The sequence below is a fragment of the Muntiacus reevesi genome, chromosome 2, assembly GCF_963930625.1.
Source record: "Muntiacus reevesi chromosome 2, mMunRee1.1, whole genome shotgun sequence".
NCBI classification, from domain to species: Eukaryota; Metazoa; Chordata; class Mammalia; order Artiodactyla; family Cervidae; genus Muntiacus; species Muntiacus reevesi.
The window spans coordinates 232293299-232437477 of record NC_089250.1 but is presented as its reverse complement, the minus strand read 5'-3'; the positions used below and the strand labels follow the sequence as shown (position 1 = coordinate 232437477).

At 41.5% G+C, this 144179-nt stretch overlaps 1 protein-coding gene across 11 annotated transcripts; it reads right to left on the bottom strand.

Annotated features, from left to right (window-relative positions):
- Positions 1 to 61714: 61714 nt before the first annotated feature.
- On the bottom strand, positions 61715 to 135440 carry CYLD (CYLD lysine 63 deubiquitinase). 11 transcript variants are annotated; one of them, XM_065925313.1, is made up of 18 exons: positions 135391 to 135437; positions 134690 to 134770; positions 128382 to 129033; positions 126941 to 127243; positions 124683 to 124788; positions 94076 to 94174; positions 92206 to 92322; positions 88430 to 88809; positions 87384 to 87549; positions 86263 to 86404; positions 84422 to 84544; positions 81931 to 82022; positions 81051 to 81117; positions 71113 to 71245; positions 70077 to 70185; positions 69171 to 69289; positions 68682 to 68898; positions 61715 to 66754 (listed from the first exon to the last, which is right to left on the bottom strand). In XM_065925313.1, the coding sequence occupies exons 3-18, from the start codon at positions 128883 to 128885 to the stop codon at positions 66570 to 66572; spliced, it is 2862 nt and encodes a 953-aa protein (XP_065781385.1). In that variant the 5' UTR covers positions 128886 to 129033; positions 134690 to 134770; positions 135391 to 135437; the 3' UTR covers positions 61715 to 66569. The 11 variants fall into 11 exon arrangements, with proteins under 11 accessions (XP_065781385.1, XP_065781384.1, XP_065781390.1 ...); XM_065925312.1 differs by lacking the exon at positions 135391 to 135437 and adding an exon at positions 135299 to 135378; XM_065925318.1 differs by lacking the exon at positions 128382 to 129033 and having other exon boundaries at positions 135391 to 135440.
- Positions 135441 to 144179: the final 8739 nt, after the last annotated feature.

Below are 144179 nucleotides of genomic sequence, written 5' to 3'. Positions count from 1 at the left end.
GGTCCTCCTGTGAGTGCAGTCCTCATCCATCATAGCAGAAAGTCGATAGATAATGTCTAAAACTGATGAATCAGGAAATAGTGGCAGACGTGCATTATTGAGAGATATGGGCAGTGCTCAGGAGACCAGGCTGGGAGTGAACATGGAGGCTCTGGGAAGGAAGGAGACCGGGCTTTGCATAGGAAGCCAGCCAGCACTATTTCACTGTTTGAAATATTGTCTTAAAGGTCTGTTGTTTATGCTCCTGGCAGTGGCTCTGCTTCATCACCATCACTCTGAATGGTTTTAGTCGCTCCCTGAGCACGTAAATGAGAGGGGCTGTTGCCTCTGTGTGTGTGTGTGTGTGTGTGTGTGCACGCGTGCACACGTACATGTTCGCACCTGTTCCATGCATCACATAAATCACCACTCCACTAGGCAGACATCCACCCAGTCTCTTTCTCATCTGCGTCTCAGTCTCTCTTATCTACATATTTGGAAGCCTTTCTTTTCTGATGGTCTGAGGTTTTGTAAGGATGAAGATGAAAGCCAGAAGACCCAGTTTCATCCCAGTTCTGCCACTTTCTAGCTGTGTGACCTTGAACAAGACACTCACCCTCTCTGTGTCAGGTTTTTCTCCTCTCTAAAATAAGCAGGCTAGGGACTTCCCTGGTAGTCCAGTGGTCAAAAAAGAATCCCCCTTCCAGTGCAGGGGACACAGGTTCCATCCCTAGTCAGGGAACTATGACCTCACAGGCCACAGGGCGACTGAGCCCAAGCACTGCAACTAGGGATCCCACGCACCGCAACTAGAGAATCCTGTGCACTGCAGTGAAAAGCCTGCATCCCACAATGGAGATCCCGTGAAGCCAAAAATAAATAAATAAGCAGGGTAATTGCAGAGTCACCACAGGGATCCAGTGAAGGACAGTAGGTATCAAAGTGGCTCATTAGCTTCACACATCCAAGGGGTTGTGGAAATCTGTGGGGTTGCTGCCGGTGGATCCTCATTTCTTAGGCTCCCTCAACTCAAATGGTATATTGCTGCCTCTGTTCCATTTCCTTCTTCTACTGTGTCTTCCTTTCTCTCATCTCATCCCCTACTTTGAGGGCTCCTCATGGGAAAGAAGTCGGTTAAAAGCTTAAACTTCAGTGAAAGACCAGGGGATGGAGAGAAGCAAGATCAGGGAGGGAGGTGACCCCAGAGGATGACCGGTGTGTGGATGGAGGAGGAAGGGGCCCCATGTGACTCTATGCTAATCGGGACTCTTTGGGCTGAGTCACAGAATCTAATCCAATCTGGTTCAGATGAGAAAGAGTGCTGATTGGCTTATTTAACTGGGAGCCTGATGCCATCTTCAGTCATGGCTGGATCCAGAGGTTCTATCCTTTAGAACCTGTGTCTCTCTGCAGGTCTCAGTTCTGCTCTCCTCTGTGGCAGTTAAAATACCAAAGAGGCTTGTTCCACGTGATGGGGAGGATGGTCTTTGTTGAACTTACAGCTTCTAACTTCACAAAAGCCTTCCTCTCCCAGGGCCACTAGCACTCTCCCCCAAAGGAACTCCGATTGGCCCTTCCTGAATCACCTGCCCAGTTCTGGGCCAATTACTGTTTCCAGGCAGATGAGATTTCCTGATTGACTGGCTGGAATCACATGGTCTGCCCTGGGGGCAGAGAGGCAGGGCCCTTGATTGGCCGTCCTACCAGAATCACCTGGAAAGGGAGAAAGCAGTCCCCAGAAGAGAGGAAAGGGGAGAGGGCCATGAGGGACAGATACCCCAAGGCCACTCGCAATGTCAGGGTTCTTAGCCTGGGAATGAGGTTAGGGGAAGATAGGCAAAGGGCTCCCTGATGCTCCAATGGGACTCTTCCCACCGACACCTGATTCTCTGCTGACAAGGGCTGCAGCTCTAGCTGCCCTTGGCCCAATGGACCTGTTTATTGGGTGCTCACTATCTGCTAGGCATTTTAACTACACACTGTCTTTTTTTAATTCTCTTCTTTTATTGGAATATAATTGCTTTACAATGTTGTGTCAGTTCCTGCTGTACGGTGAAGTGAATCAGCCACATGCATACATATATCCCCCCTCTTGGAGCTCCCGTGCGGCCCACCCCATCCCACCCATCTAGATCATCACAGAGGGGCAAGTGGAGCTCCCTGTGTTTTATAGCAGGTTCCCACTCACTATTCCAAATCTCACTTAACCCTGTTTTGCGGAAATCAAAGCTCAGAGAGGCGAAATGACACATCTGGGAGCAGAGTTAAGGAAACAGTGAGTGTGCATCAAACTCTAAACCCTAGGCTTTAACCAACAGGCTCAACTGTGTGTAAGATGTTATATTTATTTACAATTACCCATGTAGTTTGTGGTTGGGACCAGGAACTCTCCAGAGTCCTCACTCTACATGCACCATCCCATTTAATCCTCACATAATCCCATAAAGTGGATACTTTTGTTACTCCCATTTTACAGATGAAGAAACAGAGGCACAGAGGAATTAAGCAATTTATAACAATGCCCAGCCAGGCTCCTTAGGGGATGCACCTAATGGCCCTCCATGCCAGTGTTAGCCCAGGCAGGTATTGTGAGTTTTTGCTGAATGGCGTTTGCTCTGGTAGCAGGAAGCCCTGCAGAGGATTCAGTACACCAGCTGCCCCCAAAGCCCTGACATCACGTTTTCTGAAGAAACCTCTCTCAGTGTCTCGGCTTCTTCATCTGTGAAGGGGCTCAGACTTGGGGCAAAGGCATGTTAATGCATGAGGTTAGGGGAAAGGAGATGAGAGCCATAAAGAAAAATAGAGACACAGTCCCAAAGAGGAACTTACAGAAAGGAGAGAGAACTGTGCGGAACCTGGGTGGTCGCACACAGCCCTGCAGCCAACCCCAGAGCACAGTGAGTGGGACCGGGGCCTCCCAGCTGAGCGGGGAGGGAGGAAGCTCCCAGCGGGATCCCCGCAGCCTAGCTCACCATGCTTCCCCTGCTGGCCCGCTGCCCAGCTGGCCTTCAGTAGGCACTGAGGGTACAGATCTCTCTCCAGGACCGAGAAGGGGTGAAGTGGGGGAGGAGTTGCTTGTAAAGAAAGAGACTTCAGCCAGGGGTCCAGAACAGAAAAGCCCTCCTTGCCATCCTGCTTACTCTCACACCTGCTGTGTGTCCCCAGTCCCCAGCAGAAATATACACGTCCCAGCCCACCTCGTGGCCATCCTCTTCTCCCCAACATCCCAGCCCTCCCTCTACCTCTAGACATCTCTCTACTCATCACAGATGTCTGACCTCCAGGCCTTTGATTCCGCCTGTGCTCTTAACATAGATCACCCTTTCCACTGCCACTGCTACCCCAATCCAGTCCAGCCCTCAAAGCCTAGCCCAAGCTGGAACCCCAAGGATGTACCCATCACTCTTATCCCTGACCCCGCCCAGCAGGCTTTCTCTCCTCCACCTCCTCAAGCGTAGCATCCATCACTGAGTCTGCTTCCTCAGAGATCTGTTCCCCCAAACCCAGCGATTATCTGAGCCTCAGTTTCCACCAAAGTTTCATTTCTGTGTCCATATGCAATTGTAAATAATGATAGTAACTGTATCCTAGGGTGAGTGTGAGGGTTCAAATAAGATAATGCCCTTGAATTGGTTAGAACGGAGCAAGACACTTTGTAAGAACTCAATGAATACTACGACTATTGCTATTACTGTTGTTATGATTGCGGTTATGACTACTACTATCTAGGAGGAGATGGTTGGCTGAATTTTTCAAGATAGTTTTAGTCCCATGGGCTCTTGAAGAACCTGTCAATTCCCACCAAGGGTAGGAGGGGAGAAAATGATGCTATATGACTGATAGTCTAGGATATAAAGATGACACAGCTTCTGTCTCTCTTAGTCTGTGTCTCTCTTGTCTTTCTCTTTCTCTGTTTCTCTATCTCTGTCGTTTCTCATTCCACTCACCCTTGTGGTGTTGTGAGGATGCCCAGGCCACGTGAAGAGACCCTACAGGAATGTCCCAGCTCACTGCCCCAGCAACAGCTCAGCCAACAGTCAGCATGAATAGGCAGCCCTGAGTGTAAATGAGCCTTCAGCTGAGACCAAGTCCCAACAGGAGAATTGCTCCCCAAAGATTTCTATGTGCAAGTCCCCAAAGCCTGTGAATATTCTCCATTTCAAAGCAAAAGAACTACACATGGAATTAGGGTTGTGGACTTTGAGAGGGAGAGAGAGAGCAGCCCGAGTTACAGAGGTGTGCTCCCCGCCCCATCTAATCACTCATGTCTGTACAAGCAAAGATTCTTTCCCCAGAGGTGGAGGGACCAACACGGAGAGGCTGGCAGAGACACGCAGCGGAGGAAGAGGCAGAAGCCATTGAGGCAAAGGCTTGGCCTGCTGTTGCTGCCTTTGGAAATGGAGAAAAGGGCTACCCTCTAGGAACAGGAGAAGGAAAAGGCTACTACTCCAGTATTCTGGCCTAGAGAATTCCATGGACTGTATATAGTCCATGGGGTTGCAAAGAGTCGGACACAACTGAGCGACTTTCACTTCACTTCACTAGGAATTAAGGCTGCCTCTAGGAGCTGCAACATCCATCCCAGTAAAGAAATGGGACCTTCAGTCCGACAATCACAAGGAACTGAATTCTGCCAACCACCTGAATGAGCAAGAAAATGGATTCTCCCCTAGAGGCTCTAAAGGGACACAGATAGCCCTGTAGTCCCCTTGATTTCAGCCTCGGTACACTCTAAGCAGAGACCTAGCTGTCCCCACCAGAATTCTGACGGATAAGAAGATAAGAACATCAGTTTGTGTGGTTTTAAGCCTCTGCCATTTGTTGTGGCAGCAGCAGAAAATAAAGCAGCCTTGCAGATTTCCTTCTGAGGCTGGAGCAGAAACAAATACCCCCATTCCTGTGAGCGAAGGCTTGTTCTATGCCCGTGTTGGAGGACAGGTTGTTATCACTCAGGCCCAGTAACTGAAACAGTGTCTTCTCCCACCCCCTCCCCAGAGGAGTCTGCTGTCTTCTCCGAACTCCCCAAGCCCTGGTTTCTTCATCTGAAACATGAGAATAGTAATAATAAAGAGGCAACTGGCATATGCTGTCATAAAAAGGTAACATGCTGTGTTTCTAAGTGAACATTTGGTGACCAATTTGCATCCTATGATACCATTGTTGTGAAATTAAAACCTATGGACCTCACAATGAGATGTCTCATCACACCCATTAGAATAGCTATTATCCAAAAAACAAAACCAGAAAACGGGTGAGCAAGGATGTGGAGAAATTGGAACCCTTGGGCATCACTGGTGAGGATGTAAGATGGTGTAGCCACTGTGGGAAATGATATGGCGGTTCCTCAAAAAAATTAAACATAGAACCACCAACTGATTCACCAGTTCCACCTCTGGATGTATACCAGAGAGAATTGAAAAAGGAATTTGAATAGATGTTTGTAGACCCATGTTCATAGCAGCATTATTTAGAATAGCTAAAACCTGGGAGCAACCCAAGCGTCCACTGGTGAATGAATAGATAAACAGGATGTGATCTGTGCATACAATGGAATATTACTCAATCTTAAAATGGAAGGAAATTCTGACACTTGCTATAATGCGATTGAACCTCAGACAGTATGTTAAGTGAACTAAGCTAGTCACAAAATTACAAATACTGTATGATTTCATGTAAATGAATTATGAATTACCTGTAATAAATATAATATAGTAGGAACGTGTGTGCATGCATGCTAAGTCGCTTCAGTTGTGTCTGACTCTTTGCAACCCCATGGACCGTAGCCTGCCAGGCTCCTCCATCCATGGGATTCTCCAGGCAATAATGGAATGGGTTGCCATGCCCTGTTCCAGGGAATCTTCCCAACCCAGGGATCGAACCCAAGGTATAATATTAGTCAAATTCATAGAGACAGGAAGTAGGATAGTGGTTGCCAGGGGTGAGAGTAAGGGGGCATGTGGCGTTAACATGTAATGGAATGGATATAAGAGTTCCTGTTTGGGATGATGAAAAAGTTCTGGAAATGGGGTGATGGTGATAGTTACACCATAATGTAAAAGGATTTAATGTTATTGAACTGTACACTCAAATTTGATTAAAACAGCAAATTTCATGTTAGATATATTTTACCAAAAATTTTTTTAAAACTTTATGTGTGTATGTTTGTACCTGTATTATCTGTGGATGCTCGGTTGTGTCCAACTCTTTGCAGCCCCATGGACTGTAGCCCACCAGGCTCCTTTACACATGGAATTTTCCAGGCAAGAATATATGGGAGTGGGTTGCCATTTCCTTCTCCAGGGGATCTTCCCTACCCAGGGATCGAACCCGGGTCTCTTGCATTGGCAGGCAGATTCTTTACTGTCTGAGCCACAAGCGATGCCCCCACCTGTATTATGGAAAACTTAAAAGGATACATTCTATATCATCACAGATGGGAATATAGTGTGGGAGCATAGAATGGGAAGCATGTATTTCATCTTTTACTTAATATACCTATATATTGCTTAACCAAGTTATATAAGGAATGAGTTAAGTTTGCAATAATAATACAAACAAGTATGCATTTTTATTTTTAAAAAATGTTTATTTATTTATTTGGCTGTGTTGGGTCTTAGTTGCAGCATGCAGGATCTTAGTTCCTGGACCAAGAATGGAACCCCCCGACTCCCTGCATGATATGCATTTTTAAATGGTGACAGCAACACCCACTTCAAAGGCATGATGTGAGGATTAACAACCTTGCTGTAGGAAAGGCACCTACCTTCCCGGGCCTGGATTGGAGTTCTCACTGGAGGGACATAAAACCCTCCCCTTTCTTTTTCCCAGTCCTGAGCCTTTTGTCATTTCTAGGGTTGGCCCTAGAAATGAAGGACCTGAGCCCAGCACAGCTCCATGCCCATCTCACTGTCCACAGAGCAGCCAAGACTAAGGAAGTGTCCACCCCAAGAGGCCCACCCAAAGCCTGGTGATCCACCCAATCGTGAGGCTGGGAAACTGGCTCCACCTCGGGAATGAGCAGGAGGGTTGAGTCTTGAGCACTGGGAGGAAAAACATGATCCTTTATGGGTGGCCACATCATTAAGTGCAACAATTGCTGCCTTCTGGATCATTCTCAGGGACCACCCTCTGGGTACCTGTTTTCTGTTAGAGTCAGAATCTACTTCTAGGCCTGTACAGACTCGAGCTTCCTGCAGAGTTACGGGCCCAGCGGTTGTGAGCATGCGCTCCAGAGCAGGGCAGTGGGGGGAGGCAAAGGGGTGGGGATTTGGAAGCCAGCTCTGCCACTTTCCTGCTTTGTAATCTTAAGGTACTACTTGACCACACTGTACCTCTGATTCCTTACCTATAAATTGGAAATAATGATGGTACCACATCACAGAATGTTTCAGAGTCAGTGAATAATACATGTATGGTTCTGTGGAAACTGATAAATAACAAGTCCTGAATAAATACTTACAGAATGAATTATACTGTCTTTGAATTGGTCCTCACAGGCCGAAATGGTTTGGTGGCTCCTGACAGTTTTACATAACAAACCCAGAAGTACACTATCGCACTGGTCTTTTGAGCCACTCCAAAAATAAATATAGGTGATTTTCTGAAGTCTAAAACCCCAAAGCTCTAAAAGAAAAGTAATTTTTTGTCATCAAAATATTTTGATGATATAAAAATTAAAACTTTGTTTTTTGGCATCAGATAACAAATAGATGGGGAAACAGTGACAGACTTTATTTTGGGGAGCTCCAAAGTCACTGCAGATGGTGACTGCAACCATGAAATTAAAAGACAGTTACTTCTTGGAAGAAAAGTTATGACCAACCTAGACAGCATATTAGAGACAATACTTTGCCAACAAAAGTCCATCTAGTCAAAGCTATGGTTTTTCCAGTAGTCATGTATGGAGAGTTGGACTATAAAGAAAGCTGAGTGCCTAAGAATTGATGCTTTTGAACTGTGGTGTTGAAGAAGACTCAAGAGAGTCCCTTGGACTGCAAGGAGATCCAACCAGTCAATCCTAAAGGCAATCAATCCTGAATATTCATTGGAAAGACTGATGCTGAAGCTGAAACTCCAATACTTTGGCCACCTGATGCAAAGAACTGACTCATTGGAAAAGACCCTGATGCTGGGAAAGATTGAAGGAGGGAGAAGAAGGGGATAACAGAGTATGAGATGGTTGGATGGCATCACCGAATCAATGGACATGAGTTTGAGTAAACTCCAGGAGTTGGTGATGGACAGGGAGGCCTGACGTGCTGCAGTCCATGGGGTCGCAAAGAATCGCACATGACCGAGCAACTGAACTGAATTGAACTGAACTGAACAAACAAAATCAACTTAGACAAGTAATAGATTTAGAGAAATACTTGCAACATAGAAAATTGAAGGTTAATATTTATAATATGCCAATGAGGTGTTAAAAATAGAAGGAATTAAATTTTAAATTGGGATAAGTAAACATGAATCAGCAAATCACAGCAGAACAAGTCCAAAAGGTCCATAAACATATGAAAAGACGTTCAAACTCTGGGCTATGTAAATTGAAATAATAAGAGGGTATTATTTTTCAACCAACAGATTGAATTATATATAATATTTAAGTGACATAACATCTACTACCAGGAAGTTGTGATAAAATGGGTTCTCTTGTTCCAATCTAGAAAATGAGAATTATTTCCAGAAACAGTCATTATTGTGTAAAAATTCGTATATTCTTTGACCTGGCACTTTCTTTCTAAGAAGTATATCTTACAAAATAAAAACACTGGTACCTAATATATGTGCTTGTCACACAGTTATTCACCATTGACAAGACACAAGCTGCCCATCAAAACATTAACGGATAGATATATTTATATTACACAACCATAAAAAAGAATGGATTAGAGCAGTGGCAAAATTAGAAATATTTCTTCAAGACACTGAAGAGTAAAAAAAAAAACAAAGAGCAGGAAAATATGTATAAAAATAATCCCATTTCTGGTAAAAATAAACAAAAACTCCAAATTCATGCAGTTATGTAAATATTTGGGCTTATTAAATAAAAATTATTAAAAACAAAGCTGCAAAAAAGTATGTGCTATTATTGGATACATATTTACACATGGGAAAGCACAAAAATGCTCTATCTAGAAGATTAGCCATGAAAACAGTGAGGATCATGGTCTCTGGGGAGGAGGGAGGGGGTGGTTAGATGATAATTAGTTTTATTTTTAATACCTTATTTCTTTGATGAAAAGCACACTGTAAGCAAATATGAGAAATGGTTAATAGCTGAGTGGTAGGCGTAGGGATGTTTCTTACATTATTCTTTAAAATAAAAATAAGAAAGTGAAATAAATCTAACTGTACATTCTGTCCCAGTTGATTCAGTCTGGTGTGACAGAATACCATAAACTGGGTGACTTATAAACAGTCCAAATCTATTTCTTACCAGTTTGGGAAGCTGGAAGTCCAAGCTCAAAACACCAGCAGATTCAGTCTGGTATAAGTCCACTTCCTGGTCCATTGACCACTGTCCTCTCACTGTAATCCCACGTGACAGGCAGGAGAGTTCTCTGGGGCCTCTTTTATAAGGCATGATTTGCATCCACAGGGGCTCCACTCTCATGACCTAATCACTTCCCAAAGGCCTCACTCCTAAAATCAGTACCTTGGAAGCTAGGCTTTCAGTGTATAAATTTACAGGGGGGCATAAACATTCAGTTCATTCCACATTCATTATATAATGAGAAGTCATCAGAAGCATCTGTTATGGGGTCTATAGATTTATCCCATACAGTTTCCCCATCTATACAATGGGCACAAGTGATAATACTCCTAATAGGTTGCTGAGAAGTTCAAATGAAAGAATACTTACAAAGGGTCCGGCACTCAGCCAACATCAGTGAGCCCTATCTCCTCAGGCACTTGTGTAGATATCGGCAAAGATATTTTGGTGCCCCCCCCAAGGGACAGCAGATAATCTGGCCCAAGCATGGGGGCATTGATGGCTAATCTGAACTCTTGGGCATTTCCAGAAGGCTAGAGGCAGAAGGAACATCACAAGAAAGGAAAACTACAGATAATATCTCTTATGAACATAAATCTGAAAACCTTTAAGAAAAATATTGGCAAACTAAACATAGCAACAAATAAAAGAGTAATGCACCATGACCAAGTTGGAGTTATCACAGGAATGCAAGCTTGGTTCAGCATCTGAAAATTAACTAATGTAATAAATCATATCAATAAATTAAAAAACAAAAATCACATGATCATCTCAACTGACATAAAATATGTTTTTGCCCATCTGAATGGAGAGTTCCAAAAAATAGCAAGGAGAGATAAGAAAGCCTTCCTAAGTGAACAATGCAAAGAAATAGATGAAAATAATAGAATGGGAAAGACTAGAGAGCTCTTCAAGAAAATTAGAGATATCAAGGGAACATTTCATGCAAAGATGGGCACAATAAAGGACAGAAATGGTATGGACCTAACAGAAGCAGAAGATATTAAGAAGAGGTGGCAAGAATACACAGAAAAAACTATACAAAAAAGATCTTCATGACCCAGATAACCATGATGGTGTGATCACTCACCTAGAGCCAGACATTTGGAGTGAGAAGTCAAGTGGGCCTTAGGAAGCATCACTACGAACAAAGCTAGTGGAGGTGATAGACTTCCAGCTGAGCTCTTTCAAATCCTAAAACATGATGCTGAGAAAGTGCTGCACTCAATATGCCAGCAAATTTGAAGAACTCAGCAGTGGCCACAGGACTGGAAAAGGTCAGTTTTCATTCCAATCCCAAAGAAAGACAATGCCAAAGAATGTTCAAACTATTGCACAATTGCACTCATCTCACACGCTAGTAAAGTAATGCTCGAAATTCTCCAAGCCAGGCTTCAGCAGCATGTGAATGAACTTCCAGATGTTCAAGCTGGTGTTAGAAAAGGCAGAGGAACCAGAGATCAAATTGCCAATATCCGCTGGATCATCGAAAAAGCAAGAGAGATCCAGAAAAACATCTATTTCTGCTTTATTGACTGTGCCAAAGCCTTTGACTGTGTGGATCACAACAAACTATGGAAAATTCTTTAAGAGATGGGAATACCAGATCATCTTACCTGCCTCCTGAGAAACCTGTATGCAGGTCAGAAAGCAACAGTTAGAACTGGACATGGAACAATGGACTGGTTCCAAATTGGGAAAGGAGTACGTCAAGGCTGTATATTGTCACCCTGCTTATTTAACTTATATACAGAGTACATCATGAGAAATGCCAAGTTGGATGAAGCAGAAGCTAGAATCAAGATTTCCAGGAGAAATAGCAATGATCTCATCAGATATGCAGATGATACCACCCTTATGGCAGAAAGTAAAGAGGAATTAAAGAGCCTCTTGATGAAGGTGAAAGAGGAGAGTGAAAAAGCTGGCTTAAAGTTCAACATTCAAAAAACTAAGATCTGGTCCCATCACTTCATGGCAAACAGAAGGGAAACAATGGAAACAGTGACAGACTGCAAATGATGACTGCAGCCATGAAATTAAAAGACGCTTGCTCCTTGAAAGAAAAGCGATGATAAACCTAGACAGCGTATTAAAAAAGCAGACATTACTTTGCCGACAAAGGTCCATCTAGTCAAAGCTATGGTTTTTCCAATAGTCATGTATGGGTGTGAGAGTTGGATCATAAAGAAGGCTGAGCACCAAAGAACTGTTGCTTTTTAACTATGGTGTTAAAGAAGATTCTTGAGAGTCCCATGAACTGCTTTGACTGGACTCAAACCAGTCAATCCTAAAGGAAATCAATCCTGAATATTCATTGGAAGGACTAATGCTGAAACTGAAACTCCAATAGTTTGGCTACCTGATGCAAAGAGCTGACTCATTAGAAAAGACCCTGATGCTGGGAAAGATTGAAGGCAGGAGGAGAAGTGGATGACATAGGACGAGATAGTTGGATGGCATCACTGACTCAATAGACATGAGTTTGAGCAAGATCCGGGAGATGGTGAAGGACAGGGATGCCTGGAGTGCTATAGTCCGTGGGGTTGCAAAGAGTCGGACATGACTGAGTGACTGAACAGCATGCTTTTGACAAAATCCCACAACTTTTCATGGTAGAAACACTCAACAAACAGGTGATAGATGGGAACTTCCTCAACTTATTAAAGGGCATCTACAAAAAGCCCACTGTTTAACATCATATTTAACTGTAAAAGATTGGATGCATTCCTCGTAAGATCAAGAATAAGGCAAGGATGTTTGTTCTCACTACTTCTTTTCAATGTTGTACTACAGGCTCTAGCCGAGGCAACTAGGCAAGTAAAAGAAATAAAAGGCACTCAGATTGAAAAGGAAGAAGTAAAAACTATCTCTATTCACTGATGACATTATCTTGTACTTAGAAAATCCTAAGGAATCTACTAAAAACTACTAGAAATAATAAAAGAGTTTATTAGGTTGCAGACATAAGATCAATGTATAATATCAATTGTCTTACTATATACTTGCAATAAATAATCCAAGGTGAAAATTTTTTAAAAATCATATTAACAATTGCATTAAAATGAATAAAATCATTAGGAATAAATTAACAAAAGAAGTACAAGACTTGCACACTGAAAACTGCAAAACATTGTTGAAAGACATTTTAAAAGATCTAATTAATTGGAAAAACAGCTTATGTTTATGGTTTGCAAGACTTAACATTGTTAAGACAGCAGTCTGTCAACCTGATCTACAGATTGAGTACAATCCCCATCAGAATCCCAGATGATTTCTTTATGTAAATTAACAAAGTGATTCTAAAATTTATAGAGAATTTCAAAGGACCATGGTGGATAGCAAAATATATATACAGAGAGAGACAAGAAGAACAAAACAGGAAGACTCACATTCCCTGATTTCAAAACCTAGTACAAAGCTACAGTAATCAAGACAATCATGGTACTGGCACACAGACAGACATATAAGTCAATGGACAAGAATTGAGAGTTCAGAAATAAACCAACACATCTACAATCAACTGACATTTAACATGGGGGCCAAGACCATCCACCATCTTTTTAACAAATGGTACTAGAACAACTGGACGGTCACAGAAAAAAAGAATGAAGTTAGACCTTTCCCTATCACTATATATAATAATTAGTTCAAAATGGATCAAAATCTTAATGTAAGGGCAAAACTATCAATACAAAATTCAGAAGAAAACCAGGGGTAAATACTCATGACCTTGGATTTGGCAATTCCTGCTCTTTTTCACTCTTTCCTCTCTTATGCCTCTGTACAATGCATGGCATGGGGTAAGTACCAAGAGAATTATCACTGAATAAATAGCATGCCCCTCCATGAGCAAGATGAATAAATAGAGTCCATAGTGTGCAAGCCTTGCCTTACATGCAACCTGCATGTCTGATTTCAGACAGTCTTCACAAGAGCCCCTAAGATAGAGGCTCCCATTAGACCCATTTTACAGATAAGAATACTGAGGATCAGAGGAGTTCAGCAGCTTGCCCTGAGTCACGCAGCTTTGACAGCTGGAATTTAACTCCAGGCTATCTGGCTCTGGAGCCCGCGCTCACCATCATCATACTCTATCACCCCTCACAAAAATATGAATCTGCACAGCCTGTGTAGTTGCTTGTCCTCTGAGCAAAGAGAGGAGATTGGGCTTCTGATCCCAGGCTGCCCTTTACGTGTTGTGCATTCAGAGGAAGTCCTATCTCCTCCTTGGACCTCAGTTTCCCCATCCCAACAGGGAGCAGGTTGGACCGGATGGTCTTAGGAGGCCTTTCCTACTCAGACCTTCTGTGAAGTGGACATGAGCCCAGGTGAGCCTTCAGGACCACAAAGATGTCTGTTAGCAGCACTGTCCCCGGTGGCTCAGAGGTGAAGAATCTGCCTGGCAAGCAGGAGACGCATGCTCAATCCCTGATTCAGGAAGATCCCCTGGAGAAGAAAATAGCAACCCACTCCAATATCCTTGCCTGAGAAACCCCATGGACAGAGGGGCCTGGCAGGCTACAGTCAATGGGGTCCTAAGAGGAACAAAGATTAGTTGGCAGGAGGGCCCATGGGGAAGGAAGAAGCGCAGACTGGGTGGGGGGTTGGGCAAATAGACCCTCTGGTCACAGGAGGAAATTAAGGCAGTCTGTTTGGAGTACAGTTTTGCAGCGTGTATCAAAAGTGCAATTCCCTTTCTCAAATCTAGTAACTCCCCTCCTAAGTCTCCATCCTACCAGAATGCTCTCTCCCACCCACCAAGACACACCCAAGGATTCTCCCTGCAGCAGCATCTGTGATCTCAACAGGCTGGAAACAGATGGAAGGTCCCTCCATGCAGAAGTGGTTGAATCCATCACAGACATCCCTCCTCTGAAATCCTCTGCAGCACTTCACAAGACGGGATGGGTGGTATGTTCTGACATGAAAAGAAGATCCTTGAAATATTGCTGAGGGAAAAAAAGCAAGAGCAATATATTTAATATAATCACATGAGTGCTGGAAGAGAAGCCAAGACATGAATGTGTAAATGGGTATTGATATAAATGCAGAGAGAAAGGTCTGGAAGAATGGACACCTATCCTCTGGGGCAGAGAGCAGGTTGGGACCGGGTGTTGGCAAACACTTTCCCCTGATGCCCTCCATACTATTCCTGTATTGTATGAATTTCTTACTGTGAAGACGTATTCATATTTTCCTGCGTCACTTTTAAAACAAACTAAATTGCCAAAGGGGAAACAAAGCAAGAAGTGGGAGTATGGCTGGTGCCTGCTTCTTTTTCTCCAAGGCATTTTTCCTCACTTAGAACGTGCTGTGTGGAACTTTTTCTTGCCTTAGTTACTGTCTGTGCCCCCAGGAGAATGTCAGCCTCATACGGGTTGGAACTTCTGCCTAGGATAAATCCAGGTATATATCAGGCACTTAAATAATATTTGATGAATGAATGAATGGTCTCTCTATTCAATCTCAAATGGAACCGAAACCAAGAAACACAGCCACACACCCATCAGTGATGTGGGCTGAACAAGGTCCCTTCTGAAAATAGCTTTCTCTCTTCCTCCTCCCTTTTTCCATCCCCCAGACTCCAAGACCCAGTGCAGATGCTTCTTCCAGAAGCCTTCTCTGCTCATCCCATGATTTATTCCACAATCAGTCACTGAGCATCAGCTCCAGGCCAGGCCCTGAGCTGAGTGCTGGGGACACAGCCGTTTGCCTGGGACACAAAGAGACCTCCTGGGTCACCCAGCACAGAGCAGGAGGTAACGGCCCAGCACCCCCAAGACACACATCCTGGTTGCAGCTACTCATTTATCCGTATGGGATAATTCTAGTGAAAAGATAAAAGTCCATTTCTCCATAATAACAAGTCCCAAGCTAAACAGCCAGCTGCTAATGCTGGGGTGGGAATGAAGACCAAGAAGCAGTTTAAGAAAGCAAAGCATGGGGTAAGTCAACAGGCACAAAGTTACATGAATCTCGGCAGGAAGCAGTGCTGAGTCCACCCTTGCTTCAAGTGAAAACAGGAAATAGCAAATCACAAGACTCTTTGGGCGAAGGGCTCCAAAGATGGGGAAAACGCTCATCAAATGAGAAAAACATGAGGCAAGGCTTAAAGTGGCAGAACTTATTTTAACACCATTATTCAATCATTTGGTGACTGAGCAGTCACTGAAATGACTCTGTGATATTTCTTTTATGGAGGGGGGGGCATGCCTAATGTACTAGAATGTTGTGCTCATATGATGCACCCTTCCTGAAGATGCAGGAGGCGAGAGGGAAGAGCCCACAGAAAAGATGTTCATAGCAGTGCCGGCTGAAACGGCAAAGAATTGGAGAATGTTTAAATGTCAAGGAAGCAAAAGCCCCTCTAAACCACTAGAGGTTCATCCACTCCATGGAATATATGCAAGCTCTAGAACAAAGGTCTTATAAACTTGTGGAAAGTGTCCTCCTGATAGTATTCTATATGGAGGAAAAAGCAGGAGGCTTTTTTCCTGTCTGGAAAAAAAGGCTGTCTGACTGAAAGAGCAACTTTAAAAACCATACATTCACAAGGACAAACGAGAACAGGGAAAGACCCTTAAAATGTGAGAGACTGTAAATGAATTTTGTCTTTTATTTTTACGGCTGGTGCTACATTATTGTTTGTGTGATTAGAAATGCTGAAATCAAAGCAAAGCCAGTTAAAGGCTACTTATAACTCAGATTTAAACACTCACACACAGAACACTGAATGGGAAGTGTCTGACTGGTCCTGAGCTGGGATTTTTGGGCCTTGGAAACAGAAGGATATGGAGCCAGTGCTTGAGAAACTCACAGTTGGAGATGGGAAGGGAGATCATCCTAACATAGTAGCAAGGCTCTGAGTGAGATGGGCACAAGAAATAATAATGTCAGTATTAAGAATGATGACGGGGATGACATCTAACATCCATGCAGTACTGTATTAGTCAGGATGAACTGGCATATGCTGCAATAACAAACAAGCTCACAATCTCAGTGGCCAAGGTCTATTGCTTATTCATGCTTGTTCATTGCAAGTTGGCTAGTTCATTGCAGAAGGAAGAGACGCTGCTTATTCTAGTTTCTAAAAGACTTGAGCAAGTGAAGCAGCCTTCATCCATTCAAAAGTTGCCAGTCACTGTGCCAGAGAGAAAGAGTTCAGGGGAGTCTTACACCAGCAGTTAAATACTCTGGCCCAGGAAGTGACACCCATCTTTCCTGTAACTAGTTCATTGGCCAGAGCTACTTCTGTGCACCCAACCTCAAGGGGACAGGAAGTATAATTCTACCAAGCTTCCACAAGGCAAGGGCCAGAAATCTTTGCTAAACTATTTTTAACTGCCATCAACACGATTTCAGGTGCTGTCCAAATGCATTGCATGTATTGGCAATTTTAATTCAGATAACAAGCATAAGAGGTAGGGACTATTATCTCCATTATAAAATAGAGGAAAGTGAAGCCCAGAAAGGTGATGTAACATACTCAAGGTCACAGTGGACATGTTAGAACTGGACTTCGAGCCCAGGACCCTGGCTCTGGAACTGGGCCTCTTAGTGACATCACTCTACTGAGTGAACTCAAAGGAAGAATAGCTCTTGGGGGCCTGGGGCCAGAAGGCGGTCTGGGGGAGTGATGTTTGAGCTGATGATCAAAAACCCTGACCACTGCCAGCACTCCACAGTCTTGAAGGGTGCTCTCAAACCATTATCAAGTATCCAGCTTCTTGCCAAAAGTGCATAACCTGAGTAGAATCAGGAGGAAACAATCAGACCCAAATGGAGGGATGGTCTACAAAGCAGCTGTCCTGAAAGCCTCAACCTCACTGTTCTGAAAGACAAAAGGGGCAGGGAGGGTGGGGGCTGAGGCTCTGTCTGGATTCAAGGAGACACACACATGAATGCAAGCCTTGCTTCTCAGCTGGATACTGTATACAGACACAGTGAACGCTGAATAGGGACGGTGCTAGATAACCGTATGGTGTCAGCATTAACTTTCCTAAATTTGATTATTATACTTGGATATGGAAAGAAAGCGCCTGCGTTCAGATATCCCCTGAAATATGGAGGCCTATGAAGGGTCCTAACGCCTGCACTTTCTCTCACAGGAGCCAGCAATAATCATAAGGATGTTGCAGGCAGGGGCACCCCTTCCAGGGCCAGAGAGTAGGCTCGTGTCTACTTGAAAATGAATTGTCCGAGGAGACCCGTGCGCTGACCAAGCAAGAGACTTGATTGGGGAGAGAACAGGAGGGTAAGGGAACCCAGGAGGACCGCTCTGTCAAGTGGCTCCCAATCTTGGGTCTCATGGGGATGGGATTCGTTTCCGGGTTGTCTCGGGCCAATCATTCTGACGCAGGGTCCTTTCTGGAGACACACCCATCGCTCAGCCAAGATGGATGCCAGCGGGGAGGATTCTGGGAGGTTGGTAGGACATGTGGACTGGTGTCTCCTGCCTCCTTTTGAGCTTTCCGGAATTCTTGTGGCTTTTTAGTTCTGTGCTCCTTACCAGGATCTCCTGTTGTAAAATAACTCACACAAGTGGCTACTGTGGTGCCTGGTCCAGGCGGCGGTTTCAGTCAGTCCTTCCTCTGACAAGAATACGATACCCCCATAGAAGGAGAGAGAAAGCAAATGTAGCAACATGTTAGCAACTGGTAAATACAGGTGGCAGTAAACAGGCATTCACTGGACATCCTTGCAACTTTATACCGGCAGGAAACTTCCCCTTCAAAGAAAAAACCAGTGCCGTCTGCCTTCTGTCCCGTTCTTGCTCCGTGTGTGTGTGTGTGCGTGTGTGTGGTATTCACCATCTGCTTGGTGACACGGGCCATCTCACCCACTGGCTGCCCCTTTGAGGACTGACTCAGTCTGTCCCGGTCTGTCTGAGCAGGTGCTGAGGGGTGTGACCTCCCAGCTCTGACCTTGTTACTTGTCGCAGTGACAGGAGGAGTTGCAAAAATCACATGGCCAAGACGGTGGAGAGAGGGGGCCAGTTTTGCAAGTAATTGATCCAGAAGTGTGCACGCCCCTGGGTCTGTCCTTGTGTGTGTTTGAAGGAGTGGGCTTGTATGAAGTACAGGTTCATAAAAACTACACGAAGTGTTTGTACCGTACGGCAGGCTTCCCACACTCTGAGACTGTTCATGCCACCCTTCTGTCTTCCCAAACCCCTCTTGGAGACACAGCCCGTGACTGGTGGCCGCTCTAACTGGGAACTCCTTGCAAAGTCCCTGCCCAGACCCAGCACTTAGCCTGGTTGTAGAATGATTTAGCTTCCAGTTATCCTGCCTGTCCTGGTGGCTCAGTGGCAAAGAACCCTCCTGCAACGCAGAAGACATGGATTTGATCAGGAAGACCCCCTAGGGGAGGAAATGGCTACCCACTCCAGTATTCTTGCCTGTGAAATCCTGTGGACAGAGGAACCTGGTGGGTTATGGTCCATGGAATCGCAAAAGAGTCGGACACAGCTTAGCTACTAAACAACAACAGCAACAGCCCTGCCTGCAGGACCGGCTCCATAATTTCTGGGGCCTGTGAAAAATGCAAACACATAGTCCCATACCCCAAGATTATTAAAAAATTTAAGACCACAACAGCAGAGCGTTAAACCAAGCATGCCATTTCCTTCTCCAGGGGATCTTCCCGACCCAGGGATCGAGCCCGGGTCTCCTGCATTACAGGCAGACGCTTTACCATCTGAGCTACCAGGGAAGCCCTGCTAAGCATGGGTCCTGCACAGGGCACACGTTTGTGATCCTGGCCCTGCCTGCCAAGTCTCCTCTTCTGGTCTGACCCTGGCTACCCCACCAAACAGCCTCTGCTGAGTCCACCTTCATTCATTCATTCAATACAGGTTTCTTGAGTGTCCACTTCACCCCCAGAGACTGTTCTACATGCTGAGGATGCAACAGTGAACAGATTGGTCCATGCCTTTATGGAGCTTACGTTCTAGAGCGAGAGGCAAAAAAATAAGATAAATAAACGTGTCCTACGTCAGACGCTGAGGAGGGCTATGATGAGAAGGGCTTCCCAGGTGTCTCAGTGGTCAAGCATCCACCTGCCAAGCAGGAGACATGGGTTCTATCCCTGGGTCAGGAAGATCCCCTGGAGGAGGGGATGGCAACCAACTCCAGTATTCTTGTCTAGAGAATCCTATAGACAACAGAGGAGCCTGGCAGGCTACAGTCCATGGGGTCACAAAGAGTAGGACACAACTGAGCGTCTGAGCACATCAAGAGACACAGGAAGTGTGAGGCACCCCAGGGGAGGCGGATGCTGGTAAGGAGACAGGATAATAACTAGAGTGGGCAAGGAAAGCTTCGCCAAGTAGGTGACTTCTAATTAAGGAGCTGAAGGAAGTGAGGGACTGATCCAGGCGCAGGGAACTAGGAGTTAAGGGACATTCCAGGGAAGGAGAACAGCCAGTGCAAAGGCCCTGAGGCAGGAACACAGCTGGAGTATTCAAACAACAGGAGGATGGTGCCTCTGCAGAGGAAGGAGCAAGGCGGCTGAAGCAGAAGCCGAGGTCAGAGAGGAAGGGAGTTAGGGCACAGAAACCCAGCCTTGCTGGCCGCGACCAGGAGTGTGGTTTGGACTTCAAAACAAGGGAGGCCAGGGGAAGGTTTTGAGCAGAGAAATGACCTGGCCTGATGAATATTTCAAAAGGATGGAACTGGCTTATGAGTGGAGAGTAGATGGGGTTTGCGGAGGCCAGGGCAGAAGCAGGGAGGTGGGTTCAGAGATGCTGCCCTTCCCCCACCACGGGCGATTCTAGTCCTGGCTGTCAGTCCAGTGACCACACCTGTGACCCTCTGTGGCTTCTGCAGCCAGCACTTATAGGGCAGAAGGCACTGGGAATGACCCAAAAAGCAGCCTTAAAAAAAAAAAAAAGCAGGCCTCAGCCAGTGACAAATGAGACAAACAAGCCAGCTTCCTCACCTTCAAGGGAGACACCTGGAAACAGGTGCTACAGCCCTGCCCCTGCCTGCAGAGGCACCATCCCCCTGTGTCCCCACAGGAATGCGCCCATGGAGGTCACTTGCTTGATAAGATAACCCCAGAGTCTTCCAGATGACGGTGGTAGCTCAGGCCATAAGGCATCTGCCTGCAATGCAGGAAACTGGTTTGATCTGGGAGATCCCCTGGAGAAGGAAATGGCAACCCACTCCAGTATTCTTGCCTGGAGAATTCCATGGACAGAGAAGCCTGGCTGGCTACAGTCCATGGGGTCGCTAAGAGTCTGACACGAACTAACACGCCTTCCTTCCCTACCATTGCTTCCTGGATTACCTCCCAAAGAACCACTTGCCCCCAAACCCTTGCCTGAGATGTGCCCCCCGGGGACCCTTCACCAAGAGGGAAGGGCGGCAGGACCCCAGTGCGAGCAGAGGTGGTTGAGAAAGACAGGACAGCAGAGATGGTGAGAAAAAGTCAGACTCTGGCTACACTAGGGACAGATTTCAGACAAACGGAGGTGTGGGTCTGTGGACTCAAAGCACCTGTCTTCATCTACTCCTGCCCCTGTATCTTGGAGGTGATGTTTTAGTCGCTGAGTCGTGTTCTACTCTTGCGACCCCATGGACTGTAGCCCGCCAGGCTCCTCTGTCCATGGGATTCTCCAGGCAAGAATACTAGTGTGGGTTGCCATTTCCTTCTCCAGGGGATCTTCCCGACCCAGGAATCGAACCCGGGTCTCCCGCACTGAGGCCTGAAGCGGGGGTTGGGAGGGTCTCCGCCTCCTGGGGACCAGGAGGCAGGACCAGGGTCTGGACCTCGGCCCTCGGTGCCCAGCCTCCAGTCCCTGTCCTGCGGGGCGGAGGGGCTGAGGCTGGGGGAGTTAATGAGGTCCCAGGCTGCAGCGCACCCCGCTGAAAATGACAAACGAACAGCATTAGAGGCCGTTCCCACAATTACTATCAGTTGGCTGTAATATAAATATGCAAATTCCCTGAGCTTGAACTTTAACACCCTCTGTAGAGACCATTCATCTCTTTAAAGTATTAATTTAAGTTGTAAAAGGGCCCATACATCACCGCGTGTCATTTTGAAAACAAATATTAATCAATTTTACCCTCGGAATTGCGGGCGGCGGAGGCGGCCCCCCGTTACTGCGGCACAAGGCGGCGGCGGGGAGAGATTTACATATTCATCCGAGCTTAAGGAAGCCGGCGATAATGCAAGAACAACCCCCGAAACTTGGGCTTCCAGACCTTATCTGCGCGCCCCGCCGCCCGGCGCTGCTTGGGCATTCGCGGCACCGCCCCGCCATGCAAATGAGCCCCGAGCTATCTGATAACCTTGAACGCCGGACCGCGAGCACGCGGGGCCGCTCCCGCTTCTCTCCTCCCAGAAGCGAGCAAGTGTTGGGGAAAGATTGGCTTCGCCCGCCCTCCCCAAGCAGTGGAGGACCCACTCTGGCTCGTGGGGTGCTGGTTAGGACTGGTAAGGGCGCGACGTTTTCTCTTCCGCCAGGCTTAGAACTAGAAACAGCAGGAGGGGCTGTTTCTAGTTCTAAGAAACAGAACTTCGGCACTGCCTTCGGCCGTGGGGAGCATCTCAGGGGTGGGCCTCTTCTGGGGACAGAAAAGGGCTGCGCAGTCCTGGAGTCCTGGGTTTCAGCACTGATTCTGCGTGTCCACGCTGTATAAACTTGCGTGGGTTGATTAGGCGTCTCTGAGCCGCAGTTACATCATCTGAAAATTGAACCCGGACGGATGCTAAAGATACCGAGTCACAGAGTGGTTGTCAAGATTAGAAGTTATCTCTCAGAAGCACCTAGCACAGAAATAGATATATAGTCAGCGCTCAAATTGCATTATCAACAAGTATTATTATCCTCAATTATTGTCACCTCCGCATCAGCCCCTGCTTCCATTTCCCCATCCTTGCCTTGCAAGTGGGTGTAGGGGACAGGAGCCCCCTCAACCCCAACTTCCACAGTCTAAGAAAATCTCCGGCCACCTGCCTGAATATCAGCCATTTCTTTACCATAAAAGACAGGGCCCCCAAAGTCCCTTGAGTGAAATGCCAGTCCTGATGAGAAGTTACTGATCCCCCCCCCCAAGGCTCTGACCAACCTCGGCTTCCCCAGGGAGATAGCGCTGTTCTCAAGGCAACCTCCTGAAGGGGGGACTTGCGGCCAGGTGTGGACCCCCGTTCAGCTCGAGGCTGCCGCTGTTCCCCGGCCCAGCCAGCAGAGGGCGCATCACACCTGGACAGGTGTAGGAAAGAGACCCTACACTTGTCCCCTCTTCCCTTCCCAACGTGTCCCTTAGTGGCCTGCACACGTGTGTGGGCAGCCACTGCATCGCGTGAGTTTACACGCACACTCTGCCACACACCCAATGTGTGACCCACGTCCATATCACACCCCAGAAAATCCCACCTCCCTTCTCCCACCCACCTACAAGGCTGGGACTCGCTGGGTGGAACTCTGCACAGCCGGAGTGTTCTCTGGGGAATGTTACATTGACCAGTAAGTTTCCACCGCCCTCTGGGAATGTTGCTTATCAGCCAACATCACACACTATCTGGGGGAGCTGAAGATGCTGGCTCAGGTGAGGAACAGGACAAGCTCCCTACCCTCTTCCCTCTGCAGTAGAAGCTTATTGCATCACTTCTAAGCCTGGGCAGGATTCGGGCTCACTCAGGGATACAATGAAACTCCCACCTCACAGGTGTTTCTGAACCACTCCAAGCATATAACACACGTGGATGTTGAGTCACACGTAAGCATGTGCACATTTACATGCTGGGCCAAGTGTGTGCATGTGTATATTGAACCACACATACATGTGTGCACTTGCACATATGTGTTGGCCCACATGTAAGTGTGCACACATTTGTGTGGGGGCTTCCCTGGTGGTCAGACGGTAAAGAATCTGCCTGCAATGCAGGAGACCCAGGCTCGATCCCTGGGTCAGGAAGATCCCCTGGAGAAGGAAATGGCAGCCCACTCCAGTGTTCTTGCCTGGAGAATTCCATGGACAGAGGAGCCTGGCGGGTCCCGGCCCATGGCGTCACCAAGAGTTGGACACGACTGAGGCGAGTGACTAACACTTTCACATGTAATCACTGCGTCTGCATGTGCTTGGGTGTGTGTTGAAGCACAGGTAAGTGAATGGACATGTGCACGTCGGTCTGTGAGAGTAGGGTCAAAGAATGACAATCAGAGATAATGACAGGAAAAAATTAAGCACAGTCAGAAGCCAAAAAATAAAAAGAAATTCTTGTTCAAAACACTCTACATTCAAATTTTTAATTCACCACCCATCCATCCCATAAATATTTACCAAGGCTCTAGTAAATTTCAGGTAAACATCCACTCAGGATTTCCAAGAGCTGTGTTATGAGAAGCAGGGCAGGCAGCTGGAGTTTTCATCAAACCTAAGGAGGAGCTCTAGGCTATGAATAAAAGTATGTTTTGATAACGTCAAGAAATCACAAGCACATCCTTTAACCTCTGCCCTGAAACTTCAAAATTAACATGGTTATCCCCTGATACTTAATGAAATCCCAGGATTTTTTAAGACAGTGATAATATTGAGGTGGAAAATTCCAGAAGAGGGGTATTTGTTTTTTCTTTTATTTTTTAAGGACAACATAGGTGTTTTTGTTTTTGTTTTTCTAAATGCAACATTGAAATAAGTCGTCCTCTGCCAGGAAATCTATCTTCAGACACAAGCCGTATTTCCACACAGGCCCAGTGTCCCTTGTCAGTAGATCTCCAAGTTCCTGGAAGTAAATTATCTGATAAGCTGGACAGCAAGGATAGTGACCTTGGACAAGCTACTTACGGAGCTTCCACTTCCTCACCTGTGAAACAGGGATAGCATCAGTACCTGTCTCACAGCATTGTTGTGAGGATAAAACCTGCCTAAAACAGACCCTGGTACGTGACAAGGACTCAACAATATTAATATCAACTGTCATTCATCACCATCATCATACTTAATCAGAACCAGCAGGTATTTTACTTTATCAGTGGAGTGGGGTTTCTCAATTTATTTGAATTCAGTGCCAACACTAAAAGTTACAACAGTTGACCTAAAAATTCAGAATTCCAGGGACTTCCCTGGTGGTCCAGCGGTTAAGACTCAGTGCTTCCACTGCAGGGGGCACAAGTTCAACCCCTGGTCAGAGAACTAAGATCCCGCATGCCACAGGTTGTGGCCAAAAAATAAATTCAGGATTCCAGTTCCTCTTTAAAAATCTAAACCTCTAGGTCTGACAGGCTTGCATTCACCCCGGCCACACACAAGCTGCTGGAGACGGAGGGGTGGTAGTGCCCTCCAGCCTGCCACACCCCTCCCTGCCCACTTGCTCGTCTCCACTGCTGCCTGGCGCCAGTGTGAATCGGAGGATAAGAGCCTTGACGTCCTGCTCACTTCCCATCTACTGAAGATGGGAAGACCAAGGCCACAGCGGGGCCGCAGCAGGCAAGGGCACCCACCCAACCCCTGGCCAAGAACCCTTTCCACCCTCCCCTCCTAAATTTCCTGGACCACAAAACAAGAGGGAGACTGAAATCTCAGCTCTGGTTTTTCCAAGCTCTAAGAGACAGATTCCCTCCATTCCTCAGAATAATGAGATTTCCAAAGATGGATGGGGCCATGAGTTTAAGGTGGAGCTGGGGTTGTTACAGGAGTATGTAAGGCTTGTCTGGACTTTAATGTTTTCTCCTTCTTGCGCATTCTTTTGCATCTAACGTATTACCAATATTAAGGCAAAGTCGATCTATTAGACGATTACACCAGGGAGCCCAGCTGCTACCATGAAGCCAATGAAGTTATGACAGCAGGGCCCAGGAGGAATCAAAGCTGAGTAAAACCTGTCGAGGTTGCTGACAAATGATGATAAAGTGATCGCTTGTGCCAGCGCTCAATGGAAACTGACAAGGTGAGCCTCCTCACCTAATGAACAGATGCAACCCTTGCTTTCGATGAAATGCACGGCAAGTTTAATCTCCATGAGCATCACAAGAAATTTGCTCCCATGTTTAGAACAGACACAGACACGTGGGTGGGAGCCATGGCCTTTGTAGGAGGGACCCCAGTGTGTGATGTGGGGGTAGCAGCAAAGGTGCTGGGGGCTTCCCCATATATGGTGTCCCCCAGGCACCTGCCTAAAAATAAGTCCATTGCCCACCTGTCCTGCTCCCAGAACAGATACTCGGGCTCAGATGGCACCTACGTCACAGGGACCCGAACCGCTCAGAGAGTGATTGTCTCCATGACTCCTATTAAATGTACTCAGTTCTGGATTCTTATAAAGTAATGTCAGTTACAGAACAATACCAGCCTGCCAGACAAGACACATTAGAGGAACAAGGCGGATGGTGAGGGGGTGGGGGGAGACACCCCCCACCACCAACCCTCGGAATACAATGCACCAGCTGCACATTAATAAATATGTAATGTTTGATTAGAAATATGTATAGTATTTTTCCCTCCCCAAATGCCGGCTCGCCCTCAGGCGGAAGACGGGATCTGGCCCACACTGACGGGTTTCTTTCTTGCTTGCTTTGAAAATACAAACTCAAATGTTTTCCTGTCCCAGCTGTTTCCCATTGTTGCTGTTTATCAGCTTGAAGGATGAACAGTGGAATAAAAAAAACAGGCTTGCATTTCAAATGTGCCAGTCAGTCACTCCATTGTTCAAAGAAGAAAGCTTAATTGTCTGTGCTGGCAAACTTATTTTTGGTGAATGTCCAGGTTTTAAGAAAAGCTATTCAGCTGTGCAATTTGTTTAATACATGCAGAGAAAAGCATATAAAATCACACGTTTTCTGGAAAAAAATGAAATACGGGGAAAAGAGGAATTTGGGGGAAAGAACAAGTCATACATTGAAGTTTTCCAACTTGCCTGCTCTGGGCATAGTTTTGTTCTTCTTCTAGAGAAGTCTTAGCTGACCTAAACTCCACCTTCCCCGCCAACTATACCAACTTCTGTTTGAACACTTTCTGCTAGGAGTTCCTAGAAAGGAGTGAATTAGGTACAGACACAGGTCGCAATGCTCCTGACTCATCTAGAAAGTTGATTCTGGAGCCCTCTCCAGATGTAAAACTACGGTGAGAAAAGATTTCTATGGATAAGGTTGCATGCGTGCATGCTAAGTCACTTCAGTTGTGTCTGACTCTTTGAGACCCTATGGAGTGTAGCCTGCCAGGTTCTTCTGTCCATTGGGGATTTTCCAGGTAAGAATACTGGAATGAGTTGCCATGTCCTTCTTCAAGGGATCTTCCCAACTGTAGTTCCTGCACTGCAGACAGATTCTTTACCACTGAGCCACTGGGGAAGCCCATGGATAAGGTTACTTATGTCCAAAGCAGATGAAGCCCTATCACTGCAGCTCAGCCAGATCCTGTCTGGTGGGCACACAGGCACCCTCTCTAGGGGCTGGCTGAATATACAGTTGCCTGTGGAGAGAACCCACCCTGTCTCAAACAGAAATGCCATTTACAAGCAGCATGGTCTTCTACTTGGGTGGAAATTTCTCAGCTTATCTTCCAAAGGAACCTGGTCCCGAGAGGCTTCCACATAAAAGATAGATGCCAGGGATAGAAGAGTGATTAGAGCATCAGAATCAGCAGGAAGACCTTCTGTGTCCCTTCCAGACCCAGTGTCTAGAAAGTGCTTTGAAGGTGTAGATGACTGATGTGTGAATGGAGGATGGAAGAGTTAGACATGATGGAGTTGAGGGGATACCAAGGAATTGGGGGAAAGGGCCTCTAAGTAGGCAGAAATTAGAGTCAGTGTCACAATTTAACCAGAGGGTGGCATTATTACCCATCTCAATCTTTCTCTTCCCAAATTTGACCTCAGCAATGTTTTTTCATCCTAGAAAGGTATGTGCCAATGCAGAAGAGATAAGAGATGCAGGTTCAATCCCTGGGTGGGGAAGATTCCCTGGAGGAGGACTTGGCAACCCACTTGAGTATTCTTGCCTGGAGACTCCCCATGGACAGAGGAGCCTTGGCAGGCTATGGTCCACAGGGCCACAAACAGCTAGACATGACTGAAGCAACTTGCCACACTTGCACAGTATAGACATAAGCATCATTACAGCCCAACTCATTACAATGTTCCCAGAATTTCTGAACTTGCCATTTTTATGCCCAGTGTCACTCACAGCCACCCCAAGAGGTCAGTGTCACCATGACCTCTGAAGAGAAAAGAAGAAGGGCTCTGAAGGGAGGCAGTGCTCCCCGGGTCTCACAGCTTACAAGAAGTCACAGGAAGATTTGAACCCAGGCCTTCTGAGTCCTGGACCTCCTGGGTCTGTGAAGAAAATCATAGGTGGAAAAGATTAACCAGATCCCACCCAAGTTCTCCTGACCTGCCTGAGAAACCTGTATGCAGGTCAGAAAACAACAGTTAGAACTGGACATGGGACAACAGACCGGTTCCAAATAGGAAAAGGAGTACATCAAGGCTGATATTGTCACCCTGTTTATTTAACTTATATGCAGAGTACATCATGAGAAACGCCGGGCTGGATGAAGCACAAGCTGGAATCAAGATTGCCGGGAGAAATATCAATAACCTCAGATATGCAGATGACACCACCCCTATGGCAGAAAGTGAAGAAGAATTAAAGAGCTTCTTGATGAAAGTGAAAGAGGAGAGTGAATAAGTTGACTTAAAGCTCAACATTCAGAAAACTAATATCATGGCATGCATTCCCATCACTTCATGGCAAATAGATGGGGAAACAGTGGCTGACTTTATTTTGGGGGCTCCAAAATTACTGCAGCTGGTGACTGCAGCCATGAAATTAAAAGACGCTTACTCCTTGAAAGAAAAGTTATGACCATCCTAGACAGCATATTAAAAAGCAGTGACATTACTTTGCCAACAAAGGTCGGTATAGTCAAGGCTATGGTTTTCCCAGTGGTCATGTATGGATGTGAGAGTTGGACTATAAAGAAAGCTGAGCACCGAAGAATTGATGCTTTTGAACTGTGGTGTTGGAGAGCACTCTTGAGAGTCCCTTGGACTGCAAGGAGATCCAACCAGTCCATCCTAAAGGAGATCAGTCCTGGGTGTTCATTGGAAGGACTGATGCTGAAGCTGAAACTCCAATACTTTGGTCACCTGATGCAAAGAGCTGACTCATTGGAAAAGACCCTGATGCTGGGTAAGATTGAGGGCAGGAGGAGAAGGGGACGACAGAGGATGAGATGGTTGGATGCCATCACCGACTCAATGGACATGAGTTTGAGTAAACTCCGGGAGTTGGTAATGGACAGGGAGGCCTGCCATGCTGTGGTTCATGGGATCACAAAGAGTCAGACACAACTGAGTGACTGAACTGAACTGAACTGAACCCAAGCTCTCCAACTTCCAAACCAGCACCCTCTTCAGAGTGGCTCAGGACTGGCTGAGGGCAGTGCCTGTGGGCTGGACCTCTGATCCAAGGGCTGGCTTCCAGCACAACCCAGGAAGCCTATTTCCCTTCCTGGCTCCCTCTCATGCTCCCCACGGAAATGATTTCATTTCTCTCCAGAAACCCTTGGCTACTCTCTGCAACTCCCTCTCTGCATGATAACCTCATATCCTGGCTCTCACAAAATACAGAAGGAATCAACAAGAAAACAGCTCATCTTCTACCATCGAACCTGCAGGCACACCTACACCTCTGCCTGCCCTTGACCCACGCTGCCTGTCTGAAGTCAACCCGACCTTTGGGTTCAGCCCTTCAGTCCCAGGGAACTGCACTGCCTCAGTCATCACTGCTTCCCTGCATCTTTACCTTCCCTGCCTGGCTCTGTTGGCCTCTGTGCCACCATGAAAGCATATCTCAGGGTCTCCTGACTTAAGAAAAATGAACACGCAAAACAACAAGACCCAGGAGACACATGAAGCATTCCTGTCTCCCTGCCCTCCTGCCTCTAATCCCTGAAAAGTCATATTTTAAAAAGAAAGAGTGGGGCTTCCCTGGTGAGTCATTGGTAAAGAGTCTGCCTGACGATGCAGGAGATACTGGTTCGATCCCTGGCCAGGAGGATCCCGCATGATGCCAAGCAACTAAGCCCCAGCGCCACAACCATGGAACCTGTGCCCAAGAGCCTGGGATCTGCAACTACTGAAGCCCGAGTGCTCTGGAGCTGGTGCTCTGCAAGGGGAGAAGCCTCCGCAATGAGAAGCCCTGGCACCAAAACTAGAGAGGAGCCTCCGCTTGCCTCAACCAGAGAAATACCTGTGCAACAAAGACCCAGCCCAGCCAATAATTACCTAATCAATTAAACTATAAAACAAGAAAAAGGAAGAGTGAGTCCATCACTAGGTTGGACAAACAAGAACTTGTCCACAATTCCTAGAAGATGAAAAGCAGACCGTGTAAGGTGGAGAGGAGTGGAGGAAACCACAGTGAAAAACATCATAGCCAGAGCTGCTGAGATGGGGAAAAAGAGACCCAAAGTAACCTTGTGTTCAGAGGAAACAAATACGGAAAGCCAGGGGTGGAGTGATCAGGAGAGAAATTAGTAGAGTAGCCACATTCAGAACCTGTCTGCACTGGAGCCAATGGAGCCCACCTGTCCTTGTACATCAGCTAGAAGGCTGCAGCAGCATTTCAGGCCAAAACCCAGGGACTGCACATGCAGAAAGTGAACCTCCTTCCACATGCCGTCTCGCCCTCTGATCTGCCAAGTGGAGATACAGCCACCTTCACTCAGGAGCTAGAGACATTTCACCAAACCTGAAGAATCTTGTTCTGACATAAGTCCATTCCCAGAAACCCTCCAGGTTCGTTCACAATGAAAGCAAAAAATATAAAATAGCTGAGACTAAACCTACCAAGACTTGTTCAGGACCTATGAGAAGAAAACTATAAAAATTTACTGTGGGACATAAAAGAAGACCTAAATAAGTGGAAAGGCACAACCATGGACTGGATGGGAACACTCAATATTGTAAAGATGTCAGGGCTCCTCCAATTAAACTATAAATTCACTGCCATCCCAATCACTACTCCAGGAATTTTTATGGAACTGGACGAGCCCAAACTCAACTTCATTTGAAAGAGAAAATGCAAGAGGTTAACCAGGAAAAGCCTGAAAAGGAGACAAAATTGTTTGGGCATTTGTTCTACCAAATATGAAAACAGACCATGAAGTATTCAAAAGAGCATGAAGCAGATGGGATTAGACAAACCAAAGAAAGATAATAGAAAGTCCAGAAATGGACATATGTATATAGAGAAAATCAGGAAAATGATGGAGTTTTCAATAAATGAGGTCATGACATCTGGCTCCTCATTTGAAGCAGAAAAAAAGTCAGATCCCTACCTCACATCATGTATAAAAGTAAACTCTTTCCAGATTAAGACATGAAAGACAAATACAGAAAAGCATTAGGCAATACCACGTGTTGTATTTGATGTGAATTAGAATGATCCAATGGACTATAGCCCGCCAGGCTCCTCTGTCCAAGGGATTCTCCAGGCAAAAATACTGGGAGTGGGTTTCCATGTCCTCCTCCAGGGGATCTTCCCGACCCAAGGATCGAACCCATGTCTCTTACGTCTCCTGTGTTGGCAGACAGGTTCTTTACCACAGAATGATGCCATTTTGAAATCATGTAATATAAAAAATTCTACATATGAAATTTGAAGTTGCCCTCATGTGAAACAATTCTATGGTCAGGCCACTCAAGACGTCTGTTCTCTTGCTCTCTGTATACCCCCTGCTCAGCCAGGCCCTGCTTCACTCACAGAACTCTCTAATCCTCTTAATTATAGGGCTTCATCAGTAACTGCCTATGTGCTTGCCCCGGCCCCAGCCTCTGGTTTCCATGGTAACTGATGAGCCAACCTGACGTCAGCTCCCCCTATAAATGGAGAATATAAATGCTACCCCTTCTCCCCGGGGCAGTAAGGATTGCTGCTCTGTTCTGCCTGCTGTCTGCTGCACATGGTAGGGCGTGGTTCCAGTACTGGAGCCCTGCTTCAGACGCCCTGTTAAATAAACTTTTGCTGCCTCTGTGCCTGTTTCTGTACTCTTTCTTCGGTCTCCAGACTGGGCCTTTACAAACCCTGCAGGTCTGTGGGGTGCAGCCCAACATCTAATCAGGAATTGCGGAATTTCAAAACTAGGGCAAAGTGAGCTAAAACTACACTTTCATGAATACAACCCGGCACTGCCTCTTCACCATTTGGCAAAAAGGATCTGCTGTCCTTTGTCATTACATTTGTCACCTGAGCAGTGGTTCTCCCATCACAACCTCCAACAGTAAGTCTGATGACTAATGTGCTTTAACATTAACTGATCTTGTGATTCAAAGTATAGTTTAGGAACTTCCCTGGAGGTCCAGTGGTTAAGACATCGTCTTCCAATGCAGGAGATGAGAGTTCGATCCCTGGTCAGGGAGCTAAGATCACACATGCCTTGTGGCCCAAAAAAAAAAAAAACAGAACCAATATTGTAACAAATCTGATAAAGATTTTTTTTAATTACTGCAAAAAATTATATAGTTTAATCTCTTAATGACATCCTCCAAGCATTTACTAGAATGATAGCACTATGTTTGTAGCAAAAATACCCCCAACATAAAACATATGTTTACATACACGTAAACATAGAAAACTCTGGGGTAGAGAACAGAGGCGATAAAATTATTGAGAACCAAAAAATTAACATAATGTGCTACTAACTTAGGAGTGTGTGCTCTGTAAACTATGGGGAACATTGCAGAAAAAATTCACTATCGTGATAGAGTTGTGTGTTCCAGAAGACAATACATGCTACCTCATGAAACGTTTCATCTTGAATGATGCTAACTTTGAATTAGCTGAGATCTCTGGGATGCTTTGGTGTTCTCCCAGAGCCCCTTTCTGGACCCCACCTGCTATGAAGTAGACTGGTAATGGCCCCCCGCAGCCCCTTTTCTGGAGAATTGTCCTCAACTGATGGGAAGTGCTTTGCCCCAGAAGTTAAACCTTTGCAGCACGCAGCAAAGGCAGCCCATAGCCCTGAGGAGGGACAGCTGCAGTGTGACTTATGCCCAGAGCCCCTACCCATCACTGTGACTCAGACAAGGCTGAGCTTTCCTGAGGGTACCTCCTCATGCTGCTCTTTCTCTCAGCTTCTCCTACTTGATCCCCTCCCTCAAGGGATTTTCCGGAAGAGAACCCTCTCTGTGAATCCTGTGCTCCTGAGTTCTCATCTCAGGCTCTGCCTCTAGGGAACCTGAGCTAACAGAATTGGGATTGAGTCATCCTTGCAAACAGACTTAGGGAATGCAATTCTAAATTTGCTAGGCAGCTCGCATGACAACCCCATTGGGAGTCTTCAATCATCTGGGACACGTAGTATCAGACACCTGTGGGTCTCCTGGGGCCCGGGATCCATGTGGCTGGAGTGCACTGCCTCATGCAAGAGCTCTGAGGTTGGAGCGGTGTGGGGGGGAAAATGGGCATGACTGCAGGGCTGGGAGCCCACTGATGAACACCATCAACACCTCCCAGGAAAAACCAGGCTGAGGGTGACCAGTCACAGGGTCAGCACACCATGAGAGAGCAAGGGCCCTTGTGACAGCATCATAGGCACGGAGCTGAGCGCCAGGAACCAAATCGCAGAGAAATCTCAACTGCCAACCTAAGCAAGTTATCTACACCAGAGTCGGGACCCTGATGAGGACGGCGTAGGACTCTGAAACTTGGGCTAGGGTCATCGGAGTACATGCACCAGAAAACTTTGAAGCCTCTGAGTCTGCAGAAGTGGCCCACTCCCTGGACAACGATGAGGAGACTACAGGAAAAGCCTCTCTTCAATGGGGTTTATAAGACAGTGCTGCTACCACCTCCCTCACTGACCACCAGAAAACTCCTAGGGTCGGATCTGAGCGTGAGTCAACTGCACCAGGCCTGCAAAGGGACTGCGGAGCTGAAAAGCCAAAGGAGCTGCAGGAGCCCATGAACAGGTCCCAGCAGGACTGGTAGAGTGTGCCCAGGAATGGGTCCGGGGGATGCTGGTCACAATGCTGGAAGGAATACACAGAATATAAAGCTGGATATAAAGGGAATGTTTGTTCATAAATGAAGCCTCTCCTTTGAGACAAGAAATGGGACTTTCCATTAAAGCATCAGAAAGTTCAGAAAGAGACTTCCCTGGTGGTTCAGTGGTTAAGACTCTGCCTGCCAATGCAGAGGACACAGATCCGATCCCTGGTCTGGGAAGATCCCACGTGCCTGGGCGTCACAACTACTAAGCTCACGCTCTAGAGCCCTCAAGCCGCAACTGCTGAAAGCCCATGCACCTAGAGCCCGTGCGTCGCAGCAAGAGAAGCCACCGCAAAGAGAAGCCCGCAGCGACAAAGAGTAGCCCCTGCTTCTGGTCACGGCAACAAGAGAAAGCTTGCAGGCAGCAACGAAGACCCAGTACAGCCAATAAATAAATAAATACAATTTAAAAAATTTTTTAAAGCTCAGAAAAAGTGATGGCTCACATTAAATGAAGTAGAGATGCCAGAACTATCTTTGCAGATGGTGGGAGAAAAACTCAACCAAGGAATAGCTGAAATGCAGTTCCTGTGCCAAACGGAGTATATTTACTGGGGCAGCTTACCACCGTGTCATGTACATGGTTTGCAGTCTCTGATCCAGTAAAACATCTCCTTTTCCACAGGATGTTAGTTTCCTGGGGCTGCCCTAACAATTTATCACGAAGTTGGTGGCTTGAAAGAATAGAAACTTATTCACTCACAGTTCAGGAGACAGAGGTCTGAAATCAAGGTGTTAGCAGAGCTATGCTCACTCTGAAAGCTTCAGGGAAAAAGCCTTCCTTGCCTCTTCCAGTTTCTGGTAGTTGCCAGCAAACCTTGGCTTGTAGACACATCACTTCAGCCTCTGCCTCCATCTTCACATCACCTTCTCCCTATGTCTTCCCTTCTCATCTCAGGACACTTATCATTGGATTTAGGGCCCACCCTAACCCAAGATGATCTTATCTTGAAACCTTAATTACATCTGCAAAGATTCTTATTCCAAAATAGGTCATGTATGTAGGTTCCAAGTGGATGCATCTTTTGGGCAAGGGCAGAAAGGAACCACCATTCACCCCATGACACCTACCAGTCACAAATGAGGATGCCTATACATCCACTGAAAAATAGCATACATTTAGAGTCTGACCCCAGAATATGGTAACTCTGATTTGTGTCATAATGCAGTCTAAAGTAACCTAAATCATTAGGACATTTCCCAGAACCTGACATTAGTTCCCTCTCTCAATGATGTCAAGGCAGTTGGATCAGATGAGAAAGGAGAGGCAAGTCTTCTGGATGCCTCTAAAGGGTGAGAAGGAAAGGATTCCAATGTCTGCATCAGCAAAGTTTTTAAAGGATGTCTGAAGCAGTAGAATATTCCCTCTAAAGAAAAGGAAATAGGAGGGTACTATGTAATTCCTTGGGGGCTTCCCTGGTGGCTCAGACGGTAAAGCGTCTGCCTGTAATGCAGCAGTCCTGGGTTCGATCCCTGGGTCGGGAAGATCCCCTAGAGAAGGGAATGGCAACCCACTCCAGTATTCTTGCCTGGAGAATCCCATTCACAGAGGAGCCTGGAGGGCTACAGTCTAAGGGGTCGAAAAGAGTCAGACATAACCAAGCCACTAACTCTTTCTTTCATGTACTTCCTACCACTGAGAAAGAAGCCCAGTGCTTGGAGGACCTGTTTGGATTTTGGAAGCAGTGTACTCCCATACTTGGGAAGACTGCTCCTGCCCATCCACCGGGTTATGTGAAAGGTTGCTCATGTTACACGTGGTCCAAAGTAAAAAGAGGCTCAACCACAAGACTGGTTGTGCATCTTGGATCATATGACCCGATCCGATGTCCCCAAGGTGCTGACATTAGAAAACAAGAAAGGTCTCAAATTAACGACCTCAGCTTCTATTTTAAAAAACCTAGAAATATGAGAGAAAATTAAACCAAAGTAGAAGAAATAATAAAGATTAAAGCAGAAATCAATATCACAGAAAACAGGAAAACAATTTTTAAGAAATTAAGGAAACATAAATCTGGTTCTTTAAAAACATCTATAAAACCAATAAACCTCTAGGCAGAATGATCAAGAGTAGAGAAACTGCAAATCACTAATATTAGAAATGAAAGTAGGTACCTAACTAGAGATCCCATGGAAATTAAAATGATAAATTGATATTAAGAGTGAATGTATGCCAATAAATTTGATAACTCAGATGAAAAGGTCAGATGCCTTAAAAGACACAAACTACCAAAGCTTATTTGGAAATAAACAGATAATGTTCCATGAAGGAACTTGATTTATAGTTTTAAATCTTTCCATAAACAAAACTCCAGGCCCAGATGACTTCCCTAGTGAATTAAACTAACCATTTAAGGAAGAATTAATACCCCTCCAGAAAACAGAAGAGAAAATACTTTCTAATTCATCTTCTGAAGCCAGCATTATCCTGATACCAAAACCAGATAAAGATCTTACAAGAAAACTATAGATCAATGTTCATCATTACCATAACCTTCAAAAACACTTTTTAAAGTATGAGTAAATAAAATTCAGCAATGTATGAAAAGAACACTACATGATGACTCTGCAGGGCTTACCTGAAGAGGCAAAATTGGATTAGCATTCAAAAATATGTAAATTCACCACATCCTCAGGCTGAAAAAAGAAAATGAAATGTTCATCTCAATAGATCTTACAAAGGAAATTCAAAGAATGCCCACTGGTACCACCTCTATTCAACATTGTAGTGGAGGTCCTAGCCAGCGCAATAAGGAAAGCAAAGGAAATAGACAGCATATATATTAGAAAGTAAGAGATTCAATATGACCATCTACATTTTAAAAAATCTACAATAAAGTTTTTTCTATCATAAAATCTACCACATAGCTGTTAGAATTAGTATGTGAGTTTAGCATGGTCACAGGATACAAGATCTATATACAAAAATCAATTATATTTCTATGTGCTGGCAATGAACAACTGGAAATTAAAATTTTATAATAGAATGTATAATAGCTTAAAAAGACATTGAATAGTTATGGATAAATCTAACAATATAAGTGCAGGATTTGCATGCTAAACACTTTAAAAAACACTTTAAACCAAAATAAAAACATTGAAAACCAAAATAAATGCAGAGACAAACTATATTCATGGATCAGAAGAATCAATATTGTTAAAATGTGAATTCTCCCCCAAGAATTTCTATGGACCCAATTCAGTTGCAACCAGAATTACAGCAGGTTTTGGGGGAAATTGTCAAGATGATTTTATATTTACATATAAAATGAAGGACCTAAAATAACCAAAACAGCCTTGAAAAAGAAGAGCAAGCCTGGAGGAATCACGGTCATTTCATAAAGCTATCAACTATAATCAAGATGGCATAGTATTTGCATAATGATATCAGGCAGATCAGTGGAACAGAACTAAGAGTCCAGAAATAGACCCACACAAAATAATCAATTTACTTTTGACAAAAGATCAGAAGTAATGAAATAGGGAAATAATAGCATTTTCAAATGTCATGCTTGCGTGCTAAGTTGCTTTAGTCAGGTCTGACTCTTTGTGACCCTATGGACTGTAACCTGCTAGGCTCCTCTGTCCATGGGGATTCTCCAGGCAAGAATACTGGAGCGGGTTGCCATGCCCTCCTCCTGGGGATCTTCCCGATCCAGGGATCGAACCCACATCTCTGCATTAGCAAGCAGGTTCTTTATCACTAGCGCCATCTGGGAAGCCCATTTTCAACATACGATACCTGAAATTTGGACATCCATCTCAAAAGCAAAAGAACCTTGACTATTATGTTGTACCATATACAAAAATGTGACTCGAAATGGATCATAAACCGAGATGTAAAAGATGAACACATAAGACTTCTGGAAGAAAATACAGGAGAAAAGTTTTTGGCCTGAGTTTAGACAAATACTTTTTAGATAGAAAAGAAAAGGCTCAAACTGTAAAAGAAATAGATTTCATCAAAATTTAAAACTCTGCTCTACAAAAGATGTTAAGAAAATGAAAAGTCATGCCTCAAATGGAGAGCAAATATTTGTAAAATACTTATCTGATTAAAGTGAAGGAGATATCACCCTAAAGGGGGAAAAATTTGTTCTCAAGGGACTATAAAACTTTTAAATATCATAATGTGTCCCTCCAAAGAGCAATGGGGCATAAACAGATATGCAGTATATCCTTGGCATTAAATTTCATGGGGTCAGGGGTGCAGGCATTCGGGAAAAATGTCCAAAAAAGACTCCAGGGTTGGCGGAAGGGTAATATTACAAAATATATATTGAAAAACACTGGACAAAATGTTTGTGTCTAGAATACATTAAAAAAATCTCTTCCAAATCAGTTATAAGACATAGACTCCAATTTTTTAATTGGGCAAAAATAGAACTACATCAAGAAGGTATATGATGGCAAATAAGCCATGAAAAGATGCTCAACATAATTAGTCATTGTATGCATGCATTCAGAGTCATGTCTGACTCTTTACCACCAGGCTCCTCTGTTCATGGAATTTTCCAGGCAAGAATCCTGGAGTGGGTTGTCATTTACTCCTTCAAGGGATCTTCCCGACCCAGGGATCAAAACTGTCTATCCTGTGGCCCCTGCATCGGCAGGGGGATTCTTTACCCCAGTCACCTGGGAAGCCCTATTAGTCATTAAAGAAATGCAAATTAAAACCACAACAAGATACTAACACATCAGCATAAGAATAACTAAATTTTTTAAAAAGATTAAAAATCCAAGTGATGGTGAAAATGAGAAACAGCCAGAACTCTCTTGGAAGACATTTTGCCAGTCTTTGATAAAATCATAACATATACTCACCTTAGGATCCAGCAATTCCACTCATAGGTGGAAATAATTTATGTGAGCACAAGTTGTGGCTGCATTATTTATGTTAAACTAAACTAGAAACAACCAAATATCTATTAGCCTGTGAATAGATGTGATGCAATACTGCTTATCAAGAAAAAGAATGAATCACTAATATGGGCAACAATACAAATGAATCTCAAAAGCATCATGGTAGGTGAAAGAAGCCAGACCCATTTTCACTTATGTGATATTCAAGAAAGGGCAAAACTATAAGAACAGAAATCAACTCAGTGGTTGCCAGCAACTAGGGGGTCAGAAAGAAATTGACTAAAAGGGACATAAAGGAAGTTTTTGGGTCCAGGAAGCAGTCTATATCCTGGTTGTGCCTATGACATGACTGCGTATATTGTCAAAACTCATCGAACTGTGCACTTTTTAAAGTGATTTTTTACTCTATGTAAATTACCCCTCAATAAAACTGACAAAAATAAAACATTTAAGGAGTTCCAACTGCTTGCCAAGCATTGAGCAGACACACTTCTCACAAAGCTTATGGTCACTTAGCGATTTACTCTGCAGGGTCCCAAGGCCAGCACTGGACTCGGCGCCTGGGAGAGGGTGCGGTATGCAGAAACCAGCTCAATGCGACTGTCCCTCCGGGCACCTCTCCTAGGTCTCCCTCCACACTGTACAATTTAGCGACTGTCGGCCGCAGCTGAAAGGCTGCTCTGGCTGCCTGGTTCCCCAGCGTGTGGTCCCCAGACCAGCAGGCTCAGCATCGCCGGCTGGGAACAAAGCGGGACTGGGGGGAGCGATGTTAGAAGTGCAGGATCTCATACCCCAGCTTGGGCTTCCTGATGGCTCAGCAGGCGAAGAATCCGCCTGCAATGCAGGAGACGCGGGTTCAATCCCTGGCCAGGAAGATCCCTGGAGGAGGAAAATGGCAACCCATTCCAGTATTCTTGCCTAAAAAATCCCATGGACAGGGGAGCTTGGTGGGCTAGAGTCCATGGAGTCACAAATAGACACGGCTGAGCCACAGATGCATATATGCACGTGCACATACCCCAGCTCAGGGCTGCAGAGTCAGAACCTGCATTTCCACCAGACCCCGGATGATTCCTGTGCATATTAACACTTGAGAAGCTGCGAGTCTGATCACAGATTGAGCTGGATGGTGACGACTGTGTATATTCTCCCATACATGTATGCCCAAGTTGCTGTAATAGGAGTTAAATATTATTCAACCCATGAAATTTGAGCAGGAAAAAATTTTTCAAGTAATTTGAATGCATCTGATTTGAGGACTCCATGACAGTAGTTTGCTTTAAATATTGCTCTAGAAATAGGTGTGTAGGTAAGGCACCTGTAGAAAATGAAGATAAAATGTCATAGAAATATAGGTTTTCATATTCAGATTGCTCCACAAGTGTCTAAGTCTCTCTGTACTGACTGTTCATGATAAGTAAGACAAGAAAACAACCTAAATGTTCATCAGCAGATGAATGGATAAAGAAGGTGTGGTACGTACACAATGGAATATTACTCAGTCGTAAAAAGGAATGAAGCAATACCATTTGCAGCAACAGGGATACAACTAGAGATTATCGTAATAAGTGAAAGAAGTCAAAGACAAACATCGTATGATACCACTTCTATGTGCAATCTAAAACATGACACAGATGAGCCTGTCTGCAAAACAGCAGTCTCACAGACATAGAGAGCAGACTTAAGGTTGCCAAGGGGGAGGGCGTTGGGGGAGGGACGAAGTGGGAGGTTGGGATTAGCAGGTGTAAACAAGTATCTACAGGACGGATAAACGACAAGGTCCTATTGTATGGTACAGGGAACGATATTCAATATTCTGTGATGAACCACAACAGAAAAGATGTGAAAAAGAATATATACATATGGATGACCTAATCACTTCACTGTACAGCAGAATACCATTGTAAGTTAACTATACTTCAATTTTTTTAAAAGTCTCACTTCACCTTTAGAAACTGACATTGAAAATAGCCAATTCAACACAAATGCCATTTACAAAAGACAGTGCTGAACTATAACCACTGTAGGATTTACCCCTCCCAGCCCGTCCTAAAGGATTTCATAGTAGAATTCAGGGTCTGTGGTGACTCAGAGGAACTATCTGTGGTCAGGTGCATTGCAAGCAGAGGGAACAAAATTGAACCAGGCAGAATAAAGGCCTAAGTCAGAAATGATACTTTGTTATGGCAGCCCAAGCTAATTAACACACTCGGGCTCCATGCTCAAGTAGCTCAGTCTTGTCCCATTCTTTGTGAACCCATGGACTGTAGCCCTCCAGGCTCCTCTGTCCTTGGGATTTCCCAGTTAAGAATACTGCAGTGGGTTGCTATTTCCCTTCTCCAGAGGATCTTCCCAACCCAGGGACTGAACCCAGGTCACATGAATTGGCCAGCTGATTCTTTACCACTGAGTCACCAGGGAAGCCCTAACTAACTCGCTGCTGCTGCTGCTGCTGCTTCTAAGTCACGTCAGTCGTGTCTGACTCTGTGCAACCGCATAGACGGCAGCCCACCAGGCTCCCCCATCCCTGGGATTCTGCAAGCAGGAACACCAGAGTGGGTTGCCATTTCCTTCTCCAATGCATGAAAGTGAAAAGTGAAAGTGAAGTCGCTCAGTCGTGTCTGACTCTTAGCGACCCCATGGACTGCAGCCTACCAGGCTCCTCCGTCCATGGGATTTTCCAGGCAAGAAGACTGGAGTGGGGTGCCATTGTGTTCTCCGAATTAACTCACTACCTACCCTTAAAAAAAAGAAAAGTAATGTCTCATCTTTCAAGGTCCCAGCATACCCTTATTAGCATAATGATTAACAATATTAACTATGGGGTCAAATACATCTGGTTATGAGGTTTCTGCTCCAACCTTACTAATTACAAATATCAACAGTCAAGTAGTTAATTTCTGGGACCCAGTTTCCTCAACTGTAAAATGATATTAATCATACCTGGCTCATAGAATGATGATTTATACAAAATGAGAATTATGTATAAAGCATTATTAACAGGGCAAAGTTTTATTCAGTTACAGCTTCTTCACTGGACAGGAATCAGTCTGAAATGCCCAGCCCTTTAAATTTGAACTATGGAAGTCAGCAGCCACCACCATCTTTATCCACTTATCTGCTGACGGCCATTGAGGTTGTTTCCATGTCTTGGTTATCATGAATAGGTGTGGTGAGACTTAAAGACACCTGTGGAGCAATCTGAATACACAAATCTAGATTTCTATGATATTTTCCCTTCATTTTTTATAGTTGTCTAACCTACACCTATTTCCACAACAATGTTTAAAGCAAAGGCAAATGGAAAAGGCAAATCCATCATCTGGCAGAGGACCCAAGGAGCCAGAACCACCATTAACACCTCAACAACATCAGATTTCCTGGCAACCCGCCAAAGCCCAAGGAGGCTGGGAAACCAGTATGGGAGAGGGCTATCTAGGCTGGTAGAGTTCTGGTTGAGACTCAAGAGCAAACTTGCCCACTCCACATGGCACACCCCCTCCCCACTCACAGAGTTTGATAGTCACGTGCTCAACAGTCACACATTCACACTCAGTCACTCAGGAATTCATCCATTCATTCATTTATTCATGCATTCATCCTGAAAAATATCTATTAAGGAGCCAGACCCTGTGCCAGATATCAGGTATACTCTCTCGATCTCTCTGAGCCTCTGTTTTCCCATCTGTAAAACGGGATGTTGGCAAAATTTGTTGTGCGTCCATGAAGGGTCCTGTATGGTGATGGGGTTAGAAAATGCCACGTCTGTGCTCCCTTCTCTTCCTGTTAGTACACCAGGCTCTGAGATTTCCTTTTCCTTAAAATGAGATGGGTGTTCATCTTTCCTGGGAGATAGGACAGGGTCCTATGGACCCTGGCAACCACTCTCTTTAGGCCAAGGGTTGCAAACTCAATTACCTCTGGTGACCAGGCCTTGGGGAATGTGACCAGCTTAGGGCAGAGCACAGAGCTTGTCCTAGGTACTCAGCTCCAGCCCCTGGTTGCCCTTCCATTTAAACATGCCAGAGTTCCCAGTTTTTCAAGAAAAGCTGGAGGTCAGATACCATGTGAAAGCTCCCATTCTTTTGGAACACAGGCAACTTTTCACACCTATTTCCAAACACACAGACTCTGAGTTTGCAACCTCCACACAGCAGAGAAAAGGCTGTGGTTCACAGTCACCATCAAGTCCTTTTGCCAGGGGAGAGCTTCCCAAGACACAGACCAACTTCATCCTTAAAGACCAGCCCATCCCCGTACCACCTTGGCCCGCAGTCCACACCCACCAGAGCATCCTCAGTTCTCAGATACATGCTTGTATATCCACTGCCACTCCCCAGATCCCACCTTCCAGTAAGGAAATGTCAGAGCCCACTCTTTCTGCCTCTGGAGAATGTCGACCAAAGTGCCCTTTCTCTGTTGGAGACACAGATCAGTACGGGGCTGTGGGTGCCTCTGTGATCAGGGGCCACCGTAACAAGTGGGACTCTCTCCCCTGTGGCCCCTCTGCCCTGCCAGCTGCCCACCTGCCTGGCAGCTGCTCTCCCAGCCACGCTCCCAGCCACCTCGGCCACCTCTGCCCAGAGCAACACACGTGTCCCTCCGATGACAGGGGTGAGCGGCGTGGAAGGACTCAGAGTTGACAAAGAAAAGCTCTTCCCCTTGATGACCACTTGGCACCTGGCCAGGCTTTCCAGACAGCCTGGAAGCAGCGTATTACATTATCAAACACCTAGAAGGTGGTTTCTCTCTTGCCATATTCCAATCTCAAAAAAAAAAGAAAGAAAGCAGGGTCGGTGGGGGAGGGAAATTCCTTGGTGGCCCAGTGGCTGAGACTCCAAGCTCCCAATTCAGGGGGCCCAGATCGATCCCTGGTCAGGGAACTAGATCTTACATGCCACAGCTAAATATCCCACGTGCGGCAACTGAGACCAGATGCAGCCAAATAAATAAATATTTAAAATAACTAAATAATAGTTGTTTTTTTAAAAAGGAAGAAGAAGAAAAAGCTACAGACTGAAAACAACCTTAATGCTAAATTAACGATGGCACGACCAGACAGCAGAGCACCCTGCAGCTGCGTGGGAAAAGAAGGAGGTCCGTTAGGTAGACGCACGAAGAAGGAAAAGCAGAGGACCAGGTTCAGAGTGTGTCCCACTGATGTCCCCAAAGTGGTGATATTTGCTGATGCGTGTGTTGCCTGTGTTGATGCATGACAGGATACTTCTGGAAGAAGATAAGAAACTGGCAAAAATGCTAAACTCTAGGGAAGGGGATTGGGAACAAAGAGGAACAGGAGAAGGGAAGTTTGTCTTTCACTTTTATACTGTTTGACATCTTTTTAGCATTATGGTGGGCTTCCCAGGTGGCTCAGTGATAAGGAATCTGTCTGCCAGTGCAGGAGATGCAGGAGACATGGGTTAGATCCCTGGGTCAGGAAGGTCCCCTGGAGAAGGAAACAGCAACCCACTCCAGGGTTCTTGCAGGGAAAATTCCATGGACAGAGGAGCCTGGAAGGCTACAGTCCATGGGGTCGCGAAGAGTCAGACACAACTGAACATGCATGAAACTTAACCTTATGGTTATATTAGCAATTCTTTTAAACAAAGTTTTCATTTGAGAATATTTTTAGATTGACAGATTTGCAAAGAAAACCCAGTTCCCACATGCCCTTCATTCAGTTTCCCTTAAGGTCCACATAAATATGGTACATTCGTCCAATCTAAAAGACTGTCAGTGGGACCATCTCAGAGACTTTATTTAGATTCCACTGATTTTTACACAAATGTCCTCTTTCTGATCCAGGCTCCCATCCAAGGTCCCTGTCACATTAGGCATCACATCTCTTTAAGTGTGTGACAATTTCTCAGATTCACCTTGTCTTCCATGAACTGGAACATTTTTGAAGAGTGGTGGTTAGATCCCTTGTCCAGCGGCCTCGGCTTGGGCTTCTCCTGTTTTCTCACGGTCAGTCTAGATTGTGGGTGTGGGGGACAAAGGGCCTGGAGGTGCCCTACTTTAACCATATGAGGTTCCGTGATGCAACGTTTACCCCGGGTGAGGTCGGCCTTGGTCAGCTGGTCAGTCTGTCTGCCAGTTCCCCCGCTAACATGGCCATTCCCCCGCTAACATGGCCATTCTTTCCTGTCCGCACTCTGTTCTTCTGACGGGAGTCCCAGAGTCCATCCCGCAGGCAGGGAGGGGAGACGCTCCGCTCCAGAGGTGCCAGCAGCCACACATGTTATTTGGCATTTTTCTGAGAGACTTGTCCCTTTCCCCCATGTTTTAATGTAGTCAGTCATTTATTTGTATAACTGTGGATTCATGGATATTTATTTTATCTGGGGGACTATAATCCAATACTGCAGCTATTTATTTTGTCATCCAAATTATTCCAGTTTTGGTTACATTTGTTTTTTAATGGTTTTTGATGATAAAAACTCATAGTCATTTTAAAAGTCTGTGATCAAAGATAAGGTTGCATGAGATCATGAAAAATTATTCCCAGGTCTCAATCTTCCATGGCAGAGGGGGAAGTCCTGGGCAAGGATGACGAGTTCAGGCCCCAGAGAGAGACCAGGGTTCAAATCCCAGCTCTGACACTTACGACCTGTGCAGCTTCTGGCAAGGGGCTAACCTCTCTGCGCCTTAGGTGAAATACCCCAAGACTGGGGTGATTGTGATACATAATGTTTCCTAATCCTCAATTTTTGTGAGGATCAATTACAGCAGGGTCTGGGAAGCATTCAGAATGTTGCTTGACACCAGTAAAGAGGCAGTAACCATCAGCTGTGGTTGCCATTGGCAGAGTGTGGGGTGCTGGGGGGGACGGGGTTGGGGTCCCTGTGCACTCACCCCCCGCCACACCATCAGTCCAGGTTGTCAACGTGAGTGGGCGGAGGTCCAACCACATGCAGTGGAGGGGAAAGGCCTGGCAGAGATGGAAGGGTCAGAGGCAGGAGACCTGACTTCCAGTGTAGCCCACCTCCAGCTCTGCTGCTGGGGACAAGTTGTGTCACCCCTCCAGGCCTGAGTTATCTCATCTTTGGGGAAGGGCCTCATGAAGCTGGATTGCCTTTCTCAGTGGTGGATACCCAACAGCTTTGAAAACTGCCAAGTTCAGGGGACCTGATGAAGTTGCATGCAGTTGAATATCCAAGCTGTCTCCCCAGGCAGGGATCCAATTGATGCTTTTCCTAGCCTGGGCATCTTAACCTGTTCAAGGCAGTCCTCTTTCAGGCTTCAGCAGGCTTGAATGAGCCCAGTCTGCCTGCCTCCTCTGCCCTGCCCCCAGGGTCCCAAGCAGCAGCTAAAGTGCAAGATCTCCATCGCCCACACTGAATTCACTTGTCCTGCCTGGCCAGGGTGACAGAGGCAAGGCTGCCTTCCAGGCCCTTCCTCTGAGTGCTGCGTGGCTGGGAGCCCATTTCACAGCCCTGAAAACTGAGGTCAGAGTGAACTGCCCATGTCAGCATGATGAATACGTTTCCAATCAAGGACCTCTGCAGGTCTAGACCTTCCCCAGGAATTCTACTCTGCCCATCATCTCACCGCTGTCATCATCACTCTGGCTTGGAAAGTAGCAGGAAGCCACTGGAATGAACCATCACTTTCCTCCACATGTGTTCTTCCTGCCCTGATCCTGTTCCCTCAGGAGTTAGCCTACAGCATCTGCCCAACCCCCTCTGGAAGTCCAAACCCTTCTTCAAGGCTCTCCACACTACCTCCTACAGAAAACCCTCCTGACCAGAAGCACATTCCAGAAAGGACCCTGGAGAATTCCTGGACTTGAGTTTGAATTCTGACTCCGTATTGCTTAGCTGAGACACTTGGGTGAATTACTTGCTTTGTGAAACGGAGGTACCGCTGCCCACCTTGTGGGAATATCCCTAAAACTAGCTGGAAGTATATAAAGCACTGGGCTTTGGCAAGCATTCAGAAAGTGGTAGACAGTACTCTCCTCTCCTTCCAGCCGAACTTACAGGCTAGCGCAACCTCGTCCTGCATCATCCCTCCCTCCATTCATTCAGCAAGTCCTCCTGGAGTTCCTGTTCTGGGTCAGAATCTGGGAAGTCAGTGCAAAACAATATGATGGTTCCCACAGAGCTTGCAAGGAGTCAGATACCATGAGAGTGTCACGCGATATAAAATGACACTAGGACAGGTACCTTGTTGTCCCAAGAGCCCATACTTGGGGCACTTGGTGGAGCCTGGTGGGGGGGATCAAGTGAAGTCTCCCCCGAGCCAGTGATGCTTAAGTGAAACCCAAGGGGTGAGTAGGTGAAGACCAGGCCAAGGGCCAGCCTCCCAGCTCCTGGAGGAAGTTCAAGGGCCTGAGAGAGGGGGCTGGAGGGGCCCAGGGGCCAGTGAGCCCGGTGAGTTCCTGGAGCGGGTGACTGAGGGAGCTGGGGAGTCCTGCACTCAGGTTGGGAAAAGGGAAGCCATGAGGAGGTGAGTCGCCGCTTACCGTCCAGAACATTCTACCCCCGTCCACCCCAGCTGCCAGAGGGGCGTCCCCCTGCTCCCTATTCATTACCTGACATAACTAATTGCCTGGTGACATTTCCCATATTATAGACAAGTGTGAATTATGGGCCCAGCTGTTCCCCTGCTCGTCACCGAGAATCGGTTGATAAATATGTTTATTCGAGGTCAGCCCGGCCTCATCCATTAGAAATATTGTTTTTCTAAACATTACATTGATTTAATTTAACTCTAATCAATTTAAAATGGTTCTGACAATTAACAAAAGCTTCAAATATGACCTTAAAGTAATAGGATTCATTAGCTATGTTTAGGATTAAACTTACCCTAATAGAGCAATTTTTCTTCCGAGGGTATTTGGTGAGCGACTAGTGGTCAGTCAAAATGAAATCAATTATTATAAATTATACAGTTAAACTTGATTATGTATCCCCTGCTAATTTGTATAAATAAGGGTCTCTGACAATGGGAGTAATTTATTAATAACTATCTCTACCCCAACCCGGTATCACACTTCATGTAACAGCTGCTGGGGCATCTGTAACCCATGAAGTATTATTTTCCAGGGCTGCTCTCGATGTATGCTAATTAAACCCATAATTAATTGGAACAGTTATAGTTAAGACACAATGCTGGCGCCCTTTGCCCTACTATTCATGACAGTCAACTCATTCAAAAGGCAATCTGATCAAAAATTCATATGCTAGCTCGGGCGCCCCAAAAGGAAGGCGATCTTCCTACAAAGGGTGCTTGTGATATGACAGCTGGTGTGCTGGGGAGGGGGGAGACGCAGGCAGTCAGAAACTCGGTCCCCAGAGCTTGGGCTTCCCACCCCTCTACTGCCAGCCAACGCCCCGCGTGGAAGGAACAGAGACACAGTGTGGCAGAATAGAGGATCTGGAACAGGATTGTCTTGGCCAGAGCTCATGAATTGGTGGCCAGATTTTTAACAAATTTGGGAAATCTCACTTCTCTTGGAAATTCCTGACTTTGAGAAAAATCAGAATCCTCTGGGCCTGCTTCTCCCATTCCCTTTATCACCTCAACACTTCTTCCCTTACCTGCCTGGCCCCTATAGGCAATGAACTTGAGTGCCAAGGTCTAGGAGAGCTCCCCCATTCTATAGGCAAAGAAACTGAAGCCCAGAGGGGTAGGTCATCAAGGAGCACATGGCGACCAGGATCCAAGCAGGCTGGGTGTGGCTGGTTTCACAAGCATCTAGGCAGAGCCTGGGGCCCAAGGGCAGGTGGACCAGTCCCTGAGTAGACCCATCCTCTGCTCTAGACTAGATGGGCCAACACCGCCATGTTGGATGTTTGCAATGGGAAACCACAGAACAAGTCCTGCTAACCCCAGGTTCTTCTGGTGGAGCTGTTGAAGGGTGGGGGAAATTCTTCCTGACCCTGACATTTGAGGCACACGGCTGGAAGAGGGGACCAGAAGAGAAAAGTCCTGACAACTAAAACAGCATGTGTACAAAAGAACAGTCAGCTTGGAGATGCCCATGAAAATGACCGTCATGTGAACCATCCGACCCTCCAGGAGACATAACCTGCTTCCCATTGGGTCCTCCTGGGAGGGACACTGAGAAGGCAGGGGCAAGAAGCCTGTCGCCCTCTGGCCGCCCTCCTACCGGAGCCAACAGGTAAGAACAGAGCTTGGCTAAGTCCCAGGAGTCTTGGGGGTGCCTGGGGAGGGGGCCCCTTGAGAATAAGGGAGGAAGAAGCTCTAGAGATGAGGTTGGGCCTTCTTCTGCACTCAGGCAGGTGAGAAAAGCCTTTCTGTAGGGAAAGTCGTGAACTCCTCCTGTGTCAACCTGAGGCAGGAAGCGGTAGGTTGGTGAGGAGTGAGAGGAAGGAATAAGGCGGGTCTCGGCCCTCAGAGGCCTTGTTGGTGAGGAAACTGAGGAGTCTCACATAACAACCCAGGAGCGAGAGGTGAGCGTCTGAGGCCGCTTCTGTCAGAAGGTCAGCCTTTGGACCAACCCACTCCCTGCACAGGTCTTCCCTACTGGTTTAGACGGTAAAGAACCTGCCTGCAATGCAGGAGACCCGGCTTCAATCCCTGGGTCGGGAAGATCCCCTGGAGAAGGAAATGGCAACCCACTCCAGTAATCTTACCTAGAGAATTTCATGGACAGGCCATGGAGTCGCAAAACGTCGGACACAACTGAGTGACTAACACACACACACACACACACACACACACACACACTCCCTGCTACTTAGGGAAGGCCCAGCATGCATCGCAGGGGCAAGCCCACCTTCCCCCAGGTCTGCAGGGCTGGGGTCCCAGCACAGGCCCCACGACTGCTCCCCACGACTCAGCTCAGCTCAGCAGACAGTGGCCCACCCGGGGAGTAGGGGGAGAACTGGCCCAGACCTGGGGTCCAATCCAGCTCTGTCCTAATTCATCACATGACCCTGGGTATGCCCTTTCTTTGAAGGCTGCAGGGTGTCCAACTATAAAATAAAGGGTCTGATCCATTCTTCATGCCGCCAGTGACCCAGGCCCCTGCAGCCAGCAGACTGCAGGAAAGGCCTGCTTGCAGACTTGACCTTGTGGAGGGTTTTCTCATCCTGCACTGGGCCTGAGTTTCAAAAAGAAGCAGCGTGCACATACACATACGGACACACACACGCTCCTTTTGAGCTGGAGGCGACTATTACAGTTACTGAACTTCAATGAAAAAAGGTTTGTCAAAACTCATCCAAGTGTTAACTGAAAATTTTGTTTGTAAATTAGACTGCAATGAAGTTGGTTTTAAGAGGCAAACTGAGGCATGTGAAAAAATTTTTCAGCTCATTGAGCACTGGGATCAGCATCAAACCAAAAGGGGTTAGGAGCCGGGAACAGGATTCTACAGAGAAGCCAGGGAAGCAAAGAAATAATTTGATTGATGACAGCATCATAATCAAAAAAGCCAAGCTTTGGGAAAGTCAAGCTTTGGGAAAGCCAAGCTCATTGGCTATTTTTGATTGGTGATCCTTGCCGGCTGTTTGTGATTGGCTGTCCTTGGCTTTCATCTTCTGACTTAGAGCTCACCACTCTGGCTTAGATTGGTTTAGGTACCAAGGCAAAAGAGCCGCTCCAGACCAAAGGCCTCCTTGTTTAATTACATTTACACTGGTTTTATAAAGAAAACAAGGAGGGAGTGGAAATCAAAACCGGTTTGGAAACAGTCTGAAGTTCAGCTGGCACCTCTCTTATGACCCAGCTGGCCTGTTCCTAGGTGTTCCCAGGAGAAGCGCTTCCAAGCACACACCAAAAACATGCTCAAGAGGCTCATAACAGCATTATTCACGACATCCCCAAACTGGGAACAACCCAAACATCCGTGGGCAGGAGAACCAATAAACAAATTATGGTGTATTTACGCAAAGAGCCCTACAGGGCCATGACAGAGAACCATGGATACACACAAATGGGTAAAAATCAAGGCACTGCAATGAGTGTAGAGGATCCTGTCTCCCTTTAGGTGGAGTTCCAAACCTGGGAAAATGAACCAGGGTGATAGAAGTTAAAACAGTGGTTGTTTCTGGGCAAGTGGGCAGGAACTGCCTGGGAGGAGCAAAGGGACCACATGCTGGAAAACCCAGGGAGGTTGAGCTGACGCCTGTGTGGATGCTTGAAATCTGCGGAGCCCTGCACGGAAGACATGTGCTTAAACAAGGTGCATCTCAACAAAAAAGAAGAAGAAAGGCACAGCCTCACGTGGTCATGCCCACGGTGGGCGGGGCATCCTCAGCCTCCCTCCATCATCAGATCCTCCAATAAATCCCATATCTCAGCTCCGTGCCCACAAGCACCCCTCCGTGGTGGGGATGATGGCATGCTCTCTGCAGGCCGGCCGGAGCAGGACTCCAATCACTGGGCCACAGCTGCCTCTGAAGCCAGGCAGCCCTGAATTCAAGTCCTACTGGCTCTGTCTGGGCCTCAGTTTCCTCATTTGGGAACTGGGGGTAAGATTCTTGTAAGAATGGGAGGGTACCGATAGGAAGCACCTAACCCACGACCTGATGTTCACCAGATGGGGAAACTGAGACTCAGGGGAGCGGACACACTCGTCTCGATGAGGATGTCCGGACCCCGTGGCTGCAGAGCTCTGGGGCAGCTCCTCCTCCAGCCCCAACTCCCCCCAGGCTATTCTGCCACCAACAGGGACACGTCCAGTCCTTGAGGTTCTTTCCCGCCCACCATTGCCCTTCATGTTGGCCCAAACAACCCCATCTCAGCCTCCTGCGAGCCCTGCTCGTCCAGACCCCCAGCTCAGGAGGCCGAAGGGGGCGTGACTTGGGGCGGGGCTCCCTTGTTCTCCCCTCCCCCTTCTCCAACAAGACCAGGCAGCAGGCTCTGCGGAGGGACCCAGTCTGCCCGCACCTGCTCCTACAGAGCTCTGGAAGCCAGCTTGTATTTTCAGGAGCACCACAGTAGAAGTCTACTTTAACCTGTAACTCCTACCAAATCCCCAGCTCCTTGGGCCTCAGATTCTCCACGGGTAAAGTGAACCTCTGCATCCTGTGAGTTTACGGGATGAAGATGAAGGATGTGAGTGTCCTGGGAGCGGCACGAAGGACTGAACACCAAGCTGAGAACTGAGTGGAAAGGGCGGGACCCGGTTTCAGCCAAGTCTGTTTCCACCAAGCCACCGTGAACACAGTTTTCTTCCTGGCCACCTAATGCCTGAGTGGCTGCCTCGATCTCCCCAGTGTGATCCTTGCAGTTCCTTGTCTTCCCTTCAAGATCCCCTCACCCAGAATGCTCCTCTTGGTCTGGGAATAACTTCTGTTTTGATCCAGTCATTGACCTCTTGCTGCATCACACTCTGTGGGGTCCTAACGCCTTCGGACCTCCATGGCCTCTCCAGCCTCCCTTCCCGTTCCCCAAGAGCAGTCTTTTCTCTCCAGGACTGCCAGAAGAGAACTGGAAAACTGGTGGGCATGCAACTGTCTTCATCATGCTACATGCATGTTCTCAGTCATGTCCAACTCTTTGCAACCCTATGGACTGTAGCCCACCAGCCTCCTCTGTCCGTAGAATTTTCCAGGCAAGAATACAGAAGCGGGTTGCCATTTCCTACTCCAGAGGATCTTCCCGACCCAGAAATCAAACTCATGTCTGCTGCATGTCTCTGGCATTGCAGGCAGATTCTTTACCACTGAGCCAATGACTTCCAGAATCACCACCCAAGCTCCCAAATGCCCCAGCAGTATTTGATTGACAGCTCACAGATGTTCTCACGCCTGTTATCTCCTTCTGATATGTGGCCCCTTCCTAGCGACCTCCCTGCTTATCCTGTCATTCAGTCAAACACCGGTCTTGATGTGGATGATACTGATAAGGGAAAAAGATGAAAACGTCAGAATCTTTTGCAGTCACTGTAATCTATGCAGTCAGTATATTCACTGCTAACAAACTTTTCAGTACATTCATACAGACTTTTGTATAAACAAAATTAGATCTATTATGAAACGTGTTTCATCATTTACTTTTTTTCCCTAATACATTGTGGAACGTGGCTCATGTCATTAAAAAAAAATGATGTTCTAGAAGCATCATCAACGACTGCCGAATACTCCAAACATCTATACCAGAAATTGATCGGAGCTCTACACACTTAAGCGTCTCAGGTGTAGCCACATTATAAGCAGAGCATTTGTGGTCTTACAGCAAATCTTAGGCATCCTGGTGATCACATCCTGAGAAAAATAGCCGAGCAATAAAATAGCCAGGTAGAAGGAAAACACTCAGGCTTTCGAAAAATTAAGCACACGTGGATTGAACCCCCAATGACTCACAACCTGTGTGTAATTGTTTAGGGCCAGGGGACTGAAGAGAAAACGAGGCAAGAGAAGCCATTGCGCTGAGGAGACTCTGCAGGCAGCAGACCTACACGTCCTCAGATGTGAACCTGGGGGTGGGGCTCAGGAAGTGTGGGGCCCCTGAGTGTCAGAGGACAGTAGAGACCGTAGGCCAGCTCCCCTTCATTAAGGGATGGAGAAGCAGGCCAGAGAAAGGCAACCAGGGAGGTGGCGACCCCCGGGTCTGGAATCTTTCCAACACAGCCCTGTGCTGGCTGTAGAGTGACCCCGCTGGGGAAGGGCAGGTCAGGGCTGCACCTGAGTGAGGGAGTGTGAGCCGGTCTTATCCCCCCTGCCAGGCACAGCTGGAGAGACGGTGGGTGCGAGTTAGGGAGATGGGGCTTGCAAAAACATGCCGAGAGTTGGTCCAGGCCTTTGGGTCTGAGATCGCTAAATCCGCAGGACAAACAGTGAAGGAAGGAGCTACAGTTTTGCAAGCGATTCGCCCTCTCGCTCGCACAAAAGGCAGTTTATGCAAGACGTCATCTAAATGCAAACTCTTTCTGAATTTTGCTGGTGAAAAAAGTCTTTTCCACAGGGGCAGAATCTAGGGTGGTGGTTCTCAAACACACACAAAGCGAGTACAAGACTCACTTAGTGGGGCGGAGGCTGAGGTGTTCAAAGTGCAGATTCCAGAGCCACCCGCTGAGAGCGTGATGCTGGAGTTCTAGGCAGGCCTCTGCACCTGCATTCTTAAGGCCCCCGATGGCTCAGACGCAGGTGGTCCGCAGACCACTCTTAGGAATCACTGATGAGAGTGTCGTTGATTTTCATGCTGAGACCCTGACAACTTCCACTGTCGCAAAGTTAGTTCAGTAGCTATGCGGCTCACCCTGACAGTCTTTCCCCACACTCCGGAGCCCCAGAGAAGAATGTTTCTAACAAAAAAAGAAACGCATACCAATCTAGGGGCTTGACATCAGAACCCTATGATTTACTTACTTTCTTCCCATAAAGCTGGGGATTGGTAGGCTATTTCTCGGCAGGTCCCCGAGAGAAGCGCTCACACCAGACCTTACGTCGTTCCCCCAGCAGATGGCACTGACTCATTTTAAATACCGTTTGTAAAGGGAGCCTGAACGCTCAAGACAGATGGAGAGGCAGAGTAAAGACAAGACCGAGGCAATGAGAGGACAGTCACAAGAAGAAACATCGCAGAGAGCGCTTCAATCCTCCTGGATGTAATTTGTAAATCTGGTGTGTAGCCTTGACTAACTGACACATTTGTTTAGCCAAACAAACAAAAAATCACCTGCTGCTTCCCAAACCTGGGAGCTGGCTGCGGAGCTAGCTGGGACTTAAAATCTAGGACATTGACATAACCTACTATGACCACAAGATGGCGGTGCTGCGCCAGGAGGCCCAGATGCATAGGAACAGTTAAATCTTAAAAGGCAATAGAAAGACTTGAGAATATGTCGTGAAAATAAGATCGTGGAGGGGAAAGAGAGGAAGAGACGCGTTGGTTAGATTGCAACTTGTCTCTCGAGTTCACTATTATGATAATCATCCCTACAGCTGCTGCGACCAGCGGCTGCCGTTTGCTGAGTGGTTACCGCGTACCAGGCTGCGATAGGCAGTGTATACACAGTTTCGAGTTCATCAAGCCTTACAAGGGAAGTTTCACGATGTCTCCATTTCTGAGAGGAAGCATTATGTGGGGAACCAGAAGCCGAGACCTCTTGTATTTTCTCAAAAGAGACGAAGACACTGATCTGATTCTGGCCACATCAACAATAGTGAATGGAGTGGCTTCTATGCATAAAAAGCTGAACGTTCCTTCTTTCATTGAACAAATAGCTGAGTACCTACTGGTGCCATGTCCTGTTCAAGGTGCTAAGGAAAGAGAACTGAAGGAACTGAAGGAAAAACCTTGCTTCTAGTGCAGAAACAGAACTTGATAAACCACTAGGTCCCCGGAGAGGTGCCTCAGGGGCAAAAAGTGCCTGCAGGGGCATTTTAGAGGATGTTGGTGCTGAGTGGGACCTGGGTCCCACCGGCCCACAGAGCCAGTCATTCAATTTTCAGGAATTCCATGAGTGAGTTCTTTTTTTTTTAATTACTCTTTTATTTTTTAATTGAAGGATAATTGCTTTATAGAATTTTTGTTATTTCCTGTCAAACATCAACATGAATCAGCCATAGGTATATAAATGTCCCCTCCCTCTTGAACTTCCCTCCCATTGCACACCTCTAGGTTATTACAGAGCCCCTGTTTGAGTTCCCTGAGTCATAGAGCAAATTCCCATTGGCTATCCATTTTACATATGGTATTTCTTACCATATGTAAGTTTCCATGTTACTGTCTCCACACATCTCACTCTCTCCTAACACACTACACTCATTATTAGCATTAAATTATATAAATGTACAATTAAGTTATACTTTAAAGTTACCATTAATTAAGTCATATTTAAAACTCGTTCCTTCCTAATTATCTTACATTTCACAGTTATCCATTGGTAAGCACACTTCTTCCCTAAAGGACCAGATAGTCAATATTTTAGACCATGCGAGGCATTCAGCGCCTGTCATAACTACTGAACTCTACCACTGGCGCATGAACGCAATCATTAGTATGTCACACGAATGGGCATGACTGTCTTGCAATAAAATGTTATCAGACCCAGCCGATGGGAACTTCCCTGGTGGCTCAGTGGCGAGAGTTCAGTGCCAGCGCAGGAGACATGGGTCTGATCCCTCATCCAGGAAGATCCCACCTGCAACTAACCGCATGAGCCAAAACTATTGAGCCTGTGCTCTGGAGCCTGGAAGCCGCAACTACTGAGTCCAGGGGCCGCAGCTGCTGACGTCCAAGTACCCTGGAGACCATGCTCCGCAACCAGAGAAGCCACTGAAATGAGAAGCCAGCACATCACAACCAGGGAGCAGCCTCTGCCCGCAGCAACTAGAGAAAAGGCTGAGCAGCCAGAGACAGCACAGCCGGGAAGAAGTAACAGGCAGGGGCTGGGGCTGGTCCCCCCGCCACACCCAGCGGTCCCGAGCTCTGCGCTCGGCTATTTCTGTCTACACGGAGGGAGCGCTATATACTTCTGTGCTAATCCCAGCTGCATCTCTTCTAAGCACCACCTTCAGGGATGTCACACTGGCAGCTTGCACTCGGCCACGCTGAGAGTATTTACACCTTAAAATTGGCAAACACTACAGATCCGGGCTTTTTTTCTCCCTGGAGAACTGGCTGTTAAACACTTTACCAGCACACCAGAGACCAGTGTGGTCTGAGAAGGCCTCTCTGGGGACGTGATCTCTTGCACAGGAACCTGAAACTGGACTTAAGTCTTTCTGTCTTGCGGCTGCCCATCCCACCCACCAGGGGTAACATACAGGGCATAGCTTGCAAGGAGATCTCAACAAAACAGTTTAAATTTCACAGAGAAGGCCAGAAAGAATAAAACATGCACTTGCTTAAAATACAGAGATTCCATTACTCAGCTATAAAAAAGACATTTGAATCAGTTCTAATGAGGTGGATGAACCTAGAGCCTATTATACAGAGTGAAGTAAGTCAGAAAGAGAATGACAAATACTGTATATTAATACATATACATGGAATCTAGAAAGATAGTACTGATAATTCTATTTGCGGGGCAGCAAGGAGACACGGACATAAAGAACAGATGAGGGAGGGGGTGGGATAGCTTGAGGGAGTAGTATTGGAGCATATACATTACCACATGTAAGATAGATGGCCAGTGGGAATTTGCTGTATGATGCAGGGAACCCAAAGGTGATCTCTGTGACAACCTAGAGCGATGGGATGGGGAGGGAGGTTGGGAGGGAGGCTTAAGAGGGAAGTGTATCCCTATGGCTGCTTCATGTTAGTGTATGGCAGAAACCATCACAATATTGTAAAGTTCAGTTCAGTTCAGTCCCTCAGTCGTGTCCAACTCTTTGCAACTGCTTGGACTGCAGCACACCAGGCCTCCCTGTCCATCACCAACTCCCAGAGTTTACTCAAACTCATGTCCATCGCGTCAGTGATGCCATCCAATCATCTCATCCTCTGTAGTCCCCTTCTCTTCCCGCCTTCAATCTTTCCCAGCATCAGGGTCTTTTCAAATGAGTCAGTTCTTCGCATCAGGTGGCCAAAGTATTGGAGTTTCGACTTCAACATCAGTCCTTCTGATGAATGAATATTCAGGACTGATCTCCCTTAGGATGGACTGGTTGGATCTGCTAGCAGTCCAAGGGACTCTCAAGAGTCTTCTCCAACACCACGGTTCAAAAGCATCAATTCTCCAGCGCTCAGCTTTCTTTATGATCCAACTCCCACATTCATATGTGACCACTGGAAAAACCATAGCTTTGACGAGATGGACCTTTGTCGACACAATAGTCTCTGCTTTTTAATATGCTGTCTAGGTTGGTCATAACTTTTCTTCCTCCAAGAGGCAAACGGCTTTTAATTTCATGGCTGCAGTCACCATCTGCAGTGATTTTGGAGCCCAAAAAAGCTAAGTCTTTCACTGTTTCCATTGTTTCCCCATCTATTTGCCATGAACCAGACCACCTGACCTGCCTCTTGAGAAACCTATATGCAGGTCAGGAAGCAACAGTTAGAATTGGACATGGAAGAACAGACTGGTTCCAAATAAGAAAAGGAGTACGTCAAGACTGTATACTGTTACCCTGCTTATTTAACTTATATGCAGAGTACATCATGAGAAATGCTGGGCTGGAAGAAGCACAAGTTGGAATCAAGATTGCCGGGAGAAATATCAATAACCTCAGATATGCAGATGACACCACCCTTATGGCAGACAGTGAAGAGGAACTAAAAAGCCTCTTGATGAAAGTGAAACAGGAGAGTGAAAAAGTTGGCTTAAAGTTTAACATTGAGAAAACTAAGATCATGGCATCTGGTCCCATCACCTCATGGGAAATAGATGGGGAGACAGTGGAAACAGTGTCAGACTTTATTTTTGGGGGCTCCAAAATCACTACAGATGGTGACTGCAGCCATGAAATTAAAACACACTTACTCCTTGGAAGGAAAGTTATGACTAACCTAGATAGCATATTAAAAAGCAGAGGCATTACTTTGCCAACAAAGGTCTGTCTGGTCAAGGCTATGGCTTTTCCAGTGGTCACATATGGATGTGAGAGTTGGACTATGAAGAAAGCTGAGCACCGAAAAATTGATGCTTTGGAACTGTGGTGTTGGAGAAGACTCTTGAGAGTCCCTTGGACTGCAAGGAGATCCAACCAGTCCATTCTAAAGGAGATCAATCCTGGGTGTTCATTGGAAGGACTGATGTTGAAGCTGAAACTCCAATACTTTGGTCACCTCATGGGAAGAGCTGACTCGTTGGAAAAGACCCTGATGCTGGGAGGGATTGGGGGCAGGAGGAGAAGGGCACGACAGAGGATCAGATGGCTGGATGGCATCACCAAGTCGATGGGCATGAGTTTGAGCAAACTCCGGGAGTTTGTGATGGACAGGGAGGCCTGGCGTGCTGCGATTCATGGGGTCGCAAAGAATCGGACATGACTGAGCGATTGAACTGAACTGAACTGAATGGGACCAGATGCCAAGATCTTAGTTTTCTGAATGTTGAGTTTTAAGCCAACTTTTTCATTCTCCTCTTTCACTTTCATCAAGAGGCTCTTTAGTTCTTCTTTACTTTCTGCTACAACTGTGGTGTCATCTCCATATCTGAGGTTATTGATATTCCTCCCAGCAATCTTGATTCCAGCTTGTGCTTCATCCAGCCTGGCATTTTGCATGATGTACTGCATATAAGTTAAATAAGCAGGGTGACAATATACAGCCTTGACGTACTCCTTTCCCAATTTGGAACCAGTCTGTTGTTCCATGTCCAGTACTAACTATTGCTTCCTTACCTGCATACAGGTTTCTCAAGAGGCAGGTCAGGTGTCCGCTATTCCCATTTCTTTAAGAATTTTCCACAGTTCGTTGTGATCTACATAGTCAAAGACTTTAGCATAGTCAATAAAGCAGATGTTTTTCTGGGACTCTCTTGCTTTTTCAATGATCCAGCAGATGTTGGCAATTTGATCTCTGGTTCCTCTGCCTTTTCTAAATCCAGCTTGAACATCTGGAAGTTCACGGTTCACGTACTGTTGAAGTCTGGCTTGGAGAATTTTCAGCATTACTTTACTAGCGTGTGAGATGAGTGCAATTGTGCGGTAGTTTGAGCATTATTTGGCATTGTCTTTCTTTGGGATTGTAAAGTTATTATCCTCCAATTAAAAATAAAATGAAAACAAATGAAATATAGAGATTCCAATATCAATAACCCCATCAAGGCACACTCTATAGAGCAGCCTTGCCTATTTGTCTTCAAGTGTGTGAGACACACAGCCAAGAAACCACATACATCATGGCCCAAGCCCTGGCCTCATTTATTCCACAGACTGGGGAGACCCTGCCTGCCTCAAATGGGACCCACAAGGTTTGACCTTGGAGGTCACATTCAGTGTCTCACAAGTGAGGCAGGATGGCAGAGAGGAACTCAGGAGTCCTCCCTGGGGAAGTCAGTTTCCATCCAACTCCTAAAACCTGAGTTCAACCTCAGATTGCTTTGGAAAAGGCAGTATTTGAAACAAACCTGAGTCCTATTTCTAAGGGAGTGGTTTGATGCATAGAATTAAGGGTTTTCATAAATTCCTAGGCGAGGGGTGAACTTCCCTGGTTCTTCAGATGGTAAAATGTCTGCCTACAATGCAGGAGACCCAGGTTCAATCCCTGGGTTGGGAAGATCTGGAAAAGGAAATGGCAACCCACTCCAGTATTCTTGCCAGGAAAATCCCATGGACTGAGGAACCTGCTGGCTGCAGTCCATGGGATCACAAAGAGTAGGACACTACTGAGTGACTTCACTTTTCACTTAGGCAAGAAGTAAAGCAGTGGACCCACTCTGCAAATTTCAGTGGCGCTTTTGAGATGGAGGTCACTGCTGGGTGAATTACTCTATGTTTATCATGTCCATTTCAATATTCACTCGCCGAATTACTTCAGTTAGATCTCAAAATACTCCCCGCTTCAAATAAAATCCATCCCTTCAAAAGTGGCAACTCACACAGACCTGATTGTCCACAGTGTGAAGGCAGTACCCAAACCACCCCCCCAAACAAATGAATCCCTTTCCAAGAACTCAACCTCTTACCTAATCAGACTGTTGGGCTTTCTTTTTTATGACATTTATAGACACCTTGGAGTACTTTCTGAGCAGAACAGCATCTTCCTTATGCTTCTTGAAGGATATCTTCATTCAAGACCTCTTCAGATAGAGTGAGGTTCACCCTGTTTCCGAATCCTTTCTCTGGCCTCCAGAATATGTCCCAGTAGAGTCCGAAGGCTCTTCCTCAACAGTCTAGGTCAGGAGCTTTACAACAGATTTCCTCCTTCCCCTTTGGAGCTTGTCCACGTCCATAATCCCCTTGATCAGAAGTTTCATCGGAGAATGACAAGTGGGTTATGTTTCTTCAGAAACCTCCGCTGGCCCTGACAAGTGGCTGCAGATCCCAGCGGATGTTGGACTAACATGAGGAGCTGTGAAAACTACCATGTGCCTGGCAGTGGTGTCACCGAGTAGGACCCTGTGGAAACTTCCTGGGACAGACCCCTCCACATAGCCTCTGCTTTAGCTCCTCTATGAAGTACCCAGATAACAGTATCTGATGCATACTTTCTGAGTTTTTCAGGTGCTAAAATCACTGCCAAATGAAAAAAGTTAACTGCTTGATGCTCATGAGCACATAGCCCCCAGACCTTCTGGTGCCTAAGGACTGATGCTGTTACCCTCGCTGTTACCTCACTGTCACCCAGTCAGAGGATTGTGCACGAGCTGATCGCACGCCCTGTGACCTGCCCCTCCCTCACATGGCTTTCCAAATCGCTTTGCTGAAACACTTCCAGGAGTTTGGGGTTTCGTGGGGGCACAAGCCACCCATTCTCGTTGGGTGGCCCTGCAATGAACCTTTTTCTGCCCCAAACTCCTGTGTTTCGGGTTGTCTGGCCTCACTGTGCCTCAGGCAGAGGAACTTGGGCTCGGGAACACCATCTGCAGATCCCAGTGGCTCAGGTGGGCACAGGCGTGAGGCATCTGAGAAGCCTCCATCCACGAATGAATTCAGTGTGCAGCCAGGACTGAGAACTGCTGCCATAGGCCACGCATCCCTTCCTCAAGAAGATGAGGGAAAACTGGCCTCAGCAGGTGAGGAAAAGTGCAGGGATCAGGCCCCAGAAGAGGACTGGAGAGGCAGTGGTCCTCTGCCAGCCTGTCAGCCCGCCTCCAATAAGGTCTGGTCTTGATTGCCCACATCCACAGGTGAGCACAAGTATATGAACGATCACTGTTGCACTAACACACCCACAGAGAATCAGAAAGGAGGGGATCTATGAAAAAGCATGCGAACCCTTGAGTTTGAACAAAGGACAATCAGAGTGATGTCCAATACGTCACTTGGCTGTGGGTTTCTAAGTAGGAAAGTTCTTGAATGCACTGTATTAACACAAATATTGCCAGCTTGGATCATTCTAGCTTTCCTACCTTGGCATAACAAGGGACTGAAACTCTACAAGCAGTAATTCCTGAAGAAAGCATGCTATATCAGTTACCTAATATAGCATCATGTAATCATTTCTCTGGATTACACACAAAAGTAAAGTGTTTTTAATTGCCTCCTTGGCAGCTGTGAGAGATCAAGACACACTATGCTATAGGCACCAGCTCTGGCCCAATTTAAGAGATGAACAACTCTTGGTTGGATTAGAGACTGGCAGAACTGAGCTTTAATTAGGATCAGAGCTTGGTGGTGCCAAGTTATTTCAAGAAACTACACAAAATCATGATGCCAGGAGGGAACCCAGAGACCATGGCACATCTCCCAGGAAAAGTCTATGTTTTCTAAAACAAGCACAATGATGACAGAGACTTGATGAAGACACAGGTGTGCCTGGTACTGCATTTTCCTAAAGCAATCTTCCTCAATTCCAGTCTTCCCATAACCCCAAACCCTTCCCCAAAGAAATCAAGGAAAAACAACCATAAAAATTTAATTTTAATGATACAGAAATAGTATATAGTACATTTCTTTCCACAGCAGCACTTCAATCATCTCTAAAAAATTTAACAAAATTAAGGCTAAATCAGAGCAATCTGATAATAAAGGGATATTTTATGTGGTTTTACTTTTAAAGAATGTCTTCATAAATATAGAATGTTCATCAGGCCAAAAAAAAGAAATGTTGAACAAGATACCAAATATGGGAAATGCAATATAAAATGTGCTCCTTTATACCAACTTCCTAACAACCATGACTTCCCAGGGAAGTTCCAAATGGGATTTATTTTTTTTTTAATGAATGTTTATGACAGGATACTAAGACTTTCTGGAGTACTATAGGCCATTTTTTAAAATAAAACCAATAACAGTTGAATCTCCCACACAATCTCTTGAAAAAATAAAAAGCGGAAGTGGACAGGGTTTTAAAGTGCAAGAGAATTACATCTGAGTCTGTGGAGCTCCAAAGGAGGATGGCTCTGGACCTGGTCTCTCCCCACAACCTGTGTTATAGGAAGACTTTCAAATACAGTAAACAGAAATGGCATCGGTGACAAGAGAGTCAGGAAAGCAAATGGGTTTCTTGAATGACATTCTCCAAATACTGACATTTATTGTGAGCAGGAAGGAGGGATGTCTTTCTTTTCCCCCTTTGCATTATCCTTGGCCACATGTGGTGGCTAGCTCTTTACCACCACTTTCAAACTCAGGACAGACCTTCGGCTGTTTCAGGATTTAGACTAAGATGAAGACTCTTTTCTCCCCCCCTCTCTTTTTCCTCCAATAAAGCTTCTGAAAGGAAACTAGACAATGCAACGCTGACTCGCCGCAAGAAGCCTGGCTCTCTGAAGTCCCAGTCTCTGAGCAGTGACACAGCCTGGGAGGCAGAGAGAACCCACCTTTACAGCCCCCAGCGGGCACCACACCTGCTCTCAGGGTGCCCTTCCATCCTCCACCCTCTCTCTCTTGCATCCTAGTATGCATCTGAATACTTCCATCTTAATAAGCTCTCCTCCTTCTCCACCCTCACTTGCCTTGGGGAATTCAAGTATTATTTTCATTGAAGAATTGTGGGTATGTTAACATCACCACCCTCCTAGAAAAGGCAGTCTTATTCTTCACTATGAACCTACAGTCCCCCTAACTTGAACAAGGACATTCTACTTTATGACAAAAAATCTTCCCATATTAGGATTAAAATTTTCATCAAAGTAGCAGTAGTCTACTTTTTTTTTAACTTTGCATAACAATTTCATTTTTCCATTTCTTTGGTTTCCAGAGCCTCAATTTCCCCTACAGAAATTAAATGAAGGGTAAATGTCCAGGTAAATAACATCCTCTTCAGTCTCAAGAGGGTTCCTAAGATGGCTAAAACCTCTAGGAAACAGTGGGCTGAGGCATAGATACTAAAACGCATTTCTTATATGAATTCACATGTAAACACAGAGAAACAATATGACAAATATACAATTACCCATGTGTATGTGGAATAATTAACACAATAACATTCTATGACCACATGACCACATAAAGAAAAGATATTTTCGAGATCTTTCAGTTCATTGTTTCTTCAAATCTGGCTGATGATCACTCTCAGGGTCACCTGTCGGGGGGGATGGACATTTCGGGTCTAGGAAATGGGGTCTACCATTTGTGAAGACTCAGTTCAGCAGGCATGGCTGGGGACCCAGAAATTTGTCCTTCTTTTCTGTAAGATTCAATAGTCCCACCCCCTTGCTCTACAGAGGAAGACACTGAGGCCCAGAGAAGTCAAGACGTTGCCCAAGACTAAAAAAGCACGAAACAGAGAAAGGGCTGGACCAGCCCTTGTCCCCTCGTCGACCACTTCTGTCACATCTCACTGCCTCCTGGAGCCCCCCAACCTGGCACCCTTACACTCAGGCTAAGAAGCCTTTAGTAGACGTTCTGTTGTTAGAAGTAGGTGGTAAGCTGCTCAAGGGCAGGTGCCATGTCTCATGTTCCTTTTGACACAATCTTAGGTAAGAAGTGTCTAAGAAATAGTTGTTGGCAGACAATCCCTCAGCTAAGGCCTAATTCTATCTTCTCTCACACCTGTCTACAACCATCAGCATAGATGCAAAGTCATCTAGCTGGATATTGAGATCCATCAGAGGAAAACAGTAACATCTCTGAATTTATGGAGGTGGCATGTTCACACACAGGAATTTGAATGTCAATGCAAGTTCCATAAGATAATTACGTCTTTCCCTTGTTCCTGAATTACGTGAATTAGGTGAAAAGAAAAAAAAAAAAGTGAATCCATGGGATAGAAAGAAGCTATTTACCTACAACTTTGGGCAAATATGAATTACAAAAATCCTAAACTATTCTAAGGAAATTATCCTTAGCAATTCTAACAGTTTTATGTTACTGAGTTTTGTTTCTCTCTCTCTTGGTTTGCAATGTGTATTTCCAGTTTTACAAAACATTCTTTTGTGGATGGAGTCAAATGCCTTCGTAAAGCTGATAGCAACGGGCTGAACACATTATGAAATGGTTGCCCTCCTTCCCCCCTTCCATGTATATAAATTCTCACACACAAACACACACGTGTGTATTCAGTGGAGGTGGAGCAACATGACTTGTTTTATAAATAAGATGATTTTACTATATTGCCATCTTGATTGTACATATGATACGGAAGAAAGGATAACAGAAGCATTTAAAAGACCAATAGAAAAATATGAAAGAAAATTTAAGGCTAGAAATTAAGTACGTCAACAGGCACATGGGTCACTGGAGCCACACCGCCCAGCCCTGTCTGTGCCCACGTGACGATCAGGGCCCTGCGGGAGCACCAGCCAGAACGGACTGCTGATGGGGGGCGGGAGCTGGAGAGGAGACACCCAGGGCCTGGAGGGACCCTGCCTCTAGAGGAACCACCACAGTGGGCCCTGCATCCCTTTACCAGGTGCTCCCTCCCCAGCTAATGTTAGAACAGGAAGCTCTACTTGAAGAAACTGTCCTAGAAATGGTTTATGGAAGAGGTCCCTCCCACTAGAAAGTGCCTCCACGCCCTACCCATGGGAAATAAATGTACAACCCCACAAGTCCTCTTCAAGTCTTCTGCCACGAGATGCTGAGCAGGACTGACCTTCAACTTGTGTTTTAATTTTTACAGGAAAGGAACTGCCTTCTCTTTTTTAACTGTTAAATCCAGTCTTACCTAGATATAGAGTCCTAATCATTTCTCTAGAGAGCCTTTTAAAATCACATTGATAAGCTCCTACATCCATGTATTCATCCAACATGTACTGATTAAGAGGTGACTGGACTTGTGGAAAGTCAGGGCTAGAGGGAACCTTAGGCATTTAGCCCCCAGGCTCCTCATCAACCCCAGGGCGATGGGGCAGGGCTGCTCCCAATCTCTCTGGACCTAGTATCCAGATCACCAGTCCACCCAGGTATTGAGTAAAACTTCATGCAAAAGTTATATACTTTTTTCATTCCAAAAATGAAAAAATTATGATGAAATTTTCTGTACATTATGATTCATAACAATGAATCCTAGCTAAAATGGAATGACAAACCAAAGGGTAAATGTGACTTTAAAAAGAAATAATTGCAGGGTTTGCAAAGATTCTTTCCCTTCTTTTGGACATTCAGTGTTTTATGAAGTCATATGCTAGACACACATGACAACCTCTGCCTTTCCATGCGGTTAGGAAGTCATTCCAGAGAGACACCATCGTCACACAACACGTCCCACAGCACTGACACAGACAACCTATGCTGCTAGTCTACAACAGACACACACTACAGGTATTAGCTACGAAAACATCCATTTTCTACTTATTGAATCAGGAGGAAGGCAAAGCTGCTGCTAACATTTCAATAAAATATCTGGTTCATAACTGTCATTATCTCAAGGGATATCAGACTGAACTTAATGCGGGGACTGATCTAAGTTCTAGACGGTCTTATCTAAGATAGTAGAGGTTGAGACAGCCAATACATCTTCAGGGAAATTTCAATGAGTGATTCTATATGACCAATTCATTTTCCTATTAACCTTATATTTGTATAGGAATATATTTATCACCCCAACTCTTTAGTAAAATTTACTGTGCCCCACTGCATAAGAGAGTCTTTAGAAAAGAAAAGAAAGCTGTTAGCTGACAGTTACTACTATGAATGAAGAGCTTCAATTGCTGTATATGTGAATCCCCTAGGAAAATTACATCAAAAATGGACATTTCATGACAAAAATCACTCATGTATCTCAAAACCAAAACAAATAGAAAACACCATTGAGGAAATTTAAATACTTTTGTGACCACTACCACAGAAACACAGAAACTCAGCAGATTGCAGACATGCAGGAATCAGCACTAGAGAGGGAAGAATTAACAAAACAACTTTAATCAGTGGATTGAAAGTAGACTCTATCCTCCTCAAGGCGACCATTAGCTACAAAGGAAAAGTGATTTCATAACCTTGGTCCATAAAGAAGACACATTTATTTACATTCTCAACAGACTAAAAGAGGCTTTAAACTGTCACAATTAAAATTGTATGCTTCCAAAAATATCTTACGATCAATGCACTTAACTTAAAGCTTCAGGTATTAATAACTTCATTTAGACTTCTTAAAAAACCAACACAAACATACTTTCTAGAGTGCAAAATGCTTATTAAATACTTTAGTAACACAAAAGCAATTTGTTTTTAAACACAGGAATCCTGTGTTGAAGGATCATCACCGCAAAGACATCCATTGCCGGCAATGGACGCTGAACAGAACTGCCAGCTCAAGTGAGATGCAACGTGAAAACTGTGCGTTTGATTTCTGCACCCGTCCAGATGATCCTCCTTATTTGTACAGACTCATGGTTGGACTCTGGTACATGCACATGTATGCATCACAGAGAAGTCTTCGTGCACAGCCTTGGATTCTTCTGGAGTCCAAGGAGTGCAGATCGTCGAGAGACATTTTCAAGTACTCTCCTACTTCTGGGCATGGGGTAACTTGAGGAATGTTGAAGCCATTCTGACCACCTATGGAGAAGAGGAAGAGCCGTATTGAGGGTAGTGAAGTTATAAACACTTTTGATGCCCTGCCCTACCAAAGTAACTTTACAATTCCGTAATTTAGTTAATGCTAATTTCCAGGATCAGAAAGACCTCATTTTACTTCTGATTTCTAGAAGTCCTCTGTTTATCTCTTGATAGTCTCACTTTTTGGTTTCTGAAAGGATTCTGGGACCAACAGTGAATATAACTGGTCAAAAGATATATATCCTGAGCAAAGTACAAAATCTACTTCCCAGGCTTCTCAGTCAAGGAATAATGTCACATACACATGTGCACACACATTCAAATCTCCACATTCCCAAATCCCTTCCTGGACACAAGCACCCCTGTTTGCTTTACCATGAACCTGTCCAGTTTAGAGCAGATCTAGTAGTTTAAAGTAGATCTAGTAAAATGATTACTATTTTACTCCCCTAAGTTTAAAAAACATATTTGTGTAACTCTCATAAGGTTATGTTTTACGTTTCATTAGATAGCAGGAGGATATAAGGCATGGTCTTAGGGACCCCAGGAAAGGTTCTTCTGCTTTAGCCTCCCAATGGCTTTTCTAAAAATATCTGGAACACCTGTGCTTTCGAATTTCATGCTTAAATGCAAATTTTAACTGAGCTAGGGACATATTTACAGATGGATCTGTGCTATATCAAATGTCTGAATGCTGAGAAAATGTTGAGAACCCATGAGGCAGAGTTTGGGCAGCTGATCAAGAGGCTGCCACAAGGGTGTGTCCTAGGTCACTAGGGGACCACACCAGAAGACTTGGAGCCTGGAGTGTGAGAGAGTGGCTAAAGGAAAAATGGGGAATGGAAGAACTGGAGGGATATGGAAGTCATTCCCACAACTTTGCCTAGGGCTGATCCTAATCTGTAAACTCTATACAGGCAGGAGTATAGCTGTTTCAACAACTGCTTCATTTTTGAAACCTACTAGATCCCTGGGCCAGAGAAGGCAATGACAACCCACTCCAGTACTCTTGCCTTGAAAATCCCATGGATGGAGGAGCCTGGTAGGCTGCAGTCCACAGGGTCGCTAAGGGTCAGAAACGACTGAGTGGCTTCACTTTCACTTTTCCCTTTCATGCACTGGAGAAGGAAATGGCAACCCACTCCAGTGTTCTTGCCTGGAGAATCCCAGGGACGGGAGCTCCTGGTGGGCGGCCATCTATGGGGTCTCACAGTCAGACACGACTGAAGTGACTTAGCAGCAGCAGCAGAGCCCTGGACACTTCACATGCACTCATTAGGTATTTCTTAAATAATGACTAAATATCCTAGAAAGCAGCCTAGAAAGTGCAGTATATTCCCCAGTTCAGGAAGAAAGACATTATACATAGAATAAGCTTATTTTTCCAAAGAAGACATTTACTTCTATTCTTAGCTTTGTCATTTAGAAGACACATGGTTTAGTATATAAAAGAACATAAGCATTGAATTTAGAAAGACTGAATTAAATACATGCTCTGAGACCCTAGGCACCTTAAATCTCTGCTTTAGTAAGACAAAAATAGGAACCACTCCCATTTTGCAAGGATTTAGGTAAATGACCTAAAGTCCCTCCCTGAGAGCTTGGCACAGCAGTACTTAAGAAATGATGACTATGGTACAGAAAATGAGAGGAGATCAAAAGTCAAGGACAACAAAGTAGAAATAAAAACTCTCAGCCTTAAAGAAAAAAATATCTGATTCCTTTTTTTTTAAAAAAAGACTCTATGCATGTCAAACTATCACAATACTATTCCTTAGTTTTGTAGCAAGGCTGTTAATGCATCACTAAGATATTCCTGAGCAGCTTTTCCCAACACTGTTTGTTACTCAGATCAGGCTAGCCCACTACAACTATCCCACTACAAACTCAAATATCACCACATGTGGAAGAAAGGTCTGTAAAGTACCATCCCGATCAGCCATGCTGTCGAAGAAGAGCCAGGCAGAGTCGTCTTTCCCGTACTTCACAAAAGCGACATAGTGGCTTGTTTCTATGCAGAGGACAGCAAATAACTCCATCTTCTGGCATGGGATGCAGCCGTGTCTCCAGTCCCGGTCAGGCAGATCTTTGGGAAGTGACACTGGGTTGTATTTATGATTCAGCCTCTTGGGATGGAGGTGGACCTAAAACAGAACATGAAGAAAAAGTCATTAAGGAGCCAAACTCAATGTTTGAAGGGAATGGACTCCACTTACTCTAATGGAATATGTCCCTATAAATAGCAACTGAGTACCCCATGGAAATCCATCAAATAAAGAGAAGAGGCATACCCCTTAATTATGAATTTTTTAAGTTAATTATGATTTTGAAAACTTTTCAAAACCTGAAATCTGGTTCAACTACAAATGATTTATTATTTATTAAGAGAATATCCATTAAGTGAAGTCAAACTTACTTGAGCATTGCAGGTTTTACAAAACTGCTTGATTTTGCCAGCTGAGATGTCAGGGTCATCATAGCATTCTCTACACTCATACATTGCAAGCCCTCCACATATCCGGCATTGCCTGGGGGCTGAAAAGGGTGGGATGTGGGGGAGTTAAGGTTTCTTTTACAATGCATTCTTTTATTTTAAAAAATTAAAAAGAAAAATTAAGTTTTAAAAAGGATAATGCTCATGGACTCAAAAGTCTATCCCTCCCCACCCCCATAAAGTTTAAATTGGATTTCCTTGGATTCAGGATATCTTTAAAGACATTTTCTCTGACCAAATGACTTTAAAAACATAATACACTCTAGAGTGTTCCTCCTGATTATAAAACTTCTACTGATGAATGTGCTAAGATACAAGAGACATACAGAAGAAAACTGAAAGCATCTGCAATTTCAGTTAGCAAGAGATAACCACTCTTGTAATTTCTCTTATAATTTTATATCTGCATACTTAACATAACTCAGTGTGTGTGTGTGTGTGTGCAGCTCCTCTTGTAGACAATATCAACATACCTTTTCACTTAACATTATATCATGACCACTTTCATGTAACACTGATCTTCAAAAACATGAATTTGAACAGCAGTACTTACGCTGTACAGATACACTATAATTCACTTAACTACTCTCCTCTAGTTAACATATAGAGTGCTTCTAATTTCTTATTCATAAGCATATTTGCATATGAAATCTTGATTTACATGTCTGATTTTTTCAGAATAAATTTCTAGTGTAATATTCCCAAGCTCTTCAGACAGCAAAATTGTCTTTAAGAAAACTTGTATCCTATTAGACTCTTATTCACAATTAATATGAATGACCTGATAAGACTACTGCTGAAAAACAAACCAAAAAATCTTGTACTTACTGTCTTCAAGTAAATCTGTTATATTTAGTTCCAGAGAAGGAAAAATTTTTTTAAATAGTTTAAAGTCTTTTCCAAATCGAGGCATCTGAATAATCAGACATGATGGTGCCTTAAAAAAAAAAAGATACATAATTTTAGAATCAAAACATTGATAAATTTCCCTGAAATTCCCCCAAAAGAGTCATGGTTGTCAAACCAAGCAGTGATTCCACCATAACATGGATGGCCTGTAAAACGGGATCTGCATGTGGACACAGAGTATGAGGGCAGCGCACCAAAGAGCCACAAGCCTCAAGCAGTCCAAGATGTGTGGACACGTGGACACAGAGGTCAGGTAGTTCAGTCACCTGGGATCTCAAAGAATACGATGACTGTGCAGAGTAACATCCCACTTTGGGTTTATATTTTTCAAAAGGTTTCAGAAAAATTGTTTTTGCAAGTACAATTAAGAAATTCATCACTGAAGGACACTATTCCTTATATTTCAACAAACAAATACTGGTAGCTATTAAGGTTTTATCAGAACATCCCTTTAAAAATGAATACAATGAAAATGAGCCACATGAGATCATGAAGATACTCAGTAGAAGAAAAGTAAATTATATCACTTGTTCATTTACAATAAGTGAGTTTGCCTTTCATTGAAGGAGGAAAAGTAAACATTCCTTTGGATGATATGCTTGAATAAACTTTTAAATTGGATAAAATGTGAAATTGGGTGAAATGACAACAGAAATCCTCACAATCTTTTTTGCTCTAAGCTACTTAAATGTTTTCAAGTTACAAATCATATTGATATTTTCCTTGGCACCAAAATCTAAAGAGTTCAATTTTAGTATTTTCTACTAAGTTCAATTTAAAATATTTTCTACAAGGACAAAGTTGAAGCATGGCATAATTTCAAAATTTGTGTTTTGTTAACAGTTTGTGTTTATAATAGTTCTCAATGGGTTAAAAGTAATAGTTAGTGAACTTATAGTTTTCTTAAGAAGCCTAAGGACTTTAATATAAAATACAGTAAATAATTATTACGTACCTCAGCAAATTTCAGGTTACTGTTGATAAAAGACCATTCTAATAATTGCTGAATTGTAGGAACTCCAACTTTCTCATTTTTTTCCATAAAAATTTGATAGAAGTAACAATCTTGTACTTTTTGACCTGCTGATCTAAAAATATGCAGAAAAAGCCAAATAATTTACTTATGAAATGCATCAGAAGGTGCAGTGGTTCTAGGGGCATTTGAGAACACAAAAACTATTGAGAACAGAAATCTGCAACTCTGACAGTCAGAACAACAGGGACAAAGACAATGATTTAGATAAAATAATTAAATGTACTCGTGCATAAGAACTTGCAAATTATTTCTTATTTTAGTTTTCATACTGAAAGTTCCCTTAGGGATTAGGAGAAAAATAATGCAATAACATCTGTAATCAAAAAGCACTTGTGAATAATAATAACCAGAAGCTAATATCATTGGTTCAACTTTACTGTCCAAAGCTAGAAAACAGTAAACTGCATTTTAATGCCTTTAATAGGAAAGTCAGTTCATACATGGCTGAATGGGACAAACCCTTAGAGACATTCCAGATGGTCTAAAGACCTTCCAGACCTTTAGAAACTTTTAATTTACGAAGGCCCTGAGAGCTGGTGAAGGAGCATCCTTCCCAGCAAGTCAAAAGCAGAGCCAGGTGTAAAACCCAGGTGTCCTCTAACAACTGCTCACTATTCTTTGCACTCAAGCATGTTCTCCTTAGATGGTCACTCATTTATTCAACAAGCACCAAGTCAGGACCCACTGTATGCAAATCTCAGTGTTACCCTTACGTATTTTCCCTTCTAAATATTTTACTAGAATGCATGAAAATTCAAGACTAACTGTACCAAAAGAATCAATAATCTTTAAATTTACTACTTACCCTTTTTAGCAGAATTTCTGGGCATAGAATCAGGCAGTTTATAATTAGATTTATAAGCAGATTTCAAGATTTTTAGGGAAAAATATTAACATAGACACTAACCTCAGAAACCCTCAGTTTCCCAAAGCAACTTATACCCTGAAATAAAGACAACTTATTTGGTAACAAAGTAGAAATTCTTGAGAACCCATGACAAAAAAAAAAAGAAAGAGATAACCAAAAAACCTAAAGTTTATGCTGTACCAAGATTTTAATCTATTATTGATGACAATAAAAAGCCAGCATTTTTCTGTGAAAGTCAGAAAGTATTAAAAAAGAACCAACAGGTAACAGAAAAAATAAGACTGGAAACAAAGAAAGCAGAAGCAGTAGAGGTGAGCAGTCACAAAACTCAGAAATATTAACAGTGACAGACGAGAGGGATGGCGGCTGGAGAGAGCGCAGAGAGGTGGACATGAGATGGGAATCAAAAATGAGGATGTAATACCAACAGTTTTGTGATATTTGGACAGAAAACCAGAGGGAGAGGGGAGCAGCAGCCACTCACACCTCATAACTGAAGTTCTAGAAGGCTAATAATATCCTAGGGTGATTAGCTCATCACTGAGACACACATATATAAGAATTAGAGCAAAACTGATGCTATTGTACAAAACCACACACCTTACATTTCTGTTTATCACCCCACCCCCTCAAAAAAACTAAGAGCTGAAGGATACAAACGTTGTATTAACTTTCTTTGTAACACAGACCATAGTGGGTAGTTGACTAAAATTTTTTTACAGATTCTGGATTATCTAGTACCATGGAATATAACATATCCATGTAATAAGAATTCCCGGTTCGGAAGTTGCTGTATAATACAGGGAGCTCAACCTGATGCTCTGTGATAACCGAGAGGGGTGGGTGGTGGTGGAGGGAGCGGGAGCGAGGCTCAAGAAGGAGGGGATATATGTATACACATAGCTGATTATATAGGATGATCCCCTGCAGGAGGGCATGGCAACCCACTCCGGTATTCTTGCCTGGAGAATCCCACGGACAGAGGAGACCTGCGGGCTGCAGTCAACAGGATCACAAAGAGTCAGACATGACCGAAGCAATTAGGACACACACACAGGTGATTCACGTTGTATGGCAGAAACCAACACAGCGCTGTAAAGCAACTATACTCCAATCAAAACTGTAAAAAATAAAAGAAGAGTCCCCAGTGCTATGGTTCTACAGCAAGAGGTGCTCAGTAGTACAACCTGAATATTCCCTTATATCTGCTTCCTGATGCTGATTTTTTCCATTATTTTTCCTGGAGTGCTTCACCTCCACTCACTAGATTCTCCCCTTGGTGGCTATGACTTCAGTTTCACCCTAGCACCCCCCACACATTAGTCATTGCTACTGTTTTTAAGTATGAAAGCTTGATATACCTACATTTACCAATTTCTTGCTTGACTTCCTTGTTTCTTGCATAACATTCCCTTATTCTAAATTTGGTTTTATGTTACTAAAGTATACCTTGTAATAAGTCTCTGACTGGTAATTTAGTCCCAGTTCTTCCTGCTCAGGAATTTTGTGCATCTTTTTTCTTAGAATTTAAGTCTGTCAAAAGTTCTGTAAAATCTTCAGTTACAATCTCTCAAACTATTGTTGCTTCCCTAATCTCTCTAGTGATTCCTCCAAGAACTACAATTGGAATTTGTCTTTCATGTCTCTTTTCTTCCTTTTTATCCTTTATTTTTTATAACTCTGTCCCTTTGGGCTACATTCTAAGTAATGTCTTCAGATCTATCTTCTAAACGAGCAATTCTCTCTTTAGCTATGCATACTGCATTCAGTGAGGTATCCTCTCCCAGCCATATCTATATGGCTATACTAAAGTAGGAAATGGCAACCCACTCCAGTTTTAATGTCTGGAAAATTCCATGGATAGAGGAGTCTGGCGGAGAAGGCAATGGCGCCCCACAGTACTCTTGCCTGGAAAATCCCATGGATGGAGGAGCCTGGTAGGCTGTAGACCATGGGGTCGCCACAAGTCGGACACGACTAAGCGACTTCACTTTCACTTTTGACTTTCATGCATTGGAGAAGGAAATGGCAACCCACTCCAGTGTTCTTGCCTGGAGAATCGCAGGGACGGGGGAGCGTGGTGGGCTGCCGTCTATAGGGTTGCACAGAGTCGGACACAACTTACGCGACTTAGCAGCAGCAGCAGCAGCAGAGGAGTCTGGTGGGCTATAGTCCATGGAGTTGCAAAGAGTCAGACACAACTGAGCACAAACACACACACACATATATATAAACCATACATATATAAACTACACACACATACATATATATACACACATATATAAACTATAGATATAGCTTTTTATTCTATTTATGGTAATTTTATCTTTTTTTATTTTTCTTTGTTATCAAATCTATACTTATCCTCCATAGGTATCTAATTCCTTCTTTATTCTCTTCACCATTTAAAAATATTTCATACTAAGAATATCATTTTAGAATAGTCTCTAAGGTCCTCATCTGTTGCATCAGCTGACTCTCCCTCAGTCTGAAAGATGGGTCCATGGAGGTGAAGAATGACACTTGGGAGAAAACTGCTAACTTTTAAAGTATCTTTTTTTCATATTTTTATAATCTTCAGTGATTCTCAATATGAAGAGGCTGCTGAAGGGGGAGAAGAGGCAGAGCTTCCCAGGGCCCTCTTGAAACTGCACAATACCTTAGACACTGAGATATATTTCTATACGTACTTGACCCCTCCTCACCCACTCTGAGAATCACTGCAGTATTCATCCTGTGTTATTACCAGGAATGCATTACCTCCCCAAGGCTATGGGAGGTGATGGGCTATGGAAAAAAAAAAAAGACAACTGTTTTAATCATCTGAAATTTATCTCTTCAAGATGAAAAACAGAAGTGATTTTTTTCCTCCCAAATTGCCTGCTAAATTTCCTACATTATGCATTAAACATATATTTCCTTCCTAATTCGTATTTGAAGGTTGACATACTGAAATACTACATACAGTTAATTCTATATCTGGGCTTTGTATTCAGTTCTATCTATTCAGTTTCTAATTGTGTACCAGTATCACACTGTTTTAAGGTCTGTTGTGCTATCTTTATAGCTTATAATAGAATTGTTTTTTAAAAAAACTACAATGTTTTCACATCTTGTAGAGAATTCTAAAATTGTTTTACAGTATTCCGAAGGGGGGGGGGAGTTAAGATCTTGACTATGTACAAATTATTTTATAAAAATTAACATGTTAAACTTATTTAATCTTTCTACTTAAATATAATCTTTCTCATTAATTAATCAAATCACTTTTTAGCTCTGGACAACTTTTTAAAAAATCTATCTCAATAAAATTGATTTCTTAGAATTTTATACTTTCATGAAGCATGAAATTATCCCTTCTTCATATTTGCTAACAAATAAATTTATTTCTCCATGATTTTATCCTACAGGCCAAATTACAAATTTTTCTATTAATACTACAGTTTCTAAACAATTCTCTAGGATTTTCTAGGTATACATATGAGCATGCTAAGTCACTTCAGACATGTCCGACTCTTGTGACCTTATAGACTCTAGCCTGCCAGGCTCCTCTGTCCATGGGATTCTCCAGGCAAGAATACTGGAGTGGGTTGCCATGCCCCCCTCCAGGGGATCTTTCCAACCCAGGGATCAAACGTGCATCTCTTATATCTTATATCTGCTAGTGGCAGGTTCTTTACCACTACCACCACCTGGGAAGCCCATATACATACACATATAGCTATCACCATACTTGAATAGATGATAAATATATCCTGTTTGATTTCATTAGCCAGAACTTCCAAAACATTATCAAATTATAACTGCAGTATTGTCCATCCACCCTTCCTTCTTTTCTTTTTACTCATTAACTCAACATTGGCATCAAAGAAAATCATTTGAGACACTGAGATGAGTAAGAATCCTTGTCTGTGTTAGTTTTTAAGGAAGCGCAACCTCAAAAATGACAGAATGATCTCAGCTCGTTTCCAAGGCAAACTATTTAACATCACAGTAATGCAAGTCTATGCCCCAAGCAGTAATGCCAAAGAAGCTGAAGTTGAATGGTTCTATGAAGACCTACAAGACCTTCTAGAACCAACACCAAAAAAAGGTGTCCTTTTCATCATAGGCAATTGGAATGCAAAAGGAGAAAGTCAAGAGATAGCTTAGAGTTAAGAGGCAAGTTTGGCATTAGGGTACAAGGTGAAGCAGGGCAAAGGCTAACAGAGTTTTGTCAAGGGAACACACTAGTTATAACAAACACCCTTTTCCAACAACACAAGAGACGACTCTACACATGGACATCACCAGATGGTCCATACCGAAATCAGACTGATTAAGTTCTTTGCAGTCAAAGATGGAGAAGCTCTATGTCGTCAGCAAAAACAAGACCTGGAGCTGACTATGGCTCCAATCACCAGCTCCTTATTGAAAAATTCAGGCTTAAACTAAAGAAAAGTAGGGAAAACCACTAGGCCATTCAAGTATGACCTAAGTCAAACCCATTATGATTATATAATGGAAGTGACGAATAGATTCAAGGGATTAGATCTGGTAAACAGAGTGCCTGAAGAACTATGGACGGAAGTTCATAACACTGTATAAGAAGCGGTGACCAAAACCATCCCAAAGAAGAACTATACAAAAAGGTCTTAATTATCTGGACAACCAAGATGGTGTGATCACTCACTTATAGCCAGACATCTGGATTGAGAAATCATGTGGGTCTTAGGTAGTGTTTCTACAATCAAAGCTAATAGAGGTGATGGAATTCCAGCTGAGCTATTTCACATCCCCAAAGATGATGCTGTTAAAGTGCTGCATTCAATATGTCAGCAAATTTGGAAAACTCAGCAGTGGCCATAGAACTGGAAAAGGTCAGTTTTCATTCCAGTCCTAAAGAAAGGCAATGCCAAAGAACATTCAAACTACTGTACAATTGTACTCATTTCACATGCTAGTAAGGTTATGCTCAAAATCCTTCAAGCAGTTTCAACAGTATGTGAACCAAGAACTTCCACATGTACAAGCTGGATTTAGAAAAGGCAGAAGAACCAGAGATCAAAATGCCAACATTTGTTGGCTCATAGAGAAAGCAAGGGAATTCCAGAAAAACATTTATGTCTGTTTCATTGACCATGCTAAAGCCTGTGACTGTGTGGATCACAATAAACTGTGAAAAATTCTCAAACAGATGGATATACCAGACGCCTTTACCCATCTCCTGAGAAACTTGTATGCAGGTCAAGAAGCAATAGTTAGAACTGAATATGGAACAACAGACTGGTCCAAGATAGAGAAAGGTGTACGACAAGGCTGCATATTGCCCCTACTTATCTAACTCACATGCAGTGCACATCATGCGAAATACCAAGCGGGGTGAAGCACAAGCTGGAGTCAAGACTGTCAGGAGAAGCATCAACATCATCAGTTCAGTTCAGTCGCTCAGTCGTGTCCGACTCTGTGACCCCAGGGACTGTAGCACGCCAGGCCTCCCTGTCCACCACCAACTCCCGGAGCTTACTCAAATTCATGTCCATTGAGTTGGTGATGCCATCCAACCATTTCATCCTCTGGTGCCCCCTTTTCCTCCTGCCTTCAATCTTTCCCAGCATCAGGGTCTTTTTAAATGAATCAGTTCTCCTCATCAGGTGGCCAAAGTATTGGAGTTTCAGCTTCAGCATCAGTACTTCCAAAGAATATTCAAGACTGATTTCCTTTAGGATGGACTGGTTGTATCTCCTTGCAGTCCAGGGGACTCTCCAGAGTCTTCTCCAACACCACAGTTCAAAAGCATCAATCAACAACCTCAGATATGCAGGTAATACCAATCTATTGACCGAAAGTAATGAGGAACTAAAGAGTCTCTTGATGAAGGTGAAAGAGGAAAGTGAAAAAGCTGGTTTAAAACTCAATATTCAAAAAACTAAGATCATGGCATCCAATCCCATCACTTCATGGCAAATAGAAGGGGGAAATGTGGAAGCAGTTATAGATTTTCTTTTCTTGGGCTCCAAAATCACTGCAGATGGTGACTGCAATCATGAAATTAAAAGATGCTTGTTCCCTGAAGAAAAACTATGACAAACCTAGACAGTGTAATGAAAAGCAGAGACATCACTTTGCTGACAGTGGTCCATACAGTCAAAGTTATGGTTTTTCCAATAGTCATGTATGGATGTGAAAGCTGGACCACAAAGAAGGCTGAGCACTGAAGAATTTATGCTTTTGAGATGATTTTGAACTGTGGTTCTGAGAAGACTCCTGAAGAGTCCCCAGGACAGCAAGGAGATCAAAACAGTCAATTCTAAAGGAAATCAACCTTGAATATTCATTGGAAGGACTGATGCTGAAGCCGAAACTCCAATATTTTGACTACCTGGTGAGAAGAGCCGACTCACTGGAAAAGACCCTGCAGCTGGGAAAGATTGATGCAAAAGGAGAAGGAGGCAGCAGAGGATGAGATGGTTAGACAACACCACCAACTCAATGGACATGAATTTGAGCATACCCTAGGAAACAGTAGGGGACAGGAAAGCCTGGTGTGCTGCAGTTATGGGGTTGCAGAGTCAGACATGACTTAGAACTGAAGAAGAACACCAAAATAGCATATTAGCAAGATTCTTCAACGAAATAACCTACACTAAAATGTAAAAAGGTCCAGCATTCAACCTGGAAAATTCACCCACTTAGAATATCTCATGAAGAACTTCACTGCATGAGATTCAAGTCTTTCATTCAAGATTCGGTGAGGAAAGACCAAGCTAGAAAACTGGAAACAAAAGAGCTAATTTAAGGCTAAATTAATCGAGTGGTATAGCCAAAAACAGTGTGCCCATTATGTTTGACTGAATTCAAATAAGATTCTTCTTAAAGGATTCATTAATTTAAATTACAAATATATTTATATACAGTTTTATAAGAAAAATGAATTACAATAGTATTTATTACTGGCATTAACATTAAAAGCATAAATTTATATTGTATTTGATCTTCCAGTTAAGTATGATACTATGGAGAAGACAATGACTTAAATTAAATGCAGTGTAGGAACCTAACATATTAGGATCATTAAACAAATACAATACTAAGTAATCACTAAGAAAATCAATTCTCCTGAATGATGGCAGTGGAAATGAGGATTGTCTTTTTCTCCAATGCTTATGTAACAATTTAAAATTACCTGATTTTTCAAAGAGGACACAAACAGATGGAGAAATATACCATGTTCATGGATTGGAAGAATCAATATTGTCAAAATGGCTATACTACCCAAAGCAATCTATAGATTCAATGCAATCCCTATCAAGCTACCAGCGGTATTTTTCACAGAACTAGAACGAATAATTTCACAATTTGTATGGAAATACAAAAAACCTCAAATAGCCAAAGTAATCTTGAGAAAGAAGAATGGAACTGGAGGAATCAACCTGCCTGACTTCAGACTCTACTACAAAGCCACAGTCATCAAGACAGTATGGTACTGGCACAAAGACAGAAATATAGATCAATGGAACAGAATAGAAAGCCCAGAGATAAATCCACACACCTATGGACAAAGAAGGCAAGGATATATAATGGAAAAAAGACAACCTCTTTAACAAGTGGTGCTGGGAAAACTGGTCAACCACCTGTAAAAGAATGAAACTGGAACACTTTCTAACACCATACACAAAAATAAACTCAAAATGGATTAAAGATCTAAATGTAAGACCAGAAACTATAAAACTCCTAGAGGAGAACATAGGCAAAACACTCTCCGACATAAATCATAGCAGGATCCTCTATGACCCACATCCCAGAATATTAGAAACAAAAGCAAAAATAAACAAATGGGACCTAATGAAACTTAAAAGCTTTTGCACAACAAAGGAAACTATAAGCAAGGTGAAAAGACAGCCCTCAGATTGGGAGAAAATAATAGCAAACGAAGCAACAGACAAAGGATTAATCTCAAAAATATACAAGCAACTCCTGAAACTCAATTCCAGAAAAATAAATGACCCAATCAAAAAATGGGCTAAAGAACTAAACAGACATTTCTCCAAAGATGACATACAGATGGCTAACAAACACATGAAAAGATGCTCCACATCACTCATTATCAGAGAAATGCAAATCAAAACCACAATGAGGTACCATTACACGCCAGTCAGGATGGCTGCTATCCAAAAGTTTACAAGCAATAAATGCTGGAGAGGGTGTGGAGAAAAGGGAACCCTCTTACACTGTTGGTGGGAATGCAAACTAGTACAGCTGCTATGGAAAACAGTGTGGAGATTTCTTAAAAAACTGGAAATAGAACTGCCATATGACCCAGCAATACCACTTCTGAGCATACACACCGAGGAAACCAGATCGGAAAGAGACATATGCACCCCAATGTTGATCGCAGCACTGTTTATAATAGCCAGGACATGGAAGCAACCTAGATGCCCACCAGCAGATGAATGGATAAGAAAGCTGTGGTACATATACACAATGGAATATTACTCACCCATTAAAAAGAATTCATTTGAATCAGTTCTAATGAGATGGATGAAACTGGAGCCCATTATACAGAGTGAAGTAAGCCAGAAAGATAAAGACCATTACAGTATACTAACACATATATATGGAATTTAGAAAGATGGTAATGATAACCCTATATGCAAAATAGAAAAAGAGACACATATGTACAGAACAGACTTTTGGACTCTGTGGGAAAGGCGAGGGTGGGATGTTTCAAGAGAACAGCATTGAAACATGTATATTATCTAGGGTGAAACAGATCACCAGCCCAGGTTGGATGCATGAGACAAGTGCTCGGACCTGGTGCATTGGGAAGGCGACCCAGAGGGATCGGGTAGAGAGGGAGGTGGGAGGGGGGATCGGGATGGGGAATACACATAAATCCATGGCTAATTCATGTCAATGTATGACAAAAACCACTACAATATTGTAAAGTAATTAGCCTCCAACTAATAAAAATAAATGAAAAAATAAATAAATAAATAAATAAAATTACCTGATTTTTAACAATGGTTCTACTCTTAAAATATGATGAAACAGGATATTCAGGAATTCTTCAGGATCTAGGAGAGGATAAAAAATCAAATAAATCACAGACAAAATTTTTAAACCATTCTTTTTTTACTTAAAACAGTCATATTCCTATATAGAAGTCAATTTCATAATCAATAGTATTTCAATTAAAAGAATAGTTCTCAAGTTTTCCTAACAAAAAAATACAAAGGATATTTAAATGTTATGAGAAAGTATTATGTGCCAAGTTTGTTATAACTTTATTGCATTTCAAATAATAATTCATATATAGGGAAATAATTTTAATTTCTTTGGGGAAAACTTAATCTTAAGTATGACATTTTTTCTGCTATTTAAATAATTAACAAGACTGTAAATATTATAGTTGGTTACAAGATACTGTTAACACATTCAAAGTCAGGAGTTGAACCTCTGAGGAAATTCATTAGTTAATGAAGAGATTAAACATTGTCTCTTACCATAATCTTAATCCTAATCAGTCATTTGTAACTCACCTAATAACAAGGAAAGCTAAGTGGGAACTGTGGGTAATTCAGTGCAACTCTTCACCACCGAAAAGAAAACAACTCCGAGTATCATTGCTGGATGGAAAGCTCTCCCTATATATTCATCATATACTAAAACCAGTCAGCTTCTTAAAGGGGTTCATTACTCCACATATCACTCATTTTAGAAGAGAGAAAGTATTTACAAACAGGGAAGAAAATTGTACACCACAAAGAAAAAATTATATTTTAAAATAAAACCCCCAAAACTACACAGACATACCATTTCAGCCAATAATTTAGCATTTATAACTTCAAGTTATTTTTAAAGCAAATCCTATATATTAAAACAGTCACCTTTTTCTTCAGAGGTAAATCCTGATGCAGCCTCAACTTTTTCAAGTATCTTCCTCAGTTTCATAATCTTTGTTGCACATACATATCCATATCTGTTAGTAAAAAACTATTAATTAATTCTAGCATACATATTAAATTAATACAACATTTTATTGAAGTATACAGTTGGTTTACAATGAGCATGACATATTTTGATAATCATGCATTTCTTACGTAACTCTAGTGTCATAAATCAATATGCTTATAAGTATTTTTAAAAATACAATTATAAGCTTCTTCTTGAGGTTTAAAAATTTTTGATATAACTATCATACAGTAATAAAAGAAAAAAATAATTTTAATTTATGATGACTGTTTTCTCTATGTCCTTAAGGAATTAAAACATTTATTTTACAAAATAGAATATACAATTTTGAGAGAAAGTCCTTTTAATACTAAAGGATGAAATAGCTACCAAGGGAAATGGAAAAGGGCAGTGATAAGAAACTGAAATTCTAAAGTCTACAGTCAAACCAGTTATCATAATTACTTTTTCTCTCATCTTTGTCTGAATATAGGAAACTCAATCTTTGACAAAATTCTAATTCTAAAAATGGCTTCAGAGGACACCACAGAGGCCAGCATGGGCTTAATAAAGGCAAGTCAGTACCAGATAATCTTATAACCATTTTTCCTATCTACTATTCACTCACTCATTAGCTCTTTGCAGCCAACATACATTGAGCACCTAACACTTACACAGTAATCTAACCTTTTGGTCACTGGGAATACAAAAATGAGTAAGGTAAAAAAAAAAAAAAAAAAAAAAAAACAGGGTATCTGCCTGTGAGAAGCTTGAAATGGAGAAGGCACAGGTTCAGTCGTAAAACTAGTCATCTATAACCTAGATATGACTGCTGTAGACAAAAAGAATCTTGATCAAAACAGGCCATTTGACAAGTTTCTTGCTGTGGACAGGGTGACAAAGTCTGATTAACCATTATTCTTAACTGGTTGGACAACAATAGTCGAAGAATGTTTATTAATGGACTTATGGTGTTTTAGAAGGAAATAAGGAAGTGGCCACATGCCTTAGTTTTGGATTTAATCTGTCTTGTTCTAGTATCAATCACTGGGGGGAGGAATAGATAGTATTTAAAAAATTTGTACTTATACAAATATAATACAAAATAACTGATGTAAAAATCAAGACTCATAATTATCTTAAGTGAAAACTAGAGTTTTCTCATCATAATAGAATTTAAGGTAAACAAAAGTTACAAGTGGAAAAATTATTCACCTATAAATAGACTTTCCTAGTCATGTTATATAATAGGTCTTTCTGAATGATCATTATATTTCAGTGTTCTGCATTTTTCAATACTATATTAAGATATTTATTAATTTCCATTGTTAAGAAAAATATGTCACAAAATTTAAGTTTGTCTTAATATGGACTTTACATAGCTTTCTCTCTGTGTTCCTGAAAGAACAGATTTATTTTGTGATCTACAACCCTGATTCTTCATAGTTTAAATTTTATAATGTGACATCATCCCACATTCCTCCTACCACTTTCAAAAGTTCTTACTAGACGACATCTTGTACTTCTACCATTACAAATTGCTTTCTGTTGCCAAAGAAAAACATATTTTTAATTCTTAAACGAGGAAATGACCAAAAATATCACCTTTTTAAGGGAGGTGGAGGGAGGCCCAAATATCTTCCTTTAACCAAGAACTATGTCAGTAAAATATATCTCATCTAATTCTAATACAAAACTATTAAATATTCACTACTGTATAATAAAAAAATTCCCTTGCTGCTATTCATTCAGATAAAATTAAGTTTAAGAAGCCAGATCATACCAATTAAGTCAATAAGCATGATTGTGCTCAGTCGTGTCTGACTCTGCGCAATCCCATGGACTGTAGCCCACCAGGCTCCTCTGTCAGTGGGGGTTCTCCAGACAAGAATACTGGAGTAGGTTTCCATGCCCTCCTTCAGAGGATCTTCCCAATCCAGGGATCAAATCCATGTCTCCTGCATTGCAGGCGGATTCTTTACCATCTGAGCCACCAGGAAAGCCCATGAATACTGGAGTGGGAAGCATATCCCTTCTCCAAAGGATCTTCCCAACCCAGGAATCGAACTAGGGTCTCCTACATTTGCAGGTAGATTCTTTACCAGCTGAGCTATCAGGGAACTTTTTAGGAATTGTGTTGGAGAAGGTGAAAGTCCCAAGTACTATCTTATAGCAGCTTTTCTGAGTGTATGCTACCAAATGGCTTCATCATTTCATGGCATGCACTATGTGCTACACTTTGGTCAGATGTTAAAGAAGCATAGTACAAGGGCCAAAAGTTTTTTAAAAAGTTAACACTTCATCAAGAGAACTAATTCTCTCCCATTTCTCATTAAATGAAAGCAGAAAGTAAATTAATTACTGTACAAAAAAGCAGCCCATAGGACACCACCTAAAGGGAAAAATAACTACATATCTTCTACTTACATTCTCAGAGGATTAACGATTTCTGTCCTAAGGAGTTCTTGAGTTTCACTATAGTATTCTACATCATTCTTTTCTTTGGGTCTAAGTAACACAGTATCCAGAACGGAACTAAAAGCAAATAAGCTGCAAAATAAAAAAGAATACTTTTCCTCAGGAAGTGTACCCGTTTTTGAGAAACACATACTAAAAAGAATGTGAAGAGAAAAACCACAAGAAAGAACACATAATATACAAATCAGTGTTTTTCATTAATTGATAGGCAATTAATTTGGTTTGACAGGCAACCAAAACCCCTGTCAGGTTTCCTACGGCTCACTTGTCAGGGCCTAGAAACCCTCCCAGGATAAGGAGAATACCAACATCAAGAAGGTAAACTACAGAGCTTCCCTGGTGGTCCGGCAGTCAGGGAACCACCCTGCGGTGCAGCGGATGCCGGTGTGGTCCTCGGTCTAGGAGGAGCCCACACGCGGTGGAGTAACTAAGCCCCTCTGCCACAACTCCTGAGCCTGGGCTCTAGAGCCCTCACGCCAACACTACTGGGCACACACACTGCAACTACAGAAGCCTGTGCACCTAGAGCCTGCGCTCCACAGCAAGAGAAGCTACCACAGTGAGAAACCCACCCACTGCAGTGAGCCCCTGCGTGCCACAACCAGGGAAAGCCTGCATGCAGCAACAAAGACTCACCACAGCCAAAATATAAAATAATAAACCTTTAAAAAAGACATACTGCTGCTTAGTTTATTTAAAAAAAAAAAAGAAGAAGGTAAACTATTTACTGACAGTGTTAAAGGATAAAAATATACTTACTGGGGAAAAGTTCTTTGCAAAAACTGAAAGAAAGCCTACAAATCTGAGTTAACAAATAGACAACAGAGAAGAAAGTCTGGAAACTAACCTCCGAAGGTAAAAACATTGCCAATACACAACCCATTCAAGATATTATACTTCTTTCTCACCACACCCTTTTGCAGAGACCTAAATAATTCTTTAAATGTCAAAATCAATTGGGACTAACAGCAGTTATGTGCTAACATCAAAGAAAAAAGAAAATTTGGCTAACAGAGTTTTATCAGAAAATCTGAAGAATACTACTTCAGTTCTTGCTTTTATCAACACTTCAGAGAGATAGAAAATATTCTGCCCCCAAAATGGCCCTCCACTTTTATTCTTCTTCCTGCCTTTAAAATTTTAACATCTTATTAACTTCCTACTTCTTATAATATGGTTATACCGAGCTGGCAGGTTATACTCAATTTAACTAGCAGTGTACTTTATTCAATCTTCAGAGCATAAAAATTTTTGCCATGTTAAATTGTTCAACTTTGGAATAAACTACATATACAAGGCAGCTGCTTCTACTGAAAATAATTCTTTTTTTTTTTTTGAAAATAATTCTTTAAAGCAGATTCATGATTGCCTCTACCTAGTAAAACAAACACACAAATCAGTCAGCGGCTTATGGCAAGTCCTGTTGCTTGATTTGTGCACAAAGATCCTGTACTTATTCTCTTCAGTCCTTTGCTTTCCCACATACACTCAGAATATCTGTTCCACCTGTAACACTACCATTTCCTCTTATCCATCATTCACTGCATGACTTCCTGTACTCATATTTTGGATACAGGCATATAAGACAATACTCAGTAGTTGCCCAGGAGCATATAGTGAAATGCAAATCTCCCTTTCTTTCCTGAACCCCAGCCCCCAGTTTCTCCACTCAGAGCCAGATGGCAATTCCTCTGTCTCTCTCCCTCCTTTTTCCTCCCTCCCTCTCTCTCTCTCACACACACACCTGCCCCCATGGCATTATATTCCTAGTGCATTAATTTTAAACTTACCAGAATAAGGTGGAGTCTAAGTAACAAGAATTGTAATGACCCTGGATACCTTTCTTCTTTCCAATCATTATCTCTAAACCTTCTTTTTCCATTTTTGGTGGAGTATTTTCTTCTACTACTTCACTTAAGTACCCTCCAAATGCTGCAAAGTTAAAAATGAAAACAACTCTTTTAAGCTAATATAGTATATATTCCCATACATATTTCCTCACTTAAAAATATCTTTTTGCATTTTGACACACAATTTATTACTCAATTTAAAACTAAGCTAAAGGTAGGTTTTGGTTAATTGTTATTCAGCCTAGCTTATAAAAAATGCTAACATTCATTTTCAACCTTACTTCTTCCACAATTTAAAAAACATTTTAAAGTATCAAGCAATGTAAAAAAGCATCTTTGCCAAGCAAAATATTTTGTTTCCCAAATATTTTGTCTGAAGATGTTTTATTTTTCAAGTTGGAAAAGAAAAAATTTCAAAGCACTATTTCTACATAAGAAAACATGTTTTCCATAAAAACCATTTTCCTATTTTTACCCGTTTAACCCTCAAGATGCTTCACCATGACAATACAAAACTAAAAAGGGTTAGTATCAGGAAACTGCCACCTACTATAAGTGATGAGAGGATCAGCCCTTCATCAAGCAATTAAAACTACTTCTTCTAATAAGCTGACTTCTTGATAAGATATGATTATTAAGGTACTTAAGACAATACACTGAGAAGACAGTCATTCTTGATAAGATATGCTGACTGATATACTTGAACAATACAGAGAGACGAAAATCAGTGCATACAAAGGCCACATTTCCATCTCTACCTCCTGAGTTGTTGAAAATTAAATGTCTATAATAAACAGAAAGGGAAAAACAAATCCCACTATTTCTCCATTTTTAAGGTCTCAAGCATAGTTTCCTGGCTATTATTTTTTTTAAATGGCCCCTCTTAGAATAAATGTATCTTTCTTATAGACCAAATAATCATTTTTTTTTTCTGATTTAAAAGCCTAATGAACTCTAGCAAGAAAGAAAGAACCACTGTTACTATCACCTACTGCAAAATGACATGAGATTAGAACTAGAGTCATTTCAGATTGGTAAATAAATGAAAGGCAGGCAAATACCTAAAGAGTTACAGCGTTCGATCTGATTGGAAACTGGCTGCAGGGACGCAAACCTCGAGTCGGGCCTGCAGCTCTTCAGTTTAACAAACAGCGCCTTCTTAAGGGCACAGGTGAAATAGCGAGTGCCCCTGAAGGTTCCATCTGTACAACCCGCACACTCATCTTCCTGAAAAAAAACAAAAAAGCTTAGACATGCATTATTCTGCATCTTGCAAAGACACATACAAAGAACTAAGACTCGTTTACCTTAGGGTTAACTAAGTTAACCTTTCCTTAGAAGTCCTTCGTCACACCTGTCCTGAGAACTTCATCAGAAAAAGGGGGTTGACTAATCAGTGTTTCAGCCCACAACTAACAATTTGAGAAGTTAATGCCTTATCCAGCATAAAATCCTCCATGTATTTCCCTTTTGAATACATGCTTAAACCTTCCCTGGTTCACTGACTTTCCTGCACCATTTTCAAAAGCATTAAAACTAGTGGGGAGAAAAGGACAAACAAAGCTATTTATTTTAACCACTCAAAAAGAAAAATTAGCCTTCACTAGCCTGTAAATCAACAAATTAAAAAATATTTTTAAATAAAACCTAAGTATACTCAAATTCTCTTTCCTGATTATGAAATGTCAAACAATATTCTAATTTCCAAAATTTTTCCCACAACCAAAGATTTCAAAATGTCACTAAAAATGGTGATTAATCTTAAAGTCAATGAAATAAACATTGGAACTGATTGTAGAAGGAAGGTTAAGAAAAAGAAAAACTGATAAAAATTTGCTTTCCTTACCGTATTCTGTTTAATAAAATGAGCCTAAACACACTGGCCTAAAAATCTATTTTCATTCCTTGAACATACATCAAACTAACATCAGGAACAAGAGGATCAGATGTTTAACAGGTGACAAAGGAAGTCAGGCAATTTGGTAATAAAATTTTTCTCTAGTGATGGCTTTTTGACAAAATATTTCACCAAAAAAATATAATAAGGAAAATCTGTACAAAACCCCAGATGGAAAAGAAATATTATTTTTAGGTCAAATTAAATTACCAGTTCCAGTCCAGCTAGTACTTCATTGAGGCCTGGTGGCTGACCAATCCAGCGGATTACCCCATAGAAAGGAGGATTCTCCTTGACCTCAGCCAGCGAGCCCACTTCCAGGCCATGTGAGTTACCAGAAGATACGGCCAAGGGCGGACTCTCCTGCACAGGGGCATTGTTCAGCTCACCCATCACAGACTGAACCGACAGAGAGAGTGGACTGTGGCTAATGCTTCCATTGGTGTTGGGCATCTTTGTCAGACTAAATGGTAAAGAATGAAATCTGTTCTCGCTGGAGAGTGAGTTCATGGAAGGAGGTTGCAGTGGTGGTGAAGCGTGTCCAAAGTCTGGAGGAATCTCTGTAAGTGATTTTGCAGGGTCTTCAGCAACTATAAAAAATTATTCTTAATTAGATAAGTGTATTCAAGAATATTAAATATGCCCTACATCTTTAAATGTATATACATAAGTCCAACTGCCCACCAGACCTCTTCTAGTATGATTCTCATAAGCATTGCAAACTTACTGTCTCCAAGTCAGCACTCTTGATTCTCCTTCCCCACCTCCAAATTTTTCTGCCTCAGTGAATGGCTCCCAAATACTCAAACCAAAAAAATATATCATTGATTGGAACTGTATAAGTTACATTCTTTGTCCAAAATACAATCAAGTTACAAAAACTAATATAAAAAGACAGCAAAAAATTTAAGAAAGATGCTTCTAACTAATGAATCAAAGAAGAAAAAATAAAGTAAATTTTTAAAATATAGGAAAAAAAAAAGAAAAAATGAACACTGGTGGAATACAACTAAAGTAACACTTATAAATGAAATGTATAGACTTAGTAGTTTATTTTAGAAAAAACATAAGGTAATTTTAATAAACTCAGCATAGAACTTAGGAAGTTAGAAAAACAACAGAGTAACCTCCCAAAAAGTAGTCAAGGAAAAAGAATAAACACAAAACGGAAATCAATGAATTAAAAGACCAAAGTCAAAAGCTGCTTCATTAAAAAAACTAATGTAATTGCCAAGTAGGCACTGCCAACCAGTGTTGAACAAACGTCTTAATAAACAGTGCTGAGATAATCAATTATCCATATTTTTTAAAAATTTAATTGAAACTCCTCTGTCATACTCTACACAAAAACCATTTCCAAATGGCTTAAAGACACCAAAGGTAAAACTACAAATTTTGGAAGAGAATAAAGAATGTTCTTTGTGATTTTAGGATAGAGAAAAATATCTTAAATGTGAGTATACAAAATCATAAAGGAAAAGACTAACAAGTATGACCACAATAATATTAAGAGTTACTTGTTCACTAAAAAGCATTGTAGCAAAAATAAAAATAAGAGCCACAAATAAGGGAAAAATATTTGTAATCCTTATTTCTGACAAAGGATTAGTATTTGAAAAGGGTCTATAAATCAATTTTTTAAGAAAGACCAGAAAAAAATTTCTCTTTTCAAGAAAGATTCGTAAAGGCAACTCACAGAAAAAGAAACTTAAATCACCAACAAATCAATGAAAAGATTTTTGTCCTCATTAGGAAACACAATAAAAGAAAGTAAAAAACCAACATGAGATATCATTTCAAAAGGCAAAGATCTTAGAACGTTAACTGTTGGTGAGAATGACGAGTGAATGATACCCTTACACAAAGCTGATGTGAGTGTAAATTGGCATAACTATGCTGGGAAACGCTTTGGCATTATTTAGTAAAGGAAAGATGTGCATATTCCATGCACACATAGTAACTCCACTCCTAGGAACATATCCTAAACATGATAAGAATGTTAACAGCAGAGTTGTTAATAACAGCAAGAAAATAAAATCAATTCAAAAGTCCATCAATGGCTGAATAGATAATTACATTGTGGTATATTTAAATATTTCACAGCAATGAAATGGAATGGAATGATATACAGCAATGAAAATTAATAAATCATAATCACATACTACAACTTGGATGACTCTTAAGAACATAATGTTGAGGAAGACATTAACATAATATCCATGCAGTCTGATTCCTTGCATATAAAACTCAAAACCATGCAGAACTAACAGTATGCTATTTATATAGACAAACTCATAAAGAGATCATGAAAACCAAGAGAATGATAAACGCTAAATTAGATGGTAAACACTAAATTAATGATAAACTCTAAATTAAATGATCAACACTAAATTAAAGATGATGGTAGCTCAGAGGAGAGTGCAGGGGGTGACACTAGGAAGAGGTGCCAAGGGGATTTCAAAGGGAATGATAATGTGTTCTTTTTCTTAAAGTGAGTAGTGACGAGGGTGTTTACTATACTTAACACTTTAACTCATTTAAGATTCTTTACTCACGATATTTAATCTATTTTAAAGTTATTCTTTTCTTTTCCAAACTCTCAGCCCTCCAAGCCCAACACTCAGTTCCATAAAGCGAAGTCATGTTTCTGTCTCCAAAATATATCCCCAATGTGTCCAACACTCTTACTCTCTACCATCATCTCCACAGTCAAGGTCACCATCATCTCTCACACTGCAGCCAGTGTTACCTGGTCTCTCCGCCCTCTACTTGCCAAGCTAATTACCACAGAACAACTAGTGAGATCTTTTTAAAATTTAAAGATCTTACCTGATCTTGTGTCATTTCCCTGTTTAAAACCTTCAATGGCTTTCCAGTGTTCTTTCAATAAATACTAAGCTTCTCACCAAAACTTCTTAGGTTCTGGATGACCTGGTTCCTACCTGCCTCTCCAGATTTGTTTCATGCACCTCTTCTCCTTCTTAGCCTGCTGAGCCACTCTGGCCTGTCCCTACTTCCTGTTCCCTAGACACAAAATTTCTCACTTCAGGTTCTTTGCTATTTCCCCTGCCTAGAATGCTCCTCTCAAGCTCTTTCTCTTGTAGGTTCATTCACACCATGCAGATCTCACATAAACATCATTTCCGCAAAGAATCTTTTCCAAACTACCCTCTGGGAGCCAGTTTCCTACCAGCTGCTATCACCCTGTGGGTCTCCTTCATGGCACACGTCACAGTTGATTATTACTTTGTGTCTATACATTTATTGTCTATCATACCAACTAGAATATAAGCTGCCTTTAACCGGGAACTTTGTTAGTCTTCTCCATGGCTGGCTTCACAGCCACTAACAAAATACTCAATATTTGTTTTTTGTTTTTTTTAAAAAAGAATAAATGAAACAATGTTACAGAGAATAGCTGTTAAACTATATAAGTAAAACAATGATAGAAAAAATGTTCTTTTACAACTAAATTATTTCTATTTTCTAATTTAAGGATGCATCATATGCTTTTATTATGCTCATCAAGACTGAAATTCTACATCTGTTTCTGGAACACAGAAAGCATTCAATAAATATTTGTTGAACAGATGCACAACAACAACAACAAAAGAATAAAGCGGAAGAAAGTGATGTCCTGGAACCAAGGGAAAGTAGGGCTTTTTCAAAGCAGTGTTTAAGGATAGCAAGAGAGCTAGAAGTCTTTAAACAATTCAACTGATTCTAGAGATCTTCTACCTTAAACAGATGAGTGAAGTGAAGAAAACAAGCTGCTGATACATTTTCTAAATATTGCAATAAATTTAATAGCAGTGTCATTCAAACTGTGTACAATATTTTAATTCAGTACTATTAATAAAGAAACTTTTATGGTCTACTCATTTTGTTTTCAAAAACTACATATATTGGTGAAAAGCTATTTTTTCTCTGGTAAGTTAAAAGGATAGAATCATTATTTTAAAAAAAAAACTAAAATTACAGATTACCTTCATCAATGTACCATGAATTTTTTGATTTGGATTGTGGTTGTGAGTCAACAGAAGACCCATTTAAGGTATAAAATAATTCAGATCTGTTTCTAGTTCCAGGGTCTGAGGTAGATCCTATGGAACAAGAAAAGTTTCTTTTAAAAATAGAGCCAATATGGTGTGAAAGTTTTTCCATAAGAGAAATCAATATGCATATGGTGTCACAATTATACAACCAACAGATGTATGCAAACACAATATATTTTATTAGTGTCTTCAGCTTTGAAAAATTTGGTAACCATTTTTGCAACGTCAAAAAGATTGTTCAGTACAAGAGACAATATAATAGTAGACAACACAAAAGAAAAGCCTAACTTTTTAAAAATAAAACTACTTTAAAAAAATTAAAAACAAACAAACAAAAAAAAAATCACCTTATGTACTACGGCTTTTTTCCAATTGTCAAAAATCATCATTCCCCAGTTTCATCTGACAAATCTCTTCATTCACAAATTTAACCTCTTATTCTAAAACAGCTGCCCTCAAAAATTCTTCAAATGTATATAAATCAATTGCACTTATTAAGTTTAAAAGATTTAAGGTTTAACTATTTTGGAATTGTTAATTAACAAATCCCTTGCTGGGTTTCCTCATGTCTCTGGAAAAGTGAAGCAGTATTATTTCTTACGCATCAGACTTACTAAATCTAAGAAAACACTAGTGCAGCTATGTTACAGGCAGGGCAAGACATTCCCCTGTCCTAGTACTAAGAGGACATGCTATAGTTGAAAGCAGTGGGGTCTTTAGAACCCATATAAATCTGATTTCTTTTTCAAATTTAAAGCAGATAACTCTACACTTCATTCCTAAAAGTAAAATCTGCTGCAACAAAAGTAGCACACGTGTCTTAAAATCTTTAGGCTATTTATATTTACGTGAGAGCAGCAAGTTGAACTACCTATCTAGATTCATAGGTTAACATAAAAAATACTACGACCTATGTATTCTATTTAATTCAAAGTCTCTCAGGGTCCAATGCCACATTAAATATTTCTTAGACTACAATTTCTTTTTAATGAACTGAAACCAAGGAAAAAATAATCTTTTCCTAATCTATATCTGGGTTTAGAACAGGTCTTGCCACCTTTTAAATGAGCTGTTTGGCTTGTATAACTATCACCTAATAAATCTATGACCTATGTGGAAGCTAAACAAAAAACAACTAAGAACTCTACATGCACTGTGAGGGAGTTTCTAGGAGAAAGACAAAAATTTTTGCTTAGCAGTTTGGAATTTAACTCGTGCCACCTCTATTATCAAAACCCACATAATCCCTATACACTTACCCCATATACCATTGCCCATGAAAGGTTACTCTGTACACTACGACTATACACTACACATAGGGGCTTCCCCGGTGGCTCAAACAGTAAAGAATCCACCTGCAGTGCAGGAGACTGGGGCTTTGATCCCTGGGCCAGAAAGATCCCCTGGAGAAGGGAATGTATTCTTGCCTGAAGAATTCCATGGACAGAGAAGCTGGGAGGGCTACAGTCCATAAGGGTTGCAAAGAGTCAGACATGATTAAGTGACTGAGCCACACATAAGCTATATATACAAATGTTACAAGTAGGGAATCGCAAAAATCAGCTTATATGGACCAGAAAAAGACACAGGTCCTCACAGGAAATTTTTCATTAATTAAAGAAGGTTGGGAAGCCTTGGCTTAAGCAACACCATCTATAAACTTGTTTAGTAAACTACTAAAAATATCTGAGAGAAGAAAATATATATATACATTAAGAAGTAATACTTTTTAACATTTTTTAATCTAAGGCAAATCAAAAATCATATAAATAACTAAGAACTGTATTTTATTAACCCATACCTGTAGCCTTTGGTTTATTATGACTGGATGAACCTTTGTCCCCAACACCTCTTGACATAAATGCAAGTTTGGGAGGCCTCCTTTCCTGTGTCACACTCTCTGAAACAGTAAACATATTTTTTTAAAAAGACAAAAGGAAATTTTTATAAAAGAGAAACAATCAAGCAAATAATGACAGTAATAACAACAATCCCTTTCCAACAAAAAAGTAGCATTTTCACAGCAGTCTTACAAATTCATTAAGGCCATAGAAAGTAGAAAGTCTCTTGATGAAAGTAAAAGAGGAGAGTGAAAAAGTTGGCTTAAAACTCAACATTCAAAAAACTAAGATCATGGCATCTGGTCGCATCACTTCATGGCAAATGGATGGGGAAACAATGGAAACAGTGACAGACTTGATTTTGGGGAACTCCAAAATCATTGCAGATGGTGACTTCAGTCATGAAATTAAAAGACACTTGCTCCTTGGAAGAAAAGTTATGATCAACCTAGACAGCATATTAAAAAGCAGAGACATTACTTTGCTGACAAAAGTCCATCCAGTCAAAGCTGTGGTTTTTTCAGTAGTCACGTATGGACGTGAGAGTTGGACTATAAAGAAATCTGAGCACCGAAGAACTGATGCTTTTGAACTGTGGTGTTGGAGAGCACTCTTGAGAGTCCCTTGGACAGCAAGGAGATCCAACCAGTCCATCCCAAAGGAAATTAGTCCTGAATATTCATTGGAAGGACTGATGCTGAAGCTGAAACTCCAGACCTTTGGCCATCTGATGAGAAGAAATGACTCATTTGAAAAGACCCTGATGCTGAGAAAGATTGAAGGCAGGAGGAGAAGGGGACGACAGAGGATGAGATGGTTGGATGGCATCACTGACTCAATGGACATGAGTTTGAATAAGCTCCGGGAGTTGGTGACGGACAGGGAAGTTTGGCGGTGCTGCAGTCCATGGGGTCACAAAGAGTTGGACATGACTAAGCGACTGAACTAAACTGATATATGGATGTGAGAGCTGGACTATAAAGAAAGCTGAGTGCCAAAGAATTGATACTTTTGAACTATGGTATTGGAGAAAACTCTTGAGAGAGTCCCATGGTTTGAATCAGATGAAACCAGTCAATCCTAAAGGAAATCAGTCCTAAATATTCACTGGAAGGACTGATGCTGAAGCTGAACTCCAATACTTTGGCCACTTGATGCAAAGAAGTGACTCATTGAAAAAGACCCTAATGCTGGGAAAGACTGAAGGCAGGAGGAGAAGGGGTAACAGAGGATGAGATGGCTGATGGCATTACTGACTCGATGGACATGAGTTTGAGCAAGCTCCGGGAGTTGGTGATGGACAGGGAAGCCTGGCGTGCTACAGTCCATGAGGTTGCAAACAGTCAGACACAACTGAGCAACTGAAAAGACAGAAAGTAGAAAAATCATACCAAAAACAAATTATTGTTATATTTTAAAATGTAATTTCTGCAAAATAATACATTCTCAAATACAGTCCCACTAAATGCTTTAAATTCTTGAAAATTTAATCACTTTTAATCAATTTTATTTCATATGTCAACAAAACTTAGTACTAACTTTTTTGCAGGATTTCCCAGATTGGCATCCCCAGAACACCCCTGTGTGTGGGGAAGTGTCCTAGACTTATTCATTGCATCACCCCAGAACCTTTAATATGCTAATATGCAATGAGATCTCTCAAAGAGAGATATAGTAAACTTACTTGATAACATCTTTTGTGTCACTTTACTTATCATCCCAGATCAATATATTTCATGGAACACAGATTGGAAAAAGTCTGGTTAGGTATATGTATCAGTTTGTTTTATTTTTATATATCAGTTTTTAAAAACATATATATGTTAATATAACACATACATATAAAGAGAAAGAACAGAGACAACTATATACAAATGAATAAAGCAGAAAGCCAGAGATAAACAGCAATAATAGTACTGAAGCAAACACTTAAAACTTTTTTGAAATATAAATGCAATAATTCTGGCATACTTGTTGATACAAAGACTACTTTAAATCTTAAGGTCAGTGATTTTCATAAGATATTCACAGACAATGATCAAGCAAATGTAGAAAGTCAGTCTGGAAAGTGTTTCGATGGAAAATTCAATGCATCCGTGGAGGCCAACAAGACACTCAGGAGTCCTACCTGATAAAGCTATTTATCAGCAAAAGCAACGTACCCAGAGTGGATTTTTGAGAAACCAAAGTAGAAAATAAGAAAAGTTTTACATTATATGCACAAGGAAAGGATTGTTTTTAAGAAAAAAGGAAATAATCCTGAATTAATTATATATAAATGATGCTTTGTAACTTTTTTCCACAGTTGGAGAGGGAGAAGACTGCATTATAAAACTATATCTTAACTGTCTCATAATGTGATCAAATGGAATATTATTTTAATTCAAAATTAAACTGAGCAACCATGTGTTTAACCAAGTGATACAGTAAAAGAAAGGTTATTTACTAGTATTTTTTATTATGCTGCCATTCAAATATCTCCAAATACCACATATGAGAGCTACTGTGAAAAGTAAAACTTCTCAGTCACTTGCAGAAGTTTCCAAACTACAACATACACATTGACTACAGAAAACTAATTCCGATATTACAGTACAGTTCAGTCACTCAGTTCTGTCCGACTCTTTGCAACCCCATAGACTGCAGCATGCCTGGCCTTCTTGTCCATCACCAACTCCTGAAGTTGACTCAAACTCACGTCCATCGAGTCGGTGATGCCATCCAACCATCTCATCCTCTGTCGTCCCCTTCTCCTGCCTTCAATCTTTCCCGGCATCCAGGTCTTTTCCAATGAGTCAGTTCTTTGCATCAAGTGGCCAAAGTATTGAAGTTTCAGCTTCAACATCAGTCCTTCCAATAAATATTTCAGACTGATTTCCTTTAGGATGGACTGGTTGGATCTCCATGCTGTCCCAGGGACTCTCAAGAGTCTTCTCCAACACCACAGTTCAAAAGTATCAATTCTTTGGCACCCAGCTTTCTTTACAGTCCAACTTTCATATTCATACATGACTACTGAAAAAACCATAGCTTTGACTAGCTGGACCTTTGTTGGCAAAGTAATGTCTCTGCTTTTTATATGCTGTCTAGTTTGGTCATAGTTTTTCTTCCAAAGAACAAGTGTCTTTTGATTTCATGGCTGCAGTCATCATCTGCAGTGATTTTGGAACTCAGGAAAATAGCCTGCCACTCTTTCATTGTTTCCCCATCTATTTGCCATGAAGTGATGGGACCAGATACTGTGATCTTAATTTTCTGAATGTTGAGTTTTAAGCCAGCTTTTTCACTCTCCTCTTTCACTTTCATCAAGAGGCTCTTTAGTTCTTCTTCGCTTTCTACCACAAGGGTGGTGTCATCTGCATATCTGAGGTTTTTGGTATTTCTCCCGGCAATCTTGATTCTAGCTTGTGCTTCATCCAGCCCGGCATTCTGCATGATGTACTCTGCAAATAAGTTAAATAAGCAGGGTGATAATATACAGCCCTAATGTACTCCTTTCCCAATTTGGAACCAGTCTGCTGGTTCAGGCTTGGTTCTAACTGTTGCTTCTTGACCTGCACACAGTTTTCTCAGCAGGTAGGTAAGGTGGTCTGGTATTCGCATCTCTTGGAGAATTTCCCACAGTTTGTTGTGATCCACACAGTCAAAGGCTTTAGTGTAGTCAATAAAGAAGAAGTAAATGTTTTTCTGGAACTCTCTTGCTTTTTCAATGATCCAGCAGATGTTGGCAATTTGATCTCTGGTTCCTCTGCCTTTTCTAACACCAGCTCGAACATCTGGAAGTTCATGGTTCACATGCTGCTGAAGCCTGGCTTGGAGAATTTTGAGCATTACTTTGCTAGTGTGTGAGATGAGTACAACTGTGAGGTAGTTTAAACATTCTTTGGCATTGACTTTCTTTGGGATTGGAATGAAAACTGACCCTTTCCAGTACTGTGGCCCCTGCTGAGTTTTCCAAATTTGCTGGCATATTGAGAGTAGCACTTTCATAGCATCATCTTTTAGGATTTGAAAGAGCTCAGCTGGAATTCCATCACCTCCTCTAGTTTTGTTCGTAGTGATGCTTCCTAATGCCCACTTGATTTCACAATTCCAGGATGTCTTGCTCTAGGTGAGTGATCACACCATCATGGTTATCTGGGTCATAAAGATCTTTTTTGTATAGTTTTTCTGTGTATTCTTGCCACCTCTTCTTACTATCTTCTGCTTCTGTTAGGTCCATACCTTTTCTGTCCTTTATTGTGCCCATCTTTGCATGAAATGTTCCCTTGGTATCTCTAGTTTTCTTGAATAGATCTCTAGTCTTTCCCATTCTATTCTTTTCCTCTATTTTTTTGCACTGATCACTGAGGAAAGGTTTTTTTAATCTCTCCTTGCTACTTTTTGGAACTCTGCATTCAAATGGGTATATCTTTCCTTTTCTCCTTTGCCTTTACCTTCTCTTCTTTTCTCAGCTATATATACAGCTATATCCATATTAACTGTAATTATTAAATAACTGCATGCAAATTAATTTTTAAAAGTTATTCACGTGTATACCATAATCTATCTAATCTATATACAGTTAGCAGTGATTATAACAAAAACAGAAAATGGCCTTAACTAAGGTCTCCTGGCAGTACCAAAGGGCCAAACGGAAGAGCCGCTGTGACAACGCTGCTGGTGATGCTAGGGGAAGGCTCCAAAGATTAGGAATATGCAGGGCACTGGAATTGGAAATAGTGGTTATCTTCTCCCAAAGACTTTGTCTGAGGAGAGGGAGGAGTTCAAATATCAATTTTGAGGAATAGGACAATCTTACATAATTCTATGCAGATAAAGGGTACATGCCATATTTAGCAACTGACCTCCAGCAATTACACACCAACTAACATCATGTGAAATGCCAGGTTAGATGATGCACAGGTTAGAATCAAGATTGCCAGAAGTATCAATAACCTCAGATATGCAGATGACACCACCCTTATGGCAGAAAGTGAAGAGGAACTAAAGAGTCTCTTGATGAAGGCAAAAGAGGAGAGTGAAAAAGTGGGCTTAAAACTCAACATTCAGAAAACTAAGATCATGGCATCTGGTCCCATCACTTCATGACAAACAGATGGGGAAACAAAAGAAACAGTTACAGACTTTATTTTTCTGGGCTCCAAAATCACTGCCTATGGTGACTGAAGCCATGAAATTAAAAGACACTTGCTCCTTGGAAGAAAAGCTATGACAAACCCAGACAGTGTATTAAAAAGCAGAGACATCACTTTGTCAACAAAGGTCCATATGGTCAAAGCTATAGGTTCTTCTAGTTGTCATGTATGGATGTGAGAGTTTGACCATAAAGAAGGCTGAGTGCTGAAGAATTGATGGCTTCCAACCATGGTGTTGGAGAGGACTCTTGAGAGTCTCTTGGACAGCAAGGAGATCAAACCAGTCAATCCTAAAGGAAATCAACCCTGAATATTCACTGGAAGGTTTGATGGCTGAAGCTGAAACTCCAATACTTTGGCCACCTGATGTGAGGAGCTGACTCACTGAAAAAGAGTCTGATGCTGGAAAAGAGTGAAGACCAGAGGAGAAGGGGGCAACAAGAGGATGAGATGGTTGGATGGCATCACCAACTCAGTGGACATGAGTTTGAACAAACTCTGAAGGACAGTGAAGCACAAGGAAGCCTAGCATGGTGCACTCCATGGGGTCACAAAGAGTCGGACACAACTGAGCAAATGAACAATAAACAACAAACTCTGATTTCTTTGTCACATTTATATTCATGATCCAAAATAAAAGCTATTTACCTTAAATAAGTTTTAAGAGGTTATCATCTCAGGAAAAGGTAAGTATGAAAAGGTAAATGAAGTGAGGAATAAATTTGGCAGACAATTTTGAGAGATTAATATAATCTTGATTAAAAGATAATAAAAAAAAGATAGAACAATATATACACCAAATGTGAACATAGGAGCCTTATAAAATGTTCATAGGAGCCTTATTCACAATAACCTAAAACTGGAACAATGCATTCACCAGAAGAATAGATAAACTAGTCTGTTCACACAGTGGAATATTATACAGCAATAAAAAGAATACACAACAACATGGACATTGTATTGAGAAAAGAAATGAAGACAAAAGTACCCATTTTATATATGTATGTATGTATGTATGTGTGTGTGTGCATGTATATATACACATACACAGCAGGAATGCATTCAGAATGATAAATTTAGTAGCCTGCCTATCACTCTTATTGATTTATCAGAAAAAGAAAAATCCCTTGGGGGAAACTTGGGTTGAAAACCATAACAATCAACTAGTGAACAATAACAACCAAAGCACAAGAAATGTCTGCCAATTTGAACGACCCACTAAACTGAGAAAAACTGCTTAGCTGATGTACTGCTCAGCATCAGCAGCCACAGGAGCACAGTTTAAACCCAATGAGAATCTAACATGGGCAGGAAAGTCTACTGAAGAAAATACAAGCTTACTTGGGTAAAACGAAGAATTACAAAACCCAATTACCAAACATATTAATACCATACCCAGCAACTACACAAAAACTTCCTTAAGGTAAGATTACTGATCAAAATAAATATTTTCCTTATACTTTAGATAATTTTTTACAAAAAACTGTTCTTGAAATCCTGGAAGGTCCATAAGATAACATCAGAGTTGCATGCTATGATCTAGTGCTTCAAAATAACCTTTCAGGCTCTAATTGTCTCATATGAGAGGAGTCCTGCCTATGCAGACAATATTCAGGATGATTCGGACTGACAATCTCTACAGAAGGCCACTTAGCAATATCTATCAAATGTAAAGTACATATACCCTCGGATCCAGGCAAGTTTACTTTCAGGAAGTTATCTTTTTTAAAGATTTTATGAATATTTTTATGTAAACCTAAATATAACATATCCCATTTAAATACTCAGATAAGTATACTGGCAGCACACAAGCACTACAGGTGACATGATACTGAGAGACAAAACACAAAAGAACAGAATTAGTATCTGAAACAATCTGAAAATGTTGAAAGACTGGATAGCTCTAACGACATGAAGTCAAACAGGGACAAATGTAAAGTCCTCCCATCTATCCCCCAAATTAAACAAGCAAGTATAGAATCAGAACCAGAAGTAAATGTGAATAAAACTGGGGATTTAAGTCAAGCATAAGCTCAGGAAGTTAACTCATTAGTTTATAGTACGTTCATTCAGTTAAGAAATAATACCAACTCCAGGCAAGGAAGGCACTATGGCTATTTCTGAAAATGTAATTCAAACTATGACAGGGCTGTCCCCAAATATTTTCTGCGTAAGTCCTGTTCTACTGCAATGATTAGTCCACATACAGATGATGGTATTTTGTTCACCTCTAGGTATCCAAGTGTGAGGGAGGGTATCTTCAATTTAAGTTGGAGAACAGAAGATGTAGGTGTCAATGACATTCATCTTTGAATATCTGAGGGTTGTTATAAGGAAAGAGAACTGGATTTGTCCTATCTTCATCCCCAGTTAGAACTAGAATTCACGAGGGAAATTGTAGGAAGACAGATGTAGCATGTATCATACAAGGAGTGACTTTTTCACACTTAGACCTGTCTAAAATGAAAAACTCTAATTCCCTCCAGGACAAAGTGACTCTTCTATCAAATGAACACATAGTTCCCTAAGGTGATACTGATAATGAGTTATCTTATAGCTATAGTGGATACACGCAATCTGATACACATATGTGACATACACATGACATTATTCACTGAAGCACTATTTATGTAAGCAAAAGACTGAAAATAGCATTAATGCTCAACAGGAGGGGACTGGTTAAAAAATTATGATACATTTATAAAATGAAATAAAATGCAATAATTTAAGCAAAATATTAAGCATGCAATTGATGTACCAATATGAAATAATCCCTAAATTCTACTGTTGTTTTTTTTTTTTTAAGGTGCAATTTGCTCTTCTGGAAAGGTAAGTAGATGAACTTTTTTCTATTTCTCCTCATAAGTACAACTAAAAACTCTGGATGTAACATATAAAACAAAACTGAGAAAACTCTGAAAGGCAAAGAAGAGAAGGCAGATCAGCTAGGCAGCACAGGACCTAAGAAATGACATGAGATTTCCCTGGGTTTTCTTATTGCCTCATACATCTCAGACTTAGAGCTGAAGAAGCCAGCAACCTGGGAATGCCAACAGGCACAGACAAAAAAAAAAAAACCAAAACCAACAAAGATGTACTCCCATTAGTCAAAGAACGAGAAAAGACAAATCCTAGTAAGACAGAAACTTATAAACAATAATCACTGCACTGCAGCCAAATACAGTGGCCCCCACCCACTCCAACAAAGGCCAAATGGGGAATCTGGACTTCTGCCTCTACCTGACTATAAGAAGAAGACAAGTGTACCCTGAAGCAGCAAAAACAAAGATTAAATATGATCTAGGCACTCAGAATATAATACCCAACTGTCCAAGTTTCAAATAAAAATCATTCAATATACCAAGAACCAGGAAGATGCCAAGAAGAATTTGAAAAGCCAACACTGAGATGACAGATGATCATCTGACAAAGATCTGTAAAGCAATCATGATAAAAATGCTTCAATAAGAAATTACAAACACACTTGGGGAAAAACAGAAACCTTTTTATATAAAAGATAAAGAGAAAGGAATATTACCACACCACTAAGCAAAGTCATCAAATCACAAAGGAAGAGAGCAAAAGAAGAAGGGAACGGGGAAGAAATTTTAAAAACAGCCAGAAACACCAGACTTCACAGAAATCAAAATCTTTTTTGCTTTGTGAAAGTCTCTACTAAGAGGATAAAGAGATAAGCTACAGACTGGGGAAAAATACACTTGCAAATCACATATCCAACAAAGAACTAGTATCTAGAATATATAAAGTAGTCTCAAAATTCAACAGTGAAAAGCAAAAATCCAATGAAAACATGGACAAGAGATGAAAACACAATTCACTAAAGATACACAGATGGCAACTGATACAGGAAAATAGATAATCAACAATCATAAGCCATTCAATTAAAACCACAGAGAGATATGATTACACACATCTCAGAATTACTAAAATAAAAAATAGTGACAACACCAAACACTCATGAAAAACTGTATCACTCATAGATTGTTGGATGTGAAATGGTACAGGCACGCTGGGAAAAAAACATGCAAACACCACACGACCAGTAGTCGCACACCTGGACATCATACAAGAGAAATGAAGACTTTATGTTTACTTGTGTTCCCTCTACACAAATATTTATAGGCATTATTTATAACTGCTAAAAATTGGAAACAAATCAGATGTTCTTCAATAGGAAAACTGTTAAACAGTGGTATAGCCATAACACAGAATATAACACAGCAATGAAAAGGAATAAGTCAGTGATACACACAACATGGCTGAATCTCTAGAAAATTATGCTGAGTGAAAAAAGCCAATCTCAAAAGGTTAATACTGTACAATTCTATTTACGTAATATTCTTGGAATTGGCAGAACTGTAGAAATGAAGAACAAATTAGCAGATGCCAGAATTAAGGAGAGGGTGGAGACAAGAGACAGAGTGACAATAAAAAAGCAACATAAAGGATCCTTGTGGTAATGGGAATGTTCTGTGTACCATATCAGTGTCAACATCCTGGTTGTGATCTCTAATTCTGTAAAATGTTACCTTTGGGGAAAACTGTGTAAGGGATACACAAGATCCCTCTGTATTATGTCTTAAAACTGCATGTAAATCTGTAATAATCTGAAATGTAAATCTATAATAATCTGAAATATTTTCAAGTCATATATCTGACAAAGGGCTTATATTCTGATTTATAAGAATTCTCTGTAGAGGATCATGTCATCTGCAAACAGCGAGAGTTTCACTTCTTCTTTTCCTATCTGGATTCCTTTTACGTCTTTTTCTGCTCTGATTGCTGTGGCCAAAACTTCCAACACTATGTTGAATAGTAGTGGTGAGAGTGGGCATCCTTGTCTTGTTCCTGATTTCAGAGGAAATGCTTTCAATTTTTCACCATTGAGGGTGATGCTTGCTGTGGGTTTGTCATATATAGCTTTTATTATGTTGAGGTATGTTCCTTCTATTCCTGCTTTCTGGAGAGTTTTAATCATAAATGAGTGTTGAATTTTGTCAAAGGCTTTCTCTGCATCTATTGAGATAATCATATGGTTTTTATCTTCCAATTTGTTAATGTGGTGTATTACGTTGACCGATTTGCGGATATTAAAGAATCCTTGCATTCCTGGGATAAAGCCCACTTGGTCATGGTGTATGATTTTTTTAATATGTTGTTGGATTCTGTTTGCTAGAATTTTGTTAAGGATTTTTGCATCTATGTTCATCAGTGATATTGGCCTGTAGTTTTCTTTTTTTGTGGCATCTTTGTCTGGTTTTGGAATTAGTGTGATGGTGGCCTCATAGAATGAGTTTGGAAGTTTACCTTCATCTGCAATTTTCTGGAAGAGTTTGAGTAAGATGGGTGTTAGCTCTTCTCTAAATTTTTGGTAGAATTCAGCTGTGAAGCCATCTGGTCCTGGGCTTTTGTTTGCTGGAAGATTTTTGATTACAGTTTCGATTTCCTTGCTTGTGATGGTTCTGTTAAGATCTTCTATTTCTTCCTGGTTCAGTTTTGGAAAGTTATACTTTTCTCCAGAAAATTACTAGAGCTAATCAATGAATATAGTAAAGTTGCAGGATATAAAATTAACACACAGAAATCCCTTGCATTCCTATATACTAACAATGAAAAAACAGAAAGAGAAATTAACGAAACAATACCATTCACCATTGCAACAAAAAGAATAAAATACTTAGGAGTATATCTACCTAAAGAAACAAAAGACCTATACACAGAAAACTATAAAACACTGATGAAAGAAATCAAAGAGGACACAAACAGATGGAGAAACATACCATGTTCATGGATTGGAAGAATCAATATTGTCAAAATGGCTATTCTACCCAAAGCAATCTATAGATTCAATGCAATCCCTATCAAGCTACCAACGGTATTTTTCACAGAACTAGAACAAATAATTTCACAATTTGTATGGAAATACAAAAAACCTCGAATAGCCAAAGTAATCTTGAGAAAGAAGAATGGAACTGGAGGAATCAACCTGCCTGACTTCAGACTCTACTACAAAGCCACAGTCATCAAGACAGTATGGTACTGGCACAAAGACAGAAATATAGATCAATGGAACAGAATAGAAAGCCCAGAGATAAATCCACGAACCTATGGACAGCTTATCTTTGACAAAGGAGGCAAGGATATACAATGGAAAAAAGACAATCTCTTTAACAAGTGGTGCTGGGAAAACTGGTCAACCACTTGTAAAAGAATGAAACTAGAACACTTTCTAACACCATACACAAAAATAAACTCAAAATGGATTAAAGATCTAAATATAAGACCAGAAACTATAAAACTCCTAGAGGAGAACATAGGCAAAACACTCTCTGACATAAATCACAGCAAGATCTTCTATGACCCACCTCCCAGAATATTGGAAATAAAAGCAAAACTAAACAAATGGGACCTAATGAAACTTAAAAGCTTCTGCACAACAAAGGAAACTATAAGTAAGGTGAAAAGACAGCCCTCAGATTGGGAGAAAATAATAGCAAATGAAGAAACAGACAAAGGATTAATCTCAAAAATATACAAGCAACTCCTGAAGCTCAATTCCAGAAAAATAAATGACCCAATCAAAAAATGGGCCAAAGAACTAAACAGACATTTCTCCAAAGAAGACATACAGATGGCTAACAAACACATGAAAAGATGCTCCACATCACTCATTATCAGAGAAATGCAAATCAAAACCACAATGAGGTACCATTACACGCCAGTCAGGATGGCTGCTATCCAAAAGTCTACAAGCAATAAATGCTGGAGAGGGTGTGGAGAAAAGGGAACCCTCTTACACTGTTGGTGGGAATGCAAACTAGTACAGCCATTATGGAAAACAGTGTGGAGATTTCTTAAAAAACTGGAAATAGAACTGCCATATGACCCAGCAATACCACTTCTGGGCATACACACTGAGGAATCCAGATCTGAAAGAGACACGTGCACCCCAATGTTCATCGCAGCACTGTTTATAATAGCCAGGACATGGAAGCAACCTAGATGCCCATCAGCAGATGAATGGATAAGGAAGCTGTGGTACATATACACCATGGAATATTACTCAGCCGTTAAAAAGAATTCATTTGAATCAGTTCTAATGAGATGGATGAAACTGGAGCCCATTATACAGAGTGAGGTGAGCCAGAAAGATAAAGAACATTACAGTATACTAACAGATATATACGGAATTTAGAAAGATGGTAACGATGGCCCTATATGCAGGGCAGAAGAAGAGACGCAGAAGTACAGAACAGACTTTTGAACTCTGTGGGAGAAGGGGAGGGTGGGATGTTTCGAAAGAACAGCATGTATATTATCTGTGGTGAAACAGACCACCAGCCCAGGTGGGAGGCATGAGTCAAGTGCTCGGGCCTGTTGGGCTGGGAAGATCCAGAGGAATCGGGTGGAGAGGGAGGTGGGATGGGAGACCGCGATGGGGAATTCGTGTAACTCTATGGCTGATTCATATCAATGTATGACAAAACCCACTGAAAAATAAAAATTAAAAAAAAAAAAAAAAAAGAATTCTCAAAACCCCAAAATTAAATAAATAAGAAATTGGTCAAAGATGTGCACAGATATTCTACCCAGGAAGATAAACAAATGACAAACAAGCACATGAAAAGAAGTTCAACATCACTGGTCATCAGGAAAATGCAAATTAAAACTACAATTAGTGCCACTACATACCTATTAGAATAGCTAAAATTTATAAGACTGGCCATACCAAGTGCTGGCAAGGACACACCAAAGCTGGAATTCTCAAACACTGCTGCTAGACATATAAAATAGTACAACCACTGTGGAAAAGAAGGTTTGACAGGTTGCTGCTGTTTCGTTTTATTTTTAAAGTTAAACAATCACCTAGGATAGTGCCAGCCATTCCATATCTGGATATTTACCCAAGAAAAATGTATGCCATATATGTCCATACAAAGACTTACATGTGAATTCTCATAGCAGCATTATTTACAATAGCCACAAAGCATAAACAAGCCAAATATCCATCAACAAGTGAATGAAGAAACAAACTGGTATATCCTTATGCTATTAGGGAAAACATATAATCTTTTCCTTTGCTCTCACGCTCACAACAGTTTTGACACTTTGGGCCACCAAATGTGTGAGGAGTTTCCCACACTAAGCTGTGACCCCAGCTGGGTGTCCTACAATTCAATCTGGTTCTGACACGATCCGCCTGGTGCTTCTCAGTTGTGTCTGACTCTGCGCGATCCTATGAACTGTAGCCAGCCAGGTTCCTCTGTCCATAGGGATCCTGCAGGCAAGAATACTGGAGTGGGTTGCCAAACCCTCCTCCAGCATATCTTCCCAATCCAAGGATCAAACCCAGGTCTCCCACATTTCAGGCACATTCTTTACGTTAGTAGCAAATCCCACAAGTTAAGGACTCAATCCCAGAAGACTGCCCCCAGTTTAGACACAAATTGCAAGTAACACGTTGTCCCCAGTAATACTGACCCATCAGCTATAAACCAGGGTTCCCACAATCCCTTCCTTGAGTTCAACAATTTGCTAGAATGGGTCACAGAACTCAGGAAAATACATTCACCAGTTTATTAAAAAGAATCTAATGAATGATATGGCTTCCCAGGTAGCTCAGCTGGTAAAGAATCTACCTGCAATGCAGGAGACCCCGGTTTGATTCCTGAGTTGGGAAGATCCTCTGGAGAAGGGATGGGCTACCCACTCCAGTAATCTTGGGCTTCCCTGGTGGCTCAGTCAGTAAAGAATCCACCTACAATGTGGGAGACCTGGGTTTGATCCCTGGGTTGGGAAACACATTCATCAGTTTATTACAAAGGGTATAATAAATTATATAGGTCAACAACCAGATGAAGATACACACAGACAAAAAACAGGGAAGAGGCAGAAAGCTTCCATGTCCTCTTTAGGCATGCCACCCTCCCAGACCTCTATGGGTTCAATAACGTGCACGCTCTCAAAACCCCACACTATGGGGATGCTTGTAGAGACTTCATCAGATAGGCACGCTTGATTATTTACTCAGTTTCCAGTTCATCCCCCCTCTCCAGAGGATGGGGTTCTGGCTGAAAGTTCAAATCACTTCATCTCTGCAGTGACCAGTCTCCCATCTAGGAGCCCACCCAAAATCACTTCATAAGAACAAAAGACACTTCTATCACCCAGAAAATTCCGAAGGATTTTAGAAGCTCTGTGTCGGACACTCCTACCACTCAGGAAATGACAGGAGCTTTAGGAGCTCTGTGTCAGGAGCCTGGGTCAAAGACCAAACATTATCAAGAATCAGGGATCAGAAAAATATATATACACTATTTTACATCATAGAATGGAATACTTCTAAGCAACAAGAAAGACGTATGGATGAGTCAGTAAGTAATTACACTGAATAAAATAAGTCAGACCTAAAAAAAAGAGAGAGAGTACATCCTGAATTCTCTATCTATATAAAATTCTAGGAAACGTGACAAATGCATATCAACAGAAAACAGATCCTATGATTACATGGATTTTGGAGGAGGGAACAGGTAGAGGAGGGAGGAAGCAAAGGGGGACCTTGGGGTGATGGACATGCTCACTATCTTGATTGTGGTAAAGGTCTCACAGGTCTAGACATAGAGAAAAACATATCAAACTATATACTTAAAATATGTGCACTTTATTATACGACAATTAAAACTCATTAGAATTGTTAATAGAAACAAGGTACCCCCCAAAATGCATAGAATATGCAAATACTGAACAACAAAGAAACAAATTAACCAAGAAGGATACAGAAGAAAAATAGGTAGTTGGGGGGCAATGTTAAGAGGAAAAAGTTTCATACACCCTTTGAAACTTCTGTGCAAATGTGAATGCACCACGTAATCTAAAAAATAAAATTAGCCTTACATTCCCACCCACCAAAACTAAAAAAGACAACACAGACTGGACTAGAAAAAGCAGAAATTTAGGGGAGGCACTAATTGAAATTGAGTGGCACTAACTGATTGATACACTTAGAACCGGACATGGAAACACAGGCTGGTTCCAAATTGGGAAAGAAGTACATCAAGTCTGTATACTGTCACCCTGCTTATTTAACTTATACGCAAAGTACATCATGTGAAATGCCAGGCTGGATGAAGCACAAGTTAGAATCAAGATTGTCAAGGGAAATATCAATAACCTCAGATATGCAGATGACACCACCGTTATGGCAGAAAGCAAACAAGAACTAAAGAGTCTCTTGATGAAAGTAAAAGAGGAGAGTGAAAAAGCTGGCTTAAAACTCAACATTCAAAAAACTAAGATCATGGCATCTGATCCCATCACTTCATGGCAAATAGATGGGGAAACAATGGAAACAGTGACAGACTTCATTTTGGTGAGCTCCAAAATCACTGCAGATGGTGACTACAGCCATGAAATTAAGACGCTTGGTCGTTGGAAGAAAAACAATGACCAACCTAGACAGCATATTAAAAAGCAGTCATTACTTTGCCAAGAAAGGTCCGTCTAGTCAAAGCTATGGTTTTTCCAGTAGTCATGTATGGATGTGAGTTGGAGTATAAAGAAAGCTGAGCGCAGAAGAAATTGATGCTTTTGAACTGGGGTGTTGGAGAAGACTCTGGAGAGTCCCTTGGACTGCAAGGAGATCCAACCAGTCCATCCTAAAGGAAATCAGTCCAGAATATTCATTGGAAGGACAGATGTTGAAGCTGAAACTCCAAAACTTTGGCCACCTGATGTGAAGAACTGACTCACTGGAAAAGACCCTGATGCTGGGAAAGATTGAAGGCAGGAGGAGAAGGGGAGGACAGAGGATGAGATGGTTGGATGGCAGCACCAACTCGATGGACATGAGTTTGAGCAAGCTCTGGGAGTTGGTAATGGACAGGGAGGACTGGCGTGCTGCAGTCCACGGGGGTCGCAAACAGACGGACTGACTGAGCAACTGGACTGAACTGAACTAACTGATATGCTTCATCACAACAGATTTAAGAACCTGAATATAAAGTCAAATTAGATATGTGAGAGGTTTTTTTAAAATTTAAAACAGTAACAGAGAGAGGAAAAGCTCTACAAGTTGAAGACGCCTGCATTTTTAGTCAAAGATATTTTTCAGAAGCCTACTGTAACAAGCAATTGAATAGGATGAATTCTTTCCTAATCTCATTAACTGTTAAACTGCTTCCAAAAACTTTTTTTTAAGGCTGAAAATAACTTTGTCCTACAAATGAAGGTAATTGGGCAAGAAAAAAATAAGGAACTAAATGAGACATTATGACTATTTTTTTTTCTCTCTAAAGAAATGGGTGTTAATGATGACATGAAATATAGATGAAGACCTATTTAAATAAATGAAACTAATTCTCATTTAGCTAACTTTGCTTTTTAAAGTCTATTTGCAGGCTTTATTTTGCTGGCAAAAAAGTATAATTGGTATATTATGCAATAAAAGCTGGTATCATTCTTAATTATCTTCTATTCAGGGTTCATGAAAACCAAGCTTTAATAGGGGAAAAAAGCATTATTTGCCTTGCTTGTAACTGCTCTGAGAGCCAGTAACAATGACAATGATAGCCACTGATCTGTAAGATTAGAGTTTGCCTGACAAGTGATTTCCAAGAGATTCATGTAAGTAATTTTGATTATTTTAATCCTACATCACTAATTAAATAAAATATAATTGTAAATGCTTTTGAAGATAAATACTACTAAAGATGAATCCCTTGTCAGCTTATACATAATTCCATCACATGAAAAATAGAAATGGTAGTTTTTTCTTTTCTTTTCTTCTTAAGAGCGACTAAAGAAACCAAGTTCATTTACATTTCAAACCAAATTGAGATATGGAAAAAGTATACAGAAAGAAATACAGCTCCAGAGTTTAAAAAGGGGGAGTGGGGGCATTTCAAATCTTTATTCTACAGCAAACAGAAAAACACAATCAATTATACATAAGCCAATGTCATATTTCAGGTACTTTTTCTTTCTTAAATTATAATACTAAACTAATGATTTCCCCAGCCTCCCAACTTACTTGATTTAATGGATTATATTTAGTTGTAAAATGTAAAATTCAAAGAAATTCAATAAAGTAGGTAAAAAGGATGGTTATACTAATATGATTTTGAACTCTCAAACGTAATCCTTGGAAATTAAAGGAAAAAAAAGGAAGAAAGAAAGAAAAAGAAAACCTATGGAGATATTTGATTTGGCAAGACAAGTTTAAATTACATTTATCCATGTGGTTCTGGAAAAACAATATTAGCACAGAACTGATTATCCCTGTATGAATAAACAATGAAAGAAAATTGATTTTACAAGGGATTCCCCTTAGCTATTCAGCAAGCTTACATTATAAAATTAGCATCACTCACAGAATTTGTTTAGGACAGGGTTTCTCAACCTGAGCAAAGCTGACTTTTTGGACCAGATCTTTTCTGTGAAGATCAGAGGTGCTGCTATCTGCATCGTAGGATGTTTGGCAGTGTCTCTGTCTCTACCCTCTAGATTCAAGCAGTATTCCTACTCCAGATGTGACGACCATAAATGTCTCCAGACAGAGCAAAATGTCTTCTGGAGGTAAATTTACCCCAGGTTGATAACTACTGACTTAGAAGAACTAAAATGATCTTAGGAAGGCTTTGTACAAACACTAAAAGTAAAACAAAAAACTTCAAAAATTACTTAACATACCGGGGCGGGGCGGCGGGGTGGGGGAAGGAACCCAAGACAGTTCCAAAAGAAAAAACTGCAATGGATACCAATCCATAGATGATTCTCATGTTGGGACTGGCAGAAAAGAATTTTAAAGAGGCTATTAAAACCATGCCTATTGAAGGAAAGAGAAATATGCTTACAGTGAAGGAGAAGATAGGAATATCTCATCAGAGAAATAAAAAAGGAACCGGATGGAAAAGTCTTAAAATGCTTTCAAAAACTTAAAAATACAAGTGTCTCAAAAAATAATGTATTGAATATACTGGAAAACAATGGGGATAAAAGAAGGGAAACTGAAAAAAACTGAAGGTAGTACAATAGAACTGTCTAAAGAACAGAGGGACTAAAACTTTAAAAAAAATTTAACAGAGACTCAAGCATAAGGGTCAGTATCAAAAATATATCTAAATGAAGGTACAGAAAGGGAGAGGATTGAAAGAAACAGAAAAAAACATTTGAAGGAAAAATGGCTAGATGTTTCCCACTTTGTTAAAAAATATAAATTTACAAATCTAAGAAGTTTAGCAAATGCCAACCAGAATAAAGATGAATAAAACCATGTTAGGCACATCACAGTTAAATACTGTAAACCAAATATAAAGTCTTCAGAAATACCCAGAGAAAAATAACATACTATATTACATACAGAGGCACAATGATTCAAGCTATTGATGATTTTCATCAGAAACTGTGGAGGCTAGAAAATCAAATTTAAAGCAGAATTCTATATATACCCAAAATATCCTTTAATATGAAGGCAAGATAAAGACATTCTCAAACAAAAGAAAATTAAGAAAAATTCATTTCTACAAGACTTCACTTCAACAAACACCACAAGGAAAATGGATGGATGAAAATGACAAACAGATACACAGACTTTTTAACTCTTTAAAATATAATTGATTATTTCAACAAAAACTGCTTCCTGTGCACTGTTTTAAGTACATAGACATAATGTACATGATGATTTGTAACACAAAGAGTAAGAGGTAACTAGATTTACATGGTTACAAGGTTTCTGCATCTTATATAAGTGTATATAAGTGACACAATATTACCTGTAACTAGACTTAAACATTAAGAATATACATTATAATCCTTGGAGAAACCACTAAAAGCAATATTACAATGAAATATAGCTTAAAGGCCAACAGATTAATTATCATATAATTCTTAAAATTTTTCAAATAATCTACTAAAAAGGTAGAAAATTACTATAAGAAGAATGAAAAACAGAGGGACAAATAGAAAACAGATAATAAAGTATTACTGGATTTGAAACCCATAACAACAATAATTACTTTAAGTGTTAATAAATTAAACACAACAACAAAAAGACAGAGATCATCAGACTGGATTTTTAAAAAAACGACATGCATAAAAACCAACCAAGTAGGATAGAGTAGGAAAATGAAGTAAAGAAGGTGGGGTGGGGGAAACATTGTGATCCAAAAAAACATGTTAGGAACAGGGCAGATAAAGTAGGACTAACACAAAACACACAAGACAGTAGAAATAAATCCAATTTTCATAATGATAAATATTAATAGATTAAAATCTTCAGTTAAAATATAAAAACTGTCAAACTATACTAAGGAATCAAAAACTATATGTGGTTATAAGAGACATACCAAAAAAAGAAACATATCTGGAAAATACTCACCAAAAGAAAACCTATCTGTATCAACAAAACAGAATTTAAGGCAAAAGAAAAAACTTACTAGAAATGGAAATGGTCACAACATAATGAGAAATAGCTCAAATTACCTGGAAGGTATAACAATTCTAAATTCTAGGTACCTACAAATCCTCAACTTGTATGCAGCTCATAACAATTTCAAAACTAAAGCAAACACTTAGAATTAAGAAGAAATTAACAAATCAATCATCATATTTAGATGTCTTAACATGCTTTGTTCTGTAACTGTTAGACTTCACAATTAAAAACTCAGTAATGATACATAAAATTTGAATGGCATAATAAATTAGCTTGACCTAAGGGACACATAAAATATGCATGAAATACATGCAACTACAGTTGAAGAAAACACACTCTTTTCAAGTACACAGAGAACATTTCTGAAACTTGGGATCATGTACCAGTCCATAAAGTCAGCCTCAACAAATGTCAAAGAATTGGTATCATATTCTCTTACCATATGCAATCAAAGTGAAAATGAGTAACAACAAAAACAAAAAGCAAGTCATCTGAAAATTTTTAAAGTACACTTTAAAAGAGTTGATGAATTACATTAAAAAATCATGAAGGAAATTACAAAATACTTCAAATTTAATGGTAATGAGATAACTACATATCAAATGTTATGGAATGTAAGTAGCTGGGTACAAAGAATCTATTGCCTTAGATGCTTTACACTAAAAATTAATAAGCTAAGCATTTGAATGTAATGGTTTAAAAAAAATTGAATAAATCCACAAAAAGTCAAAGAAAAAATAATTTTTAAAACTACTAAAATGGAAAATCAATATATCTAGAAAGGATTGAAAGTGTAAGTGTTAATCACTCAGCTGTGTCTGACTCTTTGTGACCCCATGTACTGTAGAGCCCACCAGGCTCCTCTGTCCATGGAATTCTTCAGGCAAGAATACTGGAGTGGGTTGCCATTTTCTTCTCCAGGGGATCTTCTCAACCCAGGGCCTGAACCCAGGTCTCCTGCGCTGCTGGCAGAATCTTTACCACGTGAACCACCAGGGAAGCCCCGAGGAGCCGCGTGTGGCCCCAGTGTGGGGTGGGGGCACTCCCTCCTGCCAAGGAGAGGGAGAGAGGGGTTCTGCCCAGGTGCTGTGGCAGCTGCCACAGTGGCCACTTGGAAGTGGCAGCAGCTGTGGCGGGGGGGGGGGGGAGGCGGCTGGCAAAACATGGCTTTTTGAGTAAATGCTAGTGAGAATCCTCTGTTAAGACTTCTTTCTCCGCCTTATTTCACTTAGCATAATGCCCTCACAGTTCATTCCCACTGTCCTAAATGTCAGGATTTCCTTCCTTCTTCTGACCAAATAATACTCCACAACACCTTCTTCATCCATTTATCTGCTGATGAACATTTAGGTTGTTTCCAAATCTTGGCTACTGTGAATAATGTTGTAATGAATATGGAAGTGTAGTTATCTTTTTGAGATTCTGTTTCATTTCCTTCGGATATACCTGTACAAGTGGGCTTTCTGGATTGTATGATAATTCTATTTTTAACATTTTGAAGAGAAAAGCAAATACTGTATGATCTCATTTATATATGGAATCTGAAAAGGACAAACTAAGAAAGACAGAGAGTAGAGTGGTAGTTACCACAGAGTGGGAGGGTGGAGTGACCAATCATTAAAAAAGACAAATACTGTAGGATTCCACTTAAATGAGGGGTACTTAAGAGAAGTTCAAATCATAGAGACAGAAAGAAAAAAAGCAGCTTCCAGAGGCTAAGGGGAGAGATGGGGGTCTACTGTTTAGTGGGCATAGAGTTTTTTAAGATGGAAAGTGCTAAGGAGACAGATGGTGATAATTGTTACACAAAATTATGAATGCATTTAATACCACTGAACTGTACAGGTAAAAATGGTCAAGATGGTAATTTTATGTTATATGTATTTTATCAAACAAAATTTTTTTAATTTAAACATGCATTTTAATTTTTTTTTTTAATTTTACCCCAACACTTTCCAAGAAACAAGTCCCTCTTGGGACAAGCCTATTCCATGGCACCATGTAAAAAAAAGTTTTAAACATGCAATGCAAATATTTAAAAATTTTAAAGCATGCAAAAATTAGCAAATTGGAAATTAGCTGATTAAAAGAAAAGAAACATAAGATTATCTCAATAGATAAAGAAAAAAGTTTGATAAAATTCAATATCCCCTCATGATAAAACTCTTGGGGGATCATGGGTAACTTCTATAAGCTGATAAATGACAGTAACAATAAAATCCTCTGATAAGCATCATACTTCACAGTGAAATGCTGGAAGCATTCACTTTAAGATCAAGAGCAAGGTGAAGATGCCATTCAATACTGTATTGACAGGGATACTAGAATAACAAACCACATTTTAAAAATGAAAGATACAAGGATTAAAAGGAAGAAGTAAAACAGTATTTGCAGATGACTTACTACTAAAAAATTAATCTATGGACAAATTGTGAATACAAGGTCTTGATAAGATTGTTTATAAGAAAACTGCACACAAAAGTCATCTGAGACACTGTTTCACAACCAATGGGATGGCTAGAATCAAAAGGTCAAATTAATAACAAAGACATAAAGAAATCAGAATCCTCCTTTGTGCTGTGCTTAGTCACTCAGTTGTGTCCGACTCTTTGTGACCCCACGACTGCAGCCCATCAGGCTCCTCTGTCCATGGGTATTCTCCAACCAAGAATACTGGAGTGGGTTGTCATGCCCTCCACCAGGGGATCTTCCCAACCCAGGGATCAAACCCAGGTCTCCCACATTGCAGGCAAATTCTTTACTGACTGAGTCACCAGGGAAGCCGTCATGTAGAATCCTCATACAACACTATAAATTATAAAATGGTGTGGCCACTATGGAAAACAGTCTGGCAATTACATACATGATTAAATATGAACTACACATGACCCAGCAATTCCATTCCTAGATATATACCCAAGAGAAATAAAAGCATACATCCACACAAAAACCTGTACAGGAATGTGTGTAGCAGCATTGTACCAATACATTATAGCCAAAATATGGAGGGAACCCAAATGTCCATTGACAGATGAATACACAAACTGTGATATATTAATACAATGAACTCTTACTCAGGCACTAAGAAGAATGAAGTACTGATAAATGCTATAACATGGATGAACCCTGAAAATATTATGCTAAGTGAACAAAGTCACATCTTATGTTAACATAAGAGCACATCTTATATTATTCTGTTTATATGAAATGTCTACAATAGGCAAACATACAGAGACAGAAAGTAGACTGGCAGTTGCTTAGGACAGAGGAGGATGAAGAGATACGGGAATTATAGCTAAAAGGTACAAAGTTTCTTTGTAAGCTGATGAAAACGTTCCCCTATTGATTGCTATGATAATTGCACACATCTATCTGTAAATACACTAAAATACACTGAGTTGTATGGTTTAAACTAGTGAATTATATCTCAATATAACCATTTTTATGACTAATTTCTACATATCATCAAAAAACTATTAGAAAATATGTTTTACTTGATAATGTATCAGCATACATGCAAGAAATGGAGAAAATTATAAAATTTTACTAAAAATACTAAATAAATGAAAGGCTATACAATGTTCATGTATCAAAAGTTTCAATATAACAGAAATGTCAATTTTCCTCAAATTGTTCCACACTTTAAGTGCAACTCCAATCAAAATCCCAACAGAACTCTCTTGTAATACTTGAGAAGCTGACTGTTAAATTTACATTGAAGACTCAAGGACCAAAAACAACCAAGACACTCATTAAGAAAAGGAACAAAAAGGGAAATGTACTCTTAACAGCCATTAGATTTCTTCTAAAGCTATGACACAGAAAAATCCAAATATATATGATAAACTTCATTTATACTCGGAAAGCAAGGTAGAGAAAATTAGGAATACAAACCTCCTATCCTACACAAGATCATATCTAGGTATATTATCAACTTAAATGTGAAAAGAAAAATTATTAAACTTTTAGAAGGCAATCTAGAAAACTCAAAAGAGTAATGAAAATATAAAGAATCACTGAAACAATGTGGTGCTGAAGCATTAAAAGAAAAAACAGAAAGTACAGCTCAGTGGTTAGATGGGGAAAAAGCTTCAAAGCACTTTGCAAAGCCAAATAGCACCAAAAAAAGGTCAAGGTCAATGTTTGGTGATCTGCTATGGGTCTGATCCACTACAGCTCTCTGAATCCCAGCAAAATCATTACATCTGAGAAGTATGCTCAGCAAATCAATGAGATGCACCAAAAAATACAATGTCTGCAGCCACCACTGGTCAACAGAAAGGGCTCAGTTCTTCTCCATGACAATGCCTGACCACATGTCACACAACCAATGCTTCCAAAGTTGAACCAATTGGGCTATGAAGTTTTGCCTCATCTGCCATATTCACCTGACTTCTCGCCAACCAGCTACCACTTTTTCAATCATCTCGACAACTTTTTGCAGGCAAAATGCTTCCACAACCAGCAGAAGATATGAAATGCTTTTCAAGAATTCCTCAAATCCTGAAGTTCAGATTTTTATGCTACAGGAATAAACAAACTTACTTCTTGTTGGCAAAAATGTGTTGATTGTAAAGGTTCTTACTTTGATTTTAATAGAGATGTGTTTGAGGCTAGTTATAATGATTTGAAATTCGCAGTCTGAAACCTCAATTACTTTTGTATCAACCTAACAAATCAAAAAGAAAAAGACTCCTATGATATGGTATCACTTATACACAGAATCTGAAATACACACACAAATGAATTTACTTGCAAAAGAGAAACAGACCCACAGACATAGAAAACAAAATTATGGTTACCAAAGGGGGAAGGGGGGGAGAAAGGGATAAATTATGAGTTTGGGATTAACATATACATACTACTATATAAAACAGATAAACAACAAGGTCCTACTGTAGAGCACAGAGGACTATATTCATTACCCTGATAATACATAATAAAAAGAATATGAGTGTGCACACACACACAAACATATGTAAAACTGAATCATTCTACTGTACTCCAGAAACACAACACTGTAAATCAACTATTCAGTAAAAAATAAATAAATAAAAAGCAAAATAAAAAATAAATCACCCTTACATTCTGCTGGCAGGAATACAAACTGTTACATTGACTACCAAAAGCAATTTAGCACTATCTAGAACAATACAACTGCATGCAGCTTTTCACCAAACAAACCCACTTCTGGGAATTTATCCTACAGGTAAGTCAGCACATGTAGAAAATATATATGTATAAGGTTAGTGCAGCATTGTGCATAATAGTAAACATTTAGAAACAATACAAATATCCATTAATAAGAATCAATAAATTAGGGAACCACAATACCAGTGGAAAATATGTACTATAAAGAATGAGAACCTCAGATATACAAAGACATCTAAGATAAAAAGTAAAGAGAATAAAGCACGTACAGAATAAATATTATCCTTCACCTAAAAAGGGAAGGAAGACTATGTATTTATACTCTATAAAGAAACTCTTGAAAGATATACAAGAAACTAATAAAAATAACTACTGGTGGGTGGCAAGGAGTGGAGTGAGGGGGCAGCTAGAGCAGAGGAGATAGAATGGAAACAAGACAACCTACTATACTGTTTCATTATTTTGATTTGAGATATGCAAATGCATTTCTTATTAAAAATTATTTTAGTAACTTGATAGTTACTAAACTCAAGGGTTTTTGCATTGGTCAAAACACCAACGATACAATGCATATTTTATTACCATATGGTCTTTCACCTCAAAAGGAAAAAACCTTAAATACTTATCTCTAGTTAATTATATGCATAATGAAGTATTTAGGATGAAGTGTACTGAGGTCTGTAATTTATTTTGCAATGTATTACAACAAAAAGATGGAGAAGTGCATGGATAGAGAGATGGATAAATATGATAAAGCAAGCATTATACAAACATGTTAATTGTAGAAGCTAGGTGGTGGGAATAGGGATCTTCAGTATAAAAATCTTCCAACTTTTCTATGTCTGAAATTGCATAATAAAATGTTAAAAAAATATTTTATTAAAATTTTAAAATAAAGAACTCACAAATCAATAAAGAGACAAATCAACAGAAAACCGAGGAAAGACACAACCAGGTACTTAATAGAGGACATAAATTTTCCATAAACGTATGAAAATTATTCAACTCTACTTGTGATGAGGGAACTACGATTAAAACCACCCTGAGTTACCATTTCTCAAAAGCATCAGATCGGCAAAAATTTTAATGGGTACCAAGTGTTGAAGAGGATATGGAAATACTCAAAATCCAAACAACTATTGACATTAGAATGGGTTATTAAATCATGAAGTATTCACACAATGAAATATACTATGAAGCAGTAAGGGTAAACAGCCTACTAAAACCATCATTCACTAGAATGTATCTCAAAATATACTTGAAGTAAATAATGCAATCTTAGAGAATACAATCACTATGATTCTATTTATTCTAAGTTTAAAAACAGGCTAAACAAGCTATTACACACCAATCCAATCCAAGCCACCACCTTCTGTCTCTCATATGGATAATCTCAACAGTCCCCCTCCTAATTTCCTTGTTTCTGCCTTCTAACTTGCAGCCAGGGCTGTCATTTTTAAATAAAAGTTACGTAAGTTGTCCTTGGTGCAAAATCCATGTTAGCTCCCCAACTCCCTAGAGTAAAGCCAAGAATCCATACACCAGCCCACTTGGCCCTGCATGATCCAGCTTCACTACCTCTCCCATCACTGTCCCTCAATTAAGCTACAATGAACCCCTTGCTTTTTCTCAAGCTGGCCAAGCCCTCAAATCTCCTTCATGTTAAGAGCTCAAGTGTCAACACATTAGACAGGCTCACTGGGACTACTCTCAGTTCAGTTCAGTTCAGTCACTCAGTCGTGTCTGACTCTTTGTGACCCATGGACTGCAACATGCCAGGGCTCTTGTCCATCACCAACTCCCAGAGTTTACCCAAACTAATGTCCATTGAGTCTAGTCGGTGATGCCATCCAACCATCTCATCCTCTGTCATCCCCTTCTCCTCCTGCCTTCAATCTTTCCCAGCATCACGGTCTTTTCAAATGAGTCAGCTCTTCGTATCAGGTGGCCAAAGTATTGGAGCTTCAGCTTCAACATCAGTCCTTCCAATGAACACCCAGGATTGATCTCCTTTAGGATGGACTGGTTGGATCTCCTTGCTGTCCAAGGCACTCTCAAGAGTCTTCTCCAACACCACAGTTCAGAAGCATCAATTCTATGGTACTCAGCTTTCTTTATAGTCCAACTCTCACATCCATATGTGACCACTGGAAAACCCATAGCCTTGACTAGACAGACCTTTGTTGGCAAAGTAATGCCTCTGCTTTTTAATATGCTATCTAGGTTGGTCATAACTTTCCTTCCAAGGAGTAAGTGTGTTTTAATTTCATGGCTGCAGTCACCATCTGCAGTGATTTTGGAGCCCAGAAAAATAAAGTCAGCCACTATTTCCACTGTTTGCCCATCTATTTGCCATGAAGTGACGGGATCAGATGCCATGGTCTTAGTTTTCTGAATGCTGAGCTTTAAGCCAACTTTTTCACTCTCCACTTTCACTTTCATCAAGAGGCTCTTTAGTTCTTATTCACTTTCTGTCGTAAGGGTGGTGTCATCTGCAAATCTGAGGTTATTGACATTTCTCCTGGCAATCTTGATTCCAGCTTGGGCTTCCTCCAGCCCAGCATTTCTCATGATGTACTCTGCATATAAGTTAAATAAGCAGGGTGATAATATACAGCCTTGACATACTCCTTTTCCTATTTGGAACCAGTTTGTTGTTCCATGTCCAGTTCTAACTGTTGTTTCCTGACCTGTATAAAGACTTCTAAAGAGGCAGATCAGGTGGTCTGGTATTCCCATCTCTCTCAGAATTTTCCACAGCTTGCTGTGATCCACACAGTCAAAGGCTTTGGCACAGTCAATAAAGCAGAAATAGAGGTTTTTCTGGAACTCTCTTGCTTTTTCAATGATCCAGCAGATGCTGGCAATTTGATATCTGGTTCCTCTACCTTTTCTAAAACCAGCTCGAACATCTGGAAGTTCATGGTTCACATGCTGCTGAAGCCTGGCTTGGAGAATTTTGAGCATTACTTTGCTAGCATGTGAGGTGAGTGCAATTGTGCAGTAGTTTGAGCATTCTCTGGGATTGCCTTTCTTTGAGATTAGAATGAAAACTGACCTTTTCCAGTCCTGTGGCCACTGCTGAGTTTTTCAAATTTGCTGGGATACTGAGTGCAGCATTCTCACAGCATCATCTTTCAGGATTTGAAATAGCTCAACTGGAATTCCATCACATCCACTAGCTTTATTCGTAGTGATGCTTCCTAAGGCCCACTTGACTTCACATTCCAATATGTTTGGCTCTAGGTGAGTGATCACACCATCGTGATTATCTGAGTCGTGAAGATCTTTTTTGTACAGTTCTTCTGTGTATTCTTGCCACCTCTTCTTAATATCTTCTGCTTCTGTTAGGTCCATACCATTTCTGTCCTTTATTGAGCCCATCTTTGCATGAAATGTTCCTTTGGTATCTTTAATTTTCCTAAAGAGCTCTCTAGTCTTTCCCATTCTATTGTTTTCCTCTATTTCTTGCATTGATTGCTGAGGAAGGCTTTCTTATCTCTCCTTGCTTTTCTTTGGTCCAAGGTCAGAAGCAAAGGCTGTGAGGAGATACCCCACATCCAAGGTAAGGAGCAGTAGCTGCCCTTTGCTGGAGCAGCCGTGAAGAGAAAGCCCATGTCCAATGGACTACCCTACATAAAGTAAAAACAAAATCCCACCCTTCACACCCCAACACACCCTTTCCCCTTACCTTGCTCACCATTCTCCACTCAATCAGCATCCAATTGACCACTATGGTTATTTAATCGATAAGTCGTGTCCGAAACTTTGTGACCCCATGGACTGTAGCCTGCCAGGCTCCTCTGTCCATGGGATTTCCCAGGCAAGAATACTGGAGTGGGTTGCCATTTCCTTCTCCAGGGGATCTTCCTGACCCAGTGATGGAACCCACGTCTCCAGCATCTCCTGCATTTGCAGGTGGATTCTTTACCACTGAGCCACCTGGGAAGCCCCTAAATGACCATATATCTCATTCATTATCTGTCTTCCCTCTCTAGAATAAAAGCTCCATTTCAAAAGAACTTTTATTTGTTTTGCTTCCTACTATATCCTCAACACCAAAAAAAAAAAAAAAAACCATACGTAAGGGTTTAATAATATTTGATGAAGGAACAAGCCTTTGGAAAACTGCTTTTTAGACAATAAACATTTATTGTAACATCAAAAGGTATTTCAACTTATAATATCGCAAAGTATGTTTTTCCATAAGCAGGCATGAAAAGGTAAATTAAATATTACTAGATAAAATATCAAGCACATGTATGCTTCCCCTTGAATATAAAGCATTCATTTCCAAAGGGAAGCAAAGAAATAGCTAAGAACCCAACGTGTAAGAAATTAAAACCTGATTTTAAAGAAATCAAGGAAAATAAAGTATGTCAGACTTTTACAAAGCAAAATTGAAACAAACTATCATTTGAATCTCATTTCCCCAACTAAATTAATGTATTCTTGCTGCAAGGCTAAAAGCTAACATAGAAAGCATTTCCTAACTCAGCAAAACAAGCATTTATTACTTGCCAAGTCAACAGGGAATTTGGAACGGCAAAGAATACAGGCTAGAAGGAAACTCAAGAATCATCTAGTATTAATTAACCCTTTCATCTTTACAAAAAAAGAAACCGAGGACCTGAAATGACTTGTGGGGTACTAAAAAGTGCCCTATGTCAAAATCAGCAATAACACTGGTAGCCAAAAAAACCAAACCATTTTATTCAGTTGTGATTCTTGATATAGTAATAGTCAGCTTTTAAAGACTCAGAGACAAAATACATCTCCATAGAAACAATATTCCCAAGTATACATGTGAGGCTGACAGGTATGCTCTTCTATACAGGTTTTCATAACCCAAGTCAACACACAGGACTTGGGATGAGGAGGTACTGAAAAGGGCAGAGCTTTCTAATCAGACAAGCCTGGATTTGAATTCTGGCTCTACCAAAATCAAGTAGGATCTTAGTTGATCATAGCAAATCTTATCCCTGTCTAAGCCCCAAGTTTTTTTCATCAGCAAAATGGGGATAATTAAGACCTACCTTATAACTTTGTCAAGAATGTAGAAGTCATCTAATTAAAAAATTCATAATTTGTGGCTATTAAATGCAGGCTTTCTGACAATTCATAGTTGCATAATATTCAATGAGAATCGCCAACTTGGATTGTCTCTGTATGTTTCATGATAAACATACTGCCAGGAGACTAGCTTCTAACTGGAATTCTACTAAGAGGAGGGAGAAGGTGATGCTGATGCTACTAACTATAAGAATTTATCAATTAGTTGACAGCAGCCATTAGGTGCTACTTGTTTGAGGTAAAATAAAGGTTGCTTAAGATTATTTCTAAGATGTAAAAGTTGAGTGATCTGTTTCTGATTACAGAGTCACGAAGTCATATCAATTATACCACCTTGAAACGGGAAGAGATCTAATGAGCTATCCATCAAGAATTCTCTCCACAATATATTAGATTACATTAAAATGACCAACTTCTACTAAAAGGCTTCTAGTTGAAACCAGGCTCTCACTCAAACAGGTAGCAGTTTTTTATATTTTCTGACTCTTGCAATTATCAGAAAGGGTTAAAATAAACAAGTAATGAAAAAGTGAATGATAACAAATAAAAGGTACCCCACACTCACATACTTTTAGAAACAAAAATCTTTAAGTATTTTTATTTGGGGGTAAGGAAAGATATCCTATGTAATAACAATTCCATAATATAAAAGTCAAGTTCCAAAAATGCATCTTGAAGCTTGTATTTCTATCCTCAGAACTAAATATGTCTTAGAAGCTCTGCCTTAACAATATGTATAACACAAAGAAAACATACCTGGGATGATGTCATTGATATGCAAGAGAAGTGTACTTTCAACACTTGCAAAACTACAAAGCTGCACTCCATCAAATCTTCCATCCCAGTTGCCAATAGGATTATCCTAGAAATTAACAGAATAAACTTTAAAATTCTCCTCAATAAAACATAAATATGAAAGCATATTTTTCACAAGAGGATCCTCTAAAAAATGAGATCCAAGAATAATCAAGCCATAGAAACCCACCCGGTGAGCAAGGGATCAAAAGTGTTCATCATACTTGACTGGACAATAAATAGTCGATATAACATATATCTGCACTGGTAGATGCAGTAATCATATACTGTTTCAAACAGAAAGCTGCCTCTAATTAAGCCTAGCTTGCTCTAATCATTCCTTCACATTCCCTGAGCACTTACGTAAATGATCAATTTGAATTCCTATATAGATAGGAATTCTTTTCTATAGACAGAAAGTCTAATTTTTCAGTTTTTCTTTTGTCATTTTATAGGTATGCAAGAATTCTCTCCAAACTGGAGATCTTTCTATTAATTACTTTATATTCCAGTGTAGCACCAACTTGTCCAGTGCTGTTCATGGAGTTAGATTAAGAAGACAATACAGTCAGACAATTGCCCTGAGCACCAACGTGGACAGCATTCTAAATGGCATTAGAAATAGGAGATGAACACTATTGCATTAGCCAGAATTTTCCTTTCAAGGACTGCACTAGAGGGGTCTGGAACGAATGCTTGCACAAGCCAACTGGAAGACAGACAGAGACAGGGGGAGAAGTTGGTGGTGCAATGGCTTGGCAGACACCCCAAGTAAACAAGATGCTTCCTAGACTGTGATATAAGGAGAGGAAGGCCTAAATGGCTTTTGCCAAGTTTGAGGCCTAAATGACCTAAAGCAAAAGGAAACGAACTCCAGTGAACAAGGTCTGAATATTTAAAGAATAATGGTTTAAAATGTGTTTTATTTCTAGCTATCCCTAGGGACCTACGTATTTAACTCTGGCTCTAACTTTTCACATGGTAAATGTTCAGTAAGTGTTTGTCTAAATGACAGAGTGAGGTTTGCCTAACTAATGGGTATCAAATAGAATTTCCTAGGATTTCCAAGCAAAGTGTAAGAGAAACTTACACTAGAGCATTCATATCCTACCCAAAGTATAACTGAATAGATAAAAATAATCACTAAAAGCACCATGAGTACAAGAGTCTATTACAACCTCTCCCAATTCTTGCTGGTGTTTAATAATGCCGTATGAATTTTCTTCATTATACCTAACAAATTCTTGTCCATATTTTCAATCTATGATAAAAAATGTTCTCAAGCCTTTTTCTTCTCCTCTTAATCCCACAGGTACTGTCCAATCTGCCATATTGAGATGTATTCATTATTAACACTTATGACTGTAAGGTAACACTAACAATGAGTGACACAAACGAAAAGACAAATACTGTATGATTCCACTTATATGAGGCACAGGGAATAAGCAAATACACAAAGACAGAAATAATTCTGGTTGTCAGAAGAACACAGGCTGAAAGGAGTGAGTAATAGGGTGTTATTGTTTAATAGGTACAGAGTTTCATTTGGGGTTGAAGAAAATGTTCTGGAGATGAATAGCGGTGATGGGTGCACAATAATGTGAATGTACTTAATGTCACTTTAAAATGGATAAATTGGTAAATTTTATGTTACATAAGTTTTACCACAATAAAAAAAAAAAAGCCTTTTTGAGTGAAATACACCCTATGAAGGTGAGTGAAATACACCCTATGAAGGCACTGAATTGTTTTTTCCTCTAAAGCAATGTGCTGTTCCTCTACTCAGGCATTTTCCATAAGTGATTTTTACACATAAATCATTAAAATCAGATCAGTCAATAAAATTCAGCAAAATATTACAAAAAGAGAAACATAGATTACCAAAAAAAAAAAAAAAGAAAAGCCTTTTCAAAATAAAGAAAACTAAGGCATAATGCAATATATTCTGGTGGGGTTTTTTTCTGTTTATTACACAGCAAATTTAAAGACTGAAAACATTATTTCCATTTATTCAGACTGGAAAAATGAGTAACTATAATTCTACAACTAGACTCCTGTCCCATATCAACATTCCTTTACTAAAGATGAGTTAGAACATGCTCTTTAAATTACTACAAATTAGTCCATTTTAAGTATTCAAAGTGTTTACTCTGTACCTAAATTGGTTACAAAACTAACAGATACATACAACAAAGACAATAAAATTCAAAATTTCTTACCATGTCCACACCAACAAAATATCCTAAGCTTTCTTTGCCTGGCAAAACATCACAGAATATAACCGTTCCAGATTCTATAGTTTCTCCAAGCTTCAAAGAAACTCTGGAGTTTATTTCCAAGGGGGGAAGTTCGACTTGCATTGTATCCACTGGACCTGCATAATCACTTTCCAATCCAGTGTCATCATCTTCTATGAGTTCTAGCTTGTCCAACGCAACAAATACTCCACAATCTTCATCACACTGAAAAAGCTGCTTCCCTTGATATACCCCATCAGTGAAACCTTGGCCACGACCTTCTTCCTAGTTTTTTAAAGAGAGATAAAAAAAAAATCAGTGACTGATAGAGAAAGATGATCCCTAAGAAAAAAGATGTACTCTGCAGACGTCAGAGAAATCACTGAACAAATTCTAAGTGACACATATAAGAAATTTAATTATTAGCAGTTGCCATTGAATATAGGGTGTTCAAAAAATAAGGAAAAAACTGTATCTGATGCTGAAATAAAATTACATGATAACTTTAAATCATAATTCTACTGTGAGAGAGCTTGGGCTGGATTTCACATTGTGGTTTTAACAAAAATTTTGTCATAAAAAGAAAAACTTACTTTAACAATAATGTTATCTCCATTTATTGAGCACGTACTATGTGCCAGTCACCATGTTAAATCCTGAATCAATATATCACAAGTTGTGCAAGTTGTGTATTAATATCACTATTTCACAGAAGAGGATGCAGATTCTGAAAGCAGTTTGGTTAAATAACCCGGTAACTCAGCTAGTAAATGGCATAGCTGGGATTCAACACTCCAATTGTTTTACTATTGCTGCTTAAAAAACTTAAAAAGCAAACGAAGCATTAAATTGTATTTGCAAGAATGTCAAAATGTAACTAACATTTAAATTCTTAGAATATTAATTTTGGAAACATTATCACAGAGTTCTTGGTTTTCTTTTCAGTGGAAACAACAACATGATTTTCACACATATTATCAGGGACAGCTATAAGCCAGTTCAAATTGCTGCAACTTATATATCCAAATTTTGTTACTTAAGAGTATACTTTAAGCTAAGAAACCTACAGATGATAATGTCACAGGATAATTAACAATTTTAAGTAATTTGTTTACAATTGCTGAGTTCATTTTTAACATTCAATGAAAAATCTCTAAGATATGAAAGTCTTCAATAAATACATGATCTATTTGTATATTTCTTCCTATACGCAGTTTTTCAAAGTTTTCAAAGCATCATCTTTGTATCATCTCAATCTACCATTAGAAAGTAAATCCCTAGGATTACAAACATTTAAAAATATAGAATTCTGGGAAAACTTATTTTGTGTTCAAAAAAGGAAAAAGAAAAATGCATGTGCACACAGACACAGACACACACACACATAAACATACAGCCCACTAAAATGACTTATCAAACTTACCAGTAATTCTACTCCAAAGAATATTCCCGACACTGTCCTCTCTGCTAATAAAGGTCCTCTGAAGCGCACAACTCCAGGAAATTTTTCTTCCCCAGATCTCAGCTGGACTTTCACAGGGCAGCCCACATCTATTTGGAGGCCTTTACTTAGTCTGTTTCTGTTTTTAAACAAGCTGAACCTCTCTTCACAATTGGTAATTGCCAAAAGTAACTCTGTGAATTTCTCATTTATTTCTACAACATCCTTTTCATCAACAAACAGAACTGCATGTGGTTGCTCTAGAATTTTTAATCCAATCTGATTTTTCTTGCCTTTGGCAGAAGGAATCCTCGAAAGCCCCACAGAACGGTCTTGGATATACTGTCCTATACTTCCCTTTGGTACTTTAAGAAGTTTTTGTGTTTGTTTGTCTGTAACACTGCATTCTTGAAGAAGCAAATAAAAAATCCGCTCTTCCCAGTAAGGTGAAGTAACTTTTTCTTGGCTCCATAAGCCTGAACTCATTGTGATATTAACTCCAAAATATTAACTCAAAAAAAAGGGAATTACTAAGTGTGTAGTAAAACCACAAAAGATAAATTCATTGGCAGTCCCAAAACATGTTTTTAGCAATTTGGTGTCCATGCTGTAAAAAGACAGCAAATCAAAATGCCTGGAGGACAAGCAAAGAGAAACTTTACACTTCACTCTACAGGAGCTAAAATTAAGGTCAAAGATTTTTAAAATTCTTCATTCAGCTAGTAAAAACACACACATACACATAGTGATATATTTTCAAAAATACCTTAAGAGGTTAAAAGACATACATTATTACTTGTATCTACTGTAATCTTGCATATTTAATAAAGGAGATTCAATTGTAAATTATCTCCAAAGACAATACAATAATGTTTGCTTCCAAGGCACTGAAATTTATGAACTCAGATTCTAGTAAAATATAATCTTATTAAATATTCTGACATTTTTAAACTTTAAAAAGTAAAATTAATAGACTCTGCCTAACTTAAATGAATAAGCTGCTGTATTTGGGCAAAACACACAAATCAAAAAGGCTATTATTTCTATACAAGTAGTTTAAGTAAAAAGTTACCCATCACAATTATTATGTTGAACATTTTTATCAATAAAAATACCATCAAATCACATTCTGAAACTTCAACCACAATTCATTTATCTGTGTGCCTTATTTTGATAATGGAACATTTTATCTTAACTCAGCTTCATTTTCTCAATCTTAAACATTTTGTCCTAATAGGCAAACGTTAATCATATTAATCATAGCTATCATTTAATCTCTCTCAATCATAAACATCAGATATTATAAACCTGCTTATATTAACAATGTCTTAAAAATCAATTTTGTAGCCATCAAAACTTGGACTACTACATAAGGAAGAAATATAACTGCAGTATAGTATCAAGCATAAAATGTTTCTATACCACAAGTTTAACTATGCAGACTAGGAAGAAAAGATTGTTTCTTTTTCACTTTCAAATTTTCATTTGAAATTTTTACAAGGATACTCATCTTTCACAATTAAAATAGCCTTCTCAACCTTACTTGAATCACAGGTTTAAAACTATACAATTTCATCAATTCAAGTAAAGACTTTAATTCATTATGTCAATTCATTATCTTACTGAAAACAATGGTTCTTAGGTATTCTCTGTCACATGCATGTGGCTATTTGGTTTCTAAATACAGTATTTATTCCATCCTCCTATGAGCAGGTGATATCCATTTCCATTATTCGGGATAACAGCAGCAGGTGACAGCAATATCATATTCATCTATTTTATTCTTGGAGTTAAAAAATAAATATTCCTAAAACTAAAGAACCAAATTTTAAGTTTAGCCATTTAACTTAATGATTAAATACATAACCTGGCAAATCTACACACAGAATAATATTTCTTTTATAACACATCAGTAGTTAAGGAGGTTTTACTATGATATAAAGTTTCCATTAATAAAAAGACCCTCTACAAGCTAGAATGAGGCATGAAGACTGCCCAAGACAGGGTAAAGGGCTTTGCTGTTCTTCAAATCAACATCACTGAAATATATGAAAGTTTAGTGAGGGCATGTAGCATAAAGTGGTTTTCTCTTTTTCTATAATGTGTTTGTCTTAATTCCACTTGAGGGCACTACTTCAACAGAAACAGGATCAATTTACATTTGCCACTTATATAAGACACCTGTGGAAACCCTTATCTTGTCACCATATAAACAAAACTCCTGCAGTGAGCTACCCAAACAGTGACCCAAACATTAACTTGGCTCTATTCCTTAAAAGTTCCCAAATGCAGTATTTGTTATTGCAGGCTAAAATTCTTTTTAAATGTCAGGATTTTTCAACAAGGAAACAGTCTCAATTTTATCTTGAGCGCTGAGTTATCAACATAAACGTAAATCATTGTATGTGGCTGTCACTATGAAAAGATGTTTGTCTCTTTGCTAAGAGGTTTTATATTATGCTTTTTCTGAGTTCTTGTATCTGCCTTCTCTAGATTTACACTCTACCGTTTTCCCTTGCCATCAGCCATTTTCTGTGGTTTCCTGCAACATGCACTTGACTTCTTTTACAGCTTTCCAGCTTACTATTTCTAATCAGTCCTGAGAAGCCAGGTAATGAAATATGGTTGTGTGTTTAAAAAGATAAAACAATAACAAAAAGAGGAATACATAAATTCTGAACAGGTCTTTAGGAGTAAAGCATATAGGCTTTATTTCACAGGCATTATTTCTGTTGCTCCAGGTAAGGATGAGATGGTCAAAAAGCAACTCCTAAAAAAAGTGAAGTTGCACTGTCCTTTTTCAAATGTATTTAAATATTTTTAGTCAAAATTATTTTTAAAGTATGGCAATTCTGTTTTGAAAAGAATTTTTTTTAGTTCCAACAAATTATGCCTTCAAATATTAAAATTAAAAAATTATTTGAATCTTAATGATTAGTATATGCCAACAATTCCTGCTGGATTGATTCTCCAGCTTAACAATCCATGTCACAATTTAAAATAAAACCTACCAGTGCTAATGGAATATTCCAAGACAAAACTAAATTATTATATGGAAGGCATTAGGACACCCTATTTCAAATCAATTTGATTACAAAAGGTTTTTTGCAAATCATTTCAGAGACAGTACACAGTTAAACCAACTACTTTGGTTTATAAGAAGGTTGTGGGCAATTTAACAACAGTTATTATGAACCATATTTTAAAGTGAACTACACAAGGAGCAGTAAATTTTTTCTGACTTGCATTAGCACAAGTAAGAGTGAACAAACTCATTAATAGTAGTTGTCATGTTAGACAACCACACCAGCCAAAGTGAAAGTTATAAAATATTTTAAAAGCATTATCCAAAAATAAAAAGGATGTGGTTTTTCCTCTTTTAAAGAATACATGAAGAAAGAATAGGTTTGGAACTATCATATTAAAAACTGATTCTCCTGATTGTAACTGACAAAGTTAAACAGGAAATTTTATGGTTCTACTAGAGGTATATAAGACAAATTTAATGATCATTAATATCTCAGTAAACTGGCATTAGTGGAGAAGGAAATGGCAACCCACTCCAGTACTCTTTCCTGGGAAATCCTATGGACAGAGAAGTCTGGCAGACTGCAGTCTATGGGATATCACAGAGTCAGACACAATTGAGCACAAGCATGATACTGGCCTCAGAGCAGAATACACTCACAGAGACTGTTCTCCCACTGTAGAAATGAATATGAGGCCAACATTTTTCTTTCACTGGGACAAGCACAACACTTAAGTCTTAAGAACCCCAAGCAGTAAAAACTGACTCAAGACCATACAAGATTTAAATCACATTGTCAGTGAGTTCTTTATCAATCAAGGTTTGTTAGCTTAGTATTTTTATGCACTCAGCACAGCATTCGAAACTGAAAAATACAGAAGATTTAAGATATGACGGCTGCCCTCATTTTTGTTCTCTTATTACTTTTCAGGCCTAACTGTTTAAAAATTAACTAACAATATACTGTACTTCACTTTGAAACAATTCATCTTAATACCATTGTACTTATTTCAGGCTGGAAAACTGAGTAATACTATAAATGCTGAATGAACATTCTCAAAGAGTTGTAATACAGTAATATTTTTAACCCTGAAGCTATACTGAATAGGACTTTCTTTTTACATTTCAGATGAGGTTCAGGTCACACAGAGATGAAAATATATATGGTTACCTAAGCTTGTTGATGGGCCTGGACCCTGAGTAGAGAATTTAACTGTATTACAATAAAGTCATTAAACCAAGATGATGGTGGAAAGGCACAAATATCAGTTTCCTATCAAATGCAATGAAAAGAAGATGATCAAGAAATAAGTTTTATATGAAAATATTAAAGGTCCAAATTTTTAGTTCTAAAAGATAATATACAGCACAGATGAACAACATCAACTACATAAAACTGACAACAGCTAATTTATCTAGAAGAAACAATGTCATTTTGAGTCTCAAGTTATCAGGTTACTGTTCAAAGAATTCCACTAAAGAAAACAAAAACACAATTCAGTAACGTTCTGCATCTCCTGAGATACCTGGACTTGTTTTAAAAATCACAAGGGGCTATATAAATCAGAATAAAAATTACAATACCAAAAGCTGCCCATAATCACAAATGACAAAGTATGGAGGTTAGTGTGAATACCCACCAAAAAAGAAGATATACAGAACTTTTTCCAAATTCTTCTAGATAACTAGAATAATTATCATTTTAAAAGAGAATATTTCTCACTGAAAGAACAAGTTTGTACATTCCTAAACAGCAGATTCCAGAAAAGCGACCAGGCCAGAAAAGAGTCCATTTTCCTCACAGTTTTACTTGTGACCCAAGAACACACGTATTCAGTCCCTAAAACAAGTGGGATTTATGAGGTTTAAAACAAAGTCCGGCTTCCACATCTACATATTCATATCAAAAGAACTAGGAACACTCTGGTCTCACCAGAGTTAAACCTGGCCACTACACTTCCAAACTGTGAATTCCCTAAGTCCTTCATCTTTCTATTTCCACTCCCCAAACAAGGGCCTGACAGTATGTTAGACATTCAGTACAGGAGAAAGGAATGAATGATTTGGTTAGCTCTAGTGATAATAATGAAAGCCAAATTGCCATTTCCTCATCCTAATCATTTAAATGATTAAAAGCTTCTTTTAAAAGAAGACTCAGAAGTTGAGTATTTAATGGTTTTTACCTAATCTCCTAGATAAATAATAATTCTAATTCTCTGACTCAATGAAGTCTTTATGCCACTTCATTGTTATGCACTTAAGTGGAAATAAATAAGGTAAATTTCACAAATAGGAGAACTTGTTTTGAGATCCATTTGAAACTGGGTTCCTAGATCCTCACACCATGTCTGATGTCTACATGTGGTTGTACAATTCTGTAAAACCAAAGAAAATACCCTGACAAATTTAAGATCACCTAGTGAGAACAAGGAACAAAATACTGAAAGTTTGATGAATAAGATAATTACTCCTGTCTTATGTAAAAACTTCCTAAACAAAATCACAGTTCAAGCGTCCAGATCACAAGAAATCATTCCTGTAGCATGTCTGTTGTTTTATATAACAAGTGCCCTGCTCTTACTAGCTCTTCAGAAAAGTTACCTCCAAAGAAAGGCTTCTTCCAAAGAGTACTGTAAAATTTTGTAGCAGAACATTAGAGAATGTTCTGGGTATTATAAACACTCACAGTATATGAATTTCCACAAGAATTTCCAGCAAATCATTTTCACCTAATATTGTGCTAGTTCAAATCCACCCACTACCCAGGAGGGAACTGGCAAGCTAAATTCTTAAACCATTCAGTCTCCTCGGGGCGTGAGGGGGTGTGCAGAAAACCAACGCTTGAATGAACACCCTCTCTCAAGGCCTGGATTTTTCTCCAAGAGCCAATGACTGCACAAGGAACAATCTTATTAAGATCCCTATTAGCTCTAAATCAAAAGCAAGGCAGGGAATGCTCCTTAGTTAAGCTAACCATATAACTTTCCAGGGAGCATGGGGAGAGGATGGGGGCAGGCGGGATGGGGGCTGAGAGACTGAAAGGCTTGGTGGCTGGAAGACGACAATCATCCTAAAACATGCAAATACCACGGGGCGGAATAGAAAAGATGCCAAGTACATGAATAACTGGGCAGCTGACCCGGCTGAGAACCAAACCCAGGAACACCATCTTCCATCAGGACTTCACGATTTCCCCAGAGATCTTTAATATGACAATAAGGGGGTGGGGGCGGTGGGGGAGGAGGAGAAAAAGAATGAATACCTTGCTTCAACAGAGCGCACCTTTCAACTAAAGAACTCCAGGTTGTTGTGTAAAAGCATCCTCACCCTGGAAAGGGGGAAACTGAAAGAAAAAGCATAACACGCCATTAACGAGGGCAGAACCCCGACTGCTCTTCCTGGACTGGAGCCACAAACACTCCAAAACCGATCGACCGATACACCCCCAAGACACCGATGGTAAAATTACAACCCTGCGCTGTCGATGCCAACCCGGGCCGTCGGATGCCTCAGTTTCCCGATCTGTAAATGGGGGGCTCAAAAGGGTAGACAGATTCCTGCGCTGCTCCCACACCACGTCCTCTCTTCTCGAGAGGTCCCGGCGGCGGTGACCACGCTCCCACGACTCAGGAGCCCTTTCAGGAAGGCCTGGGGAGGTGGGGAAGCCCCGGGGGTGGGGAAGCCCAGGCTGACGTCAGCTGGCTCAGCACCCCGCGGGCCTGGCCGGCTAAGGACCGGGACAGGTAACGGGTCGGCGACCAGGGCCCGACGGCCGCGGCGGCAGCTCGAGGCGCCCAGAGGCCGGCGAGGGACGCCCGAGGGGCCGGGTCACCAGTCGCTCGCCCGCTCGACCACTCGCTCACTCACTCACCTCGCGGGGCGGGGCGTCGCCCCTTCCCCAGTCTCTCTAGCCCTCTTCCCCGGCTGGCCCTGCCGTCCCACACCCACCGCCCTAGTATTTACCTCAGACGCGAGAGCCCCCGCGCAGCCAAACCTGCTACCTGGGCCCGCCCCCACTTGCCCCGCCTCTGAACCGCCCAGGGACGGAGGGAGGGAGCGGGGGCGGGGGGCAACAGCCGCTCCAACCAATCGCGGCCCGAACTGCATTCCTGCGCACGCCCTGATTGGGCCGCCCTATGATAGACCTTCCTCCAATGGCTGCCGGCCCGGAGCGGACTGAAGGGACTTTCCGCTCCGTCAAGCTCGGTCGAGCCAAAGGGAAAGTGGAGGGGCGGGGAAGAGAAGAGGGGAGATGGGGGCGGAAACCTCTGACTGATTGGACGAAAGACTGCTGAGGCCGCAGCACCATTGGCTGATACTGGAGCCGGGGCGGGGCGCTGGGCATCTCCCGGCTCCACCTCCCAGGTCTGGGTCTTGGCTTTGGCTTAGCTGTCAAAACTCCTATAGGTTGAGAGTTTGTAGCTCTGGAGTGGGAAGCAGCTCAGAAGCGAACTAGGAATAGGATTTCAGGATTCCATGAAAAAGCAAAGCTTTAGAATGAGACCTAAGTTTGAATCCTTTGCACTTTCGGTTAGTAGCCGCTTGAATCGGGGAACTCACAACCACTCTGAGCCTCAGTTTCCCCATCTGTAAAATGGAGATAATCAGATTGCCTGTCTTACAGGGTGGTTGTGAAAAATCGTATGTAAAATTCCTGACACAACAGGAACTCAGTAATGTTAAACCTTTTCCTCTTAGATTCTGCCTGCGGCCTCTGCTGTTTCTGAACCTATGTTGCCACCTATCCTAGTATGGAGGGAGGTCTCCCTGAGGTGATGGAGAAAGAATTTCCACTCGCGGCCTCCTGTGTCTCTGCACCCCTGGCCACCAGCCAGGACTTGGCGTGTAGTTAAAGATCCTTCAATTAGAAGGGAGGTTTCTGAATCCCAAACGTGCTCAAAATATTTAAGGAAGTGCTTTTTATAATCAGTCCCAGAGCTTTGCAGCATGCCTTGCTGCACTGGATACTCCTGTTAATTAATTTCTTCTCCTTTGACATTTTACATACCAATTATAGGAGAAGGTGATTAATACTGAGGAAGGAAGACATGTGGGGTGTGTGTTTGTGTGTGTGTGTGTGTTTAATCATGAGAGGGAAAATTTCCTCAGTAGAAAGTGACATTTCTGAAGATCTGGGGAATTTAAACCAGTTAGTCCCTACAAGAAGTCACATGAGTTATTACTAACAGTACTGGCAAACAGGCCACCCATCTCACTTGCCATAAGCACCCAGAACGAAATGAACATCTTTTGAAAACCTCAATCCACTCTTGTCCCTCCTTGTTCCATCCTTATATATCCACATGATCACACTGCAGGAGAAAGCAATAAAATGGGAATCAAGAAGTTTAACTCTTCAGTGTGGCTTCAGGCAACACTGTTCCCTTCTAGATCAAGATTCTTAAAAAAAAAAAAAAAGTCAATAGGACTCAGAAATCACAGTCTGGCTGTCTGGAAGAAAAGTACAGCCTAAGGGCTGTTTTTGCTTTATCCATACAGTGAGGAGGAGGCAGTGGAGTGGGGGAGAAAGACTGAATCCTTTTCAACAGGGCAAAAGTTTGCCACACTCCTTACCACTCCCTATTTGATTCTGCTGGCACTTACATTGTCTGCCAGCTCCTAAAGGCATTTGGATTTGCTACTCCTGGCCTAGAACATTTTTGTGTCCTTTTTTTTTTTAAATTGTATTTATTTTTGACTGTGCAAAGTCTTTGTTGGTGCGTGGGCTTTTCTCTAGTTGCAGAGAGCAGGGGCTACTCTCTAGTTGCGGTGCATAAGTTTCTCACTGTGGTGGCCTCTTTTGTTGTGGAGCATGGGCTCTAGGGCATGCCAGTCTCACTAGTTGCAGCTCCCAGGCTCTAGAACACAGGCTCAATAGTTGTGGCTCAAGGGTTTAGTTGCTCTGCAACATGTGGGATATGCCCTACCAGGGATCGAACTTGTGTCTCCTGAATTGGCAGGCAAATTCTTTAACCACTGAGCCATCAGGGAAACCCTTCATGTCCTGATGATGGCAGTTGATGCTGCTGAGCCCTAGAAGGCTTCAGGAAGGCTTCCTTCCTTACCAGCAGTGGTCAGCCCTCCTATCACAGATTCCCTGAATCAGACACTGGCAGAGCTCAAATTCATCCTAGAGACAGTCTTCTAAGTCAGACCAGATAAATAGGGCTTATCCCAGTTACTGTCTCCCATCATTTGGTAATGGCCCTTAAAATATTGTGTTGAAAATAATTCTTAAGCTATATTCAGGTTCACAGGGAAGAGAAAGGCCTGCCAGGGGATGAAATGGAGAATGGTGTCATGGTGCTATTATTTGTAGTCCTTGGTAAGCCAGCCTTTCATTTTGCAGATGGGAGAAAACAACATGTCAACAGTCACCCATGAGATGAGCTGGGACCCTGATTCTCCTAATTGCAAGCCAGGGCTTTTTCTATCTCTATTTAAATGGATTCTCCAACTGACATGCCCATCCTCTCTGCCTTCCAAATCCTCCTTCATTTAAGGCTTAGTCAGAATCCACCTGCTTCCCAGGGTCTTTGCCATTGGCTCCAGGCCCCACTGATCCCCTCTGTCATCTACCCACCACCCGCAGCCTCTTCCACTCAGCCTGGCCCTGGCTTCAGTCAACTGGTGGTTGAGTTACTGAGCCGGTAGCAGGAGACACAGTAGTGTAAGAGAGAGATGCCACCCTCACTTGCCCTTTGGCAAGGAAGACACCTTAAAGGAATAATTACACAGTCACTTAATCAGGGAGACTAGAGGAAACCTCAGAAGGAGAACTGCTCTAAACACACATCAAAGGTGACCAGGCACTCCGGGAAGACCTGTTTGAGGAAGTCATCTTTAAGACGAGGTGGGGGACTTTCCTGGTGGCGTAGTGGGTAAGACTCTGCCTGCCAATGCAGAGGACACGGATTCGATCCCTGGGCCAGGAAGATTCCACAGACAGCAGAGCAACTAAACCCATGTGCCACACTACTGAGCCCACATTCTAGAGCCCAAGAGCTGCAACTACCAAGCCTGTGTGCTGCAACTACTGAAGCCCTCGGGCCTATAGCCTGTGCTCTGCAACAAGAGAAGCCCCCACAATGAGAAGCCCCCACACCGCAACAAAGACCAGTGCAGCCAAAAATAAAAATAAATAAAAAATTTTTAAAAGATAAAGTAGGAAAGGTGACTGGTAGTCGAGGTGAGGGGAGCACCCCAAGCAAAAGGACCATGTTACATGACATATTAGAGGAACTGGGGGTGGAGGGCAGAGCACAGAAAGTGTGGGCAAGAAAGAGCCAGGCAGGCAGGACCTAGTGAGCCGTGACCAAGGGGTAGCTAGTCTTTAACTCAAGAGCGTTGGGAGTCCACTGAACGGTGTTAAGCAGGGTGGTAACTGTAACTTGAAAAGACCCTGATGCTGCGAAAGATTGAAGGCAGGAAAAGTGGACGACAAAGGATGAGATAGTTGGATGGCATCACCGAGTCAATGGACATGAGTTTGAGCAAGCTCCAAGAGATAGTGAAGGACAGGAAGCCTGGCGTGCTGCAATTTATGGAGTCACAAAGAGTCGGACATGACTTAGCAACTGAACAACAACTGTAATTCTACACTATCTTGCACACTTCTCTATTGCACACAGCAGGACCCAACAAAAACACCATTGAATTGAATGGAGCTCTTTCCCCCAGGAACTGGGACCCTCCTGGTCACCTGGTAGGGACCTATGACTAAGAGTAACACCCAGTCAGGACTCAACAAAACCTTCCCATGCACGGTCATGGTGATTCATGAGACCTGCCCGAAATTGCTGCCCACAGGCTACCCTCTACTTCCAGCCTCACCAAGTTCAGTGTAAACTTTACAGCCTATTTGCACAACCCAAGGCAAACTCTTGAATTCCACACTCCCACTGTAATCCTTCCATCTCCCCCATCTCAATAAATGGAAACTGCCAGTTTTTCGTCCAACCTCCCATGGGTCCGGTCACTTTCCCACCATTCCTGTGAACATGTGCAAGAGACATCACTTTGCCAACAAAGGTCCATGTAGTCAAAGCTATGGTTTTTCCAGTAGTCATGTATGGATGTAAGAGTTGAAGCATAAAGAAAGCTGAATGCTCAAGAATTGATGCTTTTAAACTGTGGTGTTGGAAAGGACTCTTGAGAGTCCCTTGGACTGCAAGGAGATCGAAGCAGTCAATCCTAAAGGAAATCAACCCTGAGTACTCATTGGAAGGACTGATGCTGAAGCTGACACTCTGATACTTTGACCACCTGATGCAAAGAGCCAACTCATTGGAACAGATCCTGATGCTGGGAAAGATTGAGGACAAGAGAAGAAGGGGGCAACAGAGGATGAGATGGTTGGATGGCATCACTGACTCGATAGACAAACCCCAGGAGATACTGAGGGACAGGAAAGCATGGCATGCTGCAGTCCATGGCGTCACAAAGAGTCGGACATGACTGAGTGACAGAACAGGAAGAAACCATGAGGCTAAGTGGGACCAGGTGTCCCCACAGGCAAAGACACCCTACCAGTGCTTTCTCTGTGATAAACCAGCATGGTGTTGCAATCATGGCTGAGTCGGAAGCCCTCCATCTCAGGGATGGGCTTCTCTCTTAGTGAGGGCAGACTCTAGACACAACTGCGTAGGGGACCCCAACCCCCAGTACGGGCCTGTGGCCTGTTACGACCTGGGCCGCACAGCAGGAGATGAGCAGTGGGAGAGAAAACAAAGCTTCATCTGGACATAAGCAACACACTTAGGGTGTCACTGTCTCCCATCACCCCCAGGTGGGACCGTCTAGTTGCAGGAAAACCAAGCCCAGGGTTCCCACTGATTCTGCAGTATGGTGAGGTATGTCATTATTTTATCATATATCACAATGTAGTAATAATAATAAAGTACACAATAAATGTAATGCCCCTAAATCATCCTGAAACCAGCCCCCCCCCCACTCCAGTCTGTGGAAATATCATCTCCCACAAAACCAGTCCCTGGTGCCAAAAAAGTTTGGGGGCCGCTGCAACTGAACATTCTGTCTAGGGGCTTTTATTCCAGTCACCTAAAAGCTCTCTCATAAAATAAAAGAGATTAAAATGCTCTAATCATCTTTAAACAAATCCATCCGAACTATAAATCCTTGCTTCCCATAAGAGTTATTTGCTGTTATTGATAGCAAATGAGTTCTGTGTGCTTTAGAAAGCCCACAGAGAGTGAAAGGGTTTCCTGCTCTTCACTGAGATCTTTGTGCTGCGTCTGGAATCTCGTTTTGAGCAGCAGACACATCAGGAATAATCTCAGGTCCCAGGCAGCCTTCCTCCCTTAGGAAGGGAGACGCTAGAAGTGTCGGGGGGAAAAGTGACTCATTATTATGATCTACCTTCTATTTCTGCTTCTTTTCAGCAAATGAATTCTCCCCTCATACACCAAATGTTTGAGGACTTCCCTGGGGGGTCAGTGGTAAAGAATCACCTACCAGTGCAGGAGACTTGGGTTCCATCCCTGGGCCAGGGAGATTCCCGCATGCCACAGAACAGCTAAGCCCGTGTGCCACAACTATTGAGCCCATGCCCGAGAGCCCAGGAGTCGCAAATACTGAAGCCTGAGCGCCCTAGAGCCCGTGCTCCACAAGAGAAGCTCCCCCCCCCCCACCAATGAGAAACCCTCACACTGCAACGAAGTAGCCCACACTCGCTGCAACCAGAGAAAGCCTGAACACAGCAACGAAGACCCAGCACAACCAAAAAGGAAAAGAAATATTTGAGCACTTACAATGTGCTAGGCACCATTCTGGATTCTGAGGATGCTGCAGTGAGCGTGGCCTAAGTTCTCATGGAGCTGACACTGTAGAGGAAGAAACCACAGGGATGAGCTGGTCATGCTGAGAACAGGGTTAAGCAGAAGAGGGGAGAAGAGGGGGTCGGGGACTGCTATTTTAGGTAGATAGTTCAGGGAAAAGCTCCCTTGATGAGGTGGCATGCGAACAAAGAACCAAAGTAAATGAGGAAGCCAGCCCTGCTGCTGTCTAGGGAAGAATATTCCCATAGTGGGGAATAGGCAAGCGTGAAGGTCTGGGAGCCGCAGTGCACTTGGCGTTTTCAGGGAACAGTTGAGAGGCCAGCGTGGCTGGAGTAGAGAGAATAGGGTGTGAGTAATGGGGGTGAGGCCAGAGAAAGCTCAGGGGTGGTCCAGGCCATCAGAGGACCTTGACTTTCACCCGGCACCCAGTGGGAAGTTCTGAGGAGGTTAGATGAGAGTCCTGGCTCCTCTGACTTATGTTTTAATGAGTTCACTCCAAGGGACAAGGGTCAAAGCAGAGAGACCAGTGAGTGATCAAGCAAAGGCTGGGCCCCGAAAGAGCCCCTTGCTTCCTAGGGGTGGGGGAGAGCAGGTGGGGAGGAGGGAGATGAGGAACTAAAGGTGTCAAGAAAGAAGATCCAGATAAAGAAGAGATGCAGGGAATTCCCTGGCAGTCCAGTGGTAGGACTCTGCGCTTCTACTGCCAGGGGATGGATTACAACCCTTCCGAGAGGAAGGATTTTCAGATAATTGACAGGGTAACAGGCAGCACTTAGGGGTTAGATTTGTGGATTGTTCTGGACGTGATGATAAGTAGGATTAAATTTAGAGAGAAACAGAGAGAAACCTTGGGGACTCCAAAGAGCTTGGATTGCCAGCATGCCCAACTGCAGTCTGCTGCCATGTAATTCTTGGAGGGCAACTGCTCAGGCCAGTCCCCGGTCTTGTTAATGACCTTGCTGCTCGCTGGTACCCTGCCACCCAGGGCCCGGGGGCCCGAGTCCTCCCTGGTGCAGGCTGTACCCAGGTATGTGCCCGTACACCATGTGCCTCACACACTGGTCTGCATCAATCTCCCGAGCAGGAAAGGAGGCGTGAAGATGTTGGTGCAATAACGATGCTGTATGTAATCTCAACTCAGCCCTCTTGGAATGGGATTCCGCCTCCCACATTTCTGTGGGGTATATTCATTTCAGCATCTGGTTTTGGCACTATAGGTTTTGGGGGAAAAAAAACACTCAGATTGATATATTTTTTTTCTTCTAAGTTGATAGTGAATTTAATTAAAGTCTCAAGCTCTTTAAAAAATTCTGTTGCTCTGGTATCTTTTTTATTTTTTTCCGCATGGAAGAATTATATATTCTGAACTATAAATCTGGAATCTATCTGCTCAAGGATAAGCCACTGGCCACTAGCACACATCTTTCAGGTAACCTCCCTGTTGGAGAATTTTGAGTTGTCTACAGAGGCCTAGAATGCTTTGAATGGATCTACTGGAAAATCCCATGGACAGAGGAGCCTGGTAGGCTGCAGTCCATGGGGTCGCAAAGAGTCGGACATGACTGAGCGACTTCACTTTCACTTTTCACTTTTATGCATTGGAGAAGGAAATGGCAACCCACTCCAGTGTTCTTGCCTGGAGAATCCCAGGGATGGGGTCGCACAGAGTCAGACACGACTGAAGTGACTTAGCAGTAGCAGCAGCACTGGCCTTTTGCAAGTTAGGAAACATCTACTCTGAGCTTTGACAGTAGTCACATGTCAAGATCTCAGTATCACCCTTACCTGGCTCTCTTGACCTCTTCTCTTCCCATAATCCCTCCCTGGGTTATGTCATCCATGACCAACGACCTGTGTTCATCTTTTGATGTTGAGGCCCCCCATGCTGTTATATCTGGTGGTGATCACTCCCACAGGCTCCAGATCCATGCTCTAACTTGGCATCTCCATTTGACTTCTCCACTTAGAATCCTCACATTGGAAAATCCAAACCATAAGCCTCTCTTTCTTCCAAATTTGTTTCCTACCTGTCTTCCCCAGGTCCCTAGTTTCTCAAGTCAGAAATCTAGGAGTCTTGAGAGAGTAGCACTAACATATATGCACTACCTCATGTAACATAGGTAGCCAGTGAGAACCTACTGGAAAGAGCAGGGAGCACAGCTCGGAGCTCTGTGATGACCTACAGGGGTGGGATGGGGGAGGGGAGGGAGGCTTAACAGGGAGCTATATATGTATATATATAGCTGATTCATATTATTGTACAGCAGAAATTAACAGAGCATTGTAAAGCAACTATACTCCAATAAAAAAATTATTGGGATGCTGGGAAAGATTGAGGGCAGGAGGAGAAGCGGAATGACAGAGGACGAAACGATTGGATGGTACCACCAACTCAACGGACATGAGTTTGAGCAAACTCCAGGAGACAGTGAAGGACTGGGAAGCCTGGCATGCTGCAGTCCATGGAGTCGCAAAGAGTCAGACACGACTGAGCGACTGAACAACGAGCAGCAACAAAAAAAGAATCTAGGTGTCATCCCTGAGTCCTCCCTTTCTCTCAGCCCTCTCATCCATTCCATAAACCATTGGGAATCAACCTCCACAACATCTCTGGAATCCATCATTGTCTCTGCACCTCCTCTGATGCCCCCAGTGGCTGCCCAGTGGCCTCTCCCCTGCAATGGCTCCTGGGTGGTCTCTCTACTTCCTCTTCCCCTTACCCCTACCCCTGTGCAGCCCAGTCCCTTCTCCACCCAAAAACAAGAGAGACATTCTTTAAATGGGTCACTTGGAACTGCTTGGAACTCTCCTATTGCTCACCATAATTCTTGCCCATGGTCAACTAGACCCTTCATGAATTGGCCCTATCTCTGCTGACCCATGTGGTGGACTCTCCCCTGAGCTTGCCTCAAACACACTGTATCAGTGTCCTGTGGCCGCTGTGACAAATGATCA

Coding starts and splice junctions, on each gene's coding strand:
- CYLD (XM_065925313.1), bottom strand. CDS start 128,885: ATGAGTTCAGGCTTATGGAGCCAAGAAAAAGTTACTTCACCTTACTGG. Junction 127,244..128,381: donor TCTTTGGAGTAGAATTACTG/GTAAGTTTGATA, acceptor TTAAAAAACTAG/GAAGAAGGTCGTGGCCAAGG. Junction 84,545..86,262: donor TTAGACTCCACCTTATTCTG/GTAAGTTTAAAA, acceptor TTTATTTTGCAG/CTTATTTGCTTTTAGTTCCG.